At 40.7% G+C, this 144,179-nt stretch overlaps 4 protein-coding genes across 4 annotated transcripts; all 4 read right to left on the reverse strand.

Moving 5' to 3' along the window:
• Window positions 1–27,632: 27,632 nt before the first annotated feature.
• On the reverse strand, window positions 27,633–99,266 carry LOC133551943 (uncharacterized). The gene is made up of 4 exons (XM_061899156.1): window positions 98,840–99,266; window positions 30,973–31,239; window positions 30,490–30,768; window positions 27,633–29,242 (listed from the first exon to the last, which is right to left on the reverse strand). The coding sequence occupies exons 1-4, from the start codon at window positions 99,213–99,215 to the stop codon at window positions 28,602–28,604; spliced, it is 1,563 nt and encodes a 520-aa protein (XP_061755140.1). The 5' UTR covers window positions 99,216–99,266; the 3' UTR covers window positions 27,633–28,601.
• LOC133551939 (class I histocompatibility antigen, F10 alpha chain-like) lies at window positions 57,275–62,283 on the reverse strand. Its single transcript, XM_061899151.1, has 3 exons — window positions 62,115–62,283; window positions 61,179–61,445; window positions 57,275–60,955 (listed from the first exon to the last, which is right to left on the reverse strand). Exons 1-3 carry the CDS (start codon window positions 62,167–62,169, stop codon window positions 60,645–60,647), a joined length of 633 nt encoding a protein of 210 aa, XP_061755135.1. The 5' UTR covers window positions 62,170–62,283; the 3' UTR covers window positions 57,275–60,644.
• Window positions 99,267–100,686: 1,420 nt separating the features above from the next.
• LOC133551956 (class I histocompatibility antigen, F10 alpha chain-like) lies at window positions 100,687–104,866 on the reverse strand. The gene is made up of 3 exons (XM_061899171.1): window positions 104,463–104,866; window positions 103,987–104,265; window positions 100,687–102,297 (listed from the first exon to the last, which is right to left on the reverse strand). Exons 1-3 carry the CDS (start codon window positions 104,776–104,778, stop codon window positions 101,657–101,659), a joined length of 1,236 nt encoding a protein of 411 aa, XP_061755155.1. The 5' UTR covers window positions 104,779–104,866; the 3' UTR covers window positions 100,687–101,656.
• Window positions 104,867–126,779: 21,913 nt separating this feature from the next.
• Window positions 126,780–131,291, reverse strand: LOC133551942 (class I histocompatibility antigen, F10 alpha chain-like). The gene is made up of 5 exons (XM_061899155.1): window positions 131,074–131,291; window positions 130,124–130,390; window positions 129,658–129,936; window positions 127,808–128,392; window positions 126,780–127,588 (listed from the first exon to the last, which is right to left on the reverse strand). The coding sequence occupies exons 1-5, from the start codon at window positions 131,126–131,128 to the stop codon at window positions 127,563–127,565; spliced, it is 1,212 nt and encodes a 403-aa protein (XP_061755139.1). The 5' UTR covers window positions 131,129–131,291; the 3' UTR covers window positions 126,780–127,562.
• Between the last annotated feature and the right edge of the window lie 12,888 nt (window positions 131,292–144,179).

Here is a 144,179-nt window from a genome sequence, read left to right on the forward strand (position 1 = left end):
AGACACAGCATCGAGCGCTACTGCCTATTGCCGCTGACGTGACGCGCGGCCGCCATCTTGGAGTGGTGATCCGCAACACTCAGGGCAATTCCTTTGGCAGGAGCAATGAATTGTCAGCACATTTAATTCATATTAACTCACTGAATACCACTGATACTCACGCGCTTTTTTTGTCATACGTGTAACTATGATAAAAGACACATGTCTTGGCATGTTCATAATTTGCTTAACAGTAATAGAATATTCTTATATGCTATAAGTGACCAGGCGTCGGAGATCAAAACTGGGAATATAATCCCAGAGAAGGGGAAAAAACAGTCAGCTATTTTTAAGTTAAAGAAACAATATGATTAGGTTATATATACATGCGTATATCTTACATAAACAATGTATGAATACATTAGATATCTATATATCTTACGGACCTATAGACCAGTGGTTCTCAAATGGGGGTACTTGAAGGTATGCCAAGGGGTACATGATATTTTTTAAAATATTCTAAAAATAGCAACAATTCAAAATCCTTTATAAATATATTTACTGAATAATACGTCAACAAAATATGAATGTAAATTCATAAACTGTGAAAAGAAATGCAACAATGCAATATTCAGTGTTGACAGCTAGATTTTTTGTTAAAGTTTTTTTTTTTGTGAAGAAATGTTTAGAATGAAGTTGATGAATCCAGATGGATCTCTATTACAATCCCCAAAGAGGGCACTTTAAGTTGATTACTTTTATGTGTAGAAATCTTTATTTAAAATTGAATCACTTGTTTATTTTTCAACAAGTTTTTAGTTAATTTTACATCTTTTTTTTTCAAATAGTTCTAGAAAGACCACTACAAATGAGCAATATTTTGTACTGTTATAGAATTTAATAAATCAGAAACTGATGACATAGTGCTGTATTTTACTTCTTTATCTCTTTTTTCAACCAAAAATGCTTTGCTCTGATTAGGAGGTACTTGAATTAAAAAAAATGTTCACAGGGGGTACAAGTGTCTGCCAAATACTTAAACATATATAAACACCTGAAAGTCTTTATTTCAGCTAAAACCACCAATCTGTTTCACTGGATTCAGAATAAAACAATTCTGTCTTACTCAACAAAGTTAGTATTTGAATATTGTTACTTGAAGACTTATCTGTGGTTACAATAAAATGAGAATGCATCATTATCAGTGGCGGCTGGTGAATTTTGTTTTAGTTGGGCCTGAAAGTTTGTAAACCACATACCTGTAGTGGGGTCATCCTCCCCCAGAAGATTTCTTTGTGATTTTCACATACAAATATTGTAGTTCTTTGCTCCTGCTTAACTCTGAGGTAATATTATTTTCACAAAATACAACCAATAGTATGTTAATGTAAATTCTTACTTGTGAAAAGTAATCCTCCAATTCCTATTTTCAACAGTCCGCTCAATTGAGCAGGAAAACGCTGAATACCAGCCCAGCATCTTTTTTTTCTACCTGTCAAATGTTAGTTTAGGCTGTTTGCCGGCTCCTCATCACCACTTCAAGATGGCGGCCAAATTGCTTGCGTCACAGCAGCCAATTCTGCGTCTACTTATAAGATGTCTATGGTTATAACGTCATTGCAAACACGGCAATCTGTTGCGTCCACTGCAGATGTTACCTTATTCATACTTATTGTCAAGTGATTTTTTTTAAGCAGGGTTGCATGAGGTACCTACACATAACGTTACGTTAATGAATGTATCACACACAGTAACGTAATATTAGACGGCGGTCAGCAGCACCGCGTATTTTAGCCACCTACAAAAAGACAAACATAGTCAAATAAAGGTCAGTTAAAATGTATACTATATTAAGAATATGTGAACATATTGCAGGGCCCTGACATCTAACAAGTACAGCACTGTTCATTGTTATGTTCATGTATTTGTGGTTTTTCATGTGTACACAGACATAAACACATACAGTATGAGATGAGATCAATGAGATAAGGTGACAACATGACATAAACTGCTGATGAACTAGTTACAATGCAATATTCCATGGAAATACAATGTTAACACTTTTGTGCAAATAAGTACAGTTGCACTTGTTTTTTCAGATGTGTTTGTACTGTAAAGGAATGAGTTAAATGTTTAGAATAACTGGTTAATAGTGCTATTATGAAGTGCAATGTCAGCACTGTTTTTTTTAATAATAAATACATACAGCGTTTTAAAAGCATACACAATCTGTGTACATATATTAGTCTGTGGTTAAAAAGACTTGAAATGACTCGAAACCCAAAATGCAGGACTTGGGACTTGACTTGAGACTTTCCAGTATTGACTTTGGACTTGACTCGGACTTGCCTGTCTTGACTCGGGACTTGAGGGCAAAGACTTGAGACTTACTTGTGACTTGCAAAAAAATGACTTGGTCCCACCTCTGGTAACGGGACACGCATCTGCCTCGCATGGGTTCGATTCCCGGCCAGGGTTACATCAGGAAGTTTCATCCTGAGTAAAAAAGTCAGCAGAAAGCCTTCATGAGATGGACTCGCTGTGGCCAAAGTGCTGAACGTGGGGGAAAAGTGTGAGGCAGACGCTTCTGCTGGCAGAATATCAAAGAAAGTGAAAGTAAAAGTAGACACGGTAAAGCCAAACATTGAATGCATGCTTGTTTCAAGTCACCTAAACTCGATGGTGATCATTTTTATTTTTATTTTTATTTTGTCGTACCTGTCAAAGGTGAACACACTTATCCACGTAGGTGAGTAGTAACGAGTTACATTTACTTAGATAAGAAACACAACTTTTACTTTGCTATATAACATATTATTACCATGGTTACATTCATTTATATCAGGGGTCACCAACCTTTTTGAAACCAAGAGCTACTTCTTGGGTACTGATTAATGCGAAGGGCGACCAGTTTGATACACACTTAAATAAATTGCCAGAAATAACCAATTTGCTCAATCTACGTTTAATAAATAAATCTATATGTATAAAAAAATGGGTATTTCTGTCTGTCATTCTGTCATACATTTTTTGTCCTTTTACGGAAGGTTTTTTGTAGAGAATAAGTGATGAAAAAAACACTTAATTGAACGGTTTAAAAGAGGAGAAAACAGGAAAAAAATAAAAATTAAATTTTGAAACATAGTTTATCTTCAATTTCGACTCTTTAAAATTCAAAATTCAACCGAAAAAAAGGAGAGAAAAACTAGCTAACTCCAATCTCTTTGAAAAAATAAAAAAAAAGAATTTATGGAACATCATTAGTATTTTTTCCTGATTAAGATTAATTTTAGAATTTTGATGACATGTTTTAGAAGGTTAAAATCCAATCTGCACTTTGTTAGAATATATAACGAGTTGGACCAAGCTATATTTCTAACAAAGACAAATCATCATTTCTTCTAGATTTTCCAGAAGAAGAATTTTAAAAGAAAATTCAAAAGACTTTGAAATAAGATTTAAATTTGATTCTAAAGGTTTTTCGAGATTTGCCACAATAATTTTTTTGAATTTTAATCATAATTGAAGAAATATTTCACAAATAATTTTTGTCGAAAAAACAGAAGCTAAAATAAAGAATTAGATTAAAATGTATTTATTATTCTTTACAATAAAAAAAAAATTAATTTACTTGAACATTGATTTAAATTGTCAGGAAGAGGAAGGAATTTAAAAGGTAAAAAGGTATGTTTTTGAAAATCCTAAAATCATTTTTAAGGTTGTATTTTTTCTCTAAAACTGTCTTTCTGAAAGTTATAAGAAGCAAAGTAAAAAAATGAATGAATTTATTTAAACAAGTGAAGACCAAGTCTTTAAAATATTTTCTTGGATTTTCAAATTCTGTTTGAGTTTTGTCTCTCTTAGAATTAAAAATGTCGAGCAAAGCGAGACTAGCTTGCCAGTAAATAAATGCAATTTAAAAAATAGAGGCAGCTCACTGGTAAGTGCTGCTATTTGAGCTAATTTTAGAAGAGGCCAGCGGGCGACTCATCTGGTATTTGCCTTAAAACTCCACAGACATTTTTCGACCCGTATGTACAGTCACCGTGTGCTCGGAGAAGAGGTAGGATTAAATATAAGTCTTACTTCTTAATATTCCTTTTCAGATTTGTTGAAAGGTGCAAATGGAACCATGTGATGTTACTTGACGTAAACATGTCTGTAACAAATACATCAAAACCATAGCCACATGTGTAATGACTAACATTTACATAACATTTTGTAGATGACATTGCATGTCTTGTCTTGTTCTAGTCTGTCTTTTGAACGTACAAGTAAATGTCTTGTTTTTAGTGTGAGGTTTAACTGTTGTGTTTATTTTGTGTCATTGTGAAGTTTTTTGTACCTGAAAATCAGATATCCCGGCCCCCCAGACACATTTTTTCCTCTAAATCTGCTCCCCAGGTCAAAATAATTGCCGAGTGTGACCGTGTGTCTTGGCTACCACTCTTTACCGCATCAATCAATCAATCAATGTTTATTTATATAGCCCCAAATCACAAATGTCTCAAAGGACTGCACAAATCATTACGACTACAACATCCTCGGAAGAACCCACAAAAGGGCAAAGAAAACTCACACCCAGTGGGCAGGGAGAATTCACATTCAGTGGGACGCCAGTGACAATGCTGACTATGAGAAACCTTGGAGAGGACCTCAGATGTGGGCAACCCCCCCCCCTCTAGGGGACCGAAAGCCATGGATGTCGAGCGGGTCTAACATGATACTGTGAAAGTTCAATCCATAGTGGCTCCAAGACAGCAGTGAGAGTCCCGTCCACAGGAAACCATCTCAAGCGGATCAGCAGCGTAGAGATGTCCCCAACCGATACAGGCGAGCGGTCCATCCTGGGTCCCGACGAGCGGTCCATCCTGGGTCTCGACTCTGGACAGTCAGTACTTCATCCATGGTCATCGGACCGGACCCCCTCCACAAGGGAGGGGGGGACATAGGAGAAAGAAAAGAAGCGGCAGATCAACTGGTCTAAAAAGGAGGTCTATTTAAAGGCTAGAGTATACAGATGAGTTTTAAGATGAGACTCTCCATGAACCCCGATACAAACATCCGACCAGGAGCGTTGGGCTGCAGTGCATTGTGGGTAGGCGAGTCTTGTACATGATCATGTTCTGTCGGTTCATTTGCAAAATAAACCAGAGAGCACAACTCAGCTTTGATACAAAATGAAAGTAAAAAGTCATGTTGGAATATTTTCAAAAACTCAGCTCGGATTAATTACTGTTCTCTTGGTAGTGGAGATGAAGTGGGGGTTAGGGGCAAAGGTGGTCTCTGATCCATCTTTGACACGGCAGATAAAGGGCTGGGAGAGGTTAGACCGAGGAGGCATGGGTTTTGTTTTTTTTTTACTACAGCCGACGAGGCACATATGTTTTTCAAATTAGACTGTGTCGTATTTTGGGGGAATCAAACAAACATTACAAAGAGATTCTAGGACCAGACAATCCATTGGATTCGATACAATTATCTTATTCAGGAATTACATTTTATTTTGAAAAAGTTATCAGTAATCTGGAAATACGTGTTATTTATTGGAATTGTAGATTGAAAAAGAAATAATCAAAAGCCATACATCATGAAACAGGCTACAGAAGTACAACACATCAAAGTTGAAAGAAACAACAAGCCCAACTTTATATTCATCAAAATGTGCTTTGAAAAGTTTAACAAATGCCCCAAGGGAGCGGTTTGCCTGGCATGGGATGAGATGCTTATCCATGGCGATGTAGAAGCTGTCGATCTTGCTCTTCTGACGGCCAACAGCGAGGAGGTATGGCTGCCGACCCTGCTGGTTGCGGAGATGCTCCTCCATACTGCAGCATGACTTAGGTTGAGAGAAGGAAACTAAGTATTAGACACCAGAATATTGTGCTGCCACAAAAAAACATTATTAAAGTCATTATTCAAACATCCTCTCAATCTCAGTGCAAAGATCGGAATGAGTGTTAAGACTTAATTTAAGTTTCATTCACTTTTTAACTGCCTTCATTTTCACATGTGGCTAAGAACATGACACATGACAAGTAGTTATCACTTTCATAATATTACCTTATGAAAGACAACAAGTCTCTCAATGGCATCACATGCACTGATTTTTGGAGACTTCGGTCCTCCTGGTGGTGGTGGAAGGAGATGTATGAGCAACAACAGGGAGGCCATTTCATGGTCGTAAGCTGAGGACAAAGATTCACAAGAATTAACTCAAGAATTTTCACATTTCCTCCATCTAATGTTCATATTTATTCCAAATATCAGATACATTTTCAGAGATACAGGAGATACTTTAAAACAAGAAAAATAAATAAAACTCACATGTTGCCTCCTCACTTCCAATGGAACAATCTGCTGACTGTAACAAGCGCCGCAACTCTGGTGCTGAAGTAAGTCGCTTAGCCTCTTTTATGATGTTTGGTTTGAAGAACACATCCCACTTCTGAAGCAGCCTGGAGGATGTCTCATCATCAAATAGGAGAATGAAGTCTTGCTCCACCTTTAAGAAAGAAGATATTTAACTACCACCGAAGGAAATACTTTCAAATGTCAGGCTGCTCCAAACATCTCATTCCAAACTTACCAATCCTTTTGTATCGAGGAATCTTGGGAAGATGGAGAGGATATCACCACTTGTACCTGGGTCATTAACAAGCTTCTGACGGTGCTGAAATGTCTCTCTCATCTTCTGGAGAATCACGGAATTGTCTGTGTTATGGTTGAGCAAAGATACTGCCTCTTGACAAGCATCCCCATCAAGCTGATTGTCGACATTGACAATCCTTTGGAACTTTGGGCCTCCTGAAGAAAGGTTCAAAGAGCTACTTGGTGGCGCCTCAGATCCACGCCGAATTTTCCTTTGGACTGTTTTCAGACGCCAAGAAATGTATCCTGTGCTACTAGCAGTGTACAAAAGACTGTCTCTGAAACGCTTGTTTTCTTTTTGTGTCATTGAGTTGCTTGAGTGTAGTTCACTTTTACGACACTGGAGGGGGCATTGAACACATCACTATATCAGCAAGCTCTGAAAGTTACGGTGAACTTCGATGTCATTTGTTTAATTGACAGTGTGCGTCAATACAAAGTGAGTTACTTTATATACACTTTAATATAACCTGTTTTGTGCTTAAAACTATATTGCAACTCATTTGGTCAGTTTTATTGTTGTCTAATGGCTGTTTGGCATCAGGTTCGCAAGCTAACTGCTAGCTAAATATCATACCCTTATTGGGGCCTGTTTGTAGCATTAGACATGTTTGTTAGCCCCAATTGACAATTTAGAATTATTGTTGTGATGCTATTTAAATTCTAGTAATTATTACATTACTTAGGGCTGGGATGTTCAAATTCTGTGGATTTATGTAAACTGTGTATACACAGCTAAGTAATGTATATTTAACAGCCATGTTGCATGCTTGTGCCTATATTCAATTGTATTGTGGTCACTTTAGTTAATTTACAATAATTGTATTTGTTTGTTTAGGAAACCACACACATACACAAATGCAAACGAACAATTCAATATACAATTGAACCTGCAAATCTGGACTTGGACAATCTATTATTTCTCCTGCACTCACCTGAATGAATAATTGCTGTCCTGACCCGACACCCTGAAGTGATTGCTAATCCATATTTAACCAGTCATAGTCGTCACTACAAGCAGCATCATAGAAGTGTTCCTGAAATGAAAAAAGATTAATTTCATTGTCATACTTAGTTCATGAGAAATCTCAGAGAATTCATATCAGTGCTATGCACATAGCATCAGGGCCAAAAATTGCAATTATTGAAATAAATGTTGATGCAAGAATGACATGAAAATAGTCATATAAATAATAAAAATAAGAATTATATAGCCTTTCTTGGTGTATGGATCCTTGAGAGACGGGAACAGTGTCACTATGCCAAGAGCATATTCCTCTCTGACTGCCTTAGTGGGAAGGTTTCTGATAGGAGATATCAAATTTTTAATCTAGATCCATGTAATGGCCATGTTGTTATCAAGCACAAAAAAATAGAATGTAAAAACATACATACCCATGACTATCAATCATGTGAGCCACCAGTATGTTGACCATTTGTCGTCTTGTGATATCTGTTAGGGTTTCTGTTGTTTGGTACTCCTGAAGTACTGCTTCACTGCCAGACTTGGCTTTTAACACAGCTTCAATCAACTGATAAAAAACAAAAACATGAAAATGCAAAATATGGTGATAAACAGCTATCCTTGACACGCAAAAACTGTTTTAATGTGTAAAAAAACTCAAGTGAATCAAGCTTTGTTCAAACCTGTTTAGCTGATGTTGCATCATGCTTATTCTCTTTTCGCTGTCTCTTGCGAGGGATCTCATCCATGGTAAGAGTTCCGCTTGAGTTGAAGCTAGAGTCAGAGATCTCAGATGCAGAGGACAAGGACAGGTCTGAAAATTCTAAAGGAATAAAAGAAAAAAACATTTGATCATTTTATTCAGTAGTGTACAGAGTGCCTGATAATACATGATGTTATATCTCACCCTGGCTTGAGAATATTGTCAGCACCACATTGCCTTGTCCAACCAGGTCGCTGAATATTTCCGCATCAACTTCTGTCCCTGTTGCATCCTTGTACATAATGCTTGCATCGGGTGGCAGGCAAAATCTCTCAATGACTGGAAAACAATATGAGAAAATTGTGATTTATGTGCTTTATGTGCAGTTTCATTTGTCTCACAGCAAATGACTGTTCTAGTTAGATGGAGTCATCCACTGGTGATTTTTTTCCCTCAAGTAACCCTGACACTTCTTAAGTCCAAATTTAAAAGTTAAGTATTGGCTTTTCTCAGTTAACTGTTCTTGTGTATAAAATGCTTTACATTCTAGGTGGCGCACATGTTGAGTAAATTATCCCCATTTATAAAGGAATCTGCTTCAGGCATGTAAAGACACCAGAGTATACAACATGAGGTTTTTAAAGAAAGTGGGTCTATTTTTAAACAGTTTTTAAGGTAATATTAAGTACATTGAAACACCTTTTTCATGGAATTGGATAAAGTCAAACGGTCCCTCAACGTCATCCAGCTTCACATACTTCTGCTGTTGGTTGTACTTCACCTGGACCAGCATCTTCACTGAGACATGCAAAACATATATTAAAGAAAGTCAATATTTAAAGAAAGAACAGTTTAGAGGTCAATGTGTCACAGTAAAGGATACGATTTGTTAATATTTTGCAGGGGCCTCTATCAATAATTTTCTTTTTCATTCCTAAATGATTGCTTTATAATATATATATATATATATGTCTATATTTATGTATACATGAGACAGAGAGAGGGAGATAATTTTGAAAGGGATCACAATTGAATATTGTAATTAAAACTAAATGTTAGAGCAATAACAGTAATTTCTACAACAGAAAAGTCACAATATCATCTGAACAATATCTCACTGGAAACAAGTCATTTTAATCATATTCCTGTTGTCACAATATTGAATAATTTCAAAATAGGATTAAAAACACAGCAAAAAAGAAAAAAAAACATTAGTTATTCTTCCTGTCCTATCTCTTTCCTCCTTTCTCAGCTGTTTATGTGGCAGTGAGGGCTGGTTGGCTCTGCCAGCAGAAACTTTTAACACAATCATTTCAGTGGCGAGTTATGGTTAGCAGAAAGTATAAGGACAACGACTGCTAGATTGTTTGCTACAGTTTAAAGATGAGCCAGCATGCTGTGTCAGAGGATAAATGAGAGATGGAGGAGCAAACGGATTAAAAAGTATTTCACATGTTTGCGCAGGTTTTACAGATGTTTATACTCGAGGTTTTTCTTCACATACAGTACTTACAGTTAGATGTCGTCAAACTGATGTTACAGTTACTGTCATTTCACGGGATCCACCGTAACCTCTGCTCTGCTGCTCACTGACGTGCGTGTGTTTCTGTGCCCCTGAGAACAGAGGAGAGGCTGCAGCTATATTAATTTGTACCTAATCAAGAAAAAAAAAAAACTAACAATCAGTTCTTACATTTATATATTCCTAGGTCAAGACAGATTCAGATGCTTGTAAAGGCCCTGGTATGAATTAAATACTAAATTAAATTAAATCTCATTTAATATTTAATACAATGTGTCCATGACCCAGTGAATACCCTGATAATAAATAACACCAAAACTTGAAGAGTAGCAATAAATGAACCAGTAACTACTGAGCTTATCCCTCCGCAGACAAAATTGGACAAGAGAAACATGTCTCCACAGGTTTTTTGAAGTTTAGAGTGTGAGGGACAAAATAACAAAAGCCCCCACAACTGTTAGTTCCAGCCTTAAATAATATTTTGTACAGTAAAAACTTTGTTTATCATGGCTTTGAGGAAGTGACTTACTGTCATTTTTAAAGTTGAAGTGACTTGCTACTACTGTCTGCTAGCTTAGAAATGCAAGCTAATAGCATGACCGATTTTGTTGTTCAGAACTGGTGACAAAAAAAGCTTAGTTGCTAAAACACATATTCTCCATACATGTTTTATTGTACATGCTACATTTCACAGCATTAATTTGCAGCTGTTTCAGTACATTTGATTAAATTGCACTTACCTTGTGGAACTGCACGAGAGAAGCGAAATGGTTCCTATTGTCTCTTTTCCCTCCAACTGAAGTGAAATGCAGGGCGGGGCTTAATTGCATCTCAGCAGAGTTAAACTAACTCATGAGTGATCAACTCTGTCAAATAACTCCCCATAGCAAAAATTTGCTTGCTCATCTGTTGCTTAATCTCGTATCTTGAGAACATTTTGAGCTTCTCATATCTGTCTAATTCTGTGATCAATTGTTTCTCTTTTATTGCTCCTAAGGGACCCTTAGGAGCAATAAATAAGCTAAAAAGAGACAAGACATCACTGAGACAAAGGAGGTTGAGTTGAGACAACCCTTTGAGCAATATTTGAGAAGTGGGATACACTGACGAGAGCTCATATATGTATGCCATTGATCTCAATTATGTCTCATTTATTTTGAAGGATAATAAAAAGAGAAAGAAACGAGATGTATGAGCAATAAAAGAGATTTTATGTATGTCTTTTTCATGTCTTGATTATTTCTCTTAAATTTATTATCATATCTCAAATTTGAGAATCATGAGAACAAATTGAGAGTGCAATTTAAATATTCATCTGACTTAATTAGAAATAACACTAAACAAATACTCAAATATTGAAAGGTGTATTACTTTATTTGGCTACACAAAAATACAAAATATAATATAAAAATAGATTAAATACAAAAATTTATATGTAGTTAATTAGTACATACATAATGTACATATTGACATTCACAATACTTAAAACATAGAAAACAATATACAAAAAATAAAAAAAATACAAAAATAAATGAATTTGACCTTAAGTACTCACTTTGTTATTGTGAAAAAGTCAGGTGTAGTTTTTTAACTCCTTGTTGAGCAAACCATGTACCTTAGTTTAAAAAAACACTTGACTTCATCTCAGTAAAAAAACACTTGACTTCATCTCAGTAAGAGGGTGAGTAAATGACAAAATTTCGATTTTGGAAATATTCCAAGCAAAAACTGAAATAATTTATAAAATTGTAACCGTGCTGTCTGGAACTGGTCTACATACAAAAAAATAATCACAGTGAAAACCAGGGATACTTAACATTTTTATCTTGGGGCACGACCAACTTTTCCACTACACAAGGGTCTGGGACCAACTGAAATATAAACACTGAATTAGTCATCTTACACTAAAGTGTAAGACAACAGAGTACCATTGCTGCCCATATGGACGGACAACAGCTAAGAAACAGATATTTATTGGCGGCTTCCAAGGGGTACTCGCAGCCAAACAGTGGGCCCCAGCCCTATGATTAAGAAACACTGTTGTAAACAATAGAACAGCCTCCTGCGATAACAATATAACATTTGGTACATAAATGATCATTGAAATATTTTGAAATTGGTTACAAAAGCTACTAATATACCTGATTATGTAAGCAGTAACGTACTGCGTCATTACCGGTTGCATTATTTTTTTATTTGGAAAAAACTTTGCACTGTGAAAGGATATTAGCCGCTAGCTTGTTAGTGAGGTTGCATCCATCCATCCATCCATCCATTTTCTACCGCTTATTCCCTTTTGGGGTCGCGGGGGGCGCTGGCATCAGTGCCAAATTTGCTTGGCACAGCACACCTCAATATGCATTATCACAGAATAACGTGGTACTAAAAGCTACATCATAAGGCAATTTTTTACAATATATACTGCGCAAACCTAGACCAAAATATTTAACATGTTTACCAAGGAAACATCCTGCCAATGAATGAACTTGACAGGTACAAGGGCCTACTTAAAACCGTCTCTGGCCCGACATTTGTTTACCAAAGCTTTCTTGAGCTTGGCCTCCTCAATATGGTCCCAATCAGGAAAGGTGCCGCATCTCAGGACATACGCTGCAAGGCAAGAACATAATAATCAGCCATTCGTAATTTTGTCCCACATCAGTTTCTACAGGTATCAAATCTATGCAATGCAATGCAATAACAATAATAATGCAAATTCAAATGTAATGCTTTTTAATGCCATTTTTTGGTACTTGAAAAAATGTAATGCCCATGTGCGACTGCATATAGTTGTTGTTTTTTTATATAGTCAAAAGCTTACAATTATCTATCTGTATACACACAGTTGCAAGCATTAGTTAATTAGTTGAAAAGTTTACATTAACTGTTACTATCTAATGTATTAGAATTGGCTTACAAAGCTGTTTAATTGGAGAATATATTTTTATTTATTTATTTTTGTGGAGTAGCATCTGGTGTTTTGACCGTATGCATGGCCGTAGACAATCGCTAATTAAAAGGCTATCAAAAATATTAAAGGAGAACTGCACTTAAACCCTCTAAACAAACATCCCATTCTGCATCAGATGATCAATATAATATACCCATTAGCCATTTATTTAGTTGTGTCTGTTTGAAACATGCTGTAAGTATATATATATATTCTCTGAAAATATGATTTATAATAGCCACAAACTGGAGGATACCATTTTTAATCAGGATACAATTTGTTTTAAATAGTTAAAAGGTTTTATGGAATAATAAATGAACATCATACCAGGATTGCAAATTATGCATGTGTTTGGAAATGGATGATCTATTTAAACATTTTAGAAAAATACAGAACAATATTGGTAAACATGCCAATAAGATGCATTTGAAAAAAAGCTATGGCAATTAAACATTTTGCATTTATTGTATTTTACACCTTCTCTGTTTAAAATGTTTACAGTAAATAGCAAGTATGTATCAAGTGTCCGGCAGCTGAAGGAACTTGTATTCATTTATTGTGGGAATGTCAGAAAATAAAAGAGTTGTGGTCTGCTGTGAAAATTGCCTCGCTAGCGTAGATCACTTGCGTCACAACAGTTGCTAATGTTAGGCAAGTTAGCTCATATGTGTTGAAGTGCAGATGATTGAAATAAACGACTCAGTGTATTAAAAAAGCTCAGCTTTTCCATTATCCTGACATGGTGTCACAGTTAAGGACTACACGCCTACAGTGACCAAAGAATGGAAAAGTTTAGGCCCCCAGAGCAGTTTCGTTTTGCTTTATTGAAGCAGTGCTTTTGTCGTGTTCCCACCTTACAATACCTCTTGTATGCAGTTTGACAGCCGCAGTTAAAAAAAGAAACACACAGGAAGACTAACAATTTCGATGACCGTAACCTTCTTAAGTAATTTTCATTTACCGTTTGACATATTGACTGTCCGCCATGTCCTACAATCGTATTAAATTTTTTAAATGCCTCTGGGCAAAGCATTTAATGCTTTTTATTGCCGTTTAAAGCCTTAATTTACGCAAAATCATTAATACACACAACCACACTTCAAGTTGATGGACATAACACTATATTGCTCATCATAACGCTAGTTTTTAGTCAATCACAAATTGTAATTATGTAACATTGAGTTATACTTCCAGTGTGCTGTAATCGATAAGGGATTAACATTTCTCATATTGAACTTCTATTTAATTATTGTTACCCAATTTTGGCCTGAAAACACCCTCAGTTTGGGAAAACTTACTTAGGATTCCTTCAACTTTTTTCCGGTCAAGGATGCGCTTTCGTGTTCCTGCAGGTTTGTTTTCAGGGCGACCAAAAGGGACACTCCTCTACTGTAAAAAAGAGGTCAAAAAGTGCGTGGAATAAACGCATACATTTGGGCTTTGAAGCCTGTCTCATGGCAGCAAGGCGGAACGATGATATAAATACGCCGCTCTCAGGAAAGAGCTCTTGCTGGTCCGATTAATGAGGGCCGTCGGTGTATTTGTCTCCAACGAGGTCGCAGGGAGTTTGAAGTACTCTGACTTGGCCCGGATCTGAAAGGGAAAAAATAGCACAAACAATACCAGAATGAGAAAATAATGTGTTCAAGGCCCAATCACAAGTTTAAGTAAACAAAACAATTACATCATGAATGAATTAGCATTGGGTACTTACCTATTTTCAAGAGGACTTCTTTGATTCGTTGCTTTTCTCGCCGGATTTTTTCCAACTCCTCCCTACATCCATCACATGGCGTCCATGATTTTTCTGCCTGTGGTTGATAGCAGATAGTGTCCTCAACAGATGGGTTGAGTGCATCTCTCCTGTCTGGTGCCAGGAAAGCTGCGTTTTTATTCTCAGGTGGATTCACCCGGCTAGGTGGCAAGCTATTGTGTACGCCGGGTGAAGGACCAGAGGTGTTGTGGACATTTGGTGATGGGCCAGCGGTGTTGAAGTCGTGTGGGGATAGGCGGGGTGTACAGCCTCCATAGAGTGATCAACCTTCGGTGGTGAGGCCATTGGTTGATGGGCAGGATGCATGGTCTTCGTAGGGAAATGGACCTTTTATGTTGAGACCATATGGCAGGGGTGTCCAAACTTTTTCCACTGAGGGCCGCACACTGAAAAATCAAAGCAAGCGGGGGCCATTTTCATATTTTAAAAACCAATACAATAAATGTATAAAAAAATATACAGTTAGGCCTCCACTTAGTTGTGATCCCGGGACCCCAAAGGGTTTTGGTCAAAAAAAATATTAAAAATGTGTCATTATTCAGTATTATTATCATTATTCATGTTTTAAATATCTAGATCAACATTAGGAAAAAAAAAATGGAAAAAACACAAAATATGCAATATTTTCATCCAATAACTTTTTGGGGTGGAATTTTTGAGATTATATAATAATTGGAGCCTTAATTTTGGATATTTAATAATTTTTTTTTTTTGAGGAATGACACTTAAAAACAAATCACACTAAAATAATTGGGGATCCCAAAGTGTCCTACTCGTTAAAGTGTTAAAAAATAAATAATACATTTTTTTTACTGTTTACTTTTAGCACAATAATCTCGAGATCAACCTCAGATATATCCGTCAATTTTAGAACTTTTATTGTTGTTTAATTGTTTTGGTTTGTTTGTTTTAGGCCCTTCTTTAAAAAAAAAAAAAACAGCTCAGTTTTTTTATATGGCAAAACACAAAATATGCAACATTTTCCCCAAAAAATATCTTAAAGTGGAATATTTAACGTGACGTAATTGAAGTTTTGAATAGGTCAATAATTCAAAATGACATTGATTTTGATTCATTATTTTTTAAAGACAGAAACAGCCTGCATGGCATCTTTGTGTTATTAAAGCATTGCAACATTTTCTTGTTCCATTTCACCTGTTTGCGCTTTTTATCACTTTTTATTTTTTTCAGTTGTATTTTTAAAATGTGCCGTTAAAGAATGACCTGGGGGCCCCAAATGGCCCCCGGGCCGCACTTCTGACACCCCTGTCATATGGTGATAGGCTAGATATATGGCCTCCGTAAGGAAATTGACAATTGATGTGGAGGTCATACAGTGATGGGATGGCTGTATTGCCGCTGTAGGGTGATGGACCAATGGTTCCCTCTCTGGTAAACCTATCGTGATATTTCATTGAACAATAGATTACAATTGTATAAACCCAATTTGTCCATATATGTATATACAACATCAAAAGAGATGAGAAATACTGAACTACAAAAAAATTACTGAAATGACCTACAGTATATTTTAACCTGCAGCGGCCAAAGTGGACCTTAGTCTATGTGCAGTGAGGAGAACAAGTATTTAATAGACTGGCGGTTCTGTAAAATCTAAAACAAAACAAAAAATTACACATTTTATTATTTTCAAGTAACTTGCATTTTTTTTTCTCCACGGAATTGATCACCTAGTAACCTCTACTTCTCTGAAGTATCAAATATAAATTTCATGCAATAAGATGCAAATTAATTACTTTTAAAAAATTCATACAATGTGATTTTACGGATTTTTGTTTTGGATTCTATCACTTACAATTGAAGTGTGCCTATAGGGATATTACTAAAAATAATAATATAAGTAACAGACATCGAACTACAAAATCACCAATGTATAAATGATTTGTTCTCCTCATTCTATGATGGACAGTACCAATAATGAAAATAAATGTACCATGACCAAAATTGACTATATCTATAATCATTCTGTACAGTACTCCTTAACAATAATATTTCACATCAAAGACAAAGGAACTGGACCAGTACTGAAGATGAAATCATCTTGACTGCAAGGAAATAGACAACTCACTTAGTCAACAATAACAGATTTTTTTAATAGTAAGTGATACATAACATTGACTATCACGAAAAAGTTATTACTTTATATATCTCAGGATTATTTATGAAATGTACAATTAAGTATAAACTGTCAAACCAGTACTTATATTTGGTTTAAATATGTTTTTTTTTTAAACTATTGCTTATTGACATTTCTGCCCTACCTCCTTTCTCCACAAAGGAAGCACAGGCATGTGAGCACCCTTTGACAAAAGAGGAGGAAAATTCACAAAAAAGAGGAACATTTCCATCCGCATGTAGGGCTCCGACAAAAGCCCCGAAAATATTTTTTAAGAATCAATACTACATAGCACTGGGCCAATAAAACAATAATTATACATCGCAATACACATAATCATATCAATATTAAATGCTTTCGATAAAATATTGGAGCCAGCATGATTCGCTGCATGAGGTCACTCGCGCTTTGGGAAGCCAGTAAACAGAAAACAGGAAGTGTCACTGAGCAATGGAAGTGACATGCTACAACAGACAATCAGTTAACAGTATTTACTGAGCAATGGAAGGGACACGCCAACAGCCAATCATGTAACAGTATCAACAACAAGTAAGCTAGCTCGATGATGATAATTATGCTAACTAGAAAGCCAAGCTTGTTTTGGTGTCCCTGTCCTGAAATTCAGTGCGGTGTTTAGGCAAGAGCAGCAGCAAGTACCAGCGGCCAAGGAGAGCGTTCCACAAATTTTGTTTGGATCCTATTTTTTGGATATTGTTTACTTAATTCATCCATGGAATTTTTGTTATTGTTGAACGCTCCGATCGGACAGGTTTTTACTGGACACATTTCCGATGAGTGTTGCTCTGAGAACCTACAAGTGTTTAGTTAATACTTGATTGCTGATAAGAAGTTAGCTCCGGATTTTTTGACACTCATCCTTGAACTCCCATCCTTAAACTACTTTTATTTATATTTCTCATATTCTTATTTATATTTAATTGAAAAAAAAAACAAACGGAATTTATATTTTGACGTGAAACTGAATGTTTAAAAACTGTTAAGAAAGTACATATTGTGTAAATTTTTCTCAATAAAACTTGTTTATAAGATTTCAGTGTGTGTTCAAGTACTTCTTGAGCACATTCATCAATACTGTGATAACAATTGTAACCATGACATGAAATGTTCATTTTGTTACTCCCTAGTTTTGACACATGAGGTTGTAGAGTGGATATTTACACTCTATGAACGTTTTGACCATAACTAAAAAGTAATAAAATGATGGCAACAAATTGTTTTCAGGCTCCATAAATTCAGAACTTTTAATCCTGAAATCAGAGTGGATACAGATGTTGGGTTTTGGGCAATTTAATACATCAAATATTTGTATTTGTCATTAACATACTATTTAATGAAACAATGATTTGATGGCAAATAAAATAATGTTTAAATTAATGCTGTTTTTTTGGTTTCGAAATTCACTAAATTTGCTAAAGATTAAACGTTTTGAACTTGCAGACCCATAGGCATGAGGTAATAAATGTCAAGCTTACCCATAGGCAGTGTTGCCGCCTGTTACAAGTCCCCCGTCACTTGATAGATTCAGCGCTGTAATATTATCATGTTCAGACAGTGGGTTCTGATCTACTGTAATGGTGTCAGACCCTGATGTTGAGTGTGATGGCTCACTGGCTTCCAACATATTTAAAAATAAGTCCTGTGGAGTTTGGCAGCCTTTTGGTGACTGAGTCTGATCTTTTCCTAAAATGTATTCAACAGTTGCCCCATAAAATTTACCATCTGACCACTTTGCTAAAACAGAATCTCCTGTTTTAAGATCTAAGATCTGCACAGGAGCTTCATCTCTTGACAAAATGTCTGCTCCTGTAAAGATTTTGCCGGTATAACCGTCCTCCCATCTGACGAATGCCAAACTATCTGAAAGAGAGAGTGCAAAAGAGAAAGTGTTTAAAATAGTTAATTTGAGTATAAAAAATTGGACTGGTATTTGTCATCTCATTTGGACATCAATGTTATGATTATTCCCTCTCCCCATCCCTATTTGCATTTTAAAGCAGATGCAGTAGGAAGAGTATGCCCATCGCTGTCTTAGAGGTGTGTGGCCTCATTACAATTAGGGTATTGTTACCTAACTTCCTTGGGGCGACTTTCTCAAGGTGGTATTTTCAGCTGTTCTTTAAATACTACACAAATTAATAAAGTCATTTTTCCAGTTTGTTAGCTACATGTACTGCAATTTGGCTTAACCGTAGTCCGCTTTGCCACACATACATAGAAACTTACCAGATTGCTTAATTGGGGGAGGAGAATTATGCAGGTCCTTCATTTTCTTTGTGGGAACTCTTAACCACTTTCTTGTAGTCGTTTCCTTTTGGTCCATGCTGTAAATGAAAAAATTAATTTTGGATCATAAACTGAGGATGGGTTGATTGGCAACACTAAATTGACGCGTGTGTGAATGTTGTCTGTCGATCTAAGTTGACTTGTTCATGGTGTACCCCGCCTTTCGCCCGAGCGGAACTGGGATAGGACATAGCACCCCCACGATACGAAAGGGAAAAGCAGTAGAAAATATATGGATGGAACTATAATATAAATGGAAATTATTTACATATATGGGGTCACTCCATATGGATGGTAACTTTTAGGGTGAATCATATTTAACTTCTGTTAAAAACAAGTAAACAAAATGATATTTTATGATCGTTCTGGCTATAGTAAAAAAAAAATCTTAACCCAGACAGTTTAATTCTTATTTTAATTCATATCTATTTTGAGGTGCGTTGGGCTTGATGGCACCTTTTTATAATGGGGTACATATTAGGAAAGTTATAGTATTTTTAACAAAAAGGTCATGAATATAATCTCGAGCCCCAATGACTTTGTATTGAAGAGGTTGACCATAATTAGTGCATTTTGACCAGGTTAACACAATCATAATTTTTTAAACATGTATCACAGGAAAACTATTCTTATATCATGTTGCTAGTCTTAACAAGACCTGACTGATAATACCGAATTCATTTAATGAATGTTTAACATTTTACACACATACCTACTTTATTTTCCTAAATATATGCAGTTTATACAATCGATAGCATGATACAAAACATACTGTGCCTCTGCCAGCGAGTAAGCAAATATACTGCTGCTTTCAAAATGGCGGGGCAAATTAGTGAATCATTTAATACTTTTGGATGTAATCTCTTATTTATTGCAAATAGCCAGCCTTACCGATAAAATTCAACCCGGACCTCCTTTGTCGAGTGTCACTTTATCTACAACAGTATTATAAAAAACATTTTTAAGTTAAGCTCCCCAAATTAATATGCACTGTAGAATCCAATTGTGAAGGTCATTATGTATGCTAACATTACTTGTTGGGCAGACGCCATTACGGTTACCGCAGCCTCCTAAAGGACCGCTCCGTTGTCACAACAGTTAAATATTTTCATTTCACAACAGTTAAATATTTTAATTTCACAACATTACATGGTTGACCAACTAAAAAATATTAGCATACTTACCTCTCCAAGTCTCATGTCGCAAGCGTTGCGACTGTCGTTTCCAAAAACTTTCCCGCTTCTTCTTCTCTTTCTTCTTCGCTTTCTTCTTCTCCCTCGTTTTAGTTTAAGGTAGGCGCACAGACAACGTTCAAATGTTACGCCACCTACTGTTTCCCCGCCTCTTCTTCTTCTGACGTTAACTGACAGCAAACCACGCGTCATGTCCGCCGCCGTTTGATAGAAAGCGTAAATTTTCTAAATTTCCTTCCTTTGAAAGTTACTCATAGCCAAAAATGGCTATTTTCAGATGGTCATATAAGGAGAAAATCAACTTTATCAAAATTCTGAGATGTGGATCTCAACGACACTCTCGCGAGATTTGGCACCGCGCCCCATGAATCTGTCCAATCATATTTGCTCTACCTGAAAAACACGCATGCGCATTTAGTGGGCGGATGTGACTTGAAGAAACAATTCGGCACTGAAGGAATAACAACTGCAAGTAAGTAATACCATTTATTGTTTTTGTTTTGGTATTTAAATTACTTTAACATACACGAGTTAGTATTTATTAAACTACTGTAACGTCACTGATTTACGGAAATATAGCTATAAATGCCGCATTCAACCTTGCTAGAAGCTATGAAAGTTACCTCCAGCGAGGCATCTCAAGTGATAAACTACACTTCATACATCCCATAGTGAAATAGCAATGATAGAAGTAAATGTTCAAAGAACATTTGAAGTTGAACAATATAAATTACTGAACATACACTGCTTCGACATAATATAGAGTTTTACATTTACAAGAAGTTCCACTGTATATTCCAGCAACCTTTGTCTGTATTTACATAGTATTGGAGTGTCGAAATGACAAAATGAAAACCTGGAAAACGATGGAGAAGAACTGGTAAAGAAGTCGACTCAAATAAATGATCAAGAAGGACTGTAAAGCTGGTAAGCAGACTGGCATAGTTGTGGTGCATTAAACTGGCAGCAGATATATGATATTTTATTTTTCTTGCTGCAGTCATCCCGTCCTGCAACCACCTATGTGAAGACTGATGAGCAATGGCTAAGTAAGTTACATGTATATGCGTTTTCTTTGTTTAAATGGATTAGTTCTGATTGAGATTTACAGACCAGATAGAAGGATAAAAAGCTGTCCACAGTTTGTCAGGAACAAGCATGGAAATATTGCTTTCTTTTACCCCGATTACAGTATGAAGAATGAAACTTGAAATATAAGTAATCTCAGCATGTGTAATTAATGTTTTTTGAATCTTTCACCTTCAAGTTAAGGCTGGTAGGTAACATCAGGTCATGATTAGGGATGTAACAATATCAACATTTCACTGTATGATATCGTCACAGTGTTAAAGCCACAATAAGATATTGTTACAAAAATGTCAAAGTCCAAAGACATGCACCTGGGGATAGGTTGATTGGCAACACTAAATGGTCCCTGGTGTGTGAATGTGAGTGTGAATGTTGTCTGTCTGTGTTGGCCCTGCGATGAGGTGGCGACTTGTCCTGGGTGTACACCGCCTTCCGCCCGATTGTAGCTGAGATAGGCACCAGCGCCCCCCGCGACTCCAAAGGGAATAAGCGGTAGAAAATGGATAGATGGATGGTGTTAAATGAAGTGGCAGGAATGTTTAGGATAAACAGACTTACTATAATTGAACACAAACATAATGTTCATATGTTGTAGTCATATTTATTATTATAAACAGGTATTTCAGGTGCAAAGGAATGGTGCGGAATTCCAGAATTTCAAGTAACACACAAAAACAAACAAAAAACAAAACTTTCAAATATGTGTCTTTAAACTGACATTAACAGTAAACTTGCAGTGTAACTAATGTAGAACAATAATGTTTCTTTAGCCAAGAAACTATACTGTGTTTGTCTGGTATGTTGTTTTTTTTAATATAACTTGGTATTATTGTGGGTTTGATTACATGTTTAGCACATTCAACAATACTGCGATTATAATGCAAACAGTGATCATTTTGGTCACAGTAACGGTGATATGACATTTTGGTATTGTTACATCACTACTGTTTAGTTTAGAGTTTGTTTTACTTTTAACTTCCTAAGAAACTGTCATTTGCAATGGAAATGTTAGTATTAGTTTGTAAAATACTGATTCTTAAGAATTAATTACCGTAATAATTTGACTTTTAATCATGTAAATACCTCACAAATGGATATTGTCCCTTGCTGACGTCTTGGTTTCACATCAATGATATTTTCCAAATAATGGTTCTAAAATACAACTCATTCTAATATATTACTCATATTCCTTAACTTATTGTAGACATTGTGGTGTGAAGTGTCGGCAAATTTCTTATTTTGTGCATGTCCACATTTCCTTTGGTGAGGTGCAACAGCTCTGGGTCGACTTGGAAATGGTCTGGATGAACGTGGCAAGCTTTACCTTGCATTATGCAGACTTTATTTAAGGTTAAACAAGCACGACAGTTATAGGCACAGAAATATTTCACAGCAACAATTCCTCGGATCACCGAAGCACAAACATTCCCGTCACTCCTGCACACTTCCACTTTTTCGCCCCTATATAATGTCCCCTGTTTGAACTTTGTTGTCCCACACTACGCGGGTTATCATGGGAGATCGAGTTTACTTCTCAGATGAGCCCACTTAATATTGTCAGAAAAAAACACACCCACTGGAGTTCTCGTTTGATAGCGTCACACATCACGGCATTATTGTGAGAATTTTGAAACCAATGTAACGTAATATTTACAATAATGTTGCATCCCTCGTCAAGATCCTTTCTCATAGGTTTGGTTTGATGCTGTGTGTTTCCTAAATCTTAGTCTTTTGAGTTTTTTGGTTCCTCTTCTTTGTGTCAGGGGATAGCAGCAGAATAACACTGAAGGAGGCGGTGCCTCCTGAAGGATCCCAAAACACTGCTCTTCAAATGGAACACATCCAACCTTCAGGTGACCGTGCAGGATGTACCACTCTGGAACATCAAGCCTCTCCCTACCTGCCAGGTACACCCACCGTCTTCTGTGTCTGACTATTGTTTTGTTGTGAATTTTGTCACGAAGCAAATCCTGCTAAAATATGACAAACTTTTGAGTGTAAGAATGTGAGCGATATGCTGAGATGTTATACGTTTTGCCTTTTGACAAAATGTTATAAAAAACCTTTAATGATTTGTATTCTATTTTAATTTCAGCACATGAAAATATTTCTACTTCTGACTATCAAAGACAATGGAAAAACATTTTCCAGAACAGCCCTCACAGATCCTCCTGATGGCCTAACAACTAAACTACATGTCGATGCTGAGTATGATTCATCTCAATCATTTGAGGAAGCTCTCCCTGATATAGGGGATTGGATGTACAATGACGGACATACGTTTTATGAAGGATTTGAAGATAGTTTGAGTGAGGAGTGTGCAGAAGAGTCAAATTTCAAGGACACAACAGACAAACCAATACATGACAATGCATCAGAAGCCATGGCAGAGTGCCTTCTGATCATCATGGGTTATGTAAACTGTCATAAAGTCACTGATAAGGCCCTAAGCGATATGCTCAAAATGTTCAAGTTGCTTTATCCCCATAGTCTGAACACAGACTGCTTAAACAGTGTGCAGAAGTTCAAAAACTTTTTTTATCCCACTCTGCATCATCACTTATTATATTACATAAATCCTCCGGTAATTGTTTCGGGCCAATAGAAAGTAAACAAATAAAATGCCTGTTTTGTGGGACTAGTGTCAGAAGAAAGATTCTCATCCTTTTTTTTAAAGTATGTACAGATTGATTTCTTCTTTACCGTAGCACATTCATGTGCCAAATGGGCCCTTGTTCGTGAATTTAAACATGCAGGTTTTTCTTTGCTGCAAGATAGTGTAACATATGAGACATGCAGTTATGTTATTCCCCTATTGGAAACTTCTGCCAGTACAGTAGTATTCTTGGATGACAAATTGGGTAAAGTTGTTTTCCTTGACTTCACATCTATGCTTGGCATTGTGTTTGCAGTTCATTTCCCCAATACACTTGAAAAGTTTTAGATAATTAAGAACTGAACTGGCCTAAGAAGCCACAAATCAATTTTTTGATCATTGTTATAAATGCTCTGAAAATACACACTGATGTGATGTTGCCGTGGATGCTGTAAAAGTCTGTAAATATGTACTGTATATGGAGTATCATTGTTGATTATGTTTTTGCATTGTGTGTAATATTTCAGTGGCCAATTTATTAAATTTACTTGTTTAATAAAACCACTGGCTTTTTTTTAATGAATACATAGGCCTACTATGCTACTGTATTTTAATATTAGTCCTTATAATGGTGGTTGGAGAGCCAAATATCTTCTGAAGTGGTACCTTGTTAAAAGAGTTTGAGAACCACTGCTCTAGAAAGTTCACAAATGTTAAAAGCTCTTAAAAAGTGTCTTGTGATCATATCAGTATTGTTTGGGTTCAGTTTTAAATCTCACAATTGTAGTCACTGAGTTACTGTACATTGCGTGTGGATAAGAAATCAACAAATTAAGTAGAAAATTATTTAAATAAACCATTTAGATTACAGACCATATATCCATATTGCCTGAATTAATTATTTTCTCCAAATGTTAGCGTGAGATAAACTGGAGTATGATTGAGGTATAATTAAACTGTGTCAATTAAAATGCATTTTTGAAATTATTTTTTCTAAGCCAGAAAACGGGTATATTACAACTCAAATAGTGAGCAGTGAGAGACAAAACCAAGTATATCTCTCACTCAGACATCATTGAGACATATTGAAACCAATACTCATTGATTGTCTTTTTGCCGAAATAGCAAAGAGACATCTGAGAACTCAAACAGTGAGTAGTGAGAAACAAAACCATGTGTATCTCTCACTGAGTCATTATTGAGACATATTGGAGACCAGCTCATTCATCTCTCATTTTGGTCTTTGTTGAAATCGGAAAAAGAGATAACTGTTAGACAACTTTGAGATCTCTCACAGTGCTCACTGCGAGCCTTATTTCTCAGGAGCTACATTTGAGAAGAATGAGAAATCTACTTTGGTCTCGATTAGTGCTCTTTTATGTCTAGGAGATATATATAAGACATATATGAGATCTCATCTTCAATTTTGCTTTGCTATGGGCTAGCTCTAAGTTCATCAGGAGTACTGATGTTGTATAAAGCTGGGCCTGGATTTGGTTGCACATTGCCTGATAGCAGAAGTAAGAGCAATATAAAGATTTTCCGTTTCATATGGCAAGGTGACCTCATGACAACATTATTTGGCTTCACAATATCAAAATGAGTAATATCAGAAGGAGAAAACCATCTGTTTAGCACAGAAATACACCATAACTGAAGCTGGTTAGAATTATTTAGCACTGACCCACATGTGGATATCAATAACCTTTGTGTAAATGCTGTAGTTTCAAAGGACCAGGTGATTGTTATTGCGTTTGGTAGAGTTAAAGGTTGGTGGAGCACCTGGTCAGGTACCCCACTACAATTGCAGAAAACAAGTCCAGGAAAAAGCATTAATATTAAATAGAGAGCTTTTGTCAAAGTCATTGTTAAATTGTTTTACTACCTACCCAGGTCCAATAATCAAAGTTCAGATGTCCAAGCTACAAGAGTTGGAAGACCAAGCTAAGGCTAGCAGAGGCCCAGCTTTAGTCAGTCTGAGGCTAAGATGGATCCAGGCCGTGGAAGACGGAAGGCCAAGATGAAGCCAGTCGACTCAGACTGTAGGTAGTGGAAGGCCAAGCTGAGACTAGTATAGATCCAGACTGTGGCAGATGGAAGGCCAAAATTTCAGCTAGCAAAACATCTCCCGGCTTCTGCAGGTCAGAGGCCTCCAGGTTTCCAAATCCAACAAAAGCAGTCAGAAAAATACCACTTTTTGGAAGTAAGCCTTCATTCATCAATTGTTACGCTTAAAACTAGTGCAATTTACTTAAATCGGCTAAAAAAAGAGACTAAAACACATAGAAATTCAGACCACTTTGACAAGCAGACAAACAAAAGACAGTCCTGTCGGCCATCTTGGATTGGACATTCAACATTAACCCAATTTGGAAATCGGTCTGTAGTTATTTATATTTGTGGATTCACCTACTTTTGACGGACGAAGAAGAAAGGCGGGTTTGCTGATTTTTGGAACGATTTTGCTTGAAAGACTCAGATTAAAAAAGCATGAAAAAGAAAAAGGCAATTAGAAATATTATACATTATGTCCCATATAAGCTCATACACGACACATTCTACAGATAGTGTATAAAAAAAACCTAAATAGTGGAATAAAAGAGGTGAAAACATGTGAAATGGAACAAAGAAAAGTTGCATTGTTGAGTCTAATAAAGCTGCCATGCAGGTTGTTTTCTCTTTAAAGCTGTCATTGCTCAAAAATAATAATGAATCAAACTCAATGTTGTTACAAATTATTTAAACTAGTCATGGCTCCAATTACGTCACATACAAAATTTGACTAAAGAGTATTTTTATAGGATATTTTGTGTTTATCCTACAAAAAAAGGGTTTTTGACTAACAGGGCAAAAAAAAAAAAAAAAACAGAAATGAAGAAGCTGTCACGTACTTGCATGGCTGCTCTAGTTGTGACCCCAAGATGCAGGAGACAGGAGGACGACGTGCGGGTGAGAGTCTTTTAATTCCCACAGGGAGCACAAGGCGGTGCAGCAGGGAAGTGCACAGAAGCATAAGCAGCATACAGAAAAACCAAAGTAACGTTTCACAAAACAATCCTTGAGCCCTGACTGGAGGGCGAGGCAGGCATAAATAGAAGCCAGTTGATTAAAGTAAAAGTACCAATGATTGTCACACACACACTAGGTGTGGTGAGATTTTCCTCTGCATTTGACCCATCACCCTCACCCCATGACCAGGTGTGGCCAGGCTGCCAATCAGCGACAGGTGAGGAGGGAAAAGGGCTCAGGGAGACAAACAGGAAGTGGGACCAAAATAAGAGCGCTGACTAGGAGATAAACACAAACGCAAACAGACCGCGTGACACCTGACGTGACAGGTCGTCACAGAAACGAGGGATGGATCTGAAGTTTATCGAGGGACTTAAGTGTTGAAAGTAAAAATAAATGTTTGACTTATTTTTATGAGTGGGGCCCGTTTGGATCCTAATAATTTCAGTGGGACAAGTTTTAATTGTCATTGCTCAAAAAAAATTATGAATTAAAATCGATGTTATGAATTATTGACATATTTAAGATTGCAATTACGTTGAGTGAAAATTATTATTTTGTGCTTTTGCCATAACAAAACAAGGTTTTGACAAAAATGGCGTAAATTATGAAAAAAAAGACTGATAAGGACGTATAAACCTGAAATTGATCTAGGGATTTAAGTGTTGAATGAAAAAATACAAACAAACAAAAATGACCTACTTCTACCATTTTTATGACTGAGACTCTTCCTGGTCCCCAAGAAAGCAGTGCGAGGCGAGTGGAGGAAAAACGGATTTATTGACAGAGATGTGACACAATGTGATATTGATCATAAGCAGCGGCCATTGAAAGAAAAGAAGAAATCCTCGTCATGACGTCAAGGCCATGAAACGTGCGATTTTACAGCCACCAACGTTTGATCTTGAAAGTCTTTTAACGGCCAAAGAAGAATACATGGAATAGCGTGAGGAGCAGTCGGACGAAGAACAAAGCACATCTCCATCTCATCTCCGAGTGTGATGACGTCCCTCAGCGATGGAGACATCTCCCTGTGTTCCAGTGCACAAAGCATCCTGGAGGAAGAAGACCACTCAGCACATTCCCGACAGAAGCAGGTGAATCCAAGTTGAACATCATCTTCACACAAGAACATTTGGAGGTGCAGACAGTCCATGTGAGCTTACTCAGCCTTCAGCCGCCTGCACGTTCTCGTCGAGCTCCACGCCGCCGTGGCGAGCTGCGGGACAAACGCAAACGGTGAAGGAAGAACATCCAGAAGGTGCCTCGTCACTCACATCAGATCTTTGAGGTGTGACTTGGAAACATGACGAGTCAGCACACTTGATGTCTCATTTGGCTGATCCTCATCATGAGGACTCCTGTCAAAAGTGAGATATGCCAGACTTTGTATTGCGTGTGCTCACAGGAGGGACTTTTATTGTGAAGGAGTCAGCTCCAGTTGGGCTTTTCCGGCTAAACTTGTAACAAAGGTCCACATCAGACCTCCATGTGAGTGACGCTTCACCACGGCTTTGTTTCTTGCGGCTCAAAGAAAAGATGTTTTACTTACCAGCTGGATCGTACTGGGCTGAAATGAAAGAGAAACAAGGTGAAGTGGACTTTTCCCCTCACGTCACGCCGTGTTTCTACGTGAGAGTGGGCGCTCTGTCTCTGTGGATCTTTGAGTGTTTGGCTGGAAGGCAACTAAAAGATGGCCGCACCTTTGCAGCCCGGATGAAAGCATCAACTCACGGCCTGGACCGAGTGCACCGAGAAGAAGAAGACAGAGGACATTGGCGTCCCTCACCTTGTCTGTTTCTGTGACGCCTGACCATGACCATGATGATGATGATGATGATGATGGCCGCCACAGCGAGGACCGCCGCCGTGGCAGCGAGGGCGACGCTCAAGTTGTCTGTGGAGAGCAAAAAAGCACAAGTGGAGTGACAAAGCATGAAGAGGAAACCTTCATGACTACTTTGCATGCAGACGTCAAGCGTTGTCATGGTGACATGGATCAATAATGGTGACAGGTGGACTTGTGATGGGAAACATCTCCAACTAAATGTGTCTTTCTCACCTTCATGGCTTGCGTTGCTCAGGATGCTTCTTCTCTCCAGCTTGGTGACCAAGTCCTCCTTGACGCCTGACAGCTGAAACACACATTCGTACTTGCCCTCCACGTCGGCCGTCACCTCCACTTTCAGCGCCACCGACATCTGGAAGGTTCCGTCGTGGTTGGGGAGTATCTCTCCGTGCTCCACGTCCTCGAAGATCTGCTCGCCGTCTTTCCTCCAAAACAGGTCGGCACCGTCGGGGTAGAAACCTGTCGCCATGCAGCTGACCGGAGAGGACGGCGTCTTCTGGAGCAGGAACACCTCTGGAAGCTCTGCACAGGAAGTGATGTCACGTGTGAACACAGGACAATGTGGGGAGAAGGTGTGGATGGAGAGAAGGTGGGGATGGAGGTAAAGATGGAGAGAAGGTGGGGATGGAGAGAAGGTGTGGATGGAGGTAAAGATGGAGAGAAGATGGAGAAAAGGTGTGGATTAAAGTAAAGATGAAGAGAATGTAATAATGGAGGTAAAGATGGAGAAAAAGTGAGAACAAAGGTAAATATGGAGAGAACGTGTGGATGGAGGTAAAGATGAAGAAAAGAGGTAAAGATGGAGTGAAGGTGTGGATGGAGGTAAAGATGGAGAGAAGATGAGAACAGAAGTAAAGATGGAGAGAAGATGAGGATGAAAGTAAAGATGGAGAGAAGATGAGGATGAAAGTAAAGATGGAGAGAAGGGGAGAACAGAGGTAAAGATGGAGAGAATGGAGGTAGAGATGGAGGGAAAAGGAGAGAACGGAGGTAAATATGGAGATGAGGTGTGGATGGAGGTAAAGATGGAGAGAAGGAGAGAATGAGGTAAAGATGGAGAGAATGAGATAAAGATGGAGAGAAGGTGTAGATGGACGTAAAGATGGAAAGTAAGAGTGGACAGTGGTAAAGATGGAGAGAACGTGAGGATGGAGGTAAAGATGGAGGGAAAAGGAGAGAACGGAGGTAAATATGGAGAGAAGGTGTGGATGGAGAGAAAGAGTGGACAGAGGTAAAGATGGAGGGAAGGTGTAGATGGAGGTAAAGATGGAGAGAAAGTGAGGATGGAGGTAAATATGGAGAGAAGGTGTGGATGGAGGTAAAGACGGAGAGAAGATGTAGATGGAGGTAAAGATGGAGAGAAGATGACAACACATGTTAAGATGGAGAGAATGTGAGGATGGAGGTAAAGATGGATAGAAGGTGAGGATGGAGGTAAAGATGGAGAGAAGGAGAGAATGAGGTGAAGATGGAGAGAAGGTTAGATTGGAGGTAAAGATGGAGAGAGTGAGAACAGAGAAAGTGTAGATGGAAGTGGATGGAGAGGTGTGGATGGAGGTAAAGATGGAGAAGAAGGGAAAATGGAGGTAAAGATGGAGAGAAGGTGTAAATGGAGGTAAAGATGGAGAGAAGGTGAGAACGAAGGTAAAGATGGAGAGAAGGTGAGAGAAAGAGAGAAGAGTATAAAAAGACAGGGTGTAATGTCAGTAATGTTCCTATAGGGGGAGTGCTAACAAGTTAAAAGGTGAAAGTACATGTTGTGTTTCTACCTGTTCTCATTAGGACCTCCTTCCCATTGTTCACATACTTCTTCAAGTAAGAAGGACAATACTCAGTGTAGTAAAACTTATAGTATTCTAGTAGATGTTTGTCCTGGTCCCACTTGAGTTTGTCGGGGAAAGCTTGTTGTTTTGCTGCAGTAAATGTCCATGTCTTCATGTCCAACGATATGAAATCTTCTCCATCATAACCTCTCTGATACCAACCTTTAACTTCATCAGTCTCATCATTCCATTCACATCCAGTCATCCTCTGGAAAATGTGAACACCTGAGACACACACAGTGTTGTAAAGCAGAGTGACACACACACACACACACACACACACACACACACACACACACACACACACACACACACACACACACACACACACACACACACACACACAGTATTAGTGTAGGTTATTATAGGATGGACAGAGACAAGTATCAGTGCAGTAATGTGTGTTTACTACAGGTAACATAAACAAACCTCCAGTTTGGTTGAAACGCTTCTTAAGAACTTCAAGGCTGTGTTTGCCAATCAACTCATTACCAACACTGATCTCTGTTTGTCTCTGCCAGTATTTTGGATCCTCTGCTGTGATTTTGTTCATCCAGTCCTGTTTGGCTTCTGCTTTCCTGCTGTTGCTGTCATAGTGAGAAATCTGAACTCCATCAACATAACCAACAGCCACAAACTCTGGGAAGTTTGGAACTTGAGAGGACGCAGTGTGGAAATACTGCAGCGTGTGAATCACTGAAAGAAGAAAACAACAACAGGATGACTTTTTATTATTTTGTTTCATGTTCAACAATCTTGCACTGTGAATATTTTAGCTCCTTCCGTCTTCAGTCGGGTCTTAAAGTGAACATCAAACACTGCTAGATATCACAGTCAAGACTCACATGTTCTATGACAAATACAACACATTAATAATATTACTAACATCTGTTGACGGTTTGAACATTTTGAAAATAAACATATATTTTCTACAATGGAGGCTGAATAAAAAGTACAACAGAGTTGAACACAACCTGTTCTGCCCATTTGATGTCGACTCTTACTGACATCTTGTGGCGGGGTGATGTTACTACACTTGATTAGTTTCTGACACTTCCGTGTTTGAAGATTTGTGTTCGTTCTTACAAGCCTTGGAAAAAATAAGTCTTTGAACAAGAAACACTAAAGTGAAAATAAATAATGAGCCTAAACGGATTTATCTGCTTCTGTAAACTTCTTGGAACATTTTAATTTTTTACTAGGAAAAAGGGAAAACAATAAATATGTTTAAAAAGAACCAGGATTAAGTAATAAAGGTCTTAAATAATACAACAATAATTTAATTAATAAGTAACAGAAACTATCAGAAGTCAAATAAGTGAAGGCACAAATAGGATTTATGAATAAAATATTAATAAACTTATAAAAAGGACTTACCAGGCGTCACGCTGTGCATTTGCACGACCAGAAGAAAGAATAAAAACAAGTTCATGATGTCAGCGCGAAACAAAAAGATGTTTGCCACTTTTAATCCCGCAGAGAAAGACAAAAGTGACGAACACTCGCTTGACTCGCAAACAGGAAAAATGAACCAGGAACTGAACGTGGGGGAAAAGTGTGAGGCAGACGCTTCTGCTGGCAGAATATCAAAGAAAGTGAAAGTAAAAGTAGACACGGTAAAGCCAAACATTAAACTCGATGGTGATCATTTTTATTTTTTTTTTATTTTTTTTTTTGTCGTACCTGTCAAAGGTGAACACACTTATCCACGTAGGTGAGTAGTAACGAGTTACATTTACTTAGATAAGAAACACAACTTTTACTTTGCTATATAACATATTCAATATATGTATAAAAACATACATTTAGGCCTCCACTCAGGCTTCATCCCAGGGACCCCAAAGGATTTTGGTCAAAAATATATTTAAAATGTGACATTATTTTGTATTATTATTATTCCAGGTTTAAATCTGTAGATCAACATTAGGTCTATCTGTCAATATAACCTTTTCAAAGATTTAAGTTGTATGCCCTTTTTGTCAAAGAAAACCCTCTTTTGTTATGGAAAAAAACACAAAATATGCAATAGTTTCCCCCAATAGAATTTTAAAGTGGAATATTTGAGAGTATATAATAATTGGAGGCTTAAAAATTTCAACGCATCAATCAATCAATCAATCAATGGGAAAGTCAAAGGAACTCGGCACAGGTCTGAAAAAACGAATCATTTATTTGAACAAGTCAGGAAAGTCACTTGGAGCCAGTTCAAAGCAGCTTAAGGTCCCAAGAGCAAGTGTGCAGACTACTATTCATAAGTATAAAGTGCATGGCACAGTTTTGTCACTGCCACGATCAGGAAGAAAGCGCAAGTTATCACCTGTTGCTGAGAGAAAATTGGTCAGGTTTCCCCCAATAGAATTTTAAAGAGGAATATTTGAGATTATATAATAATTGGAGCCTTAAAAAATTCAATACATAAAAACATTGATTTTAATTTATTTTTATTTTTTAGCAATGACACAAAAGAAAAATCCTACTGAAATTATTGGAGATCCAAAAGTGTCCTACTCATTAGAAATAAAAAAATATATATTTTTTTACTGTTAACTTTAAACACAATCATCTTCAGATGAACTTCAGATCCATCCATCAATTATATATATATATATTATTGGTGTTTTTTTTTTTTTTTTTATATGGCAAACACAAAACATGCAACATTTTCCCCCAAAAATATCTCAAAGTGGAATATTTAATGTGGCGTCGTTGGAGCCTTGAATAGGTCAATAATCCATAATGACATTGATTTTGATTTATTGTTATTTTTTTAGTAAACAACAGCCTAGATGGCAGCTTTGTGTTATTAGAGTAAACATTTTCTTGTCACATTTCACCTGTTTGCTCTTTAATAGCACTTTTTTTTTTTTTTTTGTATTTTTAGAATTTGCTTTGGCCATTACAAAATTACCCGCGGGCCGCAAATGGCCCCCGGGCCACACTTTGGACACCCCTGTACGAGGATGACGGGATGCAAAACAATAACACATGCCCTTCTTATTTATGATTTACTTTTTAAATTTGATCAAAGTTCTGTACAGTGCAACTGGAATTTTAAATTTTCCCGAGGGAACTCTACTGAAGGAATCAATAAAGTACTATCCTTCTATCTATCCTCGTTCATCCATGCGGACTTGGCTCTCTTGGTTGCTTTGTTGGGTCTGCTCCTGTCTCCGGCCATACTCCCCCCACCACAGCAGACGTTGGCGTGGAACACCACAGAGTGTATATGTTTGTTTTTTGTTGTTGTTTTACTTTTGCGTCTGGTTGCATCAGCTCTCATCTTTTAAAGTCTTTAATGTCCTTTGTGTTCTTTGACGTTTCCCTCTTACACACATGTTTATGTGTGTTATGGCTATGAGGTTTGTTTCCCTTGGCCTCAGTCTGGACCCCCTCTACAGGGGCCCAGATGTTTGCTGTTGCACAGGCATGGGATAAAGTGTGTAACTTTTTGTCTGTAATATACATCATTGTATTTTTTTTTTATTAGCATGGATGTAATCTAGGAACAACATTTCATAATTAATATCCAAAACCCCTGTAGCGGTAAAGTCCTATACTTTTACTGCTACTGGTTGAGGTTTGTTTCCCTTGGCCTCAGTCTGGACCCCCTCTACAGGGGCCCAGATGTTTGCTGTTGCACAGGCATGGGATAAAGTGTGTAACTTTTTGTCTGTAAAATACATCATTGCAGTTTTTTTTTATTAGCATGGATGTAATCTAGGAACAACATTTCATAATTAATATCCAAAACCCCTGTAGCGGTAAAGTCCTATACTTTTACTGCTACTGGTTGCCGAATACAAATGAAGCTAGTTCAGACGTGTGCAACCGGCTAATAATTGAGGCCCAGAATTGTGTCCATGTTTAACCAAAATATTTACTAACATAAAGTCACAATTACATAACACACTTTGTTCAAAAACGGAAAATACACGGGAGCAAACAAACACTAGCCTGGCACAGTCAAAAACTGTTGTGCCTCTACTCAGCAACACCTGGGCAAGATCCTGACTCCTCCCTAAATATCCGGGCACTTGGCCTTGGAGCCAACCCCTTGAGTGACGTCATCAATTTGACAGACAGAAAGTGTATTTGGCTCTAACACACCAGCCCCTAATTGCTGCTGGCGTGACGAACAGAGCGATTTAATTTGGAATCGATAAAACAAAAATAGAGCCATAATACCAAAAACAAACACCTCTTTCTTTGGTTTTCATGTTCCCTTTTGCAATAATGCAGTTAATTTACTCAATACCTTCACCTAGAAGGCATATCTTTGTAACAGGTCTTTAGATGATAATCCTTTTTGTTTGCAGACAAACTTTTTTCATTTGTCCACTTTTGTCGCTCTTGTAGCAACGGTAAATATTCGTGAAACCACCTGTTCCAAAAAAGGTCAGCGATATATTGCCTCTGCCTCCATTTCCTTATGCACATCCAATACAGGTGATCTATTACCAACAGTACATGTAGACTGTAGCTGTCTTCTTTTCCTACTCCTGGCCATCAGCTTTCTTCGTCACCTTGGGGGTAGGAGAGCTTTTTTTTCTTCTCAGTTTCCTCCTCTTCTTCTCCCAAAGGACTCTCGGGGTCGTTTTCTTCCTCCTCTTTCGGGGAACTCTTCTCTTTTTGGACTTGCCATAGTCGCTGTCCTCGTCATCTTCCACCATGAAGTCTTCATCACTGCCAGACTCATCAGGATCCAGGTAAGCTTCCTCTGGGTCATCCTGCTCTTCATCCTCACGGCCTCCGTCCCCCAGAAGGATTTCCCGCTGTTTCAACACGGCCTTGGAGACTGCCTGGCGTATTGTTCGCATTCGACTGACTTTTCTTTCATCGTCACTGTCATCTGCGCTCCGTTTTCTTTTTGGTGTCTTCCTGCTGGGCTTCTCTATCTTGGGCTTCTTTTCCTTTTTTGACATATCCTTTTGATCTTTGGATCCCTGCTCATTGAAATCATGCATGTACTGGTTCATACCAACACACACCTTCAACAAACCCACGATCATCACACTTCCGGTTCCGTGGAATGGCGCTCCGACTGCAAAGTCTGCAACAGATGGTCACATGACATCATATCGTCAAAGGAAGGCTGACTCCAACTAAAGTTCACCTCAGAAAGAGAGGAAGACGACAGAAGTACAAGTGAGACGAAGAGTGACTTGTTTACCTACTGTGAGTAAAAAAGCCGGCGATATTCAAGAAAATGACTGCAAAACACAAGAAACTCGAGGAAGACTTGGAGGAGATTAGAAAATCCATCAACTCCCTGTCGGAAGATGTAAGGACAGTGGCCAAGCAGCAAGACACACTAATGGAGTTGTTGACCGAGATCAAAATGCTAAAAAACATCATCAAGGAGAAAGACAAGAAAATTGTCGACCTAGAAGCAACAATTGACGAACTTGAACAATACACCAGAATGAACGATTTGATTATAAGCGGACTGGAAACCAAACATCGCACGTATGCAAGAGTGGCCGGGACTCGCAGCAGGGACGCTGACAAGGACGCCGAAGCCCCGGCAGACGAACTTGAGACACTTGAACGGCAAGTAATTAACTTTTTTACAAGTAAGAACATATCTCTTCAAAGTGGCAGCATTTCGGCGTGCCATACTACACCCAGGAAGGACAGCAGAACCAACCCAGCCATTGTGATCCGGTTTGCGAATCGAAAACATAAGACGGAGTTACTACGGCAGGGAAGGAAGCTGAAAGGAACTGGGGTTTACATCAATGAACATCTTACAAAGAAGAACGCCGACATTGCAAGACAAGCACGCATCCTCAGAAAAGAAAACAAGATACAAGCAACATGGACACGAAACTGTTAAATCATGATTCGGCTAAATGGACCATATGAAGAAGCCAAAGTTGTCACGATTCGAGAGCTCCGTGACTTGGATCAATATAGATGAGACCTGCTAGGCGTATGACTGACATGGCTCATCCTTGGCTGGAGATGGGGAAGGCTTCGCGACGAGAAGGTGAGACAACTGAGAATCAAGCGTCTTCAAGAGCTGAATACATGGACTATAAATTACATGACTTTGAATATGATGTTGACCCAGATAACCATCTGTTCAACTCAATCAATGCTACTTGTGACTACTACACCGAGGAACAATTTAATGACAATGTTAGCTTAGATAATACATTTTCTTTAATACATTTCAACTGCAGAAGCTTATATGCAAATTTCTCAAAGATTGACGAATACTTGAAGACTTTAAACAGCAAAATCAAAATAATAGCACTTTCTGAAACATGGATCGATAAAGACAGAGGTATTGACTTCTCCATTGACGGGTATAAGTTGTATCACAGTAGTAGAAAAAACAAGAAGGGAGGAGGTGTGGCCCTGTTTGTTGACTGCGACTTGAAATGTAAACCTGTCGAATGTATGACAACGGTAATCGATGATTTATTTGAATGTGTAACTGTGGAGGTAGACATAGAAAAGAAGAGAAATGTTATTGTTACGTGTTTATATAGGACACCTGGGTCTAAGGTAGAAGCATTTCATGATAGTCTGGAAGAATTACTGTGTAAGGTAAAGGAAAAGAAAACATTCGTCATGTGTGGCGACTATAACATAGACCTGCTAAGCTCACCCAGAAATAAATCAGCAAGAGACTTCTTGGATGTGGTATATAGTAGAGGGCTTTATCCATTGATCACCAAACCCAGTAGAATATCGACAAATTGTGCAACATTAATTGATCACATCTTTATAAATGACATAGAAAATAACATAAAAAGTGGATTAATAATTAATGATACAAGTGACCACTTACCTGTGTTTCTTACTTATGACTGTCAAATGTATAGAAAGAGGGAGGAGAAAACCCATAGGTATACAAGGAAAAGGACTGAAGAGGCAATAAATACATTTAGGAAGGACTTATTTGAAGCAGACTGGAATGAGGTGTATGTGGGAGAGGCAAATGCTGCATATGAGGTTTTTCTTAATATTTATTTATCATTGTATGAAATACATTGTCCGAATGTATGGAAACAAAGAGACAGCTACAATATAAAGCCTTGGATTATTAAGGGACTACAGAATGCTTGTAAAAAGAAAAACAAACTTTATAGAGACTTTATAAAAGTAAGAACAAATGATGCTGAAACGAAATATAAGGTTTACAAAAACAAATTGATAACAATAATGAGACAAGCTAAAAAAGACTATTACAATAACTTACTAGAAAACAACAAAAACAATATTAAAGGAACCTGGAATATTCTGAACAAGGTAATAGGTAAAACATCGGGGCCTACAAACCCACCAAGCTATTTTATAAATGAGGATAATAAGATGATAACAAATATGAAAGAAGTAGCAAATGGATTCAATTCTTTTTTTGTGAATGTTGGACCCAAATTGGCAGAGAGTATTGAAGAACATAAAGATATACAGAGTGGATGGAGAGGGGGAAGCAAAGTGCTACAGTCCATGCTTTTAGGAGATGTTAGTGAAAATGAAATTCTATCGGTTGTAACAAAACTGAAAAATAAGGCATCAACAGACAGTGATGGTATTGACATGATAATTGTAAAAAAGACTATTGACTGTATCATCAAACCTCTATGTTATGTTTTTAATCTCTCTTTTCAAACAGGGACTTTTCCAAATAGAATGAAGGTAGCAAAAGTAATTCCACTCTATAAAACGGGAGATAAACATATATTTACTAATTACAGACCAGTGTCACTGCTGTCACAATTTTCTAAAATAATTGAAAAAAATATTTGTAGAAAAATTAGACAGTTTTATTGAGAAGAACATGCTGTTGAGTGAGAGCCAGTATGGATTCCGAACTAATAGATCCACTGCTTCAGCTGTAATGAATATAATGGAGGATATAGCAACAGCAACTGATAATAGGAAATACACTATCGGTGTGTTTATTGATCTTAAAAAAGCATTTGACACAATAGGAGTAGTTTTAGAATGGCTAAGAAGTTATTTAGATAATAGACAAGAGTTTGTGGATTTTTTGGGTAATACATCTGAACAAATGAGGATTGAATGTGGAATTCCACAAGGTTCGGTTTTGGGACCTAAATTGTTTATTTTGTATATTAACGATATATGTGAGGTATCAAAGTCATTGAAATTTGTTTTATTTGCGGACGACACCAACTTTTATAGTTCGGGACATGACTTAAAAGCGTTATCGATACTTATTGAACAGGAAATGGTTAAACTTAAGAGATGGTTTGATGTCAACAAATTATCATTAAATGTAAAAAAAACAAAGTTTATGATTTTTGGTAAGAGGAAAAGAGAGGACACCATCAAACTGTCGATAGATGGAATTGATATTGAAAGGATTTCTGAACTTATATTTTTAGGAGTGATACTGGATGATGGTCTGACATGGAAATCTCATATTGCACATGTACGAAAAAAGATGTCTAAGAGTATTTTTATATTAAACAAGGTAAAATATATGTTAGATTATAGGGCAATGCGCATATTGTATTGTGCACTTATATTGCCATATATCAGCTACTGTGTGGAAGTGTGGGGGAACACATATAAGAGTAACATAAAGGCATTGTATCAATTACAGAAAAGAGCTATAAGGATTATTCATAAAGTAGATTACTTAGAACACACTAACATTTTATTTATTAACTCTGGACTATTGAAACTACAGGAGCTAGTAAAGCTACAGACATTGTGTGTCACGTTTAAGGCTAGAAGTAAAACATTACCAGCAAATTTACAAAAAATGTTTGTCATCACTTCTGAGAATACAGAGCATCGAAGAAACGGTCATTTCAAACAACAATATTCAAGGACAACTTTAAAACAAATGTGTACGTCAGTGGTGGGGGTAAAATTGTGGAATTCTCTTTACAACGAGATAAAAAACTGTAAAAATATATTCCAATTAAAAAAAATATATAAAGATAGAACGATAAGATCATATGGACAGCCATAAGTGTTTACATTTTGTTTTTTATTTATTATTTTACTTATTTTTTGTCTGGTTTTGTATTTGCTCTGTATCATTCCGTGAGGTGTATATTATATTATTACTATTATTTTCTTGGTTTGGTTTATACTTTATGAAGTTTTGCACTTGTGTTTTTCTTGTGTTTTTTGTTTTTGATTGTTTCATTACATTTGGATATATGTGTCGGCTTAAATGATATTCATGAAGTAAGATAATGTATTATGTCAAAGGGGGCAGGAAATTATAAGATTTTCTTCATCCTGCTCCTTCTCAGGAATTGTGTGAATTTAAATTGTATAGTTGTGATATAATTATTTATCGTTCTAAATGCACATCAATGAATGAGATAAATAAAAATGAAATGAAAAATAAGCGGTTCCTCCAAACTGTTAACAGTAACTGTGGGGCTCCCATTATGCTTGTTATTGTCTTGTAATGGCCCATTAATCACCCACCCCAATAGGGTTCTGACAGCATAAGGTCCATCTCCGTGGCTGTTAATCACCTCCCGTGGTTCCATTCACTTTGAGGCGTTGGTACCAATTAACAGGTCCACGTTGGCAGTTATCCGCGGAATTTTAATGGCTTGGAGGTAAGGCCACTTATCAAGTTCTGCCTCACCAATCAGATTGTTAGTGTACACGGGCATCTGCCTTTGAGTGAAGACATCAGGAAGCTGAAAAAAACTTACTACAAGTAAGCTGAGAGATTTCCAGACCACTGCTCGGGACCACCTTACTGTGCCCCAAGGTGCGCAAGTGGGTTTTTGTTTTTCGGCCTTCTGTGTTCAGCCTGTTCACCAATTGTTCAGAACAGAGGGTCCCTGTGCTTCCTGGATCTAGGAAAGCATATGTCTGGACTATCTTGCTGCCCTTTGAGTACTTCACTTGAACGGGCAGGATGGGTAAAATTCCATATTTGCCAGCCCCTGTATGGCCACAAGTTGATGAGGTAGTGCAAATATCTGCTTTTACCTTTGGAAGTTGGCTATTTTCTCCACTTTCCAGATGCCTCCTGTCAATATGTAGCACTTTGGGATGCGTCTTGTTGCAGTAAGAGCACGTGATGCGCCTGTCGCAACTCTTGCTCAGGTGCCCTGTGCACAGGCAACCAAAACACAGGCCTTTTTCTTTTAGAAAGTCAAGCTTTCCCTGTGTGCCTTATTTTCCAGTATCGGACAGTCCTCCAATGCATGTTCACTTGTACAGTAAAGACAGGAGGTGTTCACAAACTTATTGAGGTGTGGAGCCGGTGTAGGTTTAACGACAACTGTCACATGAGTTGCGAAACTGTTCCTTCTGAACTGTGATTTGCGTTGATGTATAGGCTTGGGTTTGGTTACTGCTTTATTTCGAAGGATGTTTTGAATGTCGCCAAAGACAGGATCCGAAGCAATTCTGACTTGCTGTTCAATAAATTTCACAATGTCTGTGAAACAAGCACGTCGCCTTTGTTGGTCAACAATGTCGGCTGCTTTTCCTCTCCACTGGTCCCTTAATTTGTGTGGCAGCTTTTGTATGAGCATCTTCATGCTAGCTGGCATGTTGAGCTCGTCCAAGTACTGCAGCTCATCCATGGCATTGGAGCATTCTCGCAAGTACAGTGCGAAAGCTTGGAGATTTTTTACATCCTCAGACTTGATGTTTGGCCATACCATAATTTTGTCCAGGTAGGCTGCTGTTATTTTTGAAGGATTTCCAAAGTGTTCCTTTAGTAGGCGTTTTGCTGTAGCATAGCCTCTCTCTGTAGGCATATAGAGGCAACTGCGCACCAACTCTCTGGGCTGTCCTTTGGTAAACTGCTCCAGATAATACAAGCAGTCACCACGATCATTGGTTTTTGCCTCTATACAATACTCAAAAGCTTTTACGAAAGCCTGAAATTGCAATGGGTCACCTTCAAAAAACGGAATTTGTCCGTGTGGAAGTAATTGGGAGGTTTGTGCTTGAACCAGGAGTTCATTTTGCCTCTGTAATATAGTGTGGAATTCACCTGGTATTGTGTTGCCTTGAAATGATTGAGATGCTTGAGGTAAATTTTGCCTTGATTGGTTTTCCACAGGATCCAAAATTGGTTGGTTGTTTGGTTGAGGGTGTGAATGGACCTTGTTTGGGGCATTCTTGGCTGTGTGAAGCTCTGAAGGAGCAGCTTTAAGAGATGGCTTAAGTCAGGGGTGCCCATTATGTCGATCGCGAGCTACCAGTCGACCGCGGGGGGTGTGTCAGTCGATCTCGAGCCAGGCTTTTAAAAAAAATAGACCTAAAAATGAGTGATCATCAATCTTCACCAAGACGTCACTTAAATGACATTCACGGTACCGGAGGGTCTTGTGAGATGACGCTGGCTGCTGCAAGATCATTATTATGAAAATATGACAGAGAGGAAGGCGAGAAACACTTTTTATTTCAACAGACTCTCGCGCCGTACCTTCCGTCAAAACTCTAAAGGCCGACTGCACATTTCCTGTCTTCACAATAAAAGCCCTGCTTCATGCTGCCTGCGCTAACTAAATACAGAGTCTCGGAAAACTGGCGGCACAAGCGATCCCTCAGAAAGGTGGCGTTTACATCACGCCAGCTTTCTGAGACTCTTATTTTGTTAGCGCAGGCAGCATGAAGCAGGGCTTTTATTGTGCAGATAGGAATTGTGCAGTCGGCCTTTAGAGTTTTGACGGAAGGGACGGCGCGAAAGTCTGTTGAAATAAAAAGTGTTTCTCGCCTTCCTCTCTGTCATTTTTTCATAATAATGAACTGGCAGCAGCCAGCGTCATCTCACAAGACCCTCGGGTGCCGTGAATGTCAATCAAGCAAGCTACGGAATTTGCCGCCAATGTTTTTCTTGTAAAGTGTATGGAAGCTGGATGAATTAGATGCCAAAAACCAACCACTTTCATGTGGTATTGTACAGAAAGGACAACTTTTTTTCTCCTCCATTTGGAAATGTGGGCGTTATCATCATTACTGTCTGATTCCAATCAATGCAAGTCATCAGAATCAGGTAATACACCAACTTATATTCTTGTCTTCGTGAAAGAAAGACATCTATATGTGTTACACATGCTTGTATTATCATTAAACACATTTAACTTGTTTACAAAAATGTCTCTTTCATAAATAAATAAATATAAATGATATATATAAATGAGGTAGATCCCCTCGAGTTGGTCAATTGAAAAGTAGCTCGCCTGCAGAAAAAGTGTGGGCACCCCTGCCTTAAGTTGTTGTACAGGCGGAGCAGGCATTTTTTTTCAGTTTTGTCCTTTGCCTATAATAGGACTCCATTCCATCAGACTTTTTGCTCCTGCCGGCAACACTGGCTTCATGGAGGACAGACAATTTAGCATTGTGGGCTGCTATTTCAGCATCCAACTCCATTTGCTCCTTTTTCCTCCTTATGGCCGCTGCTTGTTCCTCCTGATTCCCTCTTTAGAGTTGCTGCCTGCGCCTCCAATGCATGGATCTCTTTTAAAGCAATAGCACGGGCGCCAAGTGCTGCCTTATCTGCCTCTGCTATTATGCGAGCAGAAGAAGTGGAAGACATTTTGCTTTTGTTTGAGATAAAACAATAGATGGAACATTTGAAATGCTGTCATGGGGTTGTACACTTTCATTTTCAAAACCATCAACAGCGGAACCCTCATTTTCAACCTCATCATCATTGTCATCATTTTTAAAACACAACAACCTGTCAACCTTTTCAATAAAACCATCAAAATTCAACATTTTTGCTTTGTACCAAGTCTCATGTTTAATACGCTCATATTCCGGCAACAGAGACAACAAAGTTATGTGCACTTTTCTAATTTCATGATATAAATCCATACACCTGCTAAATTCCTCCTTTAGCTCATGTGAACGTGTTTCGTCATTTATCACAGCAATGACCCCCTCTTTTAGTATTGAGAGTCTTTGCAACTTTGATTTTCTTTCCCCCTGCAAACTTTCAATTTTGTGACCTAGAGCCTTGGGTGTCATTTTTACCACACGTGTTTTCCCTTCAACCCCTTGTCCAACATTGTCACGTTCAGCCACAGTGTCCCCTTGTGGCTGTTTGTGTTCATCAGCGCATGCGTGTGCTTCCTCCTCCTCCATTTGGAAAAGTCAAAGTTTGTCAACCCGTGCGCAGGTCAAGTCAAATAGTCACCAATAAATTGGATTTTTCAATATTTGTGCCTTTAGGTGAGGCAGTTTGTGACTTAAATGTAGCGGTAATGTAACGATGTGTCACTTCATTTCTGTTAGTTTTTTGTGTTTTTGTATTTACTTCCGGTTCAGTGCTCTTATTTTGTTGTATTTCCTGTTTTTATTCACGGAGCACTATTTTTCTCTTTTCGTTGATTGGCAGCGGTTCACACCTGCTGTCAATCACACTAGTCTATTTATGTTTCACTCGAGCACTCCTCAGTGCTCGATGATAAACATTATGTTGAGAACGTTTATCTGCACGACTGCTTTATGTTTGCTTTTGTTATTTTCTTTTGTGTATTAAATTCATCTTACCTCCACGCAACTCTCCTGGATTCTTGCATACTCGGGGACACACAACTGCAGCCATGCGACATCCCAACAGTATCATCGAGCCAGAAGAAAGTGTCCTCGCGAGAATCCCTGTCGGCAATCCTCAGCCGACGTTCTGGACCGCACAATTCCTGGAGGACTTGAAGGCCAGGTTTGTGCGGTCCCAGCCAACAGATGCGGACCCTCTCCCCGCGGCAACGCCACCGGCTTCGGCTCTCCGACCGGCGCGTCCCCCGCCGCCATCTTTCCTCTCGGCTCGACGGCTGACTACGGCTCTCCGACCAGCACGTCCGCCACTTCCTGCATGCCTCGCGGCTCCCGCGGCAACGCTACCGGCTACGGCTCACCGACCGGCGCGTCCTCCGCCGCCATCCTTCCTCTCGGCAACGCTGCCGGCTACGTCTCACCGACCGGCGCGCCCACCTCCTCCTTCACGTCTCGCGGCTCCTGCGGCTCCGTCGCCTACTGCGGCTCTCCGACCGGCACGTCCGCCGCCGCCATCCTTCCCGTCGTCTGCTGAGCTGCTTCTCCCTGCTCCTACGCAGCTTCCAGCGGCTGCTCCCCGGCTGCTCTTTCTGCCAGCTCCCGCTCTCTTTTTTGGATCGCCGAGAGCTCCAGTGGAGCCCACAGTGAGGTCACTTTTGTCCTCCTGCTGGGACTCGGCGCGGGACGTGTCTTCGTCCCTCTTCCTGGCCTCCTCCCGCCCGTCCCTGGTTTTCGCACCGGGGGACGCCGACGAGCAGGCATGTCTTCCCGCAAGTGTGGACGGTTTCTGGCAGCCGCCTAGTGGAGGGGGGCCCACAATACACTGCGGTGCAGCCAGGCACACACTGCTGTCATCTTCGCAAGCGTCTCCTTCCACGGAGACATCTACGTGCCTGGCGGGCTTTCGCACAGCCCCAACGCCGGCTCCACGCCTAGCCCCTACGCCGGCTCCACGCCTAGCCCCTACGCCGGCTCCACGCCTAGCCCCTACGCCGGCTCCACGCCTAGCCCCTACGCCGGCTCCACGCCTAGCCCCTACGCCGGCTCCACGCCTAGCCCCTACGCCGGCTCCACGCCTAGCCCCAACGCCGGCTCCACGCCGAGTTCCAACGCCGGCTCCACGCACAGCTGCAACGCTGACATCAGCAGCACTACGCACGGCTCCACCGCCAAGAGCAGCACCACGCCGGGCTTCGTCACCGCCGGCATCCGCTACTCCTCGGCCGGCATTTGCTGCTCCTCGCCCGGCGTCATCATCTGCCGCTTTCACGCCGCCGATGACATCCGCCGCTTTCACGCCGCCGATGACATCCGCCGCTTTCACGCCGCCGATGACATCCGCCGCTTTCACGCCGCCGATGACATCCGCCGCTTTCACGCCGCCGATGACATCCGCCGCTTTCACGCCGCCGATGACATCCGCCGCTTTCACGCCGCCGATGACATCCGCCGCTTTCACGCCGCCGATGACATCCGCCGCTTTCACGCCGCCGATGACATCCGCCGCTTTCACGCCGCCGATGACATCTGCCGCTTTCACGCCGCCGATGACGCCTGCGGTTTCCACGCCGCCGGTTACGTCTTCTGCTTCCCGGCCTGCTTCAGCGCGCCCGCTTCTACGTCGGCCGTGGATGTGGCCGTGCCCTGCGCACTCTCCTCTTTTTCGGCCAGTGATTTGGCCGTTCCCTGGCCGCCCGCCTCGCCAGTTCCAGCGGCGCTCTACGCGGCGCCGCCACCTGACTTTCCCTCGCTGGCTGCGGGGACACGAGGTTTGGCAACCCTCCACCAAATCCTCCCTCCACCCTCCCTTACATTTTGGACTTTTTTCCATTTTTTTTTCTTTCCCAGGGAACATCTGGTATCTGTTCCTTGAGGGGGAGGTCCTGTAACGATGTGTCACTTCATTTCTGTTAGTTTTTTGTGTTTTTGTATTTACTTCCGGTTCAGTGCTCTTATTTTGTTGTATTTCCTGTTTTTATTCACGGAGCACTATTTTTCTCTTTTCGTTGATTGGCAGCGGTTCACACCTGCTGTCAATCACACTAGTCTATTTATGTTTCACTCGAGCACTCCTCAGTGCTCGATGATAAACATTATGTTGAGAACGTTTATCTGCACGACTGCTTTATGTTTGCTTTTGTTATTTTCTTTTGTGTATTAAATTCATCTTACCTCCACGCAACTCTCCTGGATTCTTGCATACTCGGGGACACACAACTGCAGCCATGCGACATCCCAACAGGTAAAGTCCTATTCTATTACTGCTACTGGTTGCCGAATATAAATGAAGCTAGTTCAGACGTGTGCAGCCGGCTAATAATTGATGTCCATAATTGTGTCCATGTTTAACAAAAAATATTTAATTTCATAAAGTCACATTTATATAACACACTTTGTACAAAAACAGAAAATACACGGGAGCAAACAAATACTAGCCTGGCACAGTCAAAAACTGTTGCGCCTCTACTCAGCAACACCTGGGCAAGATCCTGACTCCTCCCTAAATATCCAGGCACTTGGCCTTGGAGCCAACCCCTTGAGTGACGTCATCAATTTGACAGACAGAAAGTGTATTTGGCTCTAACACTGCTTTTATACTCAATCATGGCACCCACCTGTTCCCAATTAGCCTGTTCACCTGTGGGACGTTTCAAATAAGTGTTTGATGAGCATTCCTCAACTTTCTCAGTCTTTTTTGCCACTTGTGCCATATTTTTTCAAACATGTTTCAGCCAATTCCAAATGAGCTAATACTTGCAAAAAATAAAGTTTTCCAGTTTGAGCGTTTAGTATCTTGTCTTTGCAGTCTATTCAATTGAATATGGGTTGAAAAAGATTTGCAAATCACTGTTTTCTGTTTTTATTTACCATTTACACAACGTGCCAACTTCATTGGTCTCGGGTTTTGTATATTGAAAAAAAGAACATAATTTAAAAAAATAATAAAGGCCATAAAAATGCATCGATCAAATTGGTTGTAATTAGCCCCTTAAGTCCTTTAGCAGCTATAAAATGATGTTGCTGAAAAGACGATATCTGTAAAATGTGTGTCTGTGGAGCACAAGCACTGATCCTGCAGCCGTGTGTGGAACTGTCAGTGTGCCCAGTTACTAAATAAAAACTAAATAGTGCTGGCACGACAGCGGTGAGTGTTGATAAATCATATTGGGCGTGATAAATAATTATATTCGCATTTTCTCCCAGTATTGTGGGAGTTTTAATGATCAGCATATATTTTGCATGTTAATGAAGACAGAGACCCAAAATGTATTGCACGCCTTATTCTGCTCACTTAAGAGACACAATCCACTTTGCACAGGTTTAGTAGATCAGCTCTGCGTGTGCTATCGGGTTTGCACGTCTTTTAGTACACGCAAACCTTTAATAAATCAGGCCCTATGAGTCCAACTCCATCCTGGAGACGAGGATTGCACTTTGTCAGGCCTCTACCTTCACACCTGTGCAACTTGGGTGTGCCACCTGAAGACTAAGCTCAAAATAACCACAAGAAGGTGCCAATCTCTCAGGAGGGGAAGTAAAAAAATAAAAGTGAACTCAACTTAATAAAGTATCCTTGATCCATATTTTTCCCACCATCACTACATTTATCTTAACTTGATGGCCTAATTCTTAAACTGAATGTTCACCTTTAGTAGGACTTCACACACAATAGTCAATATTTACACCACTGAAAAGTACAATCCACTTATGAGCAAAACAAAAACATTCTTCTCAAACTAGTTTATCAACAAGTCAGCTGCGTCATGCCTCAAAGTTTCCGCCTCCTCCACTTATTCACACACAGAGAAACTTAACAGCACTGCCTACACTCTAGACCAGGGGTCTCAAACTCAATTTACCAGGGGGCCACTGGATGCAGAGTCTGAGTGAGGCTGGGCCGCAAGAAAAGATGTATTTATTTATTTTTTTTGCATACTCCTCAGCATGTCTAGTTGTATAATGACGTTTCAAATTGTATCCCTTGTGCAACTTTCTGGGTGCAAATAAGACACGTCGGGGTGCCCCTGTGCTCAACAAAGAAATATCGCATCTCCCACTTTTCCTGGAATTGTCTTTGCTCATCACTAACCCTTCTCTTCACTGCAGGCTTTGAAAAAGACATGTTTGGGGTTGTGGAATATATTTGTATTTAGCCCACGCACGGAGAATAATGTTGTTTCCGCAATGTGCGTCGCTCCGCTTTTCCTCCCTACAGCAACACGGCGGTCGGCGGATAATAGCCGGGAAAGTACCGGGATAGCGAGCGCAAAAAAGTGACGGCTCCCGGAGTGTTTATATGTAGTGTTCATCGTGTGAGGCAATGCAAACTAAACAAGAAAAAAAAAAGCAAATAACGGTTTGAATTGGTCCAGGTTATCGGGGACTGTTATTACTGACGGACAGGTGTCGCGGTGTGACTGCAGCCAGGCACCTAAGTGAACCCCCGTCTCCATGACAACGTCTCTGTCGCTTTCACTCATTTGCAGCTTTTCCACCAACGCAGGGTAGGCAACCCAGAACGTTGAAAGAGCCATTTTGGACCCGAATAACACAACGCTGTCAAGCGCCGTTCATATAAAACTTGCGGGCCGCACTAACATTAAAGGCCTACTGAAATGAGATTTTCTTATTTAAACGGGGATAGCAGGTCCATTCTATGTGTCATACTTGATCATTTCCAGATATTGCCATATTTTTGCTGAAAGGATTTAGTAGAGAACATCGACGATAAAGTTAGCAACTTTTGGTGCTGATAAAAAAGCCTTGCCTGTACCGGAAGTAGCAGACGATGTGCGCGTGACATCACGGGTTGTGGAGCTCCTCACATCTGAACATTGTTTACAATCATGGCCACCAGCAGCGAGAGCGATTCGGACCGAGAAAGCGACGATTTCCCCATTAATTTGAGCGAGGATGAAAGATTTGTGGATGAGGAAAGTGAGAGTGAAGGACTAGAAAAAAAAAAGACTACAGTGGGAGCGATTCAGATATTATTAGACAAATTTACTAGGATAATTCAGGAAATTCCCTTATCTGCTTATTGTGTTACTGGTGTTAAAGTGAGATTACATGGTCGTAACTGTACAACCTGAAGGTCGGCCCCGCACCAGTCGACGGATGGTGGCGATGCCCATCTCTGCCCTTCGCAAGGGACCCTCTTCGAAACACGATCTTTCAAAGTGACCGCTGCATAATACACTGTACTTTGTGTGTGTGTGGTCCAATCCAGCCGTGTTCGCTTGACCGCTCTGTTCCATAGTAAAGCTTCAACGTCATCTTTCAGGAATGTAAACAATGAAACACCGGCTGTGTTTGTGTTGCTAAAGGCGGCCGCAATACACCGCTTCCCACCTACAGCTTTCTTCTTTGATGTCTCCATTATTCATTGAACAAATAGCAAAAGATTCAGCAACACAGGTGTCCAGAATACTGTGGAATTATGCGATGAAAACAGACGACTTATAGCTGGGAACGGTGCTGGAAGAAAATGTCCTGTACAATTGGTGATGTCACGCGCACGCGTCATCATACCGCGACGTTTCAGCAGGATACTTTGGCACGAAATTTAAAATTGCAATTTAGTAAACTGGCATGTGTTGCAATGTTAATATTTCATCATTGATATATAAACTATCAGACTGCGTGGTCGCTAGTAGTGGCTTTCAGTAGGCCTTTCAATCAATCAATCACCAATCAATGTTTATTTATATAGCCCTAAATCACAAGTGCCTCAAAGGGCCGCACAAACCACAACGACATCCTCGGTAGGGCCCACATAAGGGCAAGGAAAAACTCGCCCCAGTGGGACGTCGACCATGATGACTATGAGAAACCTTGGAGAGGACCACATATGTGGGCAACACAGGCACTGAGCAAAAGTCTCTTGCTCTCTGTCCCTCAGGACAGAACGGAAGGCTCCGAATGGAATTAGTTCAGTGAGTTTCAGTTTCGTCTGCAATGCATTCCATGCCATAGGGGCAGCAATGCCAAAAGCTCTTTTGCCAAATTCAGTCCGTACATGGGGGACAGTTAAAACATACAAATTGTTAGAACGCATAAGAGCTGTTTTTTCTTTGTCACAAAGTAGACAAGTATGGAGGTATTAAACCTAAAAGAGCTTTATAAATGATGGCCAGCCAATGTGTGTATCTGTGTGCACTCAATGAAGATAAGTCTGACTTCATATACAGTTGACAGTGGTGGGTGAGACTACGACAGCCAGGAACAAATCTTAGTGCTGAGTGAAAAACAGTGTCCAAGGACTGGAGGCATTTAGATGAAGCACTAAAATAAAGCAGGTCTCCATAATCATTTACGGGCAAGATAGCCGCTGTCACCAATTCCTTTCTGACTTTAAGAGAGAAGCCGTTTTTATTTCTAAAAAGGAAACCGAGCTTTACCCTGAGCTTAGAGACCAAGTTGTTAATACGGGCTTTAAATGAAAGCTCCTGATCAAGAGTAAAACCCAAGTACTTGTAATTTAAGACCTGCTCTATAGGGTTTCCATTTGATGTTACAATATTTGGAATATTTTCCAGTAGCACCTTTGAATGAGAGAAACCATTACTTTGCTTTTATCTGTATTTAAAACCAATTTAAGATCAAATAGGCGAGCCTGGATGACATCAAAAGCAGCTTGTAAAAACTCAAAAGCCTGAGTGCTGGAGGTTGAACAGCAATAAATAATGGTGTCGTCTGCATAAAAATGGTACCTAGCATTTGACAGATTATTGCAAAGATTATTCAAGTAGATAGAAAATAAAATGGGCCCCAGCACTGAGCCTTGTGGAACTCCTTTGGTAATGTCCAATAATGAAGAGGTTGTCCCAGCCACCTGTACACGTTGTGTTCTGCTGGAAAGATAGTCTGTGAATCAATTGATTGATTGATTGATTGATACTTTTATTAGTAGATTGCACAGTTCAGTACATATTCCGTACAATTGACCACTAAATGGTAACACCCGAATAAGTTTTTCAACTTGTTTAAGTCGGGGTCCACGTTAATCAATTCATGGTACAAATATATACTATCAACATAATACAGTCATCACACAAGTTAATCATCATAGTATATACATTGAATTATTTACATTATTTACAATCCGGGGGGTCGGTGGGGAGCTTTGGTTGATATCAGAACTTCAGTCATCAACAATTGCATCAACAGAGAAATGTGGACATTGAAACAGTGTAGGTCTTATTTAGTAGGATATGTACAGCCAGCAGAGAACATAGTGAGTTCACATAGCATAAGAACAAGTATATACATTAGAAGTACATTTGAGTTGTTTATAATCCGGGGAGATGGGATGTGAATGGAGGAGGGTATTAGTAAAGTGTTGAAGTTGCCTGGAGGTGTTGTTTTAGAGCGGTTTTGAAGGAATATAGAGATGCACTTACTTTTATACCTGTTGGGAGTGCATTCCACATTGATGTGGCATAGAAAGAGAATGAGTTAAGACCTTTGTTAGATCGGAATCTGGGTTTAACGTGGTTTTTGGAGCTCCCCCTGGTGTTGTGGTTATGGCGGTCATTTACATTAAGGAAGTAATTTGACATGTACTTCGGTATCAAGGAGGTGTAGCAGATTTTATAGACCAGGCTCAGTGCAAGTTGTTTGACTCTGTCCTCCACCCTGAGCCAGCCCACTTTGGAGAAGTGGGTTGGATTGAGGTGTGATCTGGGGTGGAGGTCTAAAAGTAACCGGATTAGTTTATTCTGGGATGTTTGGAGTCTAGACTTGAGGGTTTTGGAGGTATTGGGGTACCAGGAGGTGCAAGCGTAATCGAAGAAGGGTTGAATGAGAGTTCCTGCTAGAATCCTCAAGGTGCTTTTGTTGACCAGAGAGGAGATTCTGTAGAGGAATCTCGTTCTTTGGTTGACCTTTTTGATCACCTTGGTTGCCATTTTATCACAGGAAAGATTAGCTCCTAGAATGGAACCTAGGTAGGTGATCTCGTCTTTCCTGGTGATAACAATGTCACCCACTTTTATAGTGAAGTCACTGACGTTCTTAAGTTTGATATGGGACCCAAATAGGATGGATTCCGTTTGACCTAAGTGTATGGATAGCTTGTTGTCAGCGAGCCAGGTGCAAATATTGAGGAGTTCAGCACTGAGGATTTGTTCCACCTGTGACTTGTCCTTGCCGGATACCAGCAGGGCCGAGTCATCCGCATACAGGAACAATTCACAGTAGCATGCTGATGGCATGTCATTCACGTATATTAGGAACAGTAAAGGTCCTAGTATACTCCCCTGAGGGACTCCACAGCTTACTGAGAGGGGAGGGGACATGGTGCCGTTCACCTCTACCACCTGTTTCCTCCCCTCCAAGTAAGATTGCATCCAGCTGGATGAGGTTTCGTCGAATCCGATTGCTCGGAGCTTATCCAACAGTATAGCGTGGTTAACGGTGTCAAAGGCCTTCTGAATGTCCAGCATGACCATGCCGCAGTATTTGCCCGCGTCCACCTCATGTTTGATGTGGTCGCTCAGATAGAGAAGGCATGTGTCAGTGGAGTGCTTAGTTCTGAAGCCGGATTGGAATTTGTACATTAGTTTATTAGTAGCAAGGTATCTATCAACCTGTTCATAAACTATTTTCTCCATTACTTTCGAAATGGAACTGAGAATAGAAACAGGTCGGTAGTTACCAGGTTCTAATTTGCTTCCTTTTTTATAAAAGGGGGTTACTCTTGCTATCTTGAAATCCTTGGGTACTTGGCCTTGTTTGATTGAGAGGTTTATTATATGAGTGATTATTGGGGCAAACTGGTGGCAGAGTCCATGAGGAATCTGGAGGGGATATTGTCAAGGCCGGTGGCCTTGTTTGGGTGGAGCGCGCTCAATTTATTAAGCACCTCGTTAGCTGAGACCATTTCTAATTTGAAATTGTTGTTGACTACTCCTAGCTTTCTGTAGAAGGCTTTAATGTGTTCTACACCAAAGCGACCAGAATGTTGGGATGGCTTGTTAACGAGAGTTGTGGCTATGTTGGTGAAAAAGATGTTAAGTCTGCTTGCTACCTCTATTTTGTCTGTAATGAGGGCGTCACCCTCCTTGATGTTGATGTTGGTGAGTCTGCTTTTAAGTTTCTGGCTGCATCCAGGAAGCTGGTTGTGGAGAATTTTCCAGAGCTCACGTGGCTTATTTGTGTTTTCCTCTATTTGGTCATTGATATAATTTTTTTTAAGGATTTAGTCAGGTTGTTTGTTTTATTTCTTAATTTATTGCATTGCTTTTTGAGCGTTGAAAGGAGTGATTTGAGGTTATTATTATTGGGTTGTTTATTTACTTCGGTTTTACACTTTTGGTATTCGAAATACTTTCTGTCCCTGTCTTTTATGGCAGCTAATAGGTCTGGATTGATCCACGGTTCGGAACGGGCTTTGATCCTGACTGTTCTCATGGGAGCCATATCATTTAGTATAGCTAGGAACGCTGTTTTGAAGCGATCCCAAGCATCCTCAACCAGGTTGCTCGTGAGCACAGGGGACCAGTACCACTCATCTAATTTGAGGTTGAACTTATCACTGTTGTATTTTTTAAGGGATCTGGATTGCACTGTTATGTGGCCATTGGCTTTAGGTTTACTTATTTTGCGCGTGCAGAAGGTTATATAGTGGTCGCTAAGACCACAGATCATGACCCCACTATTTTTAATATTTAGCCGGTCCGATGTGAGGATGAGATCTATGGTTGACTGGGTGGAAACACACACCCGTGTGGGGAATGTTATTAGCTGGGAAAGAGCATGCAGATTACAGAATTTGCTGTAAGATTTGAAGACAGGCGCATCTCTGCGTTGAATATCTGTGTTCAGATCTCCAGTTATAATAATCTCCATGTTTTCTACACCAGCTAAGCACTCCTCCAGGGCACCATAGAAATCACTCTGATTAGGGGGTCTGTATACAGTCCCTATTAGTACCGGCTTAGCGTTAGGGAATTTGATTTCTGCCCACACGGATTCAAGGGTATTGTGGTTGAGATCAGAGCGAGTTATGTATTTATGTATGTATGTATGTATGTATTTATGTATTTACATTCAAACCAGTGTGGGTGGCACTGGGAGCAGGTGGGTAAAGTGTCTTGCCCAAGGACACAACGGCAGTGACTAGGATGGCGGAAGCGGGAATCGAACCTGCAACCCTCAAGTTGCTGGCACGGCCGCTCTACCAACCGAGCTAAACCGCCCCTAAACTAAAATAAACTAAACCTGGAAAAACAATTGTTTGCTTTTGGGCAGGTGGGGGAACAAATTGTTAGTTGTCTGCTTGGGGAGAAAAAAAAAAGTTTGCTCAGGTCCAGTTTATACAGTCAAAATAAACGTTGAGAATAGGCGTGAGATCAATTTCTCGTTTTCCAGCAACCCTCTTGTGAAAAGGGCCAAAATGATATCGATATGAATAAGCAGTATTATCTCAAGGTACAAACCTGAATCTTTATGGACGTCGATGGTTTTCTTTGCAGTGAAATAGTTCGATTTCCGCTTCAAATCTTCGCTCTTCGTCTTGCTTGCTGGATTGGAAAGGAAGTACTTCAGCACGCATGCGCACAAGCTTGGCTTTTAGTTCACGCTGCCATCAAGCGGCGCTTTCGTTGAAAACTGTCGCAAATGGCCGATGCGCGCGGAATGGTTGGCAAGTTGAATTGTACACGTTGAAAGGACGTTAAATAGACGATGTCCCCCAATGATGAAAACAAACCAGATTTGCAACATATGGTGTGGTGGGGTCAGTTGGTTGTGATTTGGTCGGGATATGGTTGAGTGACGTCGCGACGTAATTTCAACGTCACCTCGACGTTGAACTAAGGACGGGTGCCCACTGGGTGGTTGTTTGAATCCAAATTTTGACTAAGTCGAATTTTGGCAGTAGGCTTGTAATATTTGAATGAATTAAACCAAGACCTGACCTAGCTCTAAGTTCATCAGGAGTACTGATGTTGTATAAAGCTGGGCCTGGGTTTGGTTGCACATTGCCTGATAGCAGAAGTAAGAGCAATATAAAGATTTTCCGTTTCATATGGCAAGGTGACCTCATGACAACATTATTTGGCTTCACAATATCAAAATGAGTAATATCAGAAGGAGAAAACCATCTGTTTAGCACAGAAATACACCATAACTGAAGCTGGTTAGAATTATTTAGCACTGACCCACATGTGGATATCAATAACCTTTGTGTAAATGCTGTAGTTTCAAAGGACCAGGTGATTGTTATTGCGTTTGGTAGAGTTAAAGGTTGGTGGAGCACCTGGTCAGGTACCCCACTACAATTGCAGAAAACAAGTCCAGGAAAAAGCATTAATATTAAATAGAGAGCTTTTGTCAAAGTCATTGTTAAATTGTTTTACTACCTACCCAGGTCCAATAATCAAAGTTCAGATGTCCAAGCTACAAGAGTTGGAAGACCAAGCTAAGGCTAGCAGAGGCCCAGCTTTAGTCAGTCTGAGGCTAAGATGGATCCAGGCCGTGGAAGACGGAAGGCCAAGATGAAGCCAGTCGACTCAGACTGTAGGTAGTGGAAGGCCAAGCTGAGACTAGTATAGATCCAGACTGTGGCAGATGGAAGGCCAAAATTTCAGCTAGCAAAACATCCCCCGGCTTCTGCAGGTCAGAGGCCTCCAGATTTCCAAATCCAACAAAAGCAATCAGAAATACCACGTTTTGGAAGTAAGCCTTCATTCATCAATTGTTACGCTTAAAACTAGTGCAATTTACTTAAATCGGCTAAAAAAAGAGACTAAAACACATAGAAATTCAGACCACTTTGACAAGCAGACAAACAAAAGACAGTCCTGTCGGCCATCTTGGATTGGACATTCAACATTAACCCAATTTGGAAATCGGTCTGTAGTTATTTATATTTGTGGATTCACCTACTTTTGACGGGGGAAGAAGAAAGGCGGGTTTGCTGATTTTTGGAACGATTTTGCTTAAAAGACTCAGGTTAAAAAAGGCATGAAAAAGAAAAAGGCAATTAGAAATATTATACATTATGTCCCATATAAGCTCATACACGACACATTCTACAGATAGTGTATAAAAAAAAACCTAAATAGTGGAATAAAAGAGGTGAAAACATGTGAAATGGAACAAAGAAAAGCTGCATTGTTGAGTCTAATAAAGCTGCCATGCAGGTTGTTTTCTCTTTAAAGCTGTCATTGCTCAAAAATAATAATGAATCAAACTCAATGTTGTTACAAATTATTTAAACTAGTCATGGCTCCAATTACGTCACATACAAAATTTGACTAAAGAGTATTTTTATAGGATATTTTGTGTTTATCGTACAAAAAAAAGGGTTTTTGACTGTTAGGGCAAAAAAAAAAAAAACAGAAATGAAGAAGCTGTCACGTATTTGCATGGCTGCTCTAGTTGTGACCCCAAGATGCAGGAGACAGGAGGACGACGTGCGGGTGAGAGTCTTTTAATTCCCACAGGGAGCACAAGGAGGTGCAGCAGGGAAGTGCACAGAAGCATAAGCAGCATACAGAAAAACCAAAGTAACGTTTCACAAAACAATCCTTGAGCCCTGACTGGAGGGCGAGGCAGGCATAAATAGAAGCCAGTTGATTAAAGTAAAAGTACCAATGATTGTCACACACACACTAGGTGTGGTGAGATTTTCCTCTGCATTTGACCCATCACCCTCACCCCATGACCAGGTGTGGCCAGGCTGCCAATCAGCGACAGGTGAGGAGGGAAAAGGGCTCAGGGAGACAAACAGGAAGTGGGACCAAAATAAGAGCGCTGACTAGGAGATAAACACAAACGCAAACAGACCGCGTGACACAGGACGTGACAGGTCGTCACAGAAACGAGGGATGGATCTGAAGTTTATCGAGGGACTTAAGTGTTGAAAGTAAAAATAAATGTTTGACTTATTTTTATGAGTGGGGCCCGTTTGGATCCTAATAATTTCAGTGGGACAAGTTTTAATTGTCATTGCTCCAAAAAAAATTATGAATTAAAATCATTGATGTTATGAATTATTGACATATTTAAGATTGCAATTAAGTTGAGTAAAAACTATTATTTTGTTCTTTTGCCATAACAAAACAAGGTTTTGACAAAAATGGTGTAAAACATGAAAAAAAAAAGACTGATAAGGACGGATAAACCTGAAATTGATCTAGGGATTTAAGTGTTGAATGAAAAAGTAAAAACAAACAAAAATGACCTACTTCTACCATTTTTATGACTGAGACTCTTCCTGGTCCCCAAGAAAGCAGTGCGAGGCGAGTGGAGGAAAAACGGATTTATTGACAGAGATGTGACACAATGTGATATTGATCATAAGCAGCGGCCATTGAAAGAAAAGAAGAAATCCTCGTCATGACGTCAAGGCCATGAAACGTGCGATTTTACAGCCACCAACGTTTGATCTTGAAAGTCTTTTAACGGCCAAAGAAGAATACATGGAATAGCGTGAGGAGCAGTCGGACGAAGAACAAAGCACATCTCCATCTCATCTCCGAGTGTGATGACGTCCCTCAGCGATGGAGACATCTCCCTGTGTTCCAGTGCACAAAGCATCCTGGAGGAAGAAGACCACTCAGCACATTCCCGACAGAAGCAGGTGAATCCAAGTTGAACATCATCTTCACACAAGAACATTTGGAGGTGCAGACAGTCCATGTGAGCTTACTCAGCCTTCAGCCGCCTGCACGTTCTCGTCGAGCTCCACGCCGCCGTGGCGAGCTGCGGGACAAACGCAAACGGTGAAGGAAGAACATCCAGAAGGTGCCTCGTCACTCACATCAGATCTTTGAGGTGTGACTTGGAAACATGACGAGTCAGCACACTTGATGTCTCATTTGGCTGATCCTCATCATGAGGACTCCTGTCAAAAGTGAGATATGCCAGACTTTGTATTGCGTGTGCTCACAGGAGGGACTTTTATTGTGAAGGAGTCAGCTCCAGTTGGGCTTTTCCGGCTAAACTTGTAACAAAGGTCCACATCAGACCTCCATGTGAGTGACGCTTCACCACGGCTTTGTTTCTTGCGGCTCAAAGAAAAGATGTTTTACTTACCAGCTGGATCGTACTGGGCTGAAATGAAAGAGAAACAAGGTGAAGTGGACTTTTCCCCTCACGTCACGCCGTGTTTCTACGTGAGAGTGTGCGCTCTGTCTCTGTGGATCTTTGAGTGTTTGGCTGGAAGGCAACTAAAAGATGGCCGCACCTTTGCAGCCCGGATGAAAGCATCAACTCACGGCCTGGACCGAGTGCACCGAGAAGAAGAAGACAGAGGACATTGGCGTCCCTCACCTTGTCTGTTTCTGTGACGCCTGACCATGACCATGATGATGATGATGATGATGATGGCCGCCACAGCGAGGACCGCCGCCGTGGCAGCGAGGGCGACGCTCAAGTTGTCTGTGGAGAGCAAAAAAGCACAAGTGGAGTGACAAAGCATGAAGAGGAAACCTTCATGACTACTTTGCATGCAGACGTCAAGCGTTGTCATGGTGACATGGATCAATAATGGTGACAGGTGGACTTGTGATGGGAAACATCTCCAACTAAATGTGTCTTTCTCACCTTCATGGCTTGCGTTGCTCAGGATGCTTCTTCTCTCCAGCTTGGTGACCAAGTCCTCCTTGACGCCTGACAGCTGAAACACACATTCGTACTTGCCCTCCACGTCGGCCGTCACCTCCACTTTCAGCGCCACCGACATCTGGAAGGTTCCGTCGTGGTTGGGGAGTATCTCTCCGTGCTCCACGTCCTCGAAGATCTGCTCGCCGTCTTTCCTCCAAAACAGGTCGGCACCGTCGGGGTAGAAACCTGTCGCCATGCAGCTGACCGGAGAGGACGGCGTCTTCTGGAGCAGGAACACCTCTGGAAGCTCTGCACAGGAAGTGATGTCACGTGTGAACACAGGACAACGTGGGGAGAAGGTGTGGATGGAGAGAAGGTGTGGACGGAGGTAAAAATGAGGAGAAGGTGTGGATGGAGAGAAGGTGTGGATGGAGGTAAAATGGAGAGAAGGTGGGGATGGAGGTAAAGATCGAGAGAAGGTTTGGATGGAAAGAAGGTGTGGATGGAGGTAAAGATGGAGAGAAAGTGTGGATGGAAGTAAAGATGGAGAGAAGGTGTGGATGGAGGCAAAGATGGAGAGAAGGTGTGGATGGAGGTAAAGATGGACAGAAATTGTAGATTAAAGTAAAGATGGAGATAAGGTAATAACGGAGGTAAATATGGAGAGAATTTGTGGACGGAGGTTAAAATGGAGAGAAGGTGTGGATGGAGGCAAAGATGGAGTGAAGGTGTGGATGGAGGTAAAGATGGACAGAAAGTGTAGATTAAAGTAAATATGGAAGAAAAGGTAATAATGGAGGTAAAGATGGAGTGAGAGAGTGGATGGAGGTAAATATGGAAAGAAGGTGTGGACGGAGGTAAAGATGGACACAAGGTGTGAACGGAGGTAAAGATGGAGAGAAGGTGTGAACAGAGGTAAAGATGGAGGGAGAGAGTGGATGGAGGTAAAGATGGAGAGAAGGGGAGAATGGAAGTAAAGATGGAGAGAAGGTAATAACGGAGGTATATATGGAGAGAACTTGTGGACGGAGGTCAAAATGGAGTGAGAGAGTGGATGGAGGTAAAGATGGACAGAAAATGAGAACAGAGGTAAAGATGGAGAGAAGGCGAGAACGGAGGTAAAGATGGAGAGAAGGCGAGAACAGAGGTAAAGATGGAGAGAACGTGTGGATGGAGGTAAAGATGGAGAGAACGTGTGGATGGAGGTAAAGATGGAGAGAACGTGTGGATGGAGGTAAAGATGGAGGGAAAGGGAGAACGCAGGTAAAGATGAAGAGAAGGTGAGAATGGAGGTAAAGTTGGATAGAAGGAGAGGATGGAGGGAAGGAGAGAATAAGGTAAACATGGAGAGAAGGAGAGAATGGAGGTAAAGATGGAGAGAAGGAGAGAATGATGTACAGATGGAGAGAAGGTGAGAAAGCAGGTTAAGATGGAGAGAACGTGTGGATGGAGGTAAATATGGAGAGAATGGCGGTACAAATAGAGAGAAGGGGAGAATGGAGGTATAGATGGAGAGAAGGGGAGAAAAGAGGTATAGATGGAGAAAAGGTGAGAAAAGAGGTAAAGATGGAGAGAACATGTGGATGGAGGTAAAGATGGAGAAAAGGTTAGAGTGGAGGTAAAGATGGAGAGAACGTGTGGATGGAGGTAAAGATGGAGAGAAGGGAAGAATGGAGGTAAAGTTGGATAGAAGGTGAGGATGGAGGGAAAGATGGAGGGATGGAGAGAATAAGGTAAAGATGGAGAGAAGGAGAGAATGGAGGTAAAGATCAAGAGAAGGATATAAAGATGGAGAGAATGGAGGTAAGGATGGAGAGAAGGTTAGAGTGGAGGTAAAGATGGAGAAAAGGTGATGATGGAGGTAAAGATGGAAAGAAGAAGAGAATGAGATAAAGATGGAGAGAAGGTGTAGATGGAGGAAAAGATGGAGAGAAGGTGAGAACAAAGGTAAAGATGGAGAGAAGGTTAGAATGAAGGTAAAGATGGAGAGAAGGTGAGAGAAAGAGAGAAGAGTATAAAGAGACAGGGTGTAATGTCAGTAATGTTCCTATAGGGGGAGTGCTAACAAGTTAAAAGGTGAAAGTACATGTTGTGTTTCTACCTGTTCTCATTAGGACCTCCTTCCCATTGTTCACATGCTTCTTCAAGTAAGAAGGACAATACTCAGTGTAGTAAAACTTTTGGTGGTCTAGTAGATGTTTGTTCTGGTCCCACTTGAGTTTGGTGGGGAAAGCTTGTTGTTTTGCTGCAGTAAATGTCCATGTCTTCATGTCCAACGATATGAAATCTTCTCCATCATAACCTCTCTGATTCCAACCTTTAACTTCATCAGTCTCATCATTCCATTCACATCCAGTCATCAACTGGAGAATGTGAACACCTGAGACACACACAGTGTTGTAAAGCAGAGTGACACACACACACACACACACACACACACACACACACACACACACACACACACACACACACACACACAGTATTAGTGTAGGTTATTATGGGATGGACAGAGACAAGTATCAGTGCAGTAATGTGTGTTTACTACAGTATAAAAAGAGTACATCAAATACATTTAAGTAGTAGAAAGTTCAACATAAACAAACCTCCAGTTTGGTTGAAACGCTTCTTAAGAACTTCAAGGTTGTGTTTGCCAGTCAACTCATTACCAACACTGATCTCTGTTTCTCTCTGCCAGTATTTTGGATCCTCTGCTGTGATTTTGTTCATCCAGTCCTGTTTGGCTTCTGCTTTCCTGCTGTTGCTGTCATAGTGAGAAATCTGAACTCCATCAACATAACCAACACTCACATACTCTGGGAAGTTTGGAACTTGAGAGGACACAGTGCGGAAATACTGCAGCGTGTGAATCACTGAAAGAAGAAAACAACAACAGGATGACTTTTTATTATTTTGTTTCATGTTCAACAATCTTGCACTGTGAATATTTTAGCTCCTTCCGTCTTCAGTCGGGTCTTAAAGTGAACATCAAACACTGCTAGATATCACAGTCAAGACTCACATGTTCTATGACAAATACAACACATTAATAATATTACTAACATCTGTTGACGGTTTGAACATTTTAAAAATAAACATATTTTCTACAATGGAGGCTGAATAAAAAGTACAACAGAGTTGAACACAACCTGTTCTGCCCATTTGATGTCGACTCTTACTGACATCTTGTGGCGGGGTGATGTTACTACACTTGATTAGTTTCTGACACTTCCGTGTTTGAAGATTTGTGTTCGTTCTTACAAGCCTTGGAAAAAATAAGTCTTTGAATAAGAAACACTATTGTCAACACAAATAAAGAGCCTAAATGGATTTCTCTGCTTCTGTAACCTTATTGGAACATTTTGAATTTTTACTAGGAAAAAGGGAAAACAATAAAATGTGTTAAAAAAAAGTAATAAGGGCTTAAATAATACAGCAATGAATTTAATTAATAAGTAACAGAAACTCTCAGAAGTCAAATAAGTGAAGGCACAAATAGGATTTATGAATAAAATATTAATAAACTTATAAAAAGGACTTACCAGGCGTCACGCTGTGCATTTGCACGACCAGAAGAAAGAATAAAAACAAGTTCATGATGTCAGCGCGAAACAAAAAGATGTTTGTCACTTTTAATCCCGCAGAGAAAGACAAAAGTGACGAACACTCGCTTGACTCGCAAACAGGAAAAATGAACCAGGAACTGTCGAGGCTCTTTTTATGATACTCCACCTGAGCCAATGAGGAGTCAGCATTCTGTGACGTCACAGTGAGGAGAGAAAACGAAACGCTATTCTGCACAGAAAAGTGGCAGCAGTCAACTGACAAGAAGTCTTCTACTGGACTCACTAGAGAGCGCCCCTTGTGGCCACGTCAGGTAAATGCTTGTGTGGCTTTTCTGGGAAATCACGTGACTTGACAACAAAAAGGTGAGTCAAGTTGGCCGCCAAACTTGGAAAGAAAAGAAAGAAAGAGGAATGAAGGTGAGATTGAGAGTTAAAAGTAATGACAGGGCTGGAACATCCGATCAGTGATCGTATTGTAGTCCTCTCAAGAAAGCATCAATACAAATAATGATTGATAGACATAAAGTCGCTACACCGCAGGACATCCTCACTTCTTTTTATTTCACGTCTTAACTTTCACCTCCGTTATGTCTCCCAAGCGTGAGGCGTCCCTGCTGGGGTAACGGGACACGCATCTGCCTCGCATGGGTTCGATTCCCGGCCAGGGTTGCATCAGGAAGTTTCATCCTGAGTAAAAAAGTCAGCAGAAAGCCTTCATGAGATGGACTCGCTGTGGCCAAAGTGCTGAACGTGGGGGAAAAGTGTGAGGCAGACGCTTCTGCTGGCAGAATATCAAAGAAAGTGAAAGTAAAAGTAGACACGGTAAAGCCAAACATTGAATGCATGCTTGTTTCAAGTCACCTAAACTCGATGGTGATCATTTTTATTTTTATTTTTATTTTGTCGTACCTGTCAAAGGTGAACACACTTATCCACGTAGGTGAGTAGTAACGAGTTACATTTACTTAGATAAGAAACACAACTTTTACTTTGCTATATAACATTTTATTACCATCGTTACATTCATTTATATCAGGGGTCAGCAACCTTTTTGAAACCAAGAGCTACTTCTTGGGTACTGATGAATGCGAAGGGCTACCAGTTTGATACACACTTAAATAAATTGCCAGAAATAACCAATTTGCTCAATCTACCTTTAATAAATAAATCTATATGTATAAAAAATGGGTATTTCTGTCTGTCATTCTGTCATACATTTTTTTTTCCTTTTACGGAAGGTTTTTTGTAGAGAATAAATGATGAAAAAAACACTTAATTGAACGGTTTAAAAGAGGAGAAAACAGGAAAAAAAGGAAAATTAAATTTTGAAACATAGTTTATCTTCAATTTCGACTCTTTAAAATTCAAAATTCAACCGAAAAAAAGAAGAAGAGGAAAAACTAGCTAATTCGAATCTTTTTGAAAAAATTAAAAAAAAGAATTTATGGAACATCATTAGTATTTTTTCCTGATTAAGATTAATTTTAGAATTTTTATGACATGTTTTTAAATAGGTTAAAATCCAATCTGCACTTTGTTAGAATATATAACGAGTTGGACCAAGCTATATTTCTAACAAAGACAAATCATCATTTCTTCTAGATTTTCAAGAAGAAGAATTTTAAAAGAAATTCAAAACACTTTGAAATAAGATTTAAATTTGATTCTAAAGGTTTTTCTAGATTTGCCACAATAATTTTTTTGAATTTTAATCATAATTGAAGAAATATTTCACAAATATTTTTTGTCGAAAAAACAGAAGCTAAAATAAAGAATTAAATTAAAAATTTATTTATTATTCTCTACAACAACAAAAATAAATTTACTTGAACATTGATCTTAAAATTGTCAGGAAGAGGAAGGAATTAAAAGGTAAAAAGGTATATGTTTTTCAAAATCCTAAAATCATTTTTTAAGGTTGTATTTTTTTCTAAAATTGTCTTTTCTGAAAGTTATATAGAAGCAAAGTAAAAAAATAAATGAATTTATTTAAACAAACTGAAGACCAAGTCTTTAAAATATTTTCTTGGATTTTCAAATTCTGTTTGAGTTTTGTCTCTCTTAGAATTAAAAATGTCGAGCAAAAGCGAGACTAGCTTGCCAGTAAATAAATAACATTTAAAAAATAGAGGCAGCTCACTGGTAAGTGCTGCTATTTGAGCTAATTTTAGAAGAGGCCAGCGGGCGACTCATCTGGTCCTTACGGGTGACCTGGTGCCCGCGGGCACCGCCTTGGTGACCCCTGGTTTTGAGGCATGTTCCAAAAAATATTGCACTTTGTGACTTCAATAATAAATATGGCAGTGCCATGTTGGCATTTTTCTCCATAACTTCAGTTGATTTATAGCGGAAAACCTTGTTACATTGTTTAATGCATCCAGCGGGGCATCACAACTAAATTAGGCATAATAATGTGTTCATTCCACGACTGTATATATCGGTGTCCGTTGATATCGGAATCGGTAATCAAGAGTTGGACAATATCGGAATAACGGATATCGGCAAAAAAGCCATTATCGGACATCTCTACTTTCAACACATACAAACCATTTCAAACATCCACCAGGATGAGCAATTAGCGTTTTAAAAAAAAAACATGTCAAGGAAAGTGAAGTAAAAGACAATACAAATACATTATTTCAAAATAATAATCACAATAATAATGAAAAATACCACATTTACAAATAGTGCTAATCCAATTCAAATTCCTCCAATAGAGATTCGAACATGAGGGATGTTCTACTTCTAACCAATATCCAAGATTTAATTCCATCCATCCAGCTTCTTCCGCTTATCCGAGGTCGGGTTGCGGGGGAAGCAGCCTAAGCAGGGAAGCCCTGACTTCCCTCTCCCCAGCCACTTTGCACAGCTCCTCCCGGGGGATTCCAAGGCCTTCCCAGGCCAGTTGGGAGACATAGTCTTCCCAACGTGTCCTGGGTCTTCCCCGTGGCCTCCTACCGGTCAGACGTACCCTTAACACCTCCCTGGGGAGGCGTTCGGGTGGCATCCTGACCAGATGCCCGAACCACCTATTTGTAAATCATTAAGCCAATGTGAAAATGTTGTTTTCACTTTTCAGAAATCAACATTTTTATACAAAAATGTTTAGCTTGCAACATAATTATATTGACAAGTATTTTCTATGTTCCCTTCATCTATACATATGCCAAATTTGATATCTCCACACCCTTAACTGGCTCTCAAACGATTTCTGAGCCCCCTCCCAAATTCCACAAACAAATGAGTCACATCCTCTACAGCAGTGGTTCTCAAATGGGGGTACGCGTACCCCTGGGGGTACTTGAAGGTATGCCAAGGGGTACGTGAGATTTTATTTTAAATATTCTAAAAATAGCAAACAATTCAAAAATCCTTTATAAATATATTTTTGGGAATAATACTTCCAACAAATATGAATGTAAGTTCATAAACTGTGAAAAGAATGCAGTATTCAGTGTTGACAGCTAGATTTTTTTTGTGGACATGTTTCATAAATATTGATGTTAAAGATGAATTTTTGGGTGAAGAAATGTGTTGTGATCCGGCTTCCGGATCACACATCTAGTATGTTTAGTCCCCTTTTTGTATTTTCCTATTATGTTTTGATCATGTTTTGGACTCTATCGATCCCGTTTGATAGCGCACTTCCTTGTTTATGTAACCCACAATGTCACTGCCTCTCGACACACCCTTGGACTCTGCGTTGTGTTTTTAGTGTTTATAAGGTGGGTTGTTGTGCGGAGAGATTGGACACTGGACACAGTGGTTCTGGATTGTGGACGAGACCTTGTTGCATTTATTTGCTCACACTAGTGGTCCTCTCTGGCTCTGGTCATTAAGCTTTTCAGTGGAAAAGAAAAACATTCACATTACAAATGTGTCTCAATGCAAAAGAACACATTAACATATAAATCTGTCTCATATTCAATATGCCCAGATGCTAAATAACAATAAATCACAAATCAGTAGTTCAAACACAGTGACCAGAATAAACATGTAAAAAGACATCCTTCACAACCCCATTCAATTCAGACTCTACTAAATGTTAATCACACTGGCCAACTTACATCAAACATTTAAGTACAAAAACGGAATTGCACATTTCTTCAAAACACATCAAAATGTAAGTAAACACCTTAGCTAACACTGTATTGCAACGAATTCGCTGTACGGGCATTTTTAACTTTACTATCTTATAAAGTGTTCAGACAGTCATAAAACAGGTCTCACCTTTTCAGTGGAAAAGAAAAACATTGTCAAATATCAATCAATCAATCAATGTTTACTTATATAGCCCTAAATCACTAGTGTCTCAAAGGGCTGCACAAACCACCACGACATCCTCGGTAGGCCCACATAAGGGCAAGGAAAACTCACACCCAGTGGGACGTCGGTGACAATAATGACTATGAGAACTTTCTTGTTCTTGTCAAAAGTCTAGCAGCCGCATTTTGTACCAACTGTAATCTTTTAATGCTAGACATGGGGAGACCCGAAAATAATACGTTACAGTAGTCGAGGCGAGACGTAACAAACGCATGGATAATGATCTCAGCGTCTTTAGTGGACAGAATGGAGCGAATTTTAGCGATATTACGGAGATGAAAGAAGGCCGTTTTAGTAACGCTTTTAATGTGTGCCTCAAAGGAGAGAGTTGGGTCGAAGATAATACCCAGATTCTTTACCGTGTCGCCTTGTTTAATTGTTTGGTTGTCAAATGTTAGAGTTGTATTATTAAATAGAGTTCGGTGTCTAGCAGGACCGATAATCAGCATTTTGGCGTTGAGTTGCAAAAAGTTAGCGGACATCCATTGTTTAATTTCATTAAGACACGCCTCCAGCTGACTACAATCCGGCGTGTTGGTCAGCTTTAGGGGCATGTAGAGTTGGGGGTCATCAGCATAACAGTGAAAGCTAACACCGTATTTGCGTATGATGTCACCTAGCGGCAGCATGTAGATGCTGAAGAGTGCAGGGCCAAGGACCGAACCCTGGGGAACTCCACACGTTACCTTAACGTAGTCCGAGGTCACATTGTTATGGGAGACACACTGCATCCTATCAGTAAGATAAGAGTTAAACCAATGGCGCCTAGTTCTCTCTGACTATGGTGTCCACTGAGGGACAATTATTGATGTTAAAGATTAATTTTCCGGTGAAGAAATGTGTTGTGATCCGGCATCTAGTATGTTTAGTCCCCTGTGGTATATTAATGTGCATGCTGACTCAGCGTAGTTTGTCCTGACTGACTTGCCGTAGTTGAGTTGTGTCTACTTAGCATGCTCACCAAGTGCTGTACATGAGTGTTGATGATCCCTCTCTAGAGTGTATGCTACTGCTACTCCCAGTCAGATATAAAAGTTACTGAACGTGTGTGCTACCTCGTTATTTGAATACATAACATATTGGCGATGAGTTTAATCGGTTTATGAGTGTTCCTTGCGGTTTTTTTTTTTTTGGAAGTGAAGATGGCATACTTTTCCCAGCGACCGGACGAGTTTAAGTCTGAGATTGAATCATGGTCAGCCTACATTGAGCGCATGGAGTTGCTGTTTGAAGCCCATGATGTCGATGATGAAAAGAGGGTCCCATTGTTGTTAAGTTCAGTGAGGGCAGTGACATATAATAAATGGGTTGTACTTGTATAGCGCTTTTCTACCTTCAAGGTACTCAAAGCGCTTTGACACTACTTCCACATTTACCCATTCACACACACATTCACACACTGATGGAGGGAGCTGCCATGCAAGGCGCCAACCAACACCCATCAGGAGCAAGGGTGAAGTGTCTTGCTCAGGACACAACGGACGTGACGAGGTTGGTTCTAGGTGGGATTTGAGCCAGGGACCCTCGGGTTGCGCACGGCCACTTTTCCACTGCGCCACGCCGTTGTTGGTTTATATGTTAAACATGCTTGTATGCGTTTCCTTATGCTGTTTTATATGAATATACTTTATTAATTTGAAAAAAATCAGAAAAATTAGTAATAATATAATTGATTTGGGAAAACATTTATAAATGTATGTACAGTATGTTTGGATTCATTATATTTAATTCAATAACACTTATTTGGGAAAAAAAAATAATTAGAAAAAACTATGGTGAAGCCTACTTTTTATTTGTGACAATATATTTGTATATTTAATTAAATCACATTTATTTGGACGATATTGGAAAGATGTTGAGATACATCCTTTAGTTCAGACACTATTATATCTATTTTTATTGGAGTTTATTTGATAAAATGTTTATAAATTGATTTTAATCAAATTAATTAATGTGGGTGATTAAAAAAAAAAGTTAATATTAGGTTGTTAATATTAAAAAAATAAAACAGTCACCAGCTACTCTCTATTGTGGCCACTATATGGGGAAATATGTTAACTAGACAGGACTAATCAACTTGTGTTTGGCATTAGCACTTCCTTGCCCTAAATCTGTAGACCCAACATAAGTTGTTTTGGAACACTGGAAAAAGTATTGGGTTTCAAAAGACAGGAAAAAAAAGAACATGCAGTTGTATATTTAATATGGAGACACATTGAGCCGCGTCATTCATGGCGTTGGGCAGAATGGCGTCACAGCTATGGTCATCTATATTGCGTTGCATGCACAAGTAAAGAGTGACAGTCTTATTATGAAGGACCTTTGAACGCATCACCCAAATAAATAAACCTCATTATTATGGCTTTTAGTGTAGGGATGTTCCTACAGCTTCTAATGTATTTTTTCAGTATGCTCTACATTATATATAAATGTGTCGGACTGTTTGGTTGATAATGCAACATTGTACCTTGGCACATGACGACGATAGAAGGGGTGGGAGGGGAGGAGGGGGTTACAAGGTAAAGTAGGTGCAGGCATTAATAGGACTGGAGCTGGGTAAGCATATGGACTTCTGCGCAATTTGGTTCAGCCTGATTTGCCCGAAAACAAAACATTTGACCAGATTGTGGACACTCTGAAAGACTATTATGAGCCAAAGCCGTTGGTTATTGCCGAACGCTTCAGGTACCGCAAGTGTGTTCAGGAAAGCAACCAGACGGTTACGGAATATGCCGCTGAGCTGCGTCAACTAGCTGCAAAGTGTGATTTTGGTGACGGACTGGATGAGGCTCTGCGTGATGGCTTTGTCAGCGGGGTCAGTTCTGAGGCATGTCGACGCAAGTTGCTCTCGGAGGACAGACGGACTTTTGCAAGAGCTGTGGAGCTGGCTGTCAACATGGAGACGGCAGTTGAGAAAGGGTGATGACGTCACCTCAGCTGTTCACAAGGTAAAGGAGAGGCAAAGACGGCGCTCGCCTTCAGAACAACAGGCATGCTACACATGCAAAGGCAAGAATCATAATGCAAGTGACTGCTACTACAAGAATGCAAAGTGTCATAAATGTGATAAAATGGGGCACATACAGAAAGCATGCAGATCTGGAGGACCAGCACGTGAAAATAAATATGATAAAAAAGGGAAGAAAAGCAGTGAGCGAAGAGAGGAGAGAAGGACAGCACTGCTTTCGATACTGTCGATCATAATATTTTATTAGAACGTATCAAAACACGAATTGGTATGTCAGACTTAGCCCTGTCTTGGTTTAACTCTTATCTTACTGATAGGATGCAGTGTGTCTCCCATAACAATGTGACCTCGGACTACGTTAAGGTAACGTGTGGAGTTCCCCAGGGTTCGGTCCTTGGCCCTGTACTCTTCAGCATCTACATGCTGCCGCTAGGTGACATCATACGCAAATACGGTGTTAGCTTTCACTGTTATGCTGATGACACCCAACTCTACATGCCCCTAAAGCTGACCAACACGCCGGATTGTAGTCAGCTGGAGGCGTGTCTTAATGAAATTAAACAATGGATGTCCGCTAACTTTTTGCAACTCAACGCCAAAAAAACGGAAATGCTGATTATCGGTCCTGCTAGACACCGACCTCTATTTAATAATACAACTCTAACATTTGACAACCAAACAATTAAACAAGGCGACACGGTAAAGAATCTGGGTATTATCTTCGACCCAACTCTCTCCTTTGAGTCACACATTAAAAGCGTTACTAAAACGGCCTTCTTTCATCTCCGTAATATCGCTAAAATTCGCTCCATTCTGTCCACTAAAGACGCTGAGATCATTATCCATGCGTTTGTTACGTCTCGTCTCGATTACTGTAACGTATTATTTTCGGGTCTCCCCATGTCTAGCATTAAAAGATTACAGTTGGTACAAAATGCGGCTGCTAGACTTTTGACAAGAACAAGAAAGTTTGATCACATTACGCCTGTACTGGCTCACCTGCACTGGCTTCCTGTGCACTTAAGATGTGACTTTAAGGTTTTACTACTTACGTATAAAATACTACACGGTCTAGCTCCATCCTATCTTGCCGATTGTATTGTACCATATGTCCCAGCAAGAAATCTGCGTTCAAAGGACTCCGGCTTAATAGTGATTCCCAAAGCCCAAAAAAAGTCTGCGGGCTATAGAGCTTTTTCATTTCGGGCTCCAGTACTCTGGAATGCACTCCCGGTAACAGTTCGAGATGCCACCTCAGTAGAAGCATTTAAGTCTCACCTTAAAACTCATTTGTATACTCTAGCTTTTAAATAGACTCCCTTTTTAGACCAGTTGATCTGCCGTTTCTTTTCTTTTTCTTCTATGTCCCACTCTCCTTTGTGGAGGGAGTCCGGTCCGATCCGGTGGCCATGTACTGCTCGCCTGTGTATCGGCTGGGGACATCTCTGCGCTGCTGATCCGCCTCCGCTTGGGATGGTTTCCTGCTGGCTCCGCTGTGAACGGGACTCTCGCTGCTGTGTTGGATCCGCTTTGGACTGGACTCTCGCGACTGTGTTGGATCCATTGTGGATTGAACTTTCACAGTATCATGTTAGACCCGCTCGACATCCATTGCTTTCCTCCTCTCCAAGGTTCTCATAGTCATCATTGTCACCGACGTCCCACTGGGTGTGAGTTTTCCTTGCCCTTATGTGGGCCTACCGAGGATGTCGTAGTCGTTTGTGCAGCCCTTTGAGACACTAGTGATTTAGGGCTATATAAGTAAACATTGATTGATTGATTGATTGAAGGACAGGCTATGTGCAAACTGACAAAAATGAAGATGATGTTGGTGATATTTTGACTGTTTTCAGCACAAATGGTGCAGGCCGACAGCCATACAAGGCCATTTTTGATGTAAATGGAAAGAAAGTCCTGATGGAAATAGACACAGGATCAGGAATGAGTATAATCTCAGAAGATGTCTATGAGCAGTCATTCTCACATGTACCACTAGGGGGCAGCCACGTAAAGCTAAAGGGCGACTCAGGGGAGCCAATTCCTGTTAAAGGCCAGTTTATGGCAAAAGTGGCTTATGGAAATCAGACTGCTAGCCTACCACTTATAGTTGTGGGAGTTGAGAGTCCTTCACTGTGTGGTAGAGAATGGCTAGATGAGATCAGGCTAAACTGGAAAATGATTAAAGCAGCCGCAATCAACACAGTCGCTGAAAATTTAACATCAGCACAAAAGCCCAAATCAATCCAAGAAGTGCTGGCTAAATATGATGAGGTATTCAAGGATGAGCTTGGAACATTAAAGGACATTAAAGCCACAATTTCTGTAAAGCCTGACGCAGTCCCAAAGTTCCACAAAGCCCCGCGTCCTGCCATTCGCCATGAAAGAAAAAGTTGAAAAGGAGCTGCAGCGCCTAGAAAAGGAGGGTGTCATCAGTCCAGTGAACCACAGTGACTGGGCTGCTCCAGTGGTTCCAGTGCTTAAGCGGGATGGAGGACTTCGCTTGTGTGGCGACTACAAGATAACTGTGAACTTGGCTACAAACGCTGAAACGTACCCCCTACCAAGAATTGAGGAGGTGTTAGCAGCACTATGTGGAGGAAAAATATTTTCTAAAATAGATCTAGCAGCAGCCTATCAACAAGTACTCCTGGATGAAGAGTCGAAAAAGTATACAACAGTGAATACTCACAAGGGACTGTTTGTGTACAATAGACTTTGTCTCGGTGTCACTTCAGCTGTTAGTATTTTTTCAACGCAATATGGAGAACCTGTTGAAAGATCTTGATGTGGTAATTTATCTCCATGATTTATTGATTACGGGCCGAGATGAAGCCCAGCATCTCGTGAACCTGGACAAGGTTTTACAGAGACTGCAAGAGAATGGCATGAGAGTGAAAAAGTCAAAGTGTGACTTCGGCAAGACACAGATTGAATATCTGGGACATGTGCTGGACGATGTGCCTGTCGATCTCACGATCCACTCTTCCCTCACTCGTGAACAAGACTCCATGGTACTTGAACTCCTCCACTTGGGGCAGGGTCTCCTCCCCAGCCCGGAGATGGCATTCCACCCTTTTCCGGGCGAGAACCATGGACTCGGACTTAGAGGTGCTGATTCTCATTCCGGTCGCTTCACACTCGGCTGCGAACCGATCCAGCGAGAGCCGAAGATCCCGGTCAGATGAAGCCATCAGGACCACATCATCTGCAAAAAGCAGAGACCTAATCCTGCGGTTACCAAACCGGAATCCCTCAACGCCCTGACTGCGCCTAGAAATTCTGTCCATAAAAGTTATGAACAGAATCGGTGAAAAAGGACAGCCTTGGCGGAGTCCAACCCTCACTGGAAATGTGTTCGACTTACTGCCGGCAATGCAGACCAAACTCTGGCACTGATCATACAGGGAGCGGACCGCCACAATAAGACAGTCCGATACCCCATACTCTCTGAGCACTCCCCACAGGACTTCCCGAGGGACACAAAGCACATGTAGACTGGTTGGGCAAACTCCCATGCACCCTCAAGAACCGTGCCGAGAGTATAGAGCTGGTCCACAGTTCCACGACCAGGACGAAAACCCCACTGTTCCTCCTGAATCCGAGGTTCGACTATCCGGCATAGCCTCCTCTCCAGTACACCTGAATAAACCTTACCGGGAAGGCTGAGGAGTGTGATCCCACGATAGTTGGAACACACCCTCCGGTCCCCCTTCTTAAAGAGAGGAACCACCACCCCGGTCTGCCAATCCAGAGGTACCGCCCCCGATGTCCACGCGATGCTGCAAAGTCTTGTCAACCAAGACAGCCCCACAGCATCCAGAGCCTTAAGGAACTCCGGGCGGATCTCGTCCACCCCTGGGGCCTTGCCACCGAGGAGCTTTTTAACTACCTCAAATGAGTTTCCTCCGCCGTGTGGCGGGGCTCTCCCTTAGAGATAGGGTGAGAAGCTCTGCCATCCGGGAGGAACTCAAAGTAAAGCCGCTGCTCCTTCACATCGAGAGGAGCCAGATGAGGTGGTTCGGGCATCTGGTCAGGATGCCACCCGAACGCCTCCCTAGGGAGGTGTTTAGGGCACGTCCAACCGGTAGGAGGCCACGGGGAAGACCCAGGACACGTTGGGAAGACTATGTCTCCCGGCTGGCCTGGGAACGCCTCGGGATCCCCCGGGAAGAGCTAGACGAAGTGGCTGGGGAGAGGGAAGTCTGGGTTTCCCTGCTTAGGCTGTTGCCCCCGCGACCCGACCTTGGATAAGCGGAAGATGATGGATGGATGTGCTGGACGGGAAAGGCGTCTACACATCCAAAAATAAGGTCATAGCCATACATGATGTTCCGGCACCTAGAAATGTCAAAGAGCTCAGAGCTTTCCTGGGCCTAGTGAACTACTATGGACGTTTTGTGCCTCAGCAAAGCACAATTTTGGCCCCACTTTAGAGGCTAATGAACGCTAAAGTTAAATGGAGATGGGGCGAGGCGGAGCAGAGTGCTTTTGGCAAATGCAAGGAGCTTTTGACCAGTGACAAAGTGCTGGTTCACTATGATCCACGTCTGCCGCTTTCGCTTGCATGTGATGCTTCTGCTTATGGGATCAGAGCAGTGATACAGCACACAACACTAGACGGGCATGAACATCCAATAGCCTATGCTTCCCGCACGCTCTCTCCGGCAGAGAAAAACTATTCACAGATAGAAAAAGAGGCATTGAGCCTGGTGTTTGGTGTGAAGAAGTTCCATCAATATCTGTGGGGGCGCAAGTTTGACTTAATATCCGACCACAAGCCCCTGCTCGCGCTGTTTGGAGAACATGAGAGACTTCCTACAATGGCAGCAGCGCGCCTTCAGAGATGGGCCATCATACTGTCTGCGTATGATTACCACAGGACATACCGCAGGTCAGAGGAGCACGGCAATGCGGACGGGCTGTCTCGTGTTCCGCTGCCTGAGACCAAAGATATAGGTACAGAGACAATGACAGCTTGCATAAATGCACTGTTATATGTTATATGAGTGCAAAAACAAATTTCCAAGGCTACACGAAAGGACACAGAGCTCTCAAAGCTGCACAGGTACATCATGGAAGGATGGCCAAAAGAAATACCAGATGAACTGAGGGTGTACTACAGAAAGAGAGATGAGCTATCTGTCGAACAGGGGTGTGTTCTATGGGGAACAAGAGTAATAGTACCTGCAAAAATGAGAGGTGCAGTGCTAAAAGAGATCCACGACGGACACTCTGGCAGACAATATGTCTGGTGGCCAAATGTAGATATGGATGCTGAGAGAGTCTGCAAGCAGTGTGAGACCTGCCAGCTGGAACAGCGCACGCCACGCCAAGTCCCGCTGCATCCCTGGGAATTTTTCCTGGAGAGGTTTGGAAAAGACTACACATTGAATTTGCAGGCCCGTTCTTGGGTCTTCTCCATCATAACCTTGCTGTTGCCAACCTTTAACTTCATCAGTCTCATCATTCCATTCACATCCAAACATCCACTGGAGAATGTGAACACCTGAGACACACACAGTGTTGTAAAGCAGAGTGACACACACACACACACACACACACACACACACACACACACACACACACACACACACACACACACACACACACACACACACACACACACACACACACACACACACACACACACACAGTATTAGTGTAGGTTATTATGGGATGGACAGAGACAAGTATCAGTGCAGTAATGTGTGTTTACTACAGTATAAAAAGAGTACATCAAATACATTTAAGTAGTAGAAAGTTCAACATAAACAAACCTCCAGTTTGGTTGAAACGCTTCTTAAGAACTTCAAGGTTGTGTTTAGCCCTCAACTCATTACCAACACTGATCTCTGTTTCTCTCTGCCAGTATTTTGGATCCTCTGCTGTGATTTTGTTCATCCAGTCCTGTTTGGCTTCTGCTTTCCTGCTGTTGCTGTCATAGTGAGAAATCTGAACTCCATCAACATAACCAACACTCACATACTCTGGGAAGTTTGGAACTTGAGAGGACACAGTGGAGAAATACTGCAGCGTGTGAATCACTGAAAGAAGAAAACAACAACAGGATGACTTTTTATTATTTTGTTTCATGTTCAACAATCTTGCACTGTGAATATTTTAGCTCCTTCCGTCTTCAGTCGGGTCTTAAAGTGAACATCAAACACTGCTAGATATCACAGTCAAGACTCACATGTTCTATGACAAATACAACACATTAATAATATTACTAACATCTGTTGACAGTTTGAACATTTTGAAAATAAACATATATTTTCTACAATGGAGGCTGAATAAAAAGTACAACAGAGTTGAACACAACCTGTTCTGCCCATTTGATGTCGACTCTTACTGACATCTTGTGGCGGGGTGATGTTACTACACTTGATTAGTTTCTGACACTTCCGTGTTTGAAGATTTGTGTTCGTTCTTACAAGCCTTGGAAAAAATAAGTCTTTGAACAAGAAACACTAAAGTCAAAATAAATAAAGAGCTTCAATGGATTTCTCAGCTTCTGTAACCTTCTTGGAACATTTTGAATTTTACTTAGAAAAAGGGAAAACAATAAAATATGTTTAAAAAGAACCAGGATTAAGTAAAAAAGGGCTTGAATAATACAACAATTAATTAATTAATAAGTAACAGAAAATTTAAGATGTCAAATAAGTGAAGGCACGGACAGGATTTATGAGTAACAATTAATAAACTTATAAAAAGGACTTACCAGGCGTCACGCTGTGCATTTGCACGACCAGAAGAAAGAATAAAAACAAGTTCATGATGTCAGCGCGAAACAAAAAGATGTTTGCCACTTTTAATCCCGCAGAGAAAGACAAAAGTGACGAACACTCGCTTGACTCGCAAACAGGAAAAATGAACCAGGAACTGAACGTGGGGGAAAAGTGTGAGGCAGACGCTTCTGCTGGCAGAATATCAAAGAAAGTGAAAGTAAAAGTAGACACGGTAAAGCCAAACATTGAATGCATGCTTGTTTCAAGTCACCTAAACTCGATGGTGATCATTTTTATTTTTATTTTGTCGTACCTGTCAAAGGTGAACACACTTATCCACGTAGGTGAGTAGTAACGAGTTACATTTACTTAGGTAAGAAACACAACTTTTACTTTGCTATATAACATATTCAATATATGTATAAAAATATACATTTAGGCCTCCACTCAGGCTTCATCCCAGGGACCCCAAAGGATTTTGGTCAAAAAAATATTTAAAATGTGTCATTATTTTGTATTATTATTATTCTAGGTTTATCAATCAATGTATTTTATTTCGGCAACCTTCACATAAAACAAAGAACAACAACAAAAAAAGAAAAAAAAACACATTTGAGCAATGATTGAGCCGAAAGGGTGTAGGTTGAAGCAACGCTTACATAAACCTACCCCATCACAACATGAACAAGGTTCAAAATATATAAAATCTAAAACATGCTTCACTTATATTGCTTTTTTTTTTAAACAATATATAAGCAACATATATGTAGCACACGTCTCATATACACAGTTTAACATTTAAATCAAACATATACATTTGTACACTTATGTATATATATATATATATATATATATATTATATACACACAATTTATTTAAATTCCATATAAAGTGGTAATATATACATTTTAATATAACCTATATGTATAATTATGAAATCATAAATTGTATTTATATACATATTATATATTATTGTCTTTCTAAAACAATGTTTGCTCTTCTTTCTTATATTTACTAATGATAAATGATTTAAAAAGCTTTTTAAACTGGTTTATGTTGGTGCTGTGTTTTATTTCATCTTTTAAACAGTTCCATATTTTAACCCCTGCTATTGTTATACTCATTCGTTTCTGCGTTGTTCTACAATATTGGATCTTAAAAAGTAGTTCTCCTCTTAAATTGTAATTCCCTTCTCTTTGTAAAAAATCTTCTGTAACCCTGTTAGAAGTCAATCTTTACTTGCTTTATAAATCATTTGGGCAGTTTTGAGTTGGATGAGATCTGGTAGTTTTAAATCAAATGTTTTTATAAATAATCCATTAGTGTGTTCTCGGGGTCCTGTGTTATGTATCAGTCTGATGGCCCTTTTTGGCATTATGAATAGTGGTTGGATGTTCGTCCTGTATGTATTTCCCCAAACTTCTAGACAGTAACTCAAATATGGTAAAACAAGTGTTCAATAAAGAGTGTGTAATGTTTTTTGATGAAGAATGTGCCTTGTTTTACCCAGGACAGCAATACTTCTGGCCAACTTCCCTTTGATGTATGTAATGTGTGACTTCCCTTTGATGTATGTAATGTGTGACTTCCCTTTGATGTATGTAATGTGTGACTTCCCTTTGATGTATGTAATGTGTGACTTCCAGCAGATCCTGTGGTCCAAGATCACACCCAAAAATTAGATTTTGTTTACTCTTTCTATACTTACATTGTCTATATATAACTTTACATCTATATCATTTCTCTTATTTCCAAATAACATAAAGTTAGTTTTATTTAGGTTTAATGATAATTTATTAGCATCAAACCATTGTTTTAGTTTACACATCTCCATGGTGACGGTCCTCAGGAGCTGCTGCAAGTCCACATCAGAACAGAGTACATTGGTGTCATCCGCCAATAACACATATTTAAGGTTTTCAGTTACTTTACAAATATCATTTATATACATGATGAACATCTTGGGCCCTAAGACTGACCTCTGTGGTACCCCACATTTAATATTTAACCAACATGATTTTTTTTTTGTGATATCTGTACAAACTGCTTTCTATCAGATAAATAACTTTTGATCCATTCCAGAACAATACTCCTAAAACCATATTTTTCCATTTTTCTAATAAGAATACTATGGTCTACTGTATCAAAAGCCTTCTTAAGATCTAAGAATACTCCTATTGTATATTTATTTTTATCAATACTATCAGTTATTTCTTCAATTAAATCAATTGATCGATTATTCCTGAAACCATACTGCCTATCTGTTAATAATTCATTTTTTTCTACAAAGCCATCGAATCTATTTATAAATATTTTTCTAATATTTTGGAGAACTGTGGTAATATTGAGATTGGTCTGTAGTTTGTGAATAAGTGTCCGTCTCCCGCTTTGTGAATAGGAACAACTTTTGCAATTTTCATTAGTTGAGGAAATACTCCCATTTCAAATGAAAGGTTAAATAGATACGCTAATGGAGCACTAATTCCATCTATCACATACTTTAAAGTTTGCATGTCTATATCATCCACATCTTTGCTTGTTTTGTTCTTAAAACTTTTGACTATGTCCCTGATTTCTCTTTCTACTACTGGTTTTAAAAACATTGTTTTAGGGTTTGGGTCGATATAATCTGCTGCATCTATTTTTGTCCCTTCTACCTTTATCTCTTCTGCTAGTTTCGGTCCAATATTTATAAAATAATCATTAAATGTATTTACTATCACCTCCTTATCCTTAATCATGTTGTTATTTTCCACAAAGTATGGTGGGTATTGATTATCATCAGTTTTATTTCTAATAACACCATTTAATATTTTCCATACACCTCTTATATTATTCTTGTTATATTCCAGTTTATTTATATAATAATCTTTTTTACACATTCTGATTATATTGATTAGTTTATTTTTATATTTTTTATATTTATTTTCATTTACTAAAGTTCTATTTTTTATAAATTCCTTATATAAAATATTCTTTTTTTACAGGCATTTTGGAGTTTAAATCCGTAGATCAACATTAGGTCTATCTGTCAATATAACCTTTTCAAAGATTTAAGTTGTATGCCCTTTTTGTCAAAGAAAACCCTGTTTTGTTATGGAAAAAAACACAAAATATGCAATAGTTTCCCCCAATAGAATTTTAAAGTGGAATATTTGAGAGTATATAATAATTGGAGGCTTAAAAATTTCAACGCATCAATCAATCAATCAATGTTTATTTATATAGCCCTAAATCACAAATGTCTCAAAGGACTGTACAAACCACTACAAGGAAAACTCACACCCAGTGGGACGCCAGTGACAATGACTATGAGAAACCTTGGAGAGGACCTCAAATGTGGGCAACCCCTCCCCCCTCCCCTCTAGGGGACCAAAAGCAATGGATGTCGACCAGGTCCAACATGATAATGTGAAAGTTCAATCCATAGTGGCTCCAACACAGCCGCGGGAGTTCAGTTCAAAGCGGATCCAAGACTGCAGCGAGAGTCCCGTCCACAGGAAACCATCCCAAGCGAGGCGGATCAGCAGCGTAGAGATGTCCCCAACCGATACACAGGTGAGCGGTCCATCCTGGGTCTCGACTCTGGACAGCCAGTATTTCATCCATGGTCATCGGACCGGACCCCCTCCACAAGGGAGGGGATGACCCTCATTAACTAATAACGTTTTGGGAGACAATGATCTTATGTTTAGAAAACCCAATATTATAGGTAGTGGGCGGTTTTAAGGAGTTGTTGATAAAATGATCCGTAGTAGCAATATTAATAATGTTGCGTTTATTATGCGCAGTGCACTTAAAATAATTACGACCATATCTAGGAATTGATATGACGGGAATTTTCAGATTGTCTACTTGGTGCTGCGATAAACTGAACGCATCATAATTTGCCACCTCAGTAGAACGCATGTCTAACTCTGACGTAGTCATAGTCATAGCAGAAAAACCATTATATGAGTTGTGTATTATTCTAAGAAAATTGCTATGTGTACAGGGATCATCCAGCCTGGCGCTGGCTAGTTCTAACTTAACTGACTCCATACCCAGTCTAGCAGGCTCTGTAATTGCCTGTGACCGGGCTTGCACTAGTGCAGTTAGTCAAATGTGGCTCAATGCGAAATCTATGTTCCGAGATTAGAGGATAGCGCCTTTCTGGTTAGGGTGAAGGCCGTCTCTCCTCAGCAAGCCAGGTTTGCCCCAGAAAGAGGGCCAATTATCAATAAACGTAAATCCCTGTTGTCTACAGAAGCTATCCAGCCACTTGTTAAGAGAGACTAATCTGCTATATCTCTCATCATTGCCTCTCCCAGGCAGGGGGCCAGAGACAATTACTCGATGCCTGGACATCTTTCTAGCGAGATTACAAGCCCTGGTTATGTTTCTCTTTGTAATCTCTGATTGTCTCATCCTAACGTCATTGGAGCCAACGTGTACAACTATGTTCGCATAACTAGTGGTGCGGTTAGCCATTCGTACGTGTTTACTAGGCCTGTTGCGAGTTAGCTCCCTAAGATTAGCTTCAATGTCAGGTGCTCTGCCCCCGGGAATACACTTAATTGTGGCTGGTTTGCTAAGCTTTATGTTTCGGGTGATGGAGTAAATCAAACATTGATTTGAATTTATTATTATTTTTTTAGCAATGACACCAAAAAAAATCCTACTAAAATCATTGGGGATCCAAAAGTGTCCTACTCATTAGAAATAAAATTTAGAAAATATATTTTTTTACTGTTTACTTTAAACACAATTGTCTTCAGATCAACTTAAGATACATCCGTCAATTATATATATATATATATATATATATATATATATATATATATATATATATATATATATATATATATATATATATATATATATATATATATATATATATATATATATATCCATCCATCTACCATCCATCTTTTTCCACTTATCCGAGGTCGGGTCGCGGGGGCAACAGCCTAAGCAGGGAAACCCAGACTTCCCTCTCCCCAGCCACTTCGTCTAGCTCTTCCCGAGAGCCAGACGAGGATCCCGAGGCGTTCCCAGGCCAGACGGAAGACATAGTCTTCCCAACGTGTCCTGGGTCTTCCCCGTGGCCTCCTACCAGTTGGACGTGCCCTAAACACCTCCCTAGGGAGGCGTTCAGGTGGCATCCTGACCAGATGCCCGAACCACCTCATCTGACTCCTCTCGATGTGAAGGAGCAGCGGCTTTACTTTGAGTTCCTCCCGGATGGCAGAGCTTCTCACCCTATCTCTAAGGGAGAGCCCCGCCACACGGCGGAGGAAACTCATTTCGGCCGCTTGTACCCGTGATCTTATCCTTTTGGTCATGACCCAAAGATCATGACCATAGGTGAGGATGGGAACGTAGATCGACCGGTAAATTGAGAGCTTTGCCTTCTGGCTCAGCTCCTTCTTCACCACAACGGATCGGTACAACGTCCGCATTACTGAAGACGCCGCACTGATCCGCCTGTCGATCCCACGATCCACTCTTCACTCACTCGTGAACAAGACTCCTAGGTACTTGAACTCCTCCACTTGGGGCAGGGTCTCCTCCCCAACCCGGAGATGGCATTCCACCCTTTTCCGATCGAGAACCATGGACTCGGACTTGGAGGTGCTGATTCTCATTCCGGTCGCTTGACACTCGGCTGCAAACCGATCCAGTGATAGCTGAAGATCCCGGTCAGATGAAGCCATCAGGACCACATCATCTCCAAAAAGCAGAGACCTAATCCTGCGGTCACCAAACCGGAACCCCACAACGCCTTGACTGCGCCTAGAAATTCTGTCCTTAAAAGTTAAGAACAGAATCGGTGACAAAGGACAGCCTTGGCGGAGTCCAACTCACACTGGGAATGTGTTCGACTTACTGCCGGGAATGCAGACCAAACTCCGGCACTGATCATACAGGGAGCGGACCACCACAATAAGACAGTCCGATACCCCGTACTCTCTGAGCACTCCCCACAGGACTTCCCGAGGGACACGGTCGAATGCCTTCTCCAAGTCCACAAAGCACATGTAGACTGGTTGGCCAAACTCCCATGCATATATATATATATATATATATATATATATATATATATATATATATATATACAGTGAAGAAAATAAGTATTTGAACACCCTGCTATTTTGCAAGTTCTCCCACTTAGAAATCATGGAGGGGTCTGAAATGTTCATAATAGGTGCATGTCCACTGTATGAGAGAGAACCTAAAAAGAAAAATCCAGAAATCACAATCAATGATTTTTTTAACAATTTATTTGTGTGATAAAGCTGAAAATAAGTATTTGAACACCAACTTTAATATTTGGTAGAGTAGCCTTTGTTTGCAATTACAGAGGACAAACGTTTCCTGCAGTTCTTCACCAGGTTTGCACAGACTGCAGGAGGGATTTCGGCCCACTCCTCCACACAGATCTTCTCTAGATTAGTCAGGTTTCTGGGCTGTCGCTGAGTAACACAGACTTTCAGCTCCCTCCAAAGATTTTCAATTAGATTTAGGTATGGAGACTGGCTAGCCCACTCCAGAACCTTGATATGGTTCTTACGAAGCCACTTTTTTGGTTTTCCTGGCTGTGTGCTTTGGGTCCTTGTTATGTTGGAAGATCCAGCCACGACTCATCTTCAATGATCTGACTGAGTGAAGGAGGTTTTTTGCCAAAGTCTCACAATACGTGGCTGCAGTCATCCTCTCCTTAATACAGTACAGTCGTCCTGTCCCATGAGCAGAAAAACACCCCCAAAGCATGATGCTACCACCCCCATGCTTCACAGTAGGGATGGTGTTCTTGGGATGGTACGCATCATTCTTCTTCCTCCAAACACACATAGTGGAATTATGACCAAAAAGGTCAATTTTGGTCTCATCTGTCCACAAAACTTTCTCCCATGACTCCTCTGGATCATCCAAAATGGTCTTTGGCAAACTTAAGACGGGCCTTAACATGTGCTGGTTTAAGCAGGGGAACCTTCCGTGCCATGCATGATTTTAAACCATGACGTCTTAGTGTATTACCAACAGTCACCATGGAAACAGTGGTCCCAGCTCTTTTCAGGTCATTGACCAAGTCCTGCCGTGTAGTCCTGGGCTGATTCCTCACCTTTCTTAGCATCATTGAGACCCCACGAGGTGATATCTTGCAAGAGGTTCCACTCCGATCGAGATTGACCGTCATGTTTAGTTTCTTCCATTTTCTAATGATTGCTCCAGCAGTGGACCTTTTTTCACCAAACTGTTTGGCAATTTCTCCAGAGCCCTTTCCATCCTTGTGGAGTTGTACCATTTTGTCTCTGGTGTCTTTGGACAGCTCTTTGCTCTTAGCCATGCTGAATGTTTGGGTCTTACTGATTGTATGGGGTGGACAGGTGTCTTTATGCAGCTAACGACCTCACACAGGTGCACCTGATTCAGGATCATTCAGTGGAGTGGAGGAGGACTTTTAAAGGCGGACTAACAGGCCTTTGAGGGTCAGAATTCTAGCTGATAGACAGGTGTTCAAATACTTATTTTCAGCTGTATCAAACATATAAATTGTTAAAAATTCATAGATTGTGATTTCTGGATTTTTCGTTTTAGGTTCTCTCTCATACAGTGGATATGTACCTACTGTGAAAATTTAAGACCCCTCCGTGACTTCTAAGTGGGAGAACTTGCAAAATAGCAGGGTGTTCAAACACTTATTTTCTCGACTGTGTGTGTGTATATATATATATATATATATATATATATATATATATATATACTATATTGCTAAAAGTATTTGGCCACCTGCCTTTACTCACATATGAACTTGAAGTGCCATCCCATGGAATTGTCCAAAATGTTTTGCTATCCTGGAGCAGTCAACGTTCATTTCACTGTAACAAAGGGGCCAACTCCTGAAAAACAACCCCACACCTTAATTCCTCCTCCACCAAATTTCACATACGGCCCAATGCAGTCTGAAATGTAGCGTTCTCCTGGCAACCTCCAAACCCAGACTGGTCCGTGAGACTGCCAGATGGGAAAGCATGATTCATCAGTCCGGAGACTGCGATGAGTTGGCGACTTGTCCAGGGTGTACCCCGCCTTCCGCCCGATTGTAGCTGAGATAGGCGCCAGCGACCCCAAAAAGGGAATTAGTGGCAGAAAATGGATAGATGGATGGATCAGTCCAGAGAAGGAGTCTCCACTGCTCTAGAGTCCAGTGGCGACATGCTATACACCACTGCATCCAATGCTTTGCATTGGCCTTGGTGATTTATGGCTTAGATGCAGCTGCCTGGCCATGGAAACCCATTCCATGAAGCTCTCTGCGTACTGTACTTGGGCTAATTGAAAGGTTTGGAGCTCTGTAGCAACTGACTGTGCATAAAGTCTTTGCACCATGCGCTTCAGCGTCCGCTGACGTCTCTTGTCAGTTTACGTGGCTGAGTTGCTGTTGTTCCCAAACCCTTCACTTTTCTTGTAATAAAGTCGACTTTGGAATATTTAGGAGCGAGGAAATTTCACGACTGGATTTGTTGCACAGGTGGCGTCCTATGACAGTTTCACGCTGGAAATCACTGAAAGCGGCCCATTCTTTCACAAATGTTTGTAGAAACAGTCTCCATGCCTAAGTGCTTGATTTGATACACCGGGCCAAGTGATTAGGACACCTGATTCTCATCATTTGGATGGTTGGCCAAATACTTTATAGAATGTTTTATCGAATGCATGTTTTATTGATATTATACGTCCATCGCGATATGTTTTGATATCATTTTAACGCTCTGCCGTGGCTTTCTATTGTGTGCGTGCGTGTGTTTTTTGTTTTGTTTTTTTTAATGGAGGTGCCAACCCTCCCCCCACCTCGCTGTCGGCCAGCAATGTTATCGCCGGCGAGTTGTTGCCAGCCGGGTGGATGACTTCAGGGAAGCTTTAAAAAAAAAAAAAAAGCGCCGAACCTGCACCGTTCAGACTCAGCAATGAAGCCGGAGAACGCGACGCTCTTCGCTTCCCCGACAATAAAAGTCGAGTCACCCCGCGGTAGTTGGCCGCCGCAGACGGGGAGATTAACCGTTGGCACCACGCTGATAACGGGCGGGTGATTTGTGGCGCTGAAGCCGTCAACACGAGGAGGCGCATTAGTGGAATGATCCCCGGCTGGAGCTGCGTGTTCCAGCAGGCCCTCGTTACAAGGACCACGTGGGAGCGCCCGCGCGGGCCTTAATTGTGTCGGCGAGTCAGCGTTTTTTTCAAAGTTGACCTCTTTTTCAAGACCTCTGCAGTTAGTTTGCAGAATTGTATTTACAACTACGGATGGGTGCTGTTAACGTCTGAACCCAAACCGTATATCGTCACCAAAATGTCCATCTATCTTACTCCCGGTACCAGGCAATCAATACCAGTACTCAAAGGTACTGATTATTGGTGCTTTTGTGTGTGTTAAAGGCCTACTGAAACCTACTACTAGCGACCACGCGGTCTGATAGTTTATATATCAATGATGAAATATTAACATTGCAACACATGCCAATACGGCCTTTTTAGTTTACTAAATTGCAATTTTAAATTCCATGCCGAAGTATCTGTCACGCCTGTAAGTTATGTTTTGGTCATGCAATGTTTAGTTTTTGGACATTTAGTCACGTTTTGCACTTCCTGGTTTTGTTTGTTTATATATATATATATATACATGTATATATATATATATATATATATATATATATATATATATATGTATTATTGGTGTTTATGTTTTTTCTTTTATAGGCCCTGCTTTATAGAAGAAAAAACATTTTTTTTTAATATGGCAAACACAAAATATGCAACATTTTCCCCCAAAAAACATCTCAAAGTGGAATATTTAATGTGACGTCGTTGGAGCCTTGAATAGGTCAATAATCCATAATGACGCTGATTTTGATTTATTATTATGTTTTTAGTAAACAACAGCCTAGATGGCAGCTTTGTGTTATTAGAGTAAACATTGCAACATTTTCTTGTCACATTTCACCTGTTTGCTCTTTTATAGCACTTTTTCGGTTTGTTATTTTTTTAATCGTATTTTTAGAATGTGCTTAGGGCCGTTAAAAAATTACCCCCGGGCCGCACTTTGGACACCCCTGTACGAGGATGACAGGAGATGCAAAACAATAACACATGCCCTTCTTATTTATGATTTACTTTTTAAATTTGACCTCAGTTCTGTACACTGCTGCTGGCATTTTTAATTTTCCCAAGGGAACTCTACTGAAGGAATCAATAAAGTACTATCCTTCTATCTGTCCTCGCTCATCCATGCGGACTTGGCTCTCTTGGTTGCTTTGTTGGGTCTGCTCCTGTCTCCGGCCATACTCCCCCCACCACAGCAGACGTTGGCGTGGAACACCACAGAGTGTATATGTTTGTTTTTTGTTGTTGTTTTACTTTTGCGTCTGGTTGCATCAGCTCTCATCTTTTAAAGTCTTTAATGTCCTTTGTGTTCTTTGACGATTCTTTCTTACACACATGTTTATGTGTGCAATGGCTATGAGTTTTTTGTCCCCTTGGCCTCAGTCTGGACCCCCTCTACAGGGGCCCAGATGTTTGCTGTTGCACAAGCATGGGATAAAGTGTGTAACTTTTTGTCTGTAAAATACATCATTGCAGTTTTTTTTTATTAGCATGGATGTAATCTAGGAACAGCATTTCATAATTAATATTCAAAACCCCGAACCAGTGAAGTTGGCACGTAGTGTAATTCGTAAAATAAAAACAGAATACAATGATTTGCAAATCCTTTTCAACTCATATTCAATTGAATAGACTGCAAATACAAGATATTTAATGTTCGAACTGAGAAACTTTTTTTTTTTTGGCAAATATTCATCATCTTAGAAATTAATGGCAGCAACACATTGCAAAAAAGGTTGGCACATGGGCATTTTTTACCACTGTGTTACATGGCCTTTCCTTTTAACAACACTCAGTAAACGTTTGGGAACTGAGGAGACTGATTTTTTAAACTTTCCAGGTGGAATTGTTTCCCATTCTTGCTTGATTTACAGCTTAAGTTGTTCAACAGTCCAGGGTCTCGTTTGTGGTATTTTAGGCTTCATAATGTGCCACACATTTTCAATGGGAGACAGGTCTGGACTACAGGCAGGCCAGTCCAGTACCCTCACTCTTTTACTACGAAGCCACACTGTTGTAACACGTGGCTTGGCATTGTCTTGCTGAAATAAGCAGGGGCGTCCATGATTACGTTGCTTGGATGGCAACATATGTTGCACCAAAACCTGTATGTATCTTTCAGCATTAATGGTGCCTTCATAGATGTGTAAGTTACCCATGCCTTGGGCACTAATACACCCCCACACCATCACAGATGCTGGCTTTTCAACTTTGCGCCTTGAATTATCCGCATTGTTCTTTTCCTCTTTGATCTGGAGGACACAACGTCCACAGTTTCCAAAAAACAATTTGAAATGTGGCCTCGTCAGACCGCACAACTCTTTTACACTTTGCATCAGTCCATCTTGGGTGAGCTCGGGTTTAGCGACGCTGGCAGAATTTCTGGGTGTTGTTGATAACTGGCTTTCGCTTTGAATAGTACAGTTTTAACTTGTACTTACAGATGTAGCAACCAACTGTAGTTACTGACAGTGGTTTTCTGAAGTGTTCCTGAGCCCACGTGGTGATAACCTTTACACACTGATGCCACTTTTTGATGCAGTACGGCCTGAGGGATCGAAGGTCAAGGGGATTCAATGTTGGTTTTCAGCTTTGCTGCTTACGTGCAGGGATTTACCCAGATTCTCTGAACCTTTTGATTATATTACGGACCGCAGATGGTGAAATCCCTAAATTCCTTGCAATAGCTCGTTGAGAGTTGTTGTTTTTAAACATTTGTTCATGAAGTGGTGACCCTCGGCCCATCCTTGTTTGTGAATGAACAAAAATGTCATGGAAGCTGCTTTTATACTCAATCATGGCACCCACCTGTTCCCAATTAGCCTGTTCACCTGTGGGATGTTTCAAATAAGTGTTTGATGAGCATTCCTCAACTTTCTCAGTCTTTTTTGCCACATGTGCCATATTTTTTCAAACATGTTGCAGGCAATTCCAAATGAGCTAATACTTGCAAAAAATAAAGTTATCTAGTTTGAGCGTATAGTATCTTGCCTTTGCAGTCTATTCAATTGAATATGGGTTGAAAAAGATTTGCAAATCACTGTTTTCTGTTTTTATTTACCATTTACACAACGTCCCAACTTCATTGGTCTCGGGTTTTGTATATTGAAAAAAAGAACATTATTAAAAAAAAAAAATAAAGGCCACAAAAACGCATCAATCAAATTGGTTGTAATTAGCCCCTTAAGTCCCTTAGCAGCTATAAAATGATGTTGCTGAAAAGACGATATCTGTAAAATGTGTGTCTGTGGAGCACAAGCACTGATCCTGCAGCCGTGTGTGGAACTGTCAGTGTGCCCAGTTACTAAATAAAAACTAAATAGTGCTGGCACGACAGCGGTGAGTGTTGATAAATCATATTGGGCGTGATAAATAATTATATTCGCATTTTCTCCCAGTATTGTGGGAGTTTTAATGATCAGCATATATTTTGCATGTTAATGAAGACAGAGACCCAAAATGTATTGCACGCCTTATTCTGCTCACTTAAGAGACACAATCCACTTTGCACAGGTTTAGTAGATCAGCTCTGCGTGTGCTATCGGGTTTGCACGTGTTTTAGTACACGCAAACCTTTAATAAATCAGGCCCTATGAGTCCAACTCCATCCTGGAGACGAGGATTGCACTTTGTCAGGCCTCTACCTTCACACCTGTGCAACTTGGGTGTGCCACCTGAAGACTAAGCTCAAAATAACCACAAGAAGGTGCCAATCTCTCAGGAGGGGAAGTAAAAAAATAAAAGTGAACTCAACTTCATAAAGTATCCTTGATCCATATTTTTCCCACCATCACTACATTTATCTTAACTTGATGGCCTAATTCTTAAACTGAATGTTCACCTTTAGTAGGACTTCACACACAATAGTCAATATTTACACCACTGAAAAGTACAATCCACTTATGAGCAAAACAAAAACATTCTTCTCAAACTAGTTTATCAACAAGTCAGCTGCGTCATGCCTCAAAGTTTCCGCCTCCTCCACTTATTCACACACAGAGAAACTTAACAGCACTGCCTACACTCTAGACCAGGGGTCTCAAACTCAATTTACCAGGGGGCCACTGGATGCAGAGTCTGAGTGAGGCTGGGCCGCAAAAAAATATTTTTTTTTGCATACTCCTCACCATGTCTAGTTGTATAATGACGTTTCAAATTGTATCCCTTGTGCAACTTTCTGGGTGCAAATAAGACACGTCGGGGTGCCCCTGTGCTCAACAAAGAAATATCGCATCTCCCACTTTTCCTGGAATTGTCTTTGCTCATCACTAACCCTTCTCTTCACTGCAGGCTTTGAAAAAGACATGTTTGGGGTTGTGGAATATATTTGTATTTAGCCCACGCACGGAGAATAATGTTGTTTCCGCAATGTGCGTCGCTGCGCTTTTCCTCCCTACAGCAACACGGCGGTCGGCGGATAATAGCCGGGAAAGTACCGGGATAGCGAGCGCAAAAAAGTGACGGCTCCCGGAGTGTTTATATGTAGTGTTCATCGTGTGAGGCAATGCAAACTAAAAAAAACAAATAACGGTTTGAATTGGTCCAGGTTATCGGGGACTGTTATTACTGACGGACAGGTGTCGTGGTGTGACTGCAGCCAGGCACGTAAGTGAACCCCCGTCTCCATGGCAACGTCTCTGTCGCTTTCACTCATTTGCTGCTTTTCCACTAATGCAGGGTAGGCAACCCAGAACGTTCAAAGAACTATTTTGGACCCGAATAACACAACGCTGTCAAGCGCCGTTCATATAAAACTTGCGGGCCGCACTAACATTAAAGGCCTATTGAAATGAGATTTTCTTATTTAAACGGGGATAGCAGGTCCATTCTATGTGTCATACTTGATCATTTCCAGATATTGCCATATTTTTGCTGAAAGGATTTAGTAGAGAACATCGACGATAAAGTTAGCAACTTTTGGTGCTGATAAAAAAGCCTTGCCTGTACCGGAAGTAGCAGACGATGTGCGCGTGACGTCACGGGTTGTGGAGCTCCTCACATCTGAACATTGTTTACAATCATGGCCACCAGCAGCGAGAGCGATTCGGACCGAGAAAGCGACGATTTCCCCATTAATTTGAGCGAGGATGAAAGATTTGTGGATGAGGAAAGTGAGAGTGAAGGACTAGAAAGAAAAAAAAAGACTACAGTGGGAGCGATTCAGATATTATTAGACATATTTACTAGGATAATTCAGGAAATTTCCTTATCTGGTTATTGTGTTACTAGTGTTAAAGTGTGATTACATGGTCGTAACTGTACAACCGCACCTTTCTTCAGCACCAGTCGACGGGTGGTGGTGACGCCCATCTTTGCCCTTCAGAAGGGACCCTCTCCGAAACACGATCTTTCAAAGTGACCACTGCATAATACACTGTACTTTGTGTGTGTGGTCCAATCCAGCCGTGTTTGCTTGACCGCTCTGTTCCATAGTAAAGCTTCAACGTCATCCTTCGGGAATGTAAACAATGAAAAACACCGGCTGTGTTTGTGTTGCTAAAGGCGGCCGCAATACACCGCTTCCCACCGACAGCTTTCTTCTTTGACGTCTCCATTATTCATTGAACAAATAGCTAAATATTCAGCAACACAGATCTCCAGAATACTGTGGAATTATGCGATGAAAACAGACGACTTATAGCTGGGAACGGTGCTGGAACAAAATGTCCTCTACAATGCGTGACGTCACGCACACGCATCATCATACCGCGACGTTTCAGCAGGATACTTTGGCGCGAAATTTAAAATTGCAATTTAGCAAACTGGCATGTGTTGCAATGTTAATATTTCATCATTGATATATAAACTATCAGACTGCGTGGTCGCTAGTAGTGGCTTTCAGTAGGCCTTTCAATCAATCAATCACCAATCAATGTTTATTTATATAGCCCTAAATCACAAGTGCCTCAAAGGGCCGCACAAACCACAACGACATCCTCGGTAGGGCCCACATAAGGGCAAGGAAAAACTCGCCCCAGTGGGACGTCGACCATGATGACTATGAGAAACCTTGGAGAGGACCACATATGTGGGCAACACAGGCACTGAGCAAAAGTCTCTTGCTCTCTGTCCCTCAGGACAGAACGGAAGGCTTCGAATGGAATTAGTTCAGTGAGTTTCAGTTTCGTCTGCAATGCATTCCATGCCATAGGGGCAGCAATGCCAAAAGCTCTTTTGCCAAATTCAGTCCGTACATGGGGAACAGTTAAAACATACAAATTGTTAGAACGCATAAGAGCTGTTTTTTCTTTGTCACAAAGTAGACAAGTATGGAGGTATTAAACCTAAAAGAGCTTTATAAATGATGGCCAGCCAATGTGTGTATCTGTGTGCACTCAATGAAGATAAGTCTGACTTCATATACAGTTGACAGTGGTGGGTGAGACTACGACAGCCAGGAACAAATCTTAGTGCTGAGTGAAAAACAGTGTCCAAGGACTGGAGGCATTTAGATGAAGCACTAAAATAAAGCAGGTCTCCATAATCATTTACGGGCAAGATAGTCGCTGTCACCAATTTCTTTCTGACTTTAAGAGAGAAGCCGTTTTTATTTCTAAAAAGGAAACCGAGCTTTACCCTGAGCTTAGAGACCAAGTTGTTAATACGGGCTTTAAATGAAAGCTCCTGATCAAGAGTAAAACCCAAGTACTTGTAATTTAAGACCTGCTCTATAGGGTTTCCATTTGATGTTACAATATTTGGAATATTTTCCAGTAGCACCCTTGAATGAGAGAAACCATTACTTTGCTTTTATCTGTATTTAAAACCAATTTAAGATCAAATAAGCGAGCCTGGATGACATCAAAAGCAGCTTGTAAAAACTCAAAAGCCTGAGTGCTGGAGGTTGAACAGCAATAAATAATGGTGTCGTCTGCATAAAAATGGTACATTGCATTTGACAGATTATTGCAAAGATTATTCAAGTAGATAGAAAATAAAATGGGCCCCAGCACTGAGCCTTGTGGAACTCCTTTGGTAATGTCCAATAATGAAGAGGTTGTCCCAGCCACCTGTACACGTTGTGTTCTGCTGGAAAGATAGTCTGTGAACCAAGCAGCTGCATTTTTAGATAATCCAACGTGATGGAGAGCTTCAATGAGCAGACTGTGGTCTACTGTGTCAAATGCTTTTGACAAATCAATAAAAAGGCCGACACAGTATTTTTTGCCGTCCACAGTCTCGATTAAATCATTGAGGACCTTAAGAGCAGCTGTAATAGTGCTATGCTGTATTCTAAAATCCGATTGAAATGGGGATAAAATATTGTTTAATTCTAAAAAATTAATTTAGCTGGTTACTGATGATTTTCTCAAACAATTTTGCTAAAATGCATAATTTTGAAATTGGTCTGTAATTATTTATATTTGTGGGTTCACCCCCTTTTAGCAGGGGAAGAACAAAGGCTGATTTCCAGATTTTTGGAATGATTTTACTTGTTAGACTGAGGTTAAAAATATGCGAGAGAGGCTCAGCAATAAAATCAGCAGCCAATTTTAAGAAAACGGGTTCAATTTGGTCCGGTCCTGCTGCTTTAGTTGTGTCCAGGCTCTTTAGTGCATTGTATACCTCAGATACTGATACAGGTGTGAAGTCACAAGTGCAGGTGCTGCGTCTAATTACAGCCTGTGGTGTATTTGGGATATTAACATTAGTTAAACCAACATTTGACGATTGAGGATTCAACGACTCAAAGAAAAATCCGCCAGAAACTAAATACTCATTAAAACAATTTGATATAGTTGTCTTATCAGACAAAGTACCAGATTGAGTAATCAAAGGACATGGGAAGTCATTTGTTTTCACATGATTTAAAGAAGCTTTTATGGTTTGCCAAAACTTTTTGGGGTGATTGATATGTTTTCTTGCATTCATGCAGGTAAAAATCAGACTTGGCTCTCTTAACAAGCGAAGTACATTTATTTCTAAGCTGGCGAAAGCTAAGCCAGTCAACCTCTGTCTTTGTTTTTCGAGCCCTGGCCCAAGCAACATCTCTCTCTTTGAGAAGGTTTCCAATTGCAGCGGTAAACCAGGGATTATTTCCACCTTTAACTCTAAATTTTCGAAAGGGAGCATGTTTATTGACTATACGTTGAAATTCGTTATAAAAGTATTTCAACGCTATCTCAATATCATCAATTAAAGCAACTCTGTTCCACTCAAAGGCAGCTAAGTCGTATATAAAAGCTGGGAGGCGAAAAATGTTAATATCTCTTTTGCATGTAATAATGGGTTTTGATTTTGGTAGCTTGCAGTTTCCTACAGCTGCAATTGTACAATGATCACTCAAGTCATTGACAAACACCCCAGTACCAGTGTACTTATGGGGAGCGTTGGTTAGAATTACATCAAGTAAAGATGATTTTGAGGTGTTTTTAGTATTGGGTCGAGTTGGGGAAGTGAATAATTGAGTTAAATTTAGTGTGTTGCATACAGCTTTAAGGTTATCAGAAGAGGAAGTCAACCAGTCAAAATTTAAATCACCAACCAAGAGAAGTTCAGTAGTCCACTCATAAAGGATTCAAGAGAGGCAAGGGCTTCAGTGGAGGCATAGGGAGGTCTATAACACCCTACAATTGCGAGAGTTTGGCCATGCGAGAATTCAAGCTGCAGGGCAAGGAGTTCAAATGGTTTAGTGATTGACAGTGATGATAATAAAGTAACATTAAATCTGTTTTTTATATACATAGCCACCCCTCCACCTTTTCGAGGACGATCGCATCGGAAGACATTGTATCCATTTATAGCAATGTCCTTGTCAGAGACTGCTTTACTTAGCCAGGTTTCTGATAAAATAAATATATCTGCATTGGTTGTTTGAATCCAAATTTTGACTAAGTCTAATTTTGGCAGTAGGCTTGTAATATTTGAATGAATTAAACCAAGACCTGACCTAGCTCTAAGTTCACCAGGAGTACTGATGTTGTATAAAGCTGGGCCTGGGTTTGGTTGCACATTGCCTGATAGCAGAAGTAAGAGCAATATAAAGATTTTCCGTTTCATATGGCAAGGTGACCTCATGACAACATTATTTGGCTTCACAATATCAAAATGAGTAATATCAGAAGGAGAAAACCATCTGTTTAGCACAGAAATACACCATAACTGAAGCTGGTTAGAATTATTTAGCACTGACCCACATGTGGATATCAATAACCTTTGTGTAAATGCTGTAGTTTCAAAGGACCAGGTGATTGTTATTGCGTTTGGTAGAGTTAAAGGTTGGTGGAGCACCTGGTCAGGTACCCCACTACAATTGCAGAAAACAAGTCCAGGAAAAAGCATTAATATTAAATAGAGAGCTTTTGTCAAAGTCATTGTTAAATTGTTTTACTACCTACCCAGGTCCAATAATCAAAGTTCAGATGTCCAAGCTACAAGAGTTGGAAGACCAAGCTAAGGCTAGCAGAGGCCCAGCTTTAGTCAGTCTGAGGCTAAGATGGATCCAGGCCGTGGAAGACGGAAGGCCAAGATGAAGCCAGTCGACTCAGACTGTAGGTAGTGGAAGGCCAAGCTGAGACTAGTATAGATCCAGACTGTGGCAGATGGAAGGCCAAAATTTCAGCTAGCAAAACATCCCCCGGCTTCTGCAGGTCAGAGGCCTCCAGATTTCCAAATCCAACAAAAGCAGTCAGAAATACCACTTTTTGGAAGTAAGCCTTCATTCATCAATTGTTACGCTTAAAACTAGTGCAATTTACTTAAATCGGCCAAAAAAAGAGACTAAAACACATAGAAATTCAGACCACTTTGACAAGCAGACAAACAAAAGACAGTCCTGTCGGCCATCTTGGATTGGACATTCAATCAATCAATCAATCAATGTTTACTTATATAGCCCTAAATCACTAGTGTCTCAAAGGGCTGCACAAACCACCACGACATCCTCGGTAGGCCCACATAAGGGCAAGGAAAACTCACACCCAGTGGGACGTCGGTGACAATGATGACTATGAGAACCTTAGAGAGGAGGAAAGCAAGCAATGGATGTCGAGCGGGTCTAACATGATACTGTGAAAGTTCAATCCACAATGGATACAACACAGTCGCGGGAGTCCAGTCCAAAGAGGATCCAAGACACAGCAGCGAGAGTCCCGTTCACAGCGGAGCCAGCAGGAAACCATCCCAAGCGTAGGCGGACCAGCAGCGCAGAGATGTCCCCAGCCGATACACAGGCAAGCAGTACATGGCCACCGGATCGGACTGGACCCCCTCCACACGGGAGAGTGGGACATAGAAGAAAAAGAAAAGAAACGGCAGATCAACTGGTCTAAAAAGGGAGTCTATTTAAAGGCTAGAGTATACAAATGAGTTTTAAGGTGAGACTTAAATGCTTCTACTGAGGTGGCATCGCGAACTGTTACCGGGAGGGTATTCCAGAGTACTGGAGCCCGAACGGAAAATGCTCTATAGCCCGCAGACTTTTTTTGGGCTTTGGGAATCACTAATAAGCCGGAATCCTTTGAACGCAGATTTCTTGCCGGGACATATGGTACAATACAATCGGCAAGATAAGATGGAGCTAGACCGTGTAGTATTTTATACGTAAGTAGTAAAACCTTAAAGTCACATCTTAAGTGCACAGGAAGCCAGTGCAGGTGAGCCAGTACAGGCGTAATGTGATCAAACTTTCTTGTTCTTGTCAAAAGTCTAGCAGCCGCATTTTGTACCAACTGTAATCTTTTAATGCTAGACATGGGGAGACCCGAAAATAATACGTTACAGTAGTCGAGGCGAGACGTAACAAACGCATGGATAATGATCTCAGCGTCTTTAGTGGACAGAATGGAGCGAATTTTAGCGATGTTACGGAGATGAAAGAAGGCCGTTTTAGTAACGCTTTTAATGTGTGCCTCAAAGGAGAGAGTTGGGTCGAAGATAATACCCAGATTCTTTACCGTGTCGCCTTGTTTAATTGTTTGGTTGTCAAATGTTAGAGTTGTATTATTAAATAGAGTTCGGTGTCTAGCAGGACCGATAATCAGCATTTCCGTTTTTTTGGCGTTGAGTTGCAAAAAGTTAGCGGACATCCATTGTTTAATTTCATTAAGACACGCCTCCAGCTGACTACAATCCGGCGTGTTGGTCAGCTTTAGGGGCATGTAGAGTTGGGTGTCATCAGCATAACAGTGAAAGCTAACACCGTATTTGCGTATGATGTCACCTAGCGGCAGCATGTAGATGCTGAAGAGTGCAGGGCCAAGGACCGAACCCTGGGGAACTCCACACGTTACCTTAACGTAGTCCGAGGTCACATTGTTATGGGAGACACACTGCATCCTATCAGTAAGATAAGAGTTAAACCAAGACAGGGCTAAGTCTGACATACCAATTCGTGTTTTGATACGTTCTAATAAAATATTATGATCGACGGTATCGAAAGCAGCGCTAAGATCGAGGAGCAGCAACATAGATGACGCATCAGAATCCATCGTTAGCAATAGATGACGCATCAGAATCCATCGTTAGCAATAGATCATTAGTCATTTTTGCGAGGGCTGTCTCCGTCGAGTGATTTGCCCTGAAACCGGATTGAAAGGTTTCACATAGATTGTTAGACGCTAAGTGTTCATTTAACTGCTCCGCAACAATTTTTTCAAGGATTTTTGAAATAAAGGGAAGGTGAGACACCGGTCGGTAATTTACCATGAGGTCAGGATCGAGGTTAGGTCTTTTAAGAAGAGGATGAATAACCGCTTTTTTGAATGCTAGGGGAACAGTGCCCGAGGAGAGTGATAAGTTTATAATATTTAGCACTGATGGACCTAATAATACAAAGAGTTCCTTGATCAGTTTCCCAGGAAGAGGGTCAAGTAAACATGTTGTCTGTTTTATTCCCTTAACACGTTGTAACAATTCCTCTAATGTTATTTCCTCAAAACGAGAGAAACTATTTTGGAGGGCAGTATCCGCCGTATATGCAATCGTGTCAGTGTTAATAGAACCCCGTTGTAGCTGGGACGCATTGTCTTTAATCTCCTTTCTAATGACTTCAATTTTCTTACTAAAGAATTGCATAAAGTCATCAGCTGAGTGGGTTAAGCTACTGGAAGGAGTCCCTTGTTGGGTTAGCGATGCTACCGTACTAAACAAAAATTTAGGATCGTTTTTATTACGGTGGATGAGATTTGAGTAATATTTAGCTTTAGCTAAGGTAAGCATGCGTTTATAAGTTATTAAACCATCACTCCATGCTTGATGGTGCACCTCAAGTTTAGTCGTGCGCCATTTGCGTTCCAGCTTTCTGCATAATAATTTCTGAGCTCTAGTTTCTTCTGTAAACCACGGGGTGCGCTTTTTTGGAGCCTTTTTTAACTTTAGCGGTGCTATGTTATCAATGGTTTCGCGCAGGGCGTCGTTAAAGTTGTTAGTGAGGTTATCAATAGAGCCCACATACTTTGGGAATGGTGCCATTACCGAGGGCAGTAGGTCCGCAAGAGTTGTCGTTGTGGCTGTATTAATGTTGCGGCTGCTATAGCAGTTATTATTATTATTAGTTTGACGAACATGCGTCTGAACCTCGAATTTTATAAGGTAATGATCGGACAATACTTTAGTATACGGGAGTATCGTAACTTTGGAAACGGTGATGCCCCTGACAAGCACTAGGTCTATCGTATTACCGTTGCGATGCGTGGGTTCATTTATTATTTGTGTGAGACCACAGCTATCAATTACAGTCTGGAGCGCTACGCACGGTGGGTCCGATGGGGTATTCATATGGATATTAAAGTCCCCCATTATGATTATATTATCGGCGTGTGTCACTAGATCAGCAACGAACTCTGAGAATTCATTAATAAAGTCCGAATAGGGCCCTGGGGGGCGGTAGATAACAGCCAGGTGTAGAGGCAGCGGTGTGACAGACCTCATAGTAAGCACCTCAAACGATTTATATTTATTATTTATGTTAGGACTAAGGTTAAAGTTTTCGTTGTATATTAGTGCGACCCCCCCACCCCTTTTGAGCGGACGGGCAATATGCGCATGTGTAAAGTTAGGAGGACATGCCTCATTTAGCGCAAAAAAGTCGTTTGGTTTAAGCCAGGTTTCGCTGAGACCGATGACGTTAAGATTGTTGTCTCTGATAATATCATTAACTAACAACGTTTTGGGAGACAATGATCTTATGTTTAAAAAACCTACATTATAGGTAGTGGGCTGTTTTAGGGAGTTTTTGATCAAATTATCCGTAGTAGCAATATTAATAATGTTGTGTTTATTATGCCCAGTATAGTTACGACCATATCTAGGAATTGATACGACAGGAATTTTCCGATTGTTTGATTGTTGCTTTGATAAACTGCACGCATCATGGTTAGCCACCTCAGTAACGGGGATTTTCCGATTGTTTGTTTGTTGCTTTGATAAACTGCACGCATCATGGTTAGCCACCTCAGTAACGGGGATTTTCCGATTGTTTGTTTGTTGCTTTGATAAACTGCACGCATCATAGTTAGCCACCTCAGTAAAACACATGTCCAACTCTGAAACACTCAAAGCAGAAAAAACTTGTTCTAATTTAACAGACTCCTTACCCAGACCAGTAGTCGCGCATTTTCCATCTAAATCCGTCTTCGGGATGGAGGAAAGTGGTGTTCTGTGGGGATTAGCCTTCTGCTTTGTTTTTAGCCCCGCTCGGCATCCGCGTTTCCGATCACACCGCTGGCGTCTGCTCCGTAGACGGCCCCCGCTGCTACTAGACTCCCCTGCTTCACAGGCCGCTGGATGTAGCCGCCGATGTAATCCCATGCTAGTTAGCAAGTCTAGCACGCAAGTGTCTATCGGTCCAAAACGGCCCGATGTGTCCACATCCAGAAGTGTCTGGCGGTCGTACGTGATCACGGAGTGACCACGATGTGAGCCAGCCATAAAGTTTGTGGAATTGTCCGGTATTTCTGCCAAATGTTCCATCTTTAGCAGCAGCTCCTCGAGAGCGCAGCCCGTCCGGGCGCCGCCATCTTCAACATTAACCCAATTTGGAAATCGGTCTGTAGTTATTTATATTTGTGGATTCACCTACTTTTGACGGAGGAAGAAGAAAGGCGGGTTTGCTGATTTTTGGAACGATTTTGCTTGAAAGACTCAGGTTAAAAAGGCATGAAAAAGAAAAAGGCAATTAGAAATATTATACATTATGTCCCATATAAGCTCATACACGACACATTCTACAGATAGTGTATAAAATAACTAAATAGTGGAATAAAAGAGGTGAAAACATGTGAAATGGAACAAAGAAAAGTTGCATTGTTGAGTCTAATAAAGCTGCCATGCAGGTTGTTTTCTCTTTAAAGCTGTCATTGCTCAAAAATAATAATGAATCAAACTCAATGTTGTTACAAATTATTTAAACTAGTCATGGCTCCAATTACGTCACATACAAAATTTGACTTAAGAGTATTTTTCTAGGATATTTTGTGTTTATCCTACAAAAAAAGGGTTTTTGACTAATAGGGCAAAAAAAAAAAAAAAAAGAAATGAAGAAGCTGTCACGTACTTGCATGGCTGCTCTAGTTGTGACCCCAAGATGCAGGAGACAGGAGGACGACGTGCGGCTGAGAGTCTTTTAATTCCCACAGGGAGCACAAGGAGGTGCAGCAGGGAAATGCACAGAAGCATAAGCAGCATACAGAAAAACCAAAGTAACGTTTCACAAAACAATCCTTGAGCCCTGACTGGAGGGCGAGGCAGGCATAAATAGAAGCCAGTTGTTTAAAGTAAAAGTACCAATGATTGTCACACACACACTAGGTGTGGTGAGATTTTCCTCTGCATTTGACCCATCACCCTCACCCCATGACCAGGTGTGGCCAGGCTGCCAATCAGCGACAGGTGAGGAGGGAAAAGGGCTCAGGGAGACAAACAGGAAGTGGGACCAAAATAAGAGCGCTGACTAGGAGATAAACACAAACGCAAACAGACCGCGTGACACCTGACGTGACAGGTCGTCACAGAAACGAGGGATGGATCTGAAGTTTATCGAGGGACTTAAGTGTTGAAAGTAAAAAAAAAAATGTTTGACTTATTTTTATGAGTGGGGCCCGTTTGGATCCTAATAATTTCAGTGGGACAAGTTTTAATTGTCATTGCTCCAAAAAAAATTATGAATTAAAATCGATGATGTTATGAATTATTGACATATTTAAGATTGCAATTAAGTTGAGTGAAAATTATTATTTTGTGCTTTTGCCATAACAAAACAAGGTTTTGACAAAAATGGCGTAAATTATGAAAAAAAAAGACTGATAAGGACGGATAAACCTGAAATTGATTTAGTGATTTAAGTGTTGAATGAAAAAATACAAACATAAATAAAAATGACCTACTTCTACCATTTTTATGACTGAGACTCTTCCTGGTCCCCAAGAAAGCAGTGCGAGGCGAGTGGAGAAAAAAACGGATTTATTGACAGAGATGTGACACAATGTGATATTGATCATAAGCAGCGGTCATTGAAAGAAAAGAAGAAATCCTCGTCATGACGTCAAGGCCATGAAACGTGCGATTTTACAGCCACCAACGTTTGATCTTGAAAGTCTTTTAACGGCCAAAGAAGAATACATGGAATAGCGTGAGGAGCAGTCGGACGAAGAACAAAGCACATCTCCATCTCATCTCCGAGTGTGATGACGTCCCTCAGCGATGGAGACATCTCCCTGTGTTCCAGTGCACAAAGCATCCTGGAGGAAGAAGACCACTCAGCACATTCCCGACAGAAGCAGGTGAATCCAAGTTGAACATCATCTTCACACAAGAACATTTGGAGGTGCAGACAGTCCATGTGAGCTTACTCAGCCTTCAGCCGCCTGCACGTTCTCGTCGAGCTCCACGCCGCCGTGGCGAGCTGCGGGACAAACGCAAACGGTGAAGGAAGAACATCCAGAAGGTGCCTCGTCACTCACATCAGATCTTTGAGGTGTGACTTGGAAACATGACGAGTCAGCACACTTGATGTCTCATTTGGCTGATCCTCATCATGAGGACTCCTGTCAAAAGTGAGATATGCCAGACTTTGTATTGCGTGTGCTCACAGGAGGGACTTTTATTGTGAAGGAGTCAGCTCCAGTTGGGCTTTTCCGGCTAAACTTGTAACAAAGGTCCACATCAGACCTCCATGTGAGTGACGCTTCACCACGGCTTTGTTTCTTGCGGCTCAAAGAAAAGATGTTTTACTTACCAGCTGGATCGTACTGGGCTGAAATGAAAGAGAAACAAGGTGAAGTGGACTTTTCCCCTCACGTCACGCCGTGTTTCTACGTGAGAGTGTGCGCTCTGTCTCTGTGGATCTTTGAGTGTTTGGCTGGAAGGCAACTAAAAGATGGCCGCACCTTTGCAGCCCGGATGAAAGCATCAACTCACGGCCTGGACCGAGTGCACCGAGAAGAAGAAGACAGAGGACATTGGCGTCCCTCACCTTGTCTGTTTCTGTGACGCCTGACCATGACCATGATGATGATGATGATGATGATGGCCGCCACAGCGAGGACCGCCGCCGTGGCAGCGAGGGCGACGCTCAAGTTGTCTGTGGAGAGCAAAAAAGCACAAGTGGAGTGACAAAGCATGAAGAGGAAACCTTCATGACTACTTTGCATGCAGACGTCAAGCGTTGTCATGGTGACATGGATCAATAATGGTGACAGGTGGACTTGTGATGGGAAACATCTCCAACTAAATGTGTCTTTCTCACCTTCATGGCTTGCGTTGCTCAGGATGCTTCTTCTCTCCAGCTTGGTGACCAAGTCCTCCTTGACGCCTGACAGCTGAAACACACATTCGTACTTGCCCTCCACGTCGGCCGTCACCTCCACTTTCAGCGCCACCGACATCTGGAAGGTTCCGTCGTGGTTGGGGAGTATCTCTCCGTGCTCCACGTCCTCGAAGATCTGCTCGCCGTCTTTCCTCCAAAACAGGTCGGCACCGTCGGGGTAGAAACCTGTCGCCATGCAGCTGACCGGAGAGGACGGCGTCTTCTGGAGCAGGAACACCTCTGGAAGCTCTGCACAGGAAGTGATGTCACGTGTGAACACAGGACAACGTGGGGAGAAGGTGTGGATGGAGGTAAAGATGGAGAGAAGGTGGGGATGGAGGTAAAGATGGAGAGAAGGTGTGGATGGAGAGAATATGGAGAAAAGGTGTGGATGGAATCAAAGACGGAGAGAAGAAAAGAATGGAAGTAAAGATGGAGAGGTGTGGATGGAGGCAAAGATGGAGAGAAGGTGTGGATTAAAGTCAAGATGAGAGAATGTAATAACGGAGGTAAAGATGGAGAGAAAGTGAGAACGGAGGTAAATATGGAGAGAACGTGTGGATGGAGGTAAAGATGGAGAAAAGATGAGAACAGAGGTAAAGATGGAGTGAAGGTGTCGATGGAAAGAAGGTGTCAATGGAGGTAAAGACGGAGAAAATGGAGGTACAGAGAGAAGATGAGAATGGAGGTAAAGATGGAGAGAAGATGAGAACGGAGGTAAGGATGGAGAGAAGATGATAACAGAAGTAAAGATGGAGAGAAGGTGTGGATGGAGGTAAAGATGGAGAGAAGTTGAGAATGAGGTAAAGATGGAGAGAAGGAGAGAATGAGATAAAGATGGAAAGTAAGAGTGGACAGCGGTAAAGATGGAGAGAAGGTGAGGATGGAGGGAAAAGGAGAGAACGGAGGTAAGGATGGAGAGAATGAGGTAAAGATGGAGACAAGTTGAGAATTAGATAAAGATGGAGAGAAAGTGTAGATGGAGGTAAAGATGGAGAGAAAGTGAGGATGGAGGGAAAAGGAGAGAACGGAGGTAAATATGGAGAGAAGGTGTGGATGGAGGTAAAGATGGAGAGAAGGTAAGAATGAGGTAAAGATGGAGAGAGTGAGGTAAAGATGGAGAGAACGTGAGGATGGAGAGAAAAGGAGAGAACGGAGGTAAAGATGGAGAGAAGGTGAGAATGAGGTAAAAATGGAGAAAATGAGGTAAAGATGGAGAGAATGAGAGAATGAGATAAAGATGGAGAGAAAGTGTAGATGGAGGTAAAAATCAAGGGAAAAGGAGACAATGGAGGTAAATATGGAGAGAAGGTAAGAATGAGGTAAAGATGGAGAGAATGAGGTAAAGATGGAGAGAAGGAGAGAATGAGATAAAGATGGAGAGAAAGTGTAGATGGAGGTAAAGATGGAGAGAATGTGAGGATGGAGGTAAAGATGGAGGGAAAAGGAGAGAACTGAGGTAAATATGGAGAGAAGGTGTGGATGAGGTAAAGATGGAGAGAAGGTGAGAATGAGGTAAAGATGGAGAGAGCGAGGTAAAGATGGAGAGAAGGAGATAAAGATGGAGAGAAGATGAGAACACAGGTTAAGATGGAGAGAATGTGAGGATGGAGGTAAAGATGGATAGAAGGAGAGAATGAGGTGAAGATGGAGAGAAGGTTAGATTGGAGGTAAAGATGGAGAGAAAGTGTAGATGGAGGTAAAGATGGAAGTAAAAGGAGAGGATGGAGGTAAAGTTGGAGAAGGGAAAATGGAGGTAGAGATGGAGAGAAGGTGACAACGGAGGTAAAATGGAGAGAAGGTGAGAACGGAGGTAAAGATGGAGAGAAGGTGAGCGAAAGAGAGAAGAGTATAAAGAGACAGGGTGTAATGTCAGTAATGTTCCTATAGGGGGAGTGCTGACAAGTTAAAAGGTGAAAGTACATGTTGTGTTTCTACCTGTTCTCATTAGGACCTCCTTCCCATTGTTCACATGCTTCTTCAAGTAAGAAGGACAATCCTCAGTGTAGTAAAACTTATAGTGTTCTAGTAGATGTTTGTCCTGGTCCCACTTGAGTTTGGTGGGGAAAGCTTGTTGTTTTGCTGCAGTAAATGTCCATGTCTTCATGTCCAACGATATGTAATCTTCTCCATCATAACCTTGCTGATTCCAACCTTTAACTTCATCAGTCTCATCATTCCATTCACATCCAGACATCCACTGGAGAATGTGAACACCTGAGACACACACAGTGTTGTAAAGCAGAGTGACACACACACACACACACACACACACACACACACACACACAGTATTAGTGTAGGTTATTATGGGATGGACAGAGACAAGTATCAGTGCAGTAATGTGTGTTTACTACAGTATAAAAAGAGTACATCAAATAAATTTAAGTAGTAGAAAGTTCAACATAAACAAACCTCCAGTTTGGTTGAAACGCTTCTTAAGAACTTCAAGGCTGTGTTTGCCCCTCAACTCATTAGCAACATTGATCTCTGTTTGTCTCTGCCAGTATTTTGGATCCTCTGCTGTGATTTTGTTCATCCAGTCCTGTTTGGCTTCTGCTTTCCTGCTGTTGCTGTCATAGTGAGAAATCTGAACTCCATCAACATAACCAACCTCCACATACTCTGGGAAGTTTGGAACTTGAGAGGACGCAGTGAGGAAATACTGCAGCGTGTGAATCACTGAAAGAAGAAAACAACAACAGGATGACTTTTTATTATTTTGTTTCATGTTCAACAATCTTGCACTGTGAATATTTTAGCTCCTTCCGTCTTCAGTCGGGTCTTAAAGTGAACATCAAACACTGCTAGATATCACAGTCAAGACTCACATGTTCTATGACAAATACAACACATTAATAATATTACTAACATCTGTTGACGGTTTGAACATTTTGAAAATAAACATATATTTTCTACAATGGAGGCTGAATAAAAAGTACAACAGAGTTGAACACAACCTGTTCTGCCCATTTGATGTCGACTCTTACTGACATCTTGTGGCGGGGTGATGTTACTACACTTGATTAGTTTCTGACACTTCCGTGTTTGAAGATTTGTGTTCGTTCTTACAAGCCTTGGAAAAAATAAGTCTTTGAACAAGAAACACTAAAGTGAAAATAAATAATGAGCCTAAACGGATTTATCTGCTTCTGTAACCTTCTTGGAACATTTTAATTTTTTACTAGGAAAAAGGGAAAACAATAAATATGTTTAAAAAGAACCAGGATTAAGTAATAAAGGCCTTAAATAATACAACAATAATTTAATTAATAAGTAACAGAAACTATCAGAAGTCAAATAAGTGAAGGCACAAATAGGATTTATGAATAAAATATTAATAAACTTATAAAAAGGACTTACCAGGCGTCACGCTGTGCATTTGCACGACCAGAAGAAAGAATAAAAACAAGTTCATGATGTCAGCGCGAAACAAAAAGATGTTTGCCACTTTTAATCCCGCAGAGAAAGACAAAAGTGACGAACACTCGCTTGACTCGCAAACAGGAAAAATGAACCAGGAACTGTCGAGGCTCTTTTTATAATACTCCACCTGAGCCAATGAGGAGTCAGCATTCTGTGACGTCACAGTGAGGAGAGAAAACGAAACGCTATTCTGCACAGAAAAGTGGCAGCAGTCAACTGACAAGAAGTCTTCTACTGGACTCACTAGAGAGCGCCCCTTGTGGCCACGTCAGGTAAATGCTTGTGTGGCCTTTCTGGGAAATCACGTGACTTGACAACAAAAAGGTGTGTCAAGTTGGCCGCCAAACTTGGAAAGAAAAGAAAGAAAGAGGAATGAAGGTGAGATTGAGAGTTAAAAGTAATGACAGGGCTGGAACATCCGATCAGTGATCGTATTGTAGTCCTCTCAAGAAAGCATCAATACAAATAATGATTGATAGACATAAAGTCGCTACACCGCAGGACATCCTCACTTCTTTTTATTTCACGTCTTAACTTTCACCTCCGTTATGTCTCCCAAGCGTGAGGCGTCCCTGCTGGGGTAACGGGACACGCATCTGCCTCGCATGGGTTCGATTCCCGGCCAGGGTTGCATCAGGAAGTTTCATCCTGAGTAAAAAAGTCAGCAGAAAGCCTTCATGAGATGGACTCGCTGTGGCCAAAGTGCTGAACGTGGGGGAAAAGTGTGAGGCAGACGCTTCTGCTGGCAGAATATCAAAGAAAGTGAAAGTAAAAGTAGACACGGTAAAGCCAAACATTGAACTTGATGGTGATCATTTTTATTTTTATTTTTATTTTGTCGTACCTGTCAAAGGTGAACACACTTATCCACGTAGGTGAGTAGTAACAAGTTACATTTACTTAGATAAGAAACACAACTTTTACTTTGCTATATAACATATTCAATATATGTATAAAAATATACATTTAGGCCTCCACTCAGGCTTCATCCCAGGGACCCCAAAGGATTTTGCTCAAAAAAATATTTAAAATGTGTCATTATTTTGTATTATTATTATTCCAGGTTTAAATCTGTAGATCAACATTAGGTCTATCTGTCAATATAACCTTTTCAAAGATTTAAGTTGTATGCCCTTTTTGTCAAAGAAAACCCTGTTTTGTTATGGGAAAAAAACACAAAATATGCAATAGTTTCCCCCAATAGAATTTTAAAGAGGAATATTTGAGATTATATAATAATTGGAGCCTTAAAAAATTCAACACATAAAAACATTGATTTTAATTTATTTTTATTTTTTAGCAATGACACAAAAGAAAAATCCTACTGAAATTATTGGAGATCCAAAATTGTCCTACTCATTAGAAATAAAAAAATATATATTTTTTTACTGTTAACTTTAAACACAATCATCTTCAGATGAACTTCAGATCCATCCATCAAGTATATATATATATATTATTGGTGTTTTTTTTATTTTTTATATGGCAAACACAAAATATGCAACATTTTCCCCCAAAAACATCTCAAAGTGGAATATTTAATGTGGCGTCGTTGGAGCCTTGAATAGGTCAATAATCCATAATGACATTGATTTTGATTTATTATTATTTTTTTAGTAAACAACAGCCTAGATGGCAGCTTTGTGTTATTAGAGTAAACATTGCAACATTTTCTTGTCACATTTCACCTGTTTGCTCTTTAATAGCACTTTTTTTTATTTTTAATGTATTTTTAGAATTTGCTTTGGCCATTACAAAATTACCCGCGGGCCGCAAATGGCCTCCGGGCCACACTTTGGACACCCCTGTACGAGGATGACGGGATGCAAAAACAATAACACATGCCCTTCTTATTTATGATTTACTTTTTAAATTTGATCAAAGTTCTGTACAGTGCAACTGGAATTTTTAATTTTCCTGAGGGAACTCTACTGAAGGAATCAATAAAGTACTATCCTTCTATCTATCCTCGTTCATCCATGCGGACTTGGCTCTCTTGGTTGCTTTGTTGGGTCTGCTCCTGTCTCCGGCCATACTCCCCCCACCACAGCAGATGTTGGCGTGGAACACCACAGAGTGTATATGTTTGTTTTTTGTTGTTGTTTTACTTTTGCGTCTGGTTGCATCAGCTCTCATCTTTTAAAGTCTCTAATGTCCTTTGTGTTCTTTGACGTTTCCCTCTTACACACATGTTTATGTGTGGTATGGCTATGAGGTTTGTTTCCCTTGGCCTCAGTCTGGACCCCCTCTACAGGGGCCCAGATGTTTGCTGTTGCACAGGCATGGGATAAAGTGTGTAACTTTTTGTCTGTAATATACATCATTGCAGTTTTTTTTTATTAGCATGGATGTAATCTAGGAACAACATTTCATAATTAATATCCAAAACCCCTGTAGCGGTAAAGTCCTATACTTTTACTGCTACTGGTTGCCGAATATAAATGAAGCTAGTTCAGACGTGTGCAACCGGCTAATAATTGAGGCCCAGAATTGTGTCCATGTTTAACCAAAATATTTACTAACATAAAGTCACAATTATATAACACAATTTGTTCAAAAACGGAAAATACACGGGAGCAAACAAACACTAGCCTGGCACAGTCAAAAACTGTTGTGCCTCTACTCAGCAACACCTGGGCAAGATCCTGACTCCTCCCTAAATATCCAGGCACTTGGCCTTGGAGCCAACCCCTTGAGTGACGTCATCAATTTGACAGACAGAAAGTGTATTTGGCTCTAACACACCAGCCCCTAATTGCTGCTGGCGTGACGAACAGAGCGATTTAATTTGGAATCGATAAAACAAAAATAGAGCCATAATACCAAAAACAAACACCTCTTTCTTTGGTTTTCATGTTCCCTTTTGCAATAATGCAGTTAATTTACTCAATACCTTCACCTAGAAGGCATATCTTTGTAACAGGTCTTTAGATGATAATCCTTTTTGTTTGCAGACAAACTTTTTTCATTTGTCCACTTTTGTCGCTCTTGTAGCAACGGTAAATATTCGTGAAACCACCTGTTCCAAAAAAGGTCAGCGATATATTGCCTCTGCCTCCATTTCCTTATGCACATCCAATACAGGTGATCTATTACCAACAGTACATGTAGACTGTAGCTGTCTTCTTTTCCTACTCCTGGCCATCAGCTTTCTTCGTCACCTTGGGGGTAGGAGAGCTTTTTTTTCTTCTCAGTTTCCTCCTCTTCTTCTCCCAAAGGACTCTCGGGGTCGTTTTCTTCCTCCTCTTTCGGGGAACTCTTCTCTTTTTGGACTTGCCATAGTCGCTGTCCTCGTCATCTTCCACCATGAAGTCTTCATCACTGCCAGACTCATCAGGATCCAGGTAAGCTTCCTCTGGGTCATCCTGCTCTTCATCCTCACGGCCTCCGTCACCCAGAAGGATTTCCCGCTGTTTCGACACGGCCTTGGAGACTGCCTGGCGTATTGTTCGCATTCGACTGACTTTTCTTTCATCGTCACTGTCATCTGCGCTCCGTTTTCTTTTTGGTGTCTTCCTGCTGGGCTTCTCTATCTTGGGCTTCTTTTCCTTTTTTGACATATCCTTTTGATCTTTGGATCCCTGCTCATTGAAATCATGCATGTACTGGTTCATAGGCAGTTCCTCCAAACTGTTAACAGTAACTGTGGGGCGTGTCATTGCCTTGTAATGGGCCATTAATCACCCACCCCAATAGGGTTCTGACAGCATAAGGTCCATCTCCGTGGCTGTTAATCACCTCCCGTGGTTCCATTCACTTTGAGGCGTTGGTACCAATTAACAGGTCCACGTTGGCAGTTATCCGAGGAATTGTAATGCCTTGGAGGTAAGGCCACTTATCAAGTTCTGCCTCACCAATCAGATTGTTAGTGTACACGGGCATCTGCCTTTGAGTGAAGACATCAGGAAGCTGAAAAAATTTTACTACAAGTAAGCTGAGAGATTTCCAGACCACTGCTCGGGACCACCTTACTGTGCCCCAAGGTGCGCAAGTGGATTTTTGTTTTTCGGCCTTCTGTGTTCAGCCTGTTCACCAATTGTTCAGAACAGAAGGTCCCTGTGCTTCCTGGATCCAGGAAAGCATATGTCTGGACTATCTTGCTGCCCTTTGAGTACTTCACTTGAACGGGCAGGATGGGTAAAATTCCATATTTGCCAGCCCCTGTATGGCCACAAGTTGAGGATGTAGTGCAAATATCTGCTTTTACCTCTGGAAGTTGGCTATTTTCTCCACTTTCCAGATGTCTCCTGTCAATATGTAGCACTTTGGGATGCGTCTTGTTGCAGTAAGAGCACGTGATGCGCCTGTCGCAACTCTTGCTCAGGTGCCCTGTGCACAGGCAACCAAAACACAGGCCTTTTTCTTTTAGAAAGTCAAGCTTTTCCCTGTGTGCCTTATTTTCCAGTATTGGACAGTCCTCCAATGCATGTTCACTTGTACAGTAAAGACAGGAGGTGTTCACAAACTTATTGAGGTGTGGAGTCGGTTTAGGTCTAGTGGCAACTGTCACATGAGTTGCGAAACTGTTCCTTCTGAACTGTGATTTGCGTTGATGTATAGGCTTGGGTTTGGTTACTGCTTTATTTCGAAGGATGTTTTGAATGTCGCCAAAGACAGGATCCGAAGCAATTCTGACTTGCTGTTCAATAAATTTCACAATGTCTGTGAAACAAGCACGTCGCCTTTGTTGGTCAACAATGTCGGCTGCTTTTCCTCTCCACTGGTCCCTTAATTTGTGTGGCAGCTTTTGTATGAGCATCTTCATGCTAGCTGGCATGTTGAGTTTGTCCAAGTACTGCAGCTCATCCATGGCATTGGAGCATTCTCGCAAGTACAGTGCGAAAGCTTGGAGATTTTTTACATCCTCAGACTTGATGTTTGGCCATAATTTTGTCCATGTAGGCTGCTGTTATTTTTGAAGGATTTCCAAAGTGTTCCCTTAGTAGGCGTTTTGCTGTAGCATAGCCTCTCTCTGTAGGCATATAGAGGCAACTGCGCACCAACTCTCTGGGCTGTCCTTTGGTAAACTGCTCCAGATAATACAAGCAGTCACCACGATCATTGCTACTTTCCCCAAAACCCAACAATTAAAAAGTTATTCAGGAGCGCTCCGTATCTTCCATTGTGTACGCGTGTTTGTCAACATGTGTGCGATGACAGCCTGTGCGCTACCTGTCAGTACAACACCCAATCAAATTACACCCGCGTTGTTTTCGTCACACAGCATTCATCCAATCAAATTGCAGGAAAACCAACAAAGAAGAGCTTTCAAACAACAGAAGAATAAGTGAATAAAATTATGCCATAAAGTGTTTCGTTCGGGTATTAAAAGTACGACTTGGTCAACAAAACAGGAATCGCCGTATGCAAAACATGCGGTTGGAAGATTACAGACGGAGACGCAACAACTTCCAACTTCGTTCGACATTTGAAGTTGCACAAAGAAGGGTACGTTTTGAATGTAAGCTAACGTTTATTGGCTGAGTAACGTAACTTTTATTCGTTGTGTAGTTAAATCAGTGAGGCTGTAAACTCACTGCTAACGTTAGAACCATAGACATCTTATAAGTAGACACAGCATCGAGCGCTACTGCCTATTGCCGCTGACGTGACGCGCGGCCGCCATCTTGGAGTGGTGATCCGCTCCACTCAGGGCAATTCCTTTGGCAGGAGCAATGAATTGTCAGCACATTTAATTCATATTAACTCACTGAATACCACTGATACTCACGCGCTTTTTTTGTCATACGTGTAACTATGATAAAAGACACATGTCTTGGCATGTTCATAATTTGCTTAACAGTAATAGAATATTCTTATATGCTATAAGTGACCAGACGTCGGAGATCAAAACTGGGAATATAATCCCAGAGAAGGGGGAAAAAACAGTCAGCTATTTTTAAGTTAAAGAAACAATATGATTAGGTTATATATACATGCGTATATCTTACATAAACAATGTTTGAATACATTAGATATCTATATATCTTACGGACCTATAGACCAGTGGTTCTCAAATGGGGGTACTTGAAGGTATGCCAAGGGGTACATGATATTTTTTTAAATATTCTAAAAATAGCAACAATTCAAAATCCTTTATAAATATATTTACTGAATAATACTTCAACAAAATATGAATGAAAATTCATAAACTGTGAAAAGAAATGCAACAATGCAATATTCAGTGTTGACAGCTGGATTTTTTGTGGACATGTTCCATAAATATTGATGTTAAAGTTTTTTTTTTGTGAAGAAATGTTTAGAATGAAGTTGATGAATCCAGATGGATCTCTATTACAATCCCCAAAGAGGGCACTTTAAGTTGATTACTTTTATGTGTAGAAATCTTTATTTAAAATTGAATCACTTGTTTATTTTTCAACAAGTTTTTAGTTAATTTTACATCTTTTTTTTTCAAATAGTTCTAGAAAGACCACTACAAATGAGCAATATTTTGCACTGTTATACAATTTAATAAATCAGAAACTGATGACATAGTGCTGTATTTTACTTCTTTATCTCTTTTTTCAACCAAAAATGCTTTGCTCTGATTAGGGGGTACTTGAATTAAAAAAAATGTTCACAGGGGGTACAAGTGTCTGCCAAATACTTAAACATATATAAACACCTGAAAGTCTTTATTTCAGCTAAAACCACCAATCTGTTTCACTGGATTCAGAATAAAACAATTCTGTCTTACTCAACAAAGTTAGTATTTGAATATTGTTACTTGAAGACTTATCTGTGGTTACAATAAAATGAGAATGCATCATAATCAGTGGCGGCTGGTGAATTTTGTTTTAGTTGGGCCTGAAAGTTTGTAAACCACATACCTGTAGTGGGGTCATCCTCCCCCAGAAGATTTCTTTGTGATTTTCACATACAAATATTGTAGTTCTTTGCTCCTGCTTAACTCTGAGGTAATATTATTTTCACAAAATACAACCAATAGTATGTTAATGTAAATTCTTACTTGTGAAAAGTAATCCTCCAATTCCTATTTTCAACAGTCCGCTCAATTGAGCAGGAAAACGCTGAATACAAGCCCAGCATCTTTTTTTTCTACCTGTCAAATGTTAGTTTAGGCTGTTTGCCGGCTCCTCATCACCACTTCAAGATGGCGGCCAAATTGCTTGCGTCACAGCAGCCAATTCTGCGTCTACTTATAAGATGTCTATGGTTATAACGTCATTGCAAACACGGCAATCTGTTGCGTCCACTGCAGATGTTACCTTATTCATACTTATTGTCAAGTGATTTTTTTTAAGCAGGGTTGCATGAGGTACCTACACATAACGTTACGTTAATGAATGTATCACACACAGTAACGTAATATTAGACGGCGGTCAGCAGCACCGCGTATTTTAGCCACCTACAAAAAGACAAACATAGTCAAATAAAGGTCAGTTAAAATGTATACTATATTAAGAATATGTGTACATATTGCATAGGGCCCTGACATCTAACAAGTACAGCACTGTTCATTGTTATGTTCATGTATTTGTGGTTTTTCATGTGTACACAGACATAAACACATACAGTATGAGATGAGATCAATGAGATAAGGTGACAACATGACATAAACTGCTGATGAACTAGTTACAATGCAATATTCCATGGAAATAAAATGTTAACACTTTTGTGCAAATAAGTACAGTTGCACTTGTTTTTTCAGATGTGTTTGTACTGTAAAGTAATGAGTTAAATGTTTAGAATAACTGGTTAATAGTGCTATTATGAAGTGCAATGTCAGCACTGTTTTTTTTAATAATAAATACATACAGCGTTTTAAAGGCATACACAATCTGTGTACATATATTAGTCTGTGGTTAAAAAGACTTGAAATGACTCGAAACCCAAAATGCAGGACTTGGGACCTGACTTGAGACTTTCCAGTATTGACTTTGGACTTGACTCGGACTTGCCTGTCTTGACTCGGGACTTGACTCGAGACTTGAGGGCAAAGACTTGAGACTTACTTGTGACTTGCAAAAAAATGACTTGGTCCCACCTCTGGTAACGGGACACGCATCTGCCTCGCATGGGTTCGATTCCCGGCCAGGGTTGCATCAGGAAGTTTCATCCTGAGTAAAAAAGTCAGCAGAAAGCCTTCATGAGATGGACTCGCTGTGGCCAAAGTGCTGAACGTGGGGGAAAAGTGTGAGGCAGACGCTTCTGCTGGCAGAATATCAAAGAAAGTGAAAGTAAAAGTAGACACGGTAAAGCCAAACATTGAATGCATGCTTGTTTCAAGTCACCTAAACTCGATGGTGATCATTTTTATTTTTATTTTTATTTTGTCGTACCTGTCAAAGGTGAACACACTTATCCACGTAGGTGAGTAGTAACGAGTTACATTTACTTAGATAAGAAACACAACTTTTACTTTGCTATATAACATTTTATTACCATCGTTACATTCATTTATATCAGGGGTCACCAACCTTTTTGAAACCAAGAGCTACTTCTTGGGTACTGATTAATGCGAAGGGCTACCAGTTTGATACACACTTAAATAAATTGCCAGAAATAACCAATTTGCTCAATCTACCTTTAATAAATACATCTATATGTATAAAAAAATGGGTATTTCTGTCCGTCATTCCGTCATAGCTTGTTACAGCTTCAATCAACTGATAAAAAACAAAAACATGAAAATGCAAAATATGGTGATAAACAGCTATCCTTGACACGCAAAAACTGTTTTAATGTGTAAAAAAACTCAAGTGAATCAAGCTTTGTTCAAACCTGTTTAGCTGATGTTGCATCATGCTTATTCTCTTTTCGCTGTCTCTTGCGAGGGATCTCATCCATGGTAAGAGTTCCGCTTGAGTTGAAGCTAGAGTCAGAGATCTCAGATGTAGAGGACAAGGACAGGTCTGAAAATTCTAAAGGAATAAAAGAAAAAAACATTTGATCATTTTATTCAGTAGTGCCTGATAATACATGATTTTATATCTCACCCTGGCTTGAGAATATTGTCAGCACCACATTGCCTTGTCCAACCAGGTCGCTGAATATTTCCGCATCAACTTCTGTCCCTGTTGCATCCTTGTACATAATGCTTGCATCGGGTGGCAGGCAAAATCTCTCAATGACTGCAAAACAATATGAGAAAATTGTGCTTTATGTGCAGTTTCATTTGTCTCACAGCAAATGACTGTTCTAGTTAGATGGAGTCATCCACTGGTGATTTTTTCCCTCAAGTAACCCTGACACTTCTTAAGTCCAAATTTAAAAGTTAAGTATTGGCTTTTCTCAGTTAACTCTTCTTGTGTATAAAATGCTTTACATTCTAGGTGGCACACATGTTGAGTAAATTATCCCCATTTATAAAGGAATCTGCTTCAGGCATGTAAAGACACCAGAGTATACAACATGAGGTTTTTAAAGAAAGTGGGTCTATTTTTAAACTGTTTTTAAGGCAAGATTAAGTAAATTGAAACACCTTTTCCATGGAATTGGATAAAGTCAAACTGTCCCTCAACGTCATCCAGCTTCACATACTTCTGCTGTTGGTTGTACTTCACCTGGACCAGCATCTTCACTGAGACATGCAAAACATATATTAAAGAAAGTCAATATTTAAAGAAAGAACAGTTTAGAGGTCAATGTGTCACAGTAAAGGATAAGATTTGTTAATATTTTGCAGGGGCCTCTATCAATAATTTTCTTTTTCATTCCTAAATGATTGCTTTATAATATATATATATATATATATATATATATATATATATATATATATATATATATATATGTGTGTCTATATTTATGTATACATGAGACAGAGAGAGGGAGAGAATTTTGAAAGGGATCACAATTGAATATTGTAATTAAAACTAAATGTTAGAGCAGTAACAGTAATTTCTACAACAGAAAAGTCACAATATCATCTGAACAATATCTCACTGGAAACAAGTCATTTTAATCAAATTCCTGTTGTCACAATATTGAATAATTTCAAAATAGGATTAAAAACACAGCAAAAAATAAAAAAATATTAGTTATTCTTCCTGTCCTATCAAATTCCTCCTTTCTCAGCTGTTTATGTGGCAGTGAGGGCTGGTTGGCTCTGCCAGCAGAAACTTTTAACACAATCATTTCAGTGGCGAGTTATGGTTAGCAGAAAGTATAAGGACAACGACTGCTAGATTGTTTGCTACAGCTTAAAGATGAGCCAGCATGCTGTGTCAGAGGATAAATGAGAGATGGAGGAGCAAACGGATTAAAAAGTATTTCACATGTTTGCGCAGGTTTTACAGATGTTTATACTCGAGGAGGTTTTTCTTCACATACAGTACTTACAGTTAGATGTCATCAAACTGATGTTACAGTTACTGTCATTTCACGGGATCCACCGTAACCTCTGCTCTGCTGCTCACTGACGTGCGTGTGTTTCTGTGCCCCTGAGAACAGAGGAGAGGCTGCAGCTATATTAATTTGTACCTAATCAAGAAAAAAAAAACTAACAATCAGTTCTTACATTTATATATTCCTAGGTCAAGACAGTTTCAGATGCTTGTAAAGGCCCTGGTATGAATTAAATACTAAATTAAATTAAATCTCATTTAATATTTAATACAATATGTCCATGACCCAGTGAATACCCTGATAATAAATAACACCAAAACTTGAAGAGTAGCAATAAATGAACCAGTAACTACTGAGCTTATCCCTCCGCAGACAAAATTGGACAAGAGAAACATGTCTCCACAGGTTTTTGCAGTTTTTTGAAGTTTAGAGTGTGAGGGACAAAATAACAAAAGCCCCCACAACTGTTAGTTCCAGCCTTAAATAATATTTTGTACAGTAAAAACTTTGTTTATCATGGCTTTGAGGAAGTGACTTACTGTCATTTTTAAAGTTGAAGTGACTTGCTACTACTGTCTGCTAGCTTAGAAATGCAAGCTAATAGCATGACCGATTTTGTTGTTCAGAACTGGTGACAAAAAAAGCTTAATTGCTAAAACACATATTCTCCATACATGTTTTATTGTACATGCTACATTTCACAGCATTAATTTGCAGCTGTTTCAGTACATTTGATTAAATTGCACTTACCTTGTGGAACTGCACGAGAGAAGCGAAATGGTTCCTATTGTCTCTTTTCCCTCCAACTGAAGTGAAATGCAGGGCGGGGCTTAATTGCATCTCAGCAGAGTTAAACTAACTCATGAGTGATCAACTCTGTCAAATAACTCCCCATAGCAAAAATTTGCTTGTTCATCTGTTGCTTAATCTCGTATCTTGAGAACATTTTGAGCTTCTCATATCTGTCTAATTCTGTGATCAATTGTTTCTCTTTTATTGCTCCTAAGGGACCCTTAGGAGCAAAAACTTCCGGTTCCGGGTCAACGTGAATGACTGCTCGCTGACTGCTCTTGTTGCAAAAAAGCTAAGTATCGTTCTATCTGTGTGATTTTAACTGTTTTGCAGCTTTATTTACAACTTATCGAACATATTTAATAGTTCAATTTAACTTGCAAATCACCCGATCTCTGTCTCACCACTTCGCCCTCAGCTAGCTAGCTGCTAAGCTAACGAGGCTAGCGGAGAAAGGCAGCGCCGGTCTGAAGGAAGCTTCTCCCCCGCCACCGTGACCACCACTTCCCGAAGACAGCTGGCACTCCACTCGGCGACGGAAAGTTTCTGTGAGTATGGCTTCCTGCGCTTCGTGCACTTTACTCATGGATAGGTTGGCTTTGCTAGAGAGCCGTGTCCGCCAGTTAGAGCAGTGTAATTTCGTAACTTTAGATGTTGCGGACACATCTGCTAGCGTTAGCTGTAGCGAGCTAACTAGCCCAACTTGTAGCAGCCCTAATCGGCCTACAAGCTACGGTGTACCGGTTGAGACGCATAATAGATTTAGCCCTTTAGCTAGTCCTACACCCCAGTCTACCGGGCACCACACTTTAGTTATAGGGGACTCCATCACCCGAAACATAAAGCTTAGCAAACCAGCCACAATTAAGTGTATTCCCGGGGGCAGAGCACCTGACATTGAAGCTAATCTTAGGGAGCTAACTCGCAACAGGTCTAGTAAGCACGTACGGCAGGCTAACCGCACCACTAGTTATGCGAATATAGTAATACACGTTGGCTCCAATGACGTTAGGATGAGACAATCAGAGATTACAAAGAGAAACATAGCCAGGGCTTGTAATCTCGCCAGAAAGATGTCCAGGCATCGAGTAATTGTCTCTGGCCCCCTGCCTGGGAGAGGCAATGATGAGAGATATAGCAGATTAGTCTCTCTTAACAGGTGGCTGGATAGCTTCTGCAGACAACAGGGATTTACGTTTATTGATAATTGGCCCTCTTTCTGGGGCAAACCTGGCTTGCTGAGGAGAGACGGCCTTCACCCTAACCAGGAAGGCGCTATCCTCTTGTCTCGGAACATAGACTTCGCATTGAGCCACATTTGACTAACTGCACTAGAGCAAGCCCGGTCACAGGCAATTACAGAGCCTGCTAGCCTGGGTATGGAGTCAGTTAAGTTAGAACTAGCCAGCGCCAGGCTGGATGATCCCTGTACACATAGCAATTTTCGTAGAATAATACACAACTCACAAAATGTTTTTTCTACTGTGTCTATGACTTCGTCAGAGTTAGACATGCGTTCTACTGAGGTGGCAAATTATGATGCGTTCAGTTTATCGCAGCGCCAAGTAGACAATCTGAAAATTCCCGTCATATCAATTCCTAGATATGGTCGTAATTATTTTAAGTACACTGCGCATAATAAACGCAACATTATTAATATTGCTACTACGGATAATGTTATCAACAACTCCTTAAAACAGCCCACTACCTATAATATGGGCTTTCTAAACATCAGATCTTTGTCTCCCAAAACGTTATTAGTCAATGAGGTCATTAGAGACAACAACCTTAACGTCATCGGTCTTAGCGAAACCTGGCTTAAACCAGACGACTTTTTTGCGATAAATGAGGCATCCCCTCCTAACTATACGAATGCGCATATTGCCCGTCACCTCAAAAGGGGAGGGGGTGTCGCACTAATATACAACGAAAACTTTAACTTTAGTCCTAACTTAAATAATAAATATAAATCGTTTGAGGTGCTTTCTATGAAGTCTGCCACACCTCTGCCTCTGTGCCTGGCCGTTATCTACCGCCCCCCAGGGCCCTATTCGGACTTTATTAGTGAATTCTCAGAGTTTGTTGCTGATCTAGTGACGCACGCCGATAATATAATTATAATGGGGGACTTTAATATCCATATGAATACCCCATTGGACCCACCGTGCGTGGCGCTCCAGACTATAATTGATAGCTGTGGTCTTACACAAATAATAAATGAACCGACGCATCGCAGCGGTAATACGATAGACCTAGTGCTTGTCAGAGGTATCACCGTCTCCAAAGTTATGATACTCCCGTATACTAAAGTAATGTCCGATCATTACCTTATAAAATTCAAAGTTCAGACTCATGTTCGGCAAGCTAATAATAATAATAACTGCTATAGCAGCCGCAACATTAATGCTGCCACAACGACGACTCTTGCGGACCTACTGCCCTCGGTAATGGCACCGTTCCCAAAGTATGTGGGCTCTATTGATAACCTCACTAACAACTTTAACAACGCCCTGCGCGAAACCATTGATAGTATAGCACCGCTGAAGTTAAAAAAGGCTCCAAAAAGGCGTACGCCATGGTTTACTGAAGAAACTAGAGCTCAGAAATTATTATGTAGAAAGCTGGAACGCAAATGGCGCACGACTAAACTTGAGGTGCACCATCAAGCATGGAGTGATAGTTTAATAACTTATAAACGCATGCTTACCTTAGCTAAAACTAATTATTACTCAAATCTCATCCGCATTAATAAAAACGATCCAAAATTTTTGTTTAGTACAGTAGCATCGCTAACCCAACAAGGGACTCCTTCCAGTAGCTCCACCCATTCGGCAGATGACTTTATGAAGTTCTTTAATAAGAAAATTGAACTTATTAGAAAGGAGATTAAAGACAATGCGTCCCAGCTACAACGGGGTTATAGTAACACAGATACGATTGTATATACGGCGGATACTGCAAATATCCAAAATAGTTTCTCTCGTTTTGATGAAATAACATTAGAAGGATTGTTACAACGTGTAAATGGAATAAAACAAACAACATGTTTACTTGACCCACTTCCTGGGAAACTTATCAAGGAGCTTTTTGTATTATTAGGTCCATCAGTGCTAAATATTATAAACTTATCACTTTCCTCGGGCACTGTTCCCGTTGCATTCAAAAAAGCGGTTATTCATCCTCTCCTTAAAAGACCTAACCTCGATCCAGACCTCATGGTAAACTACCGACCGGTGTCTCACCTTCCCTTTATTTCGAAAATCCTCGAAAAAATTGTTGCAGAGCAGCTAAATGAGCACTTAGCGTTTAACAATCTATGTGAAACCTTTCAATCCGGTTTCAGGGCAAATCACTCGACTGAGACAGCCCTTGCAAAACTGACTAATGATCTATTGCTAACGATGGACTCTGATGCGTCATCTATGTTGCTGCTCCTCGATCTTAGCGCTGCTTTCGATACCGTCGATCATAATATTTTATTAGAGCGTATCAAAATACGAATTGGTATTTCAGACTCAGCCCTGTCATGGTTTAACTCTTATCTTACTGATAGGATGCAGTGCGTCTCCTATAACAGTGTGACCTCGGACTATGTTAAGGTAACGTGTGGAGTTCCCCAGGGTTCGGTCCTTGGCCCTGTACTCTTCAGCATCTACATGCTGCCGCTAGGTGACGTCATACGCAAATACGGTATTAGCTTTCACTGTTATGCTGATGACACCCAACTTTACATGCCCCTAAAGCTGACCAACACGCCGGACTGTAGTCAGTTGGAAGCGTGTCTTAATGAAATTAAACAATGGATGTCCGCTAACTTTTTGCAACTTAATGCTAAAAAAACGGAAATGCTGATTATCGGTCCTGCTAGACACCGACCTCTATTTAATAATACAACTTTAACATTTGACAACCAAATAATAAAACAAGGTGACTCTGTAAAAAATCTGGGTATTATCTTCGACCCAACTCTCTCCTTTGAGTCACACATTAAAAGCGTTACTAAAACGGCCTTCTTTCATCTCCGTAATATCGCTAAAATTCGCTCCATTTTGTCCACTAAAGACGCCGAGATCATTATCCATGCGTTTGTTACGTCTCGTCTCGATTACTGTAACGTATTATTTTCGGGTCTCCCCATGTCTAGCATTAAAAGATTACAGTTGGTACAAAATGCGGCTGCTAGACTTTTGACAAGAACAAGAAAGTTTGATCATATTACGCCTGTACTGGCTCACCTGCACTGGCTTCCTGTGCACTTAAGATGTGACTTTAAGGTTTTACTACTTACGTATAAAATACTACACGGTCTAGCTCCAGCCTATCTTGCCGATTGTATTGTACCGTATGTCCCGGCAAGAAATCTGCGTTCAAAAGACTCCGGCTTATTAGTGATTCCTAGAGCTCAAAAAAAGTCTGCGGGCTATAGAGCGTTTTCCGTTCGGGCTCCAGTACTCTGGAATGCCCTCCCGGTAACAGTTCGAGATGCTACCTCAGTAGAAGCATTTAAGTCTCATCTTAAAACTCATCTGTATACTCTAGCCTTTAAATAGACCTCCTTTTTAGACCAGTTGATCTGCCGCTTCTTTTCTTTCTCCTATGTCCCCCCCTCCCTTGTGGAGGGGGTCCGGTCCGATGACCATGGATGAAGTACTGACTGTCCAGAGTCGAGACCCAGGATGGACCGCTCGTCGGGACCCAGGATGGACCGCTCGCCTGCATCGGTTGGGGACATCTCTACGCTGCTGAGCCGCTTGAGATGGTTTCCTGTGGACGGGACTCTCACTGCTGTCTTGGAGCCACTATGGATTGAACTTTCACAGTATCATGTTAGACCCGCTCGACATCCATTGCTTTCGGTCCCCTAGAGGGGGGGGTTGCCCACATCTGAGGTCCTCTCCAAGGTTTCTCATAGTCAGCATTGTCGCTGGCGTCCCACTGAATGTGAATTCTCCCTGCCCACTGGGTGTGAGTTTTCCTTGCCCTTTTGTGGGTTCTTCCGAGGATGTTGTAGTCGTAATGATTTGTGCAGTCCTTTGAGACATTTGTGATTTGGGGCTATATCAATCAATCAATCAATGTTTACTTATATAGCCCTAAATAAACATTGATTGATTGATTGATTGAAAATCACTTCTAAAATGAACAGGGAGCCAGTGCAAACTCTGAAGAATTGGGGTTATATGCTGGCGTTTCCTGGCCCCTGTTAAAAGTCCTGCTGCCGCGTTCTGGACTAACTGCAACCGGGAGAGAGCTTTTTGGCTAATGCCAGCATAAAGTGCATTGCAGTAGTCCAGGCCACTTGAAATAAAAGCATGCACCACTTGTTCAAAAAGGTTAAAAGATAAAAACGGTTTAACCTTTACTAAAAGACAAAGGTGATAAAAACACGATTTTAAAACGCCATTGACTTGTTTGTCTAGTTTAAAATGGCGGTCTATAGTGACGCCAAGGCTGGTGACTTTGGGACACACATCATGTTGCAATGGTCCCAAGTCAGTGAGGGCCGGACCAAAAACTAAAATTTCCGTTTTTCCCTCATTCATTATTAAAAAATTCTGGGCTAACCAAGCCTTGAGGTCACATAGAAAGTTAAGAAGGGGTGTCAGGGGGCCGTGGCTTTTTGAAATCTGTCACGTGGGGGTCGCATTTTAATGCGGGATCGTTCCTCCAACGCAAACATAGACACTCCGGACAACAACTAAAAGGTAAGAATGATTTAATAACAAAACACTGGTACAAAAACAGACGAAAAGAAACGCGTGGCGAAAGCACAGAAGCTAATGCTAACACTAGCACAGGATCAGGTAACAAGAAATCTAGAATTACCAACGAAACAGTTGCATACCGCAAACAAGGGACCAAGACCGACTGACGGGACAAGGCAGGCTTATTTAAGGAAGTAATTAACAAAAACAGGTGTGCGTCTGGAACCCTCAGCAGGTGAAATTAATATGTTGCCATGGTGACCAAACTGACTCACAAAAAGGTACACAAACAACAAAGGGAGTCCAAACTAACAGAAAATAACTAAACTAAACATGATCCAGACTACGGATCATGACAGAAATCGGCATATAAATTTGGCAGTCATCTGCATAAAAGTGATAAAACACTCCATGTTTCTTAAAAATATCTCCAAGAGGGAGGAGATAAAGAGCGAACAGGATGGGGCCTAAAATAGATCCTTGGGGGACACCACAGTAAAGCGGGGCAGAAGAGGAGGTGGCGTCCCCCAGCCTGACAGAGAAGGACCTCTCAGACAGGTAAGATCTGAACCACTCTAACGCAGTCCCCCTGACACCCACACAGTCTCTCAGGCGGTTTAAAAGAATTGTGTGGTCGACTGTGTCAAAGGCAGCTGTAAGATCTAAAAGCACTAAAATGGCAGAGCTGCCAGAATCAGACATTAAAAGCAAGTCATTAAAAACCTTTAAAAGTGCAGATTCAGTACTGTGCAAAGCTTTGTATCCAGACTGAAATGGATCTAAAGTGCTATGTTCATCTAAAAAAGGCTGCAGTTGTGCCAGAACACATTTCTCCAAAATCTTTGACACAAAAGGTAATTTGGAAATGGGCCGATAATTTGACAAACTTGTCGGATCAAGACCTGGTTTTTTAATCAAAGGCTCAACAACAGCTTTTTTTACAAAAGGAGGGGACACAGCCAGAAATCAAGCTGCTGTTGATAATGTTCCTAACAGACGAATCATTAGTGTCCCAGATTTCTTTAAAAAATCGAGGGGGGACTGGGTCTGTGGAACATGATGAGGGTTTTAGCTTGCTGACTATTCCTGTAAGTTCAGGCATGGACACAGGCTCAAAGTGACAGAACACAGTCGAGCACTGAGTGGCCACATTAAAACTTAATGGAAAACGAGAAAGATTTGCCCGAATAGAAGCAACCTTATCATTAAAAAAGGAGAGAATTTTTTCACAAGTTTCACTTGTCATCTCCAGTGAAGTGGCTGGATTCGGTTTAAGAACATTACTAATAGTATTAAAAAGAACACGTGGCTTACTGATGCTATTTAAAATTAAGTCTGACAAATATTTTGTTTTCTCAGCTTTAACCACACTTTGATCATTTCGACAGTTTTCTTTTAAAATTTGATAGGAGACTTCCAAGTGATCCCCTTTCCACTTGCGCTCCGCCCTTCGCCACTCACGCCGAGCTGTGCGTGTGCTTTCATTGAGCCAAGGTTCCTGTTTTGGTTTGGGACGTATAGCTGTGAGGGGCGCTATACTATCCAGAATCTTAGAACATGTCGAAAGAAAAGAGTACATCAATTGTTCAGTGTCTGCAGGGTGTGATATACTCTGCATGGACTCAGTAAACAAAGGAGAAAAGGCGGCTGCGGTGTCAGACCTAATAATACGCGCATGACGCACGGCAAGCGGCTTTACATCAGGTTCAAAAGTTAAATGAAACATAACAGGACTGTGATCACTGAACACCGCATCACCAATAACAACATTGTCAACAATAAAACCATAAGACAGTACGAGGTCTAGTGTATGCCCGCGTTCGTGTGTAGAACCACACACAGACTGTACAAAGTTAAAAGAGTCAATGACATTCAGGAAGCTCCTGGATAAAGGTTCGTCTGGGCAGCAGGTGTGAATATTAAAATCACCAACAATTAAGACACGATCATATTTGGGCAGGATTTCGCCCAGAAATTCAGAAAAGTCATTTATAAAGTCTTTGCGGTACTTGGGTGGTCGATATACGACGGCACACAGGACGACATCAGAAAGACCCAGTTCAAACATGCATAGTTCGAAGCTTGAAAAGGAGGATTGCAGGCGGATCTGACGGCATTTAAAGTCATTTTTAAAAACGACTGCTAATCCTCCTCCTTTTCGGCCGGACGACCGCGGAGAATTAAAATAGGAACACTCCGGAGGCAGAAGTTCATTAAGAGCGGCGGACTCACCGACTCTCAGCCAAGTTTCTGTCAAACAGAGGAGGTCCAGTCCGCGGGAGACGAATAAATCCTTCAGGATAAATGTTTTGTTGGTCAAGGATCTTGCGTTAACAAGACTGAACTTAACGGGGGCCGGCGCGTCCAAGGCCGCTGCTAATCCAGGTGGGGCCCGACACAGAGCCCGCAGGTGGCGGGAATTCACGCCGCGTCTCCGGGGGCGGGGACAGCAGGAGCGAGGCGGGCGAGCTTCCCTCTGCAGACCGACAACAGGCACAATCCAGGACCCGGGGGGATCCAGCGAACGCGGGTGCAGGAAGAGACCAGGTACTATAAAAGTGGGTGACATTGTTATCACCAGGAAGGATGAGATCACCTACCTAGGTTCCATTCTAGAGGCTAATCTTTCCTGTGATAAAATGGCAACCAAGGTGATCAAAAAGGTCAACCAAAGAACGAGATTCCTCTACAGAATCTCCACTCTGGTCAACAAAAACACCTTGAGGATTCTAGCGGGAACTCTCATTCAACCCTTCTTCGATTACGCTTGCACCTCCTGGTACCCCAGCACCTCCAAAACCCTCAAATCTAGACTCCAAACATCCCAGAATAAGCTAATCCGGTTACTTTTAGACCTCCACCCCAGATCACACCTCAATCCAACCCACTTCTCCAAAGTGGGCTGGCTCAGGGTGGAGGACAGAGTCAAACAACTTGCACTGAGCCTAGTCTATAAAATCCGCTACACCTCCTTGATCCCGAAGTACATGTCAAACTACTTCCTTAACGTAAATGACCGCCATAACCACAACACCAGGGGGAGCTCCACAAACCACGTTAAACCCAGATTCCGATCTAACAAAGGTCTTAACTCATTCTCTTTCTATGCCACATCAATGTGGAATGCACTCCCAACAGGTGTAAAAGTAAGTGCATCTCTATCCTCCTTCAAAACCGCTCTAAAACAACACCTCCAGGCAACTTCAACACTTTACTAATACCCTCCTCCATTCACATCCCATCTCCCCGGATTATAAACAACTCAAATGTACTTCTAATGCATATACTTGTTCTTATGCTATGTGAACTCACTATGTTCTCTGCTGGCTGTACATATCCTACTAAATAAGACCTACACTGTTTCAATGTCCACATTTCTCTGTTGATGCAATTGTTGATGACTGAAGTTCTGATATCAACCAAAGCTCCTCATCCCACCCCCCGGATTGTAAATAATGTAAATAATTCAATGTACATACTATGATGATTAACTTGTGTGATGACTGTATTATGTTGATAGTATATATTTGTACCATGAATTGATTAACGTGGACCCCGACTTAAACAAGTTGAAAAACTTATTCGGGTGTTACCATTTAGTGGTCAATTGTACGGAATATGTACTGTACTGTGCAATCTACTAATAAAAGTTTCAATCAATCAATCAAAGCCAGTGGGCGAAAAAGGAATGGAGGAATCCGGCCAGGTGAGAACGCTGACTTGGACGTCGAAAAACCAACGTCGAAGTTGATCATGTCCGTGTGAGAGGGACACAGATCCAACAGTGAGTCGACAGGGACAACAAAAAACGTGAACAGCACAAAAACAAACAGAACTGACAGCGATAGACGGCAGGCCATAGCACACACTGGCGCCATCTTGGATCTCAAACAGCTCATTTAGGGGTGTTACCACACCCCTAAATGAGCTTTTGCTCTAAAAGTAGCAAACAAAATATAACGTTGAACCATGCTTTTGAAAATGTATACATTTCAATCCTGGCAAATACTGACTTTTAACAATATAAATTGTTACTTCCATGAGTTCGGTAAAGTAATTTCCTTGGGCTCCGTGAAACCACATGTTTGGGCTTGTTCTTCCACAGCTGCAGGTGGGCGGGTCCTGACGTTTTAGGTCTGATATAAACATTGGAACTGAGTTTTGCTAAATCAATGTATGTTGGAAGTCCAATCAAATTAATTTTATCACATAAAAATGTAAGTTACGAAAATATTCACACTTTTTACTTATCGATAACTCAAAAACTATAAAAATAAAAAGATTTATTGGAATAAATATAATTTTAAAAATAAAGTAAAATGGACAATACCACTGAAAGAGTTTTTACAGTGTATTAGAAAATAAACGCGACATGTCTGCAGTTGCACTAACCGAGCTGTAGTCTGTTCAAGTCTTGTGCAGGTCTACAATCTTGGGCGGCTCTTTGGTCTTGTCCATGGCGGTGGTGTAACCGTTGATGAAAGCAGCGCGAGGCGAGTGGAGGAAAAACGGATTTATTGACAGAGATGTGACACAATGTGATATTGATCATAAGCAGCGGCCATTGAAGGAAAAGAAGAAATCCTCGTCATGACGTCAAGGCCATGAAACGTGCGATTTTACAGCCACCAACGTTTGATCTTGGAAGTCTTTTAACGGCCAAAGAAGAATACATGGAATAGCGTGAGGAGCAGTCGGACGAAGAACAAAGCACATCTCCATCTCATCTCCGAGTGTGATGACGTCCCTCAGCGATGGAGACATCTCCCTGTGTTCCAGTGCACAAAGCATCCTGGAGGAAGAAGACCACTCAGCACATTCCCGACAGAAGCAGGTGAATCCAAGTTGAACATCATCTTCACACAAGAACATTTGGAGGTGCAGACAGTCCATGTGAGCTTACTCAGCCTTCAGCCGCCTGCACGTTCTCGTCGAGCTCCACGCCGCCGTGGCGAGCTGCGGGACAAACGCAAACGGTGAAGGAAGAACATCCAGAAGGTGCCTCGTCACTCACATCAGATCTTTGAGGTGTGACTTGGAAACATGACGAGTCAGCACACTTGATGTCTCATTTGGCTGATCCTCATCATGAGGACTCCTGTCAAAAGTGAGATATGCCAGACTTTGTATTGCGTGTGCTCACAGGAGGGACTTTTATTGTGAAGGAGTCAGCTCCAGTTGGGCTTTTCCGGCTAAACTTGTAACAAAGGTCCACATCAGACCTCCATGTGAGTGACGCTTCACCACGGCTTTGTTTCTTGCGGCTCAAAGAAAAGATGTTTTACTTACCAGCTGGACCGTACTGGGCTGAAATGAAAGAGAAACAAGGTGAAGTGGACTTTTCCCCTCACGTCACGCCGTGTTTCTACGTGAGAGTGTGCGCTCTGTCTCTGTGGATCTTTGAGTGTTTGGCTGGAAGGCAACTAAAAGATGGCCGCACCTTTGCAGCCCGGATGAAAGCATCAACTCACGGCCTGGACCGAGTGCACCGAGAAGAAGAAGACAGAGGACATTGGCGTCCCTCACCTTGTCTGTTTCTGTGACGCCTGACCATGACCATGATGATGATGATGATGATGATGATGGCCGCCACAGCGAGGACCGCCGCCGTGGGAGCGAGGGCGACGCTCAAGTTGTCTGTGGAGAGCAAAAAAGCACAAGTGGAGTGACAAAGCATGAAGAGGAAACCTTCATGACTACTTTGCATGCAGACGTCAAGCGTTGTCATGGTGACATGGATCAATAATGGTGACAGGTGGACTTGTGATGGGAAACATCTCCAACTAAATGTGTCTTTCTCACCTTCATGGCTTGCGTTGCTCAGGATGCTTCTTCTCTCCAGCTTGGTGACCAAGTCCTCCTTGACGCCTGACAGCTGAAACACACATTCGTACTTGCCCTCCACGTCGGCCGTCACCTCCACTTTCAGCGCCACCGACATCTGGAAGGTTCCGTCGTGGTTGGGGAGTATCTCTCCGTGCTCCACGTCCTCGAAGATCTGCTCGCCGTCTTTCCTCCAAAACAGGTCGGCACCGTCGGGGTAGAAACCTGTCGCCATGCAGCTGACCGGAGAGGACGGCGTCTTCTGGAGCAGGAACACCTCTGGAAGCTCTGCACAGGAAGTGATGTCACGTGTGAACACAGGACAACGTGGGGAGAAGGTGTGGATGGAGAGAAGGTGTGGATGGAGGTAAAGATGGAGAGAAGGTGGGGATGGAGAGAAGGTGGGGATGGAGGTAAAGATGAGGAGAAGGTGTGGCTGGAGAAAATATGGAGAAAAGGTGTGGATGGAGACAAAGAGGGAGAGCAGGTGGGGATGGAGGTAAAGATGGAGAGAAGAAGAGAATGGAAGTAAAGATGGAGAGGTGTGGATGGAGGCAAAGATGGAGAGAAGGTGTGGATTAAAGTAAAGATGGAGAGAATGTAATAACGGAGGTAAAGATGGAGAGAAAGTGAGAATGGAGGTAAATATGGAGATAACGTGTGGATGGAGGTAAAGATGGAGAAAAGATGAGAACAGAGGTAAAGATGGAGTGAAGGTGTCGATGGAAAGAAGGTGTCAATGGAGGTAAAGACAGAGAAAATGGAGGTACAGAGAGAAGATGAGAACGGAGGTAAAGATGGAGAGAAGATGAGGATGGAAGTAAAGATAGAGAGAAGGAGAGAACGGAGGTAAATATGGAGATGAGGTGTGGATGGAGGTAAAGATGGAGAGAAGTTGAGAATGAGGTAAAGATGGAGAGAAGGAGAGAATGAGATAAAGATGGAAAGTAAGAGTGGACAGCGGTAAAGATGGAGAGAAGGTGAGGATGAGGTAAAGATGGAGGGAAAAGGAGAGAACGGAGGTAAAGATGGAGAGAAGGTGAGAATGAGATAAAGATGGAGAGAAAGTGTAGATGGAGGTAAAGATGGAGAGAAAGTGAGGATGGAGGTAAAGATGGAGGGAAAAGGACAGAACGGAGGTAAAGATGGAGAGAAGGAGAGAATGAGGTAAAGATGGAGAGAAGGAGAGAATGAGATAAAGATGGAGAGTAAGAGTGGATGGAGGTAAAGATGGAGAGAATGTGAGGATGGAGGTAAAGATGGAGAAAATGTGAGGATGGAGGTAAAGATGGAGAGAAGGAGAGAATGAGATAAAGATGGAGAGTAAAAGTGGACAGAGGTAAAGATGGAGGGAAGGTGTAGATGGAGGTAAAGATGGAGGGAAAAGGAGAGAACGGAGGTAAATATGGAGAGAAGGTGTAAATTGAAGTAAAGATGGAGACAAGGTGAGAGAAAGAGAGAAGAGTATAAAGAGACAGGGTGTAATGTCAGTAATGTTCCTATAGGGGGAGTGCTAACAAGTTAAAAGGTGAAAGTACATGTTGTGTTTCTACCTGTTCTCATTAGGACCTCCTTCCCATTGTTCACATACTTCTTCAAGTAAGAAGGACATCTCTCAGTGTAGTAAAACTTATTGTGTTCTAGTAGATGTTTGTTCTGGTCCCACTTGAGTTTGCTGGGGAAAGCTTGTTGTTTTGCTGCAGTAAATGTCCATGTCTTCATGTCCAACGATATGAAATCTTCTCCATCATAACCTTCCTGATACCAACCTTTAACTTCATCAGTCTCATCATTCCATTCACATCCAGACATCCTCTGGAGAATGTGAACACCTGAGACACACACAGTGTTGTAAAGCAGAGTGACACACACACACACACACACACACACACACAGTATTAGTGTAGGTTATTATGGGATGGACAGAGACAAGTATCAGTGCAGTAATGTGTGTTTACTACAGTATAAAAAGAGTACATCAAATACATTTAAGTAGTAGAAAGTTCAACATAAACAAACCTCCAGTTTGGTTGAAACGCTTCTTAAGAACTTCAAGGTTGTGTTTGTCCCTCAACTCACTATCAACACTGATCTCTGTTTGTCTCTGCCAGTATTTTGGATTCTCTGCTGTGATTTTGTTCATCCAGTCTTGTTTGGCTTCTGCTTTCCTGCTGTTGCTGTCATAGTGAGAAATCTGAACTCCATCAACATAACCAACACTCACAAACTCTGGGAAGTTTGGAACTTGAGAGGACGCAGTTTGGAAATACTGCAGCGTGTGAATCACTGAAAGAAGAAAACAACAACAGGATGACTTTTTATTATTTAGTTTCATGTTCAACAATCTTGCACTGTGAATATTTTAGCTCCTTCCGTCTTCAGTCGGGTCTCAAAGTGAACATCAAACACTGCTAGATATCACAGTCAAGACTCACATGTTCTATGACAAATACAACACATTAATAATATTACTAACATCTGTTGACGGTTTGAACATTTTGAAAATAAACATATATTTTCTACAATGGAGGCTGAATAAAAAGTACAACAGAGTTGAACACAACCTGTTCTGCCCATTTGATGTCGACTCTTACTGACATCTTGTGGCGGGGTGATGTTACTACACTTGATTAGTTTCTGACACTTCCGTGTTTGAAGATTTGTGTTCGTTCTTACAAGCCTTGGAAAAAATAAGTCTTTGAACAAGAAACACTAAAGTGAAAATAAATAAAGAGCTTAAATGGATTTATCTGCTTCTGTAACCTTATTGGAACATTTTGAATGTTTACTAGGAAAAAGGGAAAACAATAAAATATGTTTAAAAAGAACCAGGATTAAGTAAAAAAAGGGCTTGAATAATACAAAAATTAATTAATTAATAAGTAACAGAAACTATCAGAAGTCAAATAAGTGAAGGCACAAAGAGGATTTATGAGTAAAATATTAATAAACTTATAAAAAGGACTTACCAGGCGTCACCCTGTGCATTTGCACGACCAGAAGAAAGAATAAAAACAAGTTCATGATGTCAGCGCGAAACAAAAAGATGTTTGCCACTTTTAATCCCGCAGAGAAAGACAAAAGTGACGAACACTCGCTTGACTCGCAAACAGGAAAAATGAACCAGGAACTGTCGAGGCTCTTTTTATAATACTCCACCTGAGCCAATGAGGAGTCAGCATTCTGTGACGTCACAGTGAGGAGAGAAAACGAAACGCTATTCTGCACAGAAAAGTGGCAGCAGTCAACTGACAAGAAGTCTTCTACTGGACTCACTAGAGAGCGCCCCTTGTGGCCACGTCAGGTAAATGCTTGTGTGGCTTTTCTGGGAAATCACGTGACTTGACAACAAAAAGGTGTGTCAAGTTGGCCGCCAAACTTGGAAAGAAAAGAAAGAAAGAGGAATGAAGGTGAGATTGAGAGTTAAAAGTAATGACAGGGCTGGAACATCCGATCAGTGATCGTATTGTAGTCCTCTCAAGAAAGCATCAATACAAATAATGATTGATAGACATAAAGTCGCTACACCGCAGGACATCCTCACTTCTTTTTATTTCACGTCTTAACTTTCACCTCCGTTATGTCTCCCAAGCGTGAGGCGTCCCTGCTGGGGTAACGGGACACGCATCTGCCTCGCATGGGTTCGATTCCCGGCCAGGGTTGCATCAGGAAGTTTCATCCTGAGTAAAAAAGTCAGCAGAAAGCCTTCATGAGATGGACTCGCTGTGGCCAAAGTGCTGAACGTGGGGGAAAAGTGTGAGGCAGACGCTTCTGCTGGCAGAATATCAAAGAAAGTGAAAGTAAAAGTAGACACGGTAAAGCCAAACATTAAACTCGATGGTGATTATTTTAATTTTAATTTTGTCGTACCTGTCAAAGGTGAACACACTTATCCACGTAGGTGAGTAGTAACGAGTTACATTTACTTAGATAAGAAACACAACTTTTACTTTGCTATATAACATATTCAATATATGTATAAAAATATACATTTAGGCCTCCACTCAGGCTTCATCCCAGGGACCCCAAAGGATTTTGGTCAAAAAAATATTTAAAATGTGTCATTATTTTGTATTATTATTATTCCAGGTTTATCAATCAATGTATTTTATTTCGGCAATCTTCACATAAAACAAAGAACAACAACAAAAAAAGAAAAAAAACACTCATTTGAGCAATGATTGAGCCAAAAGGGTGTAGGTTGAAGCAACGCTTACATAAACCTACCCCATCACAACAAGAACAAGGTTCAAAATATATAAAATCTAAAACATGCTTCACTTATATTACTTTTTTTTTAAACAATATATAAGCAACATATATGTAGCACACGTCTCATATACACAGTTTAACATTTAAATCAAACATATACATTTGTACACTTATATATATATATATATATACATATATATTATATATACACAATTTATTTAAATTCCATATAAAGTGGTAATATATACATTTTAATATAACCTATATGTATAATTATGAAATCATAAATTGTATTTATATACATATTATATACTATTGTCTTTCTAAAACAATGTTTGCTCTTCTTTCTTATACTTACTCATGATAAATGATTTAAAAAGCTTTTTAAACTGGTTTATGTTGGTGCTGTGTTTTATTTCATCCTTTAAACAGTTCCATATTTTAACCCCTGCTATTGTTATACTCATTCGTTTCTGCGTTGTTCTACAATATTGGATCTTAAAAAGTAGTTCTCCTCTTAAATTATAATTCCCTTCTCTTTGTAAAAAATCTTCTGTAACCCTGTTGGAAGTCAATCTTTACTTGCTTTATAAATCATTTGGGCAGTCTTGAGTTGGATGAGATCTGGTAGTTTTAAATCAAATGTTTTTATAAATAATCCATTAGTGTGTTCTCGGGGTCCTGTGTTATGTATCAGTCTGATGGCCCTTTTGGCATTATGAATAGTGGTTGGATGTTCGTCCTGTATGTATTTCCCCAAACTTCTAGACAGTAACTCAAATATGGTAAAACAAGTGTTCAATAAAGAGTGTGTAATGTTTTTTGATGAAGAATGTGCCTTGTTTTACCCAGGACAGCAATACTTCTGGCCAACTTCCCTTTGATGTATGAAATGTGTGACTTCCCTTTGATGTATGCAATGTGTGACTTCCAGCAGATCCTGTGGTCCAAGATCACACCCAAAAATTTGATTTTGTTTACTCTTTCTATACTTACATTGTCTATATATAACTTTACATCTGTATCATTTATCTTATTTCCAAATAACATAAAGTTAGTTTTATTTAGGTTTAATGATAATTTATTAGCATCAAACCATTTTTTTAGTTTACACATCTCCATGGTGACGGTCCTCAGGAGCTGCTGCAAGTCCACATCAGAACAGAGTACATTGGTGTCATCCGCCAATAACACATATTTAAGGTTTTCAGTTACTTTACAAATATCATTTATATACATGATGAACATCTTGGGCCCTAAGACTGACCCCTGTGGTACCCCACATTTAATATTTAACCAACATGATTTTTTTTGTGATATCTGTACAAACTGCTTTCTATCAGATAAATAACTTTTTATCCATTCCAGAACAATACCCCTAAAACCATATTTTTCCATTTTTCTAATAAGAATACTATGGTCTACTGTATCAAAAGCCTTCTTAAGATCTAAGAATACTCCTATTGTATATTTATTTTTATCAATACTATCAGTTATTTCTTCAATTAAATCAATTGATCGATTATTCCTGAAACCATACTGCCTATCTGTTAATAATTCATTTTTTTCTACAAAGCCATCGAATCTATTTATAAATATTTTTTCTAATATTTTGGAGAACTGTGGTAATATTGAGATTGGTCTGTAGTTTGTGAATAAGTGTCCGTCTCCCGCTTTGTGAATAGGAACAACTTTTGCAATTTTCATTAGTTGAGGAAATACTCCCATTTCAAATGAAAGGTTAAATAGATACGCTAATGGAGCACTAATTCCATCTATCACATACTTTAAAGTTTGCATGTCTATATCATCCACATCTTTGCTTGTTTTGTTCTTAAAACTTTTGACTATGTCCCTGATTTCTCTTTCTACTACTGGTTTTAAAAACATTGTTTTAGGGTTTGGGTCGATATAATCTGCTGCATCTATTTTTGTCCCTTCTACCTTTATCTCTTCTGCTAGTTTCGGTCCAATATTTATAAAATAATCATTAAATGTATTTACTATCACCTCCTTATCCTTAATCATGTTGTTATTTTCCACAAAGTATGGTGGGTATTGTTTATCATCAGTTTTATTTCTAATAACACCATTTAATATTTTCCATACACCTCTTATATTATTCTTGTTATATTCCAGTTTATTTATATAATAATCTTTTTTACACATTCTGATTATATTGATTAGTTTATTTTTATATTTTTTATATTTATTTTCATTTACTAAAGTTCTATTTTTTATAAATTCCTTATATAAAATATTCTTTTTTTACAGGCATTTTGGAGTTTAAATCCGTAGATCAACATTAGGTCTATCTGTCAATATAACCTTTTCAAAGATTTAAGTTGTATGCCCTTTTTGTCAAAGAAAACCCTGTTTTGTTATGGAAAAAACCACAAAATATGCAATAGTTTCCCCCAATAGAATTTTAAAGTGGAATATTTGAGAGTATATAATAATTGGAGGCTTAAAAATTTCAACGCATCAATCAATCAATCAATGTTTATTTATATAGCCCTAAATCACAAATGTCTCAAAGGACTGTACAAACCACTACGACTACGACATCCTCGGAAGAACCCACATAAGAGCAAGGAAAACTCACACCCAGTGGGACGCCAGTGACAATGACTATGAGAAACCTTGGAGAGGACCTCAAATGTGGGCAACCCCTCCCCCCTCCCCTCTAGGGGACCAAAAGCAATGGATGTCGACCAGGTCCAACATGATAATGTGAAAGTTCAATCCATAGTGGCTCCAACACAGCCGCGGGAGTTCAGTTCAAAGCGGATCCAAGACTGCAGCGAGAGTCCCGTCCACAGGAAACCATCCCAAGCGAGGCGGATCAGCAGCGTAGAGATGTCCCCAACCGATACACAGGTGAGCGGTCCATCCTGGGTCTCGACTCTGGACAGCCAGTATTTCATCCATGGTCATCGGACCAGACCCCCTCCACAAGGGGGGGGATGACCCTCATTAACTAATAACGTTTTGGGAGACAATGATCTGATGTTTAGAAAACCCAATATTATAGGTAGTGGGCGGTTTTAAGGAGTTGTTGATAAAATTATCCGTAGTAGCAATATTAATAATGTTGCGTTTATTATGCGCAGTGCACTTAAAATAATTACGACCATATCTAGGAATTGATATGACGGGAATTTTCAGATTGTCTACTTGGTGCTGCGATAAACTGAACGCATCATAATTTGCCACCTCAGTAGAACGCATGTCTAACTCTGACGTAGTCATAGTCATAGCAGAAAAACCATTATGTGAGTTGTGTATTATTCTAAGAAAATTGCTATGTGTACAGGGTTTATCCAGCCTGGCGCTGGCTAGTTCTAACTTAACTGACTCCATACCCAGTCTAGCAGGCTCTGTAATTGCCTGTGACCGGGCTTGCACTAGTGCAGTTAGTCAAATGTGGCTCAATGCGAAATCTATGTTCCGAGATTAGAGGATAGCGCCTTTCTGGTTAGGGTGAAGGCCGTCTCTCCTCAGCAAGCCAGGTTTGCCCCAGAAAGAGGGACAATTATCAATAAACGTAAATCCCTGTTGTCTACAGAAGCTATCCAGCCACTTGTTAAGAGAGACTAATCTGCTATATCTCTCATCATTGCCTCTCCCAGGCAGGGGGCCAGAGACAATTACTCGATGCCTGGACATCTTTCTAGCGAGATTACAAGCCCTGGTTATGTTTCTCTTTGTAATCTCTGATTGTCTCATCCTAACGTCATTGGAGCCAACGTGTACAACTATGTTCACATAACTAGTGGTGCGGTTAGCCATTCGTACGTGTTTACTAGGCCTGTTGCGAGTCAGCTCCCTAAGATTAGCTTCAATGTCAGGTGCTCTGCCCCCGGGAATACACTTAATTGTGGCTGGTTTGCTAAGCTTTATGTTTCGGGTGATGGAGTAAATTAAACATTGATTTGAATTTATTATTATTTTTTTAGCAATGACACCAAAAAAAATCCTACTAAAATCATTGGGGATCCAAAAGTGTCCTACTCATTAGAAATAAAATTTAGAAAATATATTTTTTTACTGTTTACTTTAAACACAATTGTCTTCAGATCAACTTAAGATACATCCGTCAATTATATATATATATATATATATATATATATATATATATATATATATATATATATATATATATATATATCCATCCATCTACCATCCATCTTTTTCCACTTATCCGAGGTCGGGTCGCGGGGGCAACAGCCTAAGCAGGGAAACCCAGACTTCCCTCTCCCCAGCCACTTCGTCTAGCTCTTCCCGAGAGCTAGACGAGGATCCCGAGGCGTTCCCAGGCCAGACGGAAGACATAGTCTTCCCAACGTGTCCTGGGTCTTCCCCGTGGCCTCCTACCAGTTGGACGTGCCCTAAACACCTCCCTAGGGAGGCGTTCAGGTGGCATCCTGACCAGATGCCCGAACCACCTCATCTGACTCCTCTCGATGTGAAGGAGCAGCGGCTTTACTTTGAGTTCCTCCCGGATGGCAGAGATTCTCACCCTATCTCTAAGGGAGAGCCCCGCCACACGGCGGAGGAAACTCATTTCGGCCGCTTGTACCCGTGATCTTATCCTTTTGGTCATGACCCAAAGATCATGACCATAGGTGAGGATGGGAACGTAGATCGACCGGTAAATTGAGAGCTTTGCCTTCTGGCTCAGCTCCTTCTTCACCACAACGGATCGGTACAACGTCCGCATTACTGAAGACGCCGCACTGATCCGCCTGTCGATCCCACGATCCACTCTTCACTCACTCGTGAACAAGACTCCTAGGTACTTGAACTCCTCCACTTGGGGCAGGGTCTCCTCCCCAACCCGGAGATGGCATTCCACCCTTTTCCGATCGAGAACCATGGACTCGGACTTGGAGGTGCTGATTCTCATTCTGGTCGCTTGACACTCGGCTGCAAACCGATCCAGTGATAGCTGAAGATCCCGGTCAGATGAAGCCATCAGGACCACATCATCTCCAAAAAGCAGAGACCTAATCCTGCGGTCACCAAACCGGAACCCCTCAACGCCTTGACTGCTTCTAGAAATTCTGTCCTTAAAAGTTAAGAACAGAATCGGTGACAAAGGACAGCCTTGGCGGAGTCCAACTCACACTGGGAATGTGTTCGACTTACTGCCGGGAATGCGGAACAAACTCTGGCACTGATCGTACAGGGAGCGGACCGCCACAATAAGACAGTCCGATACCCCGTACTCTCTGAGCACTCCCCACAGGACTTCCCGAGGGACACGGTCGAATGCCTTCTCCAAGTCCACAAAGCACATGTAGACTGGTTGGGCAAACTCCCATGCATATATACATATATATATATATATATATATATACAGTGAAGAAAATAAGTATTTGAACACCCTGCTATTTTGCAAGTTCTCCCACTTAGAAATCATGGAGGGGTCTGAAATGTTCATAATAGGTGCATGTCTACTGTATGAGAGAGAACCTAAAAAGAAAAATCCAGAAATCACAATCAATGATTTTTTTAACAATTTATTTGTGTGATAAAGCTGAAAATAAGTATTTGAACACCAACTTTAATATTTGGTAGAGTAGCCTTTGTTTGCAATTACAGAGGACAAACGTTTCCTGCAGTTCTTCACCAGGTTTGTACAGACTGCAGGAGGGATTTCGGCCCACTCCTCCACACAGATCTTCTCTAGATTAGTCAGGTTTCTGGGCTGTCGCTGAGTAACACAGACTTTCAGCTCCCTCCAAAGATTTTCAATTAGATTTAGGTATGGAGACTGGCTAGCCCACTCCAGAACCTTGATATGGTTCTTACGAAGCCACTTTTTTGGTTTTCCTGGCTGTGTGCTTTGGGTCCTTGTTATGTTGGAAGATCCAGCCACGACTCATCTTCAATGATCTGACTGAGTGAAGGAGGTTTTGGGCCAAAATCTCACAATACATGGCTGCAGTCATCCGCTCCTTAATACAGTACAGTCGTCCTGTCCCATGAGCAGAAAAACACCCCCAAAGCATGATGCTACCACCCCCATGCTTCACAGTAGAGATGGTGTTCTTGGGATGGTACGCATCATTCTTCTTCCTCCAAACACGCATAGTGGAATTATGAGCAAAAAGGTCAATTTTGGTCTCATCTGTCCACAAAACTTTCTCCCATGACTCCTCTGGATCATCCAAAATGGTCTTTGGCAAACTTAAGACGGGCCTTAACATGTGCTGGTTTAAGCAGGGGAACCTTCCGTGCCATGCATGATTTTAAACCATGACGTCTTAGTGTATTACCAACAGTCACCATGGAAACAGTGGTCCCAGCTCTTTTCAGGTCATTGACCAAGTCCTGCCGTGTAGTCCTGGGCTGATTCCTCACCTTTCTTAGCATCATTGAGACCCCACGAGGTGATATCTTGCAAGGGGTTCCACTCCGATCGAGATTGACCGTCATGTTTAGTTTCTTCCATTTTCTAATGATTGCTCCAACAGTGGACCTTTTTTCACCAAACTGTTTGGCAATTTCTCCAGAGCCCTTTCCATCCTTGTGGAGTTGTACCATTTTGTCTCTGGTGTCTTTGGACAGCTCTTTGCTCTTAGCCATGCTGAATGTTTGGGTCTTACTGATTGTATGGGGTGGACAGGTGTCTTTATGCAGCTAACGACCTCACACAGGTGCACCTGATTCAGGATCATTCAGTGGAGTGGAGGAGGACTTTTAAAGGCGGACTAACAGGTCTTTGAGGGTCAGAATTCTAGCTGATAGACCGGTGTTCAAATACTTATTTTCAGCTGTATCAAACATATAAATTGTTAAAAATTCATAGATTGTGATTTCTGGATTTTTCGTTTTAGGTTCTCTCTCATACAGTGGATATGTACCTACTGTGAAAATTTAAGACCCCTCCGTGACTTCTAAGTGGGAGAACTTGCAAAATAGCAGGGTGTTCAAACACTTATTTTCTCAACTGTGTGTGTATATATATATATATATATATATATATATATATATATATATATATATATATATATATATATATATATACTATATTGCCAAAAGTATTTGGCCACCTGCCTTTACTCACATATGAACTTGAAGTGCCATCCCATGGAATTGTCCAAAATGTTTTGCTATCCTGGAGCAGTCAACGTTCATTTCACTGTAACAAAGGGGCCAACTCCTGAAAAACAACCCCACACCTTAATTCCTCCTCCACCAAATTTCACATACGGCCCAATGCAGTCCGAAATGTAGCGTTCTCCTGGCAACCTCCAAACCCAGACTGGTCCGTGAGACTGCCAGATGGGAAAGCATGATTCATCAGTCCGGAGACTGCGATGAGGTGGCGACTTGTCCAGGGTGTACCCCGCCTTCCGCCCGATTGTAGCTGAGATAGGCGCCAGCGACCCCAAAAAGGGAATTGGTGGCAGAAAATGGATAGATGGATGGATCAGTCCAGAGAAGGAGTCTCCACTGCTCTAGAGTCCAGTGGCGACATGCTATACACCACTGCATCCAATGCTTTGCATTGGCCTTGGTGATTTATGGCTTAGATTCAGCTGCCTGGCCATGGAAACCCATTCCATGAAGCTCTCTGCGTACTGTACTTGGGCTAATTGAAAGGTTTGGAGCTCTGTAGCAACTGACTGTGCATAAAGTCTTTGCACCATGCGCTTCAGCGTCCGCTGACGTCTCTTGTCAGTTTACGTGGCTGAGTTGCTGTTGTTCCCAAACCCTTCACTTTTCTTGTAATAAAGTCGACTTTGGAATATTTAGGAGCGAGGAAATTTCACGACTGGATTTGTTGCACAGGTGGCGTCCTATGACAGTTTCACGCTGGAAATCACTGAAAGCGGCCCATTCTTTCACAAATGTTTGTAGAAACAGTCTCCATGCCTAAGTGCTTGATTTGATACACCGGGCCAAGTGATTAGGACACCTGATTCTCATCATTTTGATGGCTGGCCAAATACTTTATAGAATGTTTTATCGAAAGCATGTTTTATTGATATTATATGTCCATCGCGATATGTTTCGATATCATTTTAACGCTCTGCCGTGGCTTTCTATTGTGTGCGTGCGTGTGTTTTTTGTTTTGTTTTTTTTAATGGAGGTGCCAACCCTCCCCCCACCTCGCTGTCGGCCAGCAATGTTATCGCCGGCGAGTTGTTGCCAGCCGGGTGGATGACTTCAGGGAAGCTTTAAAAAAAAAAAAAAAAGCGCCGAACCTGCACCGTTCAGACTCAGCAATGAAGCCGGAGAACGCGACGCTCTTCGCTTCCCCGACAATAAAAGTCGAGTCACCCCGCGGTAGTTGGCCGCCGCAGACGGGGAGATTAACCGTTGGCACCACGCTGATAACGGGCGGGTGATTTGTGGCGCTGAAGCCGTCAACACGAGGAGGCGCATTAGTGGAATGATCCCCGGCTGGAGCTGCGTGTTCCAGCAGGCCCTCGTTACAAGGACCACGTGGGAGCGCCCGCGCGGGCCTTAATTGTGTCGGCGAGTCAGCGTTTTTTTCAAAGTTGACCTCTTTTTCAAGACCTCTGCAGTTAGTTTGCAGAATTGTATTTACAACTACGGATGGGTGCTGTTAACATCTGAACCCAAACCGTATATCGTCACCAAAATGTCCATCTATCTTACTCCCGGTACCAGGCAATCAATACCAGTACTCAAAGGTACTGATTATTGGTGCTTTTGTGTGTGTTAAAGGCCTACTGAAACCTACTACTAGCGACCACGCGGTCTGATAGTTTATATATCAATGATGAAATATTAACATTGCAACACATGCCAATACGGCCTTTTTAGTTTACTAAATTGCAATTTTAAATTCCATGCCGAAGTATCTGTCACGCCTGTAAGTTATGTTTTGGTCATGCAATGTTTAGTTTTTGGACATTTAGTCACGTTTTGCACTTCCTGGTTTTGTTTGTATATATATATATATATATGTATTATTGGTGTTTATGTTTTTTCTTTTATAGGCCCTGCTTTATAGAAGAAAAACATTTTTTTTTTAATATGGCAAACACAAAATATGCAACATTTTCCCCCAAAAAACATCTCAAAGTGGAATATTTAATGTGACGTCGTTGGAGCCTTGAATAGGTCAATAATCCATAATGACGCTGATTTTGATTTATTATTATGTTTTTAGTAAACAACAGCCTAGATGGCAGCTTTGTGTTATTAGAGTAAACATTGCAACATTTTCTTGTCACATTTCACCTGTTTGCTCTTTTATAGCACTTTTTCGGTTTGTTATTTTTTTAATCGTATTTTTAGAATGTGCTTAGGGCCGTTAAAAAATTACCCCCGGGCCGCAGTTTGGACACCCCTGTACGAGGATGACAGGGGATGCAAAACAATAACACATGCCCTTCTTATTTATGATTTACTTTTTAAATTTGATCTCAGTTCTGTACAATGCTGCTGGAATTTTTAATTTTCCCGAGGCTCTACTGAAGGAATCAATAAAGTACTATCCATCTATCTATCCTCGCTCATCCATGCGGACTTGGCTCTCTTGGTTGCTTTGTTGGGTCTGCTCCTGTCTCCGGCCATACTCCCCCCACCACAGCAGACGTTGGCGTGGAACACCACAGAGTGTATATGTTTGTTTTTTGTTGTTGTTTTACTTTTGCGTCTGGTTGCATCAGCTCTCATCTTTTAAAGTCTTTAATGTCCTTTGTGTTCTTTGACGATTCTTTCTTACACACATGTTTATGTGTGCTATGGCTATGAGTTTTTTTCCCCTTGGCCTCAGTCTGGACCCCCTCTACAGGGGCCCAGATGTTTGCTGTTGCACAAGCATGGGATAAAGTGTGTAACTTTTTGTCTGTAAAATACATCATTGCAGTTTTTTTTATTAGCATGGATGTAATCTAGGAACAACATTTCATAATTAATATTCAAAACCCCAAACCAGTGAAGTTGGCACGTAGTGTAATTCGTAAAATAAAAACAGAATACAATGATTTGCAAATCCTTTTCAACTCATATTCAATTGAATAGACTGCAAATACAAGATATTTAATGTTCGAACTGAGAAACGTATTTTTTTTTGGGCAAATATTTATCATCTTAGAAATTAATGCCAGCAAAACAGTGCAAAAAAAGTTGGCACAAGGGCATTTTTTACCACTGTGTTACATGGCCTTTCCTTTTAACAACACTCAGTAAACGTTTGGGAACTGAGGAGACTGATTTTTTAAATTTTCCAGGTGGAATTATTTCCCATTCGTGCTTGATTTACAGCTTAAGTTGTTCAACAGTCCGGGATCTCGTTTGTGGTATTTTAGGCTTCATAATGTGCCACACATTTTCAATGGGAGACAGGTCTGGACTACAGGCAGGCCAGTCCAGTACACTCCTCTTTTACTACAAAGCCACACTGTTGTAACACGTGGCTTGGCATTGTCTTGCTGAAATAAGCAGGGGCGTCCATGATAACGTTGCTTGGATGACAACATATGTTGCTCCAAAACCTGTATGTACCTTTCAGCATTAATGGTGCCTTCACAGATGTGCAAGTTACCCATGCCTTGGGCATCACAGATGCTGGCTTTTAGACTTTGCGCCTAGAACTATCCGCATGGTTCTTTTCCTCTTTGATCTGGAGGACACAACGTCCACAGTTTCCAAAAAACAATTTGAAATGTGGACTCGTCAGACCACACAACTCTTTTACACTTTGCATCAGTCCATCTTGGATAAGCTTGGGTTTAGCGACGCTGGCAGAATTTCTGGGTGTTGTTGATAACAGGCTTTCGCTTTGAATAGTACAGTTTTAACTTGTACTTACAGATGTAGCAACCAACTGTAGTTACTGACAGTGGTTTTCTGAAGTGTTCCTGAGCCCATGTGTGGTGATAACCTTTACACACTGATGCCACTTTTTGATGCAGTACCGCCTGAGGGATCAAAGGTCAAGGGGATTCAATGTTGGTTTTCAGCTTTGCTGCTTACGTGCAGGGATTTACCCAGATTCTCTGAACCTTTTGATTATATTACGGAACACAGATGGTGAAATCCCTAAATTCCTTGAAATAGCTAGTTGAGAGATGTTGTTTTTAAACATTTGTTCATGAAGTGGTGACCCTCGCCCCATCCTTGTTTGTGAATGACCGAACATTTCATGGAAGCTGCTTTTATACTCAATCATGGCACCCACCTATTCCCAATTAGCCTGTTCACTTGTGGGATGTTTCAAATAAGTGTTTGATGAGCATTCCTCGACTTTCTCAGTCTTTTTTGCCACTTGTGCCATATTTTTTCAAACATGTTGCAGGCAATTCCAAATGAGCTAATACTTCAAAAAATAAAGTTTCCAGTTTGAATGTTTAGTACCATGTCTTTGCAGTCTATTCAATTGAATATGGGTTGAAAAAGGTTTGTAAATCATTGTTTTTTGTTTTTATTTACCATTTACACAACGTCCCAACTTCATTGGTCTTGGGTTTTGTATATTGAAAAAAAGAACATTATTAAAAAAAAAATAAAGGCCACAAAAACGCATCAATCAAATTGGTTGTAATTAGCCCCTTAAGTCCTTTAGCAGCTATAAAATGATGTTGCTGAAAAGACGATATCTGTAAAATGTGTGTCTGTGGAGCACAAGCACTGATCCTGCAGCCGTGTGTGGAACTGTCAGTGTGCCCAGTTACTAAATAAAAACTAAATAGTGCTGGCACGACAGCGGTGAGTGTTGATAAATCATATTGGGCGTGATAAATAATTATATTCGCATTTCCTCCCAGTATTGTGGGAGTTTTAATGATCAGCATATATTTTGCATGTTAATGAAGACAGAGACCCAAAATGTATTGCACGCCTTATTCTGCTCACTTAAGAGACACAATCCACT

The sequence above is a fragment of the Nerophis ophidion genome, linkage group LG04 (assembly GCF_033978795.1).
Source record: "Nerophis ophidion isolate RoL-2023_Sa linkage group LG04, RoL_Noph_v1.0, whole genome shotgun sequence".
Classification (NCBI taxonomy): domain Eukaryota; kingdom Metazoa; phylum Chordata; class Actinopteri; order Syngnathiformes; family Syngnathidae; genus Nerophis; species Nerophis ophidion.

Bases quoted from the DNA above. Each gene is read 5' to 3' on its own strand.
- LOC133551939 (XM_061899151.1), bottom strand. From the start codon at position 62,169: ATGAACTTGTTTTTATTCTTTCTTCTGGTCGTGCAAATGCACAGCGTG. The intron at 61,446-62,114 runs GTAAGTCCTTTT...TTCTTCTTTCAG, and splicing joins AATGCACAGCGTGACGCCTG to TGATTCACACGCTGCAGTAT. The intron at 60,956-61,178 runs GTTTGTTTATGT...TGTGTGTCTCAG, and splicing joins GCGTTTCAACCAAACTGGAG to GTGTTCACATTCTCCAGTTG.
- LOC133551943 (XM_061899156.1), bottom strand. From the start codon at position 99,215: ATGGAACATTTGGCAGAAATACCGGACAATTCCACAAACTTTATGGCT. The intron at 31,240-98,839 runs GTAAGGAGTCTG...TTCTTCTTTCAG, and splicing joins ATGCGCGACTACTGGTCTGG to TGATTCACACGCTGCAGTAT. The intron at 30,769-30,972 runs GTTTGTTTATGT...TGTGTGTCTCAG, and splicing joins GCGTTTCAACCAAACTGGAG to GTGTTCACATTTTCCAGAGG.
- LOC133551956 (XM_061899171.1), bottom strand. From the start codon at position 104,778: ATGAAACAAAATAATAAAAAGTCATCCTGTTGTTGTTTTCTTCTTTCA. The intron at 104,266-104,462 runs GTTTGTTTATGT...TGTGTGTCTCAG, and splicing joins GCGTTTCAACCAAACTGGAG to GTGTTCACATTCTCCAGTGG. The intron at 102,298-103,986 runs GTAGAAACACAA...CTTCCTGTGCAG, and splicing joins GGAGGTCCTAATGAGAACAG to AGCTTCCAGAGGTGTTCCTG.
- LOC133551942 (XM_061899155.1), bottom strand. From the start codon at position 131,128: ATGAACTTGTTTTTATTCTTTCTTCTGGTCGTGCAAATGCACAGGGTG. The intron at 128,393-129,657 runs GTAGAAACACAA...CTTCCTGTGCAG, and splicing joins GGAGGTCCTAATGAGAACAG to AGCTTCCAGAGGTGTTCCTG. The intron at 127,589-127,807 runs GTGAGGGACGCC...CTTTCATTTCAG, and splicing joins GCGTCACAGAAACAGACAAG to CCCAGTACGGTCCAGCTGGT.